This window comes from Peromyscus eremicus, unplaced genomic scaffold, assembly GCF_949786415.1.
Source record: "Peromyscus eremicus unplaced genomic scaffold, PerEre_H2_v1 PerEre#2#unplaced_218, whole genome shotgun sequence".
NCBI lineage: Eukaryota > Metazoa > Chordata > Mammalia > Rodentia > Cricetidae > Peromyscus > Peromyscus eremicus.
The window spans coordinates 229,566-373,744 of NW_026734454.1; the positions used below are offsets into that span (position 1 = coordinate 229,566).

General features: G+C 41.7%; 3 protein-coding genes across 3 annotated transcripts; all 3 read left to right on the forward strand.

Moving 5' to 3' along the window:
• The first annotated feature begins 1,484 nt into the window (after positions 1-1,484).
• On the forward strand, positions 1,485-16,509 carry LOC131901680 (leukocyte immunoglobulin-like receptor subfamily B member 3). The gene is given in 12 exon segments (XM_059252784.1): positions 1,485-1,518; positions 1,682-1,717; positions 1,897-2,181; positions 2,320-2,625; positions 3,589-3,873; positions 3,999-4,304; positions 4,535-4,631; positions 4,633-4,829; positions 5,074-5,376; positions 5,674-5,724; positions 8,677-8,798; positions 16,219-16,509. Coding segments are annotated over 12 exon segments (2,313 nt in total).
• A 7,510-nt stretch (positions 16,510-24,019) lies between these two features.
• LOC131901682 (leukocyte immunoglobulin-like receptor subfamily B member 3) lies at positions 24,020-31,150 on the forward strand. Its single transcript, XM_059252786.1, has 9 exons — positions 24,020-24,053; positions 24,217-24,252; positions 24,433-24,720; positions 24,857-25,162; positions 26,119-26,403; positions 26,530-26,835; positions 27,061-27,357; positions 27,602-27,904; positions 31,014-31,150. Exons 1-9 carry the CDS (start codon positions 24,020-24,022, stop codon positions 31,148-31,150), a joined length of 1,992 nt encoding a protein of 663 aa, XP_059108769.1.
• A 10,863-nt stretch (positions 31,151-42,013) lies between these two features.
• Positions 42,014-49,322, forward strand: LOC131901683 (leukocyte immunoglobulin-like receptor subfamily B member 3). The gene is made up of 11 exons (XM_059252787.1): positions 42,014-42,118; positions 42,282-42,317; positions 42,498-42,782; positions 42,918-43,223; positions 44,200-44,484; positions 44,601-44,945; positions 45,103-45,399; positions 45,643-45,945; positions 47,149-47,301; positions 48,756-48,967; positions 49,044-49,322. Exons 1-11 carry the CDS (start codon positions 42,085-42,087, stop codon positions 49,221-49,223), a joined length of 2,436 nt encoding a protein of 811 aa, XP_059108770.1. The 5' UTR covers positions 42,014-42,084; the 3' UTR covers positions 49,224-49,322.
• Positions 49,323-144,179: the final 94,857 nt, after the last annotated feature.

Genomic DNA, 144,179 nt, shown 5'->3' on the forward strand with positions numbered 1-144,179 from the left:
TAAAATTAAATTAAATTATAAAATTTAACAAAAAGAAAAATATAGAAGATTGAAAAAAAATTAAAGATAAGATATTTGCAATTGCAGGATAATGTGTGTGTGGCTCAGGAGTGTAGTATGTCTCAAGGGTAGTAGAATACTGGAGGCTTTGCCATCAATCCCTTGCACTAAAGAGAAGAGGAAATAAAATATTTTTACTGAGCTCTCTTTCTCTTCAACTAGGTGGCTGAACAGACACCAACATACAAGTCTTTGGTAAGGTCTTAACGGGCAAGACCATTACCCTCAAGGTCTGGCCCAGTGAGTTACTCCATCAAGAATGGCAAGGTTGAGATTCAAGACAATGGAGGCATCCCACCTGACCAGCAGCAGGTAGTATTGCTGCCAGCAGATAGAGGGTGGCTGCACCTTGGCCAACAACAAGGTCCAGAAAGAGTCTCACACTTCAACTGATGCTGTGCCTGTGTGGTGGCATCAAAAAGCCATTCCTTTGCCAGTTTCTCCACAAACACAACTGTAACAAGGCCATGCACTACTGCTCACAAATGCTGTACATGCCTGCATCCCTGTGTGGTCAACTGCTTCAAAATGTGTGGCCACACCAACAGCCTGCACCTAAAGAATGTCAAATAATGCTGGGACCTTGTTTGGTCCAGGACCCATGGGGAATCATTGGATATTTTTTGCCTGGAGTAGAAGGGCTAAGGAAAGTGATGATGTCGAGATTGGACTAGTAACATGGATCGGTGTATGAGTGCTGCTGCCAACTTTAGTCCTGACTCTGATCTACATTGTGCAAGGAGAAATCTGCCTTCTACACTTGTCCTCTGTCCTCCACGAGTGTCTGCAGCACATTTCAATATACGCACATAAAGAAGAAAATAAGTGTAATTTATTATTATTGAGTGTAATTAAATGAATGTGATTTAAAGTTGTAATAGAAGTACATACATCAAAAAGGAACAAACAACCAGAAATAGTGATGTACTTTTGTAAGCCAGCACTTGAGGCTATGAAGAAGACAATTATAAAGTTTATTCCAGGCAGATGTACACAGTGAGACCTTCACAGAAATCTTCAAACATTTTGAATATGAAGAAGAATTTTACATAAAAAGTGTGAAAAGGAATAAAGCAAACCCACACATAAATTTGTATTTAATATGGGTAATGTTCATACATGTCTGCTACCACCTGGTCCCAACAAGGATGAGGATAGATGAGACAGACACTGATGGGATTATGGAAATGTCATCCATCAAAGAATTGACTGCAGAGTCTACTACCTGACCTAGCCACAGCCTTGGGGAAGTCAGAGCCTGGTGCCTGAGGAGGGCACTTCCTCTTCCTTTGAGGCTACTACAATACAACCAAATCATGGGGAGTGCCCAGCCTCCAGATGCCACACCCTGTGTTTCTTGTCTCTCCAGACAGTCTCTGTAGCTCTGCCCATAAGCACAGTTGCAGCCTCCAGGAGGAGATGCCATGACCTTCACCTTCACAGCCCTGATCTATATGGGTGAGATGTGGAAAGGTGGACCAGACACTGTGGGCTAAGAATAACGATGCCCCACAGCCCAGCATTGGTTCACTGGGTAACCGCAGGATCTCAGGAGGTTTTGAAGAGGGGAGGAACTGCTTAAGCTTCAGGGGCAAATTTCTCACATGGAACTCTCTTCCAGGATTGACTCTGGGCCTCAGGACCCCAGTGCTGGCAGGTGAGTGAGTGTCTGCAGCTGTCCTGACCATCACTTCTCATCATTCCTGCAGCCATGCCTGGGCAGTGAGGATGGAGAACAACACATGTGTGTTGACCCTGGGGATGGCGGGAGGGTTGGGGTTGGGTCTGCAATCTGATGATTATTGTCCTAGGTCCTAGATGCTTTTTTCCTTGCAGGAGCCCTCCCTAAGCCTGTCCTCACAGTACAGCCAGGCTCTGTGGTCTCTGAGAATATGACAGTGACCTTCTTGTGTGAGGGGACCACAGGAGCAAAAGAGTACAGTCTCTACAAAGATGGACACAAATATTTAAGACACACAGAGATTGCACAGACTCCTAAGGACAAGGCTGAATTCTCAATCTCAAAAATAGACCACAAACATGCAGGACGATATTGCTGTCACTACAGGACCCGTGATGGATTGTCAGAGTTCAGTGACTCCCTGGAGCTGGTGGTGACAGGTGAGAGGACTCAAAGGGTCTCTAGCCTCAGGCTTGACTGGCATGAAGTGGGTCTGATAACAGAATGGCTCCCACCTCACAACCCTGGAGAACAATGAGGCCTTGAGGACATTTAACTGATTCCTCCTTCTCTCCTAGGAGCCTACAGTAAACCCAGTCTGTCAGCCAAGCCTAGTCCTGTGGTGACTGAAGGAGGGACTGTCACCATGAACTGTATCTCAAGGCAGCCATATCACAGTTTTGTTCTAATGAAGGAAGGACCACAGAAGCTCTCCTGGATGCTGGACTCACAGTATAACCGCCATACTAGACAGTTCCAGGCCCTGTTCTCTGTGGGCCCTGTGACCTCCAGACAAAGGTGGACATTCAGATGCTACAGCTTTAAGAAGAACAGACCACAGTTGTGGTCAGAACCTAGTGACCCCCTGGAGCTCCTGGTCTCAGGTGAGGAACCCTAGCTTTTCCCTAGAATAATGTTGAAATTATGCATATGTTCAGGGAGGCCTTTGTGTGTGGTGTGTGTGAGGAACCATGGCTCCTGAGTCATTGACACAGTACATAGCAGACATAATATACAGAATCCAAGGCAGAAAGTGACAGCAGCGTCCAGGAGGTCCAGGACAGAGATGAATCCTTATGGGGTCTTCTGTTTCTCTGGATCAATTCATGTACCATCCACAACAGCTCTGGGGACCCACCAGAAGAGAGGGAGGAAGGGCTGCAGGAACTGTAGTCTTCAGGACATCAGGAGAACACGGCCCACGTAATCAAGAGTGCAGGGATCAATAGGGCTCACAGAGACTGAAACAGTGAGCGCAGAGCCTGCATGGGTCTGCCCTAGGCCCTCTGCACACAAGCTGTGGTTGTTTACATTGGATGTTTTGGTTTGGTTTGGTTTGGTTTGGTCTTTTAGAGTTCCACTATGTAGTGTTATCTGGTCTGGAACTCACTCGGTAGACCAGGATGGTCTTGAACTCACAGAGATCTACCTGCATCTCTTTCCTGAGTTCTGGGGTTAAAGGCATGCACCACCACTGCCTGGCTAGTTTGGGGTTTCTGTTAGATTCATAACAATGGGAGTGGGGATGTCTCTGACTTTTTTGCCTGCACTTGGGATCTTTTCCCTTCTACTGGGTTACCTTGTCCAGCCTTAATACGAGTGTGTGTGACTAGTCTTATTGCACGTTGTTATTCTGTGTTAAGTTGATAGCACCAGAAAACCTGTTCTTTCTGAAAGGAAACAGAGGAGCAGTGGATCTGGGGGAGAGGGCAGGTGGGGAGGCTGCTATCAGGATGTATTGTATCAGAGAAGAACAAATTAAAAAGAAAAAAGTGCCATCTGCCTGTGTGACTTTATCTGTGCCACATTCAGACAGACCCAACCTCTTCTCTCCTACTTCCTTGCAGTGACCCTCCACAAACTCACCATCAGGGCTGAGCCAGGCTCTGTGGTCACTTATGGAAGTGCTGTGACCATCTGGTGTGAGGGGACCATGGATGCAGAAATATGTGTTCTGCATAAAGAGGAAAGCCAGAAAACCTGGGACACACAGACCCTAGAGAAGCCTGGGAATAAGGCCATGTTCTCCATCCCTTCTGTGACACAGCAACATGGGGGACAATATCACTGTTACTGTTACAGCTCAGCTGGATGGTCAGAGTGCAGTGACACCCTGGAGATTGTGGTGGCAGGTGAGGGGACAGTCAGCATCTCCATACTAGGCTCTGCTCTTATGTTTTTCCCCTCCCAAAGCCTAGCCCTGGAGCACATTGTGGCTGTGTGATCCCATGCGATAGTCTGTTTCTCTCTCTCCTAGGAATCTACTACAAGAAACCCCACCTGACAGCCCTGCCTAGCCCTGTGATATCCTCAGGAGGGAATATAACTCTCAAGGGTATCTCATGGGTGGGATATGACAAGCTCATTCTCATCAAGGAAGATCAGAAGTTCCTCAGCTCTATGAACTCACAGTATATACACAATATTAGGCAGTACCAAGCCTATTTCTTCATAGCTTCTATGACCCAAGATCAGATAGGGACATTCCAATGTTATGGCTACTACAATGATACCCCACAGTTATGGTCAGTACCTAGTAACCACTTGAAAATACACATCTCAGGTAAGTCATCCCCATCATTGATCAATCATTTCTTGACACCCTCAGCCCTTTGCCATGGACCTGTCCCACTGGGTAGTTGTTGGTAGATAGTGGTAGAGGAAAAGCCTAGTGGCTGAGCCAGAGGCCTACTCCTGGGGAGAAGCAGTGACGTGTGCAGGGCAGGATGAGAGGGGATAAGTGTTTGATTAAAAGCCAGCTCCTCAGTCACTAACCTGTCACCTTCCTTCTAGGCCTGTCCAAGAAGCCCTCCTTGCTGACTCACCAAGGCTGTATCCTGAACCTTGGAAAGAGCCTCACCCTTCAGTGTTGCTCTGACATCAACTATGACATTTCTTCTGTACAAGGTAGGAGAAGACAACCTGACTGAGCATTGGAACCAACAAACCAAGACTGGCTTCTCTTTGTCCAACTTCACACTAGATTCTGTGAGCAGCTCTACTGGAGGCCAATACAGATGCTATGGTGCATACAACCTCTCCTCTGAGTGGTCAGCCTCCAGTGATGCCCTGGACATCCTGATCACAGGTGAGGAACCAAGAAGTTTCAATCAGGTACTTAGCCTCTGCATAGGCTGTCATGGGGAAGTCTAGTAGCTGATGCCTGGGATAAATGACAGAGCTCTTATTAGGGAAAAGATGCAGATGTATGGGAGCAGGAAATGGGCTCAGGCAGAGAAAAGAGACAGAGTCCCAGGTGCTCAGGGAATGCCCAGGTGAGGTGTCAGCTCAGAACAATGAAGGCAGCCTCTCATCATCCCTCTTCTCTTTAGGACAGCTTCCCTTCAGTGCTTCCCTCTCAGTGAAACCTAACTCCACAGTATACTCTGGAGACAACGTGACCCTGCTGTGTCAGTCAACAGACCAGGTGGACACTTTCATTCTGTCCAAGGAGGGAGCAGACCACCAACCCCAGCGACTAAAATTAACGTTTCAAGTTTGAGAGTTCCAGGCAGAATTCTCCATGAGTGCTGTGACCTCTGAGCTCTCGGGCACCTACAGGTGCTATGGTTCTTGGGACTCATCTCTCTACCTGTTGACACAAGCCAGTGACCCTGTGGAGCTCACGGTCTCAGGTGAGGTGACCCTCAACTCTCAGGGTGACTTACAGTCCAAACCCTACGACAACCCTTGACTTGGGTGGGATTAAGGGGACGATAGGAAGGTTAGTCAGAAGGCACTTTCCCTGCCAGAGAAGTAGATGCCAGCAGTGGTCCTTCTACTAATGTCCACTTCATCCTCTATTGTAATCTTGGTTTGGCGTAGACAGCATGAGAGTTGTGGGGATGTTACAGAGCAGATGTAAAAGAGTGAGCAGAGGCAGGTCTCTCGGTTAGCATCTAACTTTTATCCTACACTTGTTCTTTTCCTAGAATCCATTAGACCTTCCAGCCTACCACCCTCAAGGCCTATGCCAACACCTGGTGAGTATCAAGCCCTTTGGTGCAGGGTGTATGCTCCATCTCCAGGGATCCTACTGGCTCATAGGCCATAAAAGTCCTCATGTCTCTGTCGCTTCAACTTCTGAGTGTGGGAGGCAAACAGATCCCCACAGAGACCCCAGAATCTCAGGGTTTAGTTTGTGCTATAGAAGGTGCCATCCAGAGAGAGAAAGATGTTTAGGCTCAGTCTGGAGGATGGACCAGGAGGGTAGGTAGAGAACAGGAAACCCGGACACTCACCTCCCCACCCCTCCACTAAGATCCTGAGAACACAACTCTCAGCCACGTGCAGTCAGGCCCCAGAAGGCTATATAAAGACCCTACTAGAGTGAGTGGCCCTGATGGACAATAGATACTTGTGGACTTGACACAGCTCTTTCTGGAGATGATAAATTGGGCAACTTCTTCCATTTCTGGACTGCTGCTTCTCTGCATAAAAAAGGTAGAAGTGTGGCCCACTTTAAGTTGCTTCAGTGCTGGCCTTGGCGGTGACTTCTCCTGACAGAAGAATCCTCCAGAACCTTATTCTGCAGTGCATCTCTCCCACAGTGGCTATGGTATGTTAGGTACCATATGGTTATGTTAGGGTTAGGTACACAGCCATGGCAGGGAATCCAGGCTACCTTCTTTCTAGATTGTGAGCATATTTCCAGTATTCTCCATGATTTCTGTGACCTCCTGTCTCAGTAGCACCTACAGGCATTACGGGATATGTCAACTCATCTCTGTACCTGTTGTCATGTGCCGTTATCCTTGTGGAGTTCATGATCCCAGTTGAGGTGGTCCAGGTATTTCTGAGATAAAGAGTTATATCAGCGTTCTTCATTTAAAACAATTGTTGACGGGCTGGAGAGATGGCTCAGAGGTTAAGAGCACTGACTGTTCTTCCAGAGGTCCTGAGTTCAATTCCCAGCAACCACATGGTGGCTCATAACCACCTTTAATGAGATCTGGTGCCCTCTTCTGGCCTGCAGTCATACATGCTGTATACATAATAAATAAATAAATGTTTAAAAAAAAACAAAACAAAACAAAACAAAAAAAACAATTGTTGACTAGGATTGGGTTACAAATGCTGCAGAGATTCAGTCAGATGGATACTCACCTTCATGATGGTGGAGGCCAACATGGATATTCCTAGGAATACTCACTACAGTCCCTGTTAATGGAATTCAAAAGGTATCACATAGTCTGAAAGAGCATCTTTTAGAGGCCACAGTCAGATATAGGCTACTAAGCAGAAACTGGTCCCCAGGGACAACCTCTGCTCATCACCCTTCAGTTGTCAGTATTCACAGACCCTTACTGTCAGGGCATGTATGACCCACAGTGTCTCCAGTGGAGGATGTAGCTTTGTTGTAATAAGTACAGGTCCTGCTATATTTCCCTTTTGTTCAAAACAGATCCACAGCCATAGCTCAACCTTATCAGATAGAATTTGTCATGAGAACCTGAAAATAACAATGATCACATTAAGCAAAATAAAATCCCGAAGTCTCAATCAAAACCTGCTCCTTTGTGGAGTCTGCAACATTTCACTTCAGGGTGAAATAGAGAAACTGAGACTAATGGATTCGCCTTCTTTTGAGAGGTGACAGCTAAGAAAGTCTTCTGCCTGCCCTTGGTGTGCTCATCTGAACAAGAAGTTTGGGGATAGAGCTGCCAGGGGCTGTACACAACTTCCCCTGACTCTCCTAAAGTGATGAAAGAGCTGCACCACACTCTCCTCACACTACAGCCGTCCTGTTTGTCTCAGTAACTACTATTTGTAAAGATGACAAAAGTAATGTTTAGATATGTCAGTCTTGGCATCTATACTTAGTGTGGGCTAGCCATGCATTTAGGAGAAATACTAAGTGAAAGCCCAGTGGCTTCCCATCTACTATCTTTACTGGTTCACACACACACACACACACACACACACACACACACACACACACACACACATCTTCTTTTGAGAGCCAGGATTGCAAAACACTGCATGGCACTGCCCCACACCTTGGTCCTGCATTTTGGAAGTGATATGTGAAACAAAAGAGATGGATAACAATCTACATCAGAAGGATGTGCTCCTACCTGAACTGGACATAGAGAATTTTCTTGGTCTGATGTGGTGAGAAACATCTGGGAAAGTTTGTTAACAAGACACAGGATCTCAACCTTAGCAGAAACCATATCTCATCTCTGGGGCAATAAGGTAGTTCCTCCTCAACCACCCCTTCATGGTCTCTGGGTACTCAGAAGAGATCAGGGGAATGCTCAGGTCACAGGAGAGATGGGAGAGTCTAAGTGTGACAATGGAAAAAACACTCGGCAAAAACACCCATTTAGGAAATCATCCCAGACTGAGGATGTGAGTCCACATAACCTCTGCTGAGTTCACCACAGACACCACACTCAGAATGGTCTGTGGCTGCTCAGTGCAGTGACTTGGGATCAGGGCCAGAAATGTTTTAATAATTTATTCTACTCTGAATTTGACGTTTTCACTGGTGTTTGCACAGTGGTGCTAAACAACAGTAACTAGTAAGAATAAGGGAGGGAACCCAGCTTTGCCAGGGGAAAGAGCTGTTCCAGAACTTCATGAGTTTATAGGATGAGAATGATGGGTATTTTACAGTAAATGAGCAGAATGCAGATGAAACACTCAGGTCTCCTAAGCATAAGCACATCTTACTCCTCTTCTTCTGTTCTCAGCATCAGTTGAGACTATCAGCCCATCCTAGGACATTCCCAATCTCAAGAGAGTTGCATAAAGAGAATTCAAAGTCATAGCACTGAAAACAGAGGGTCAAGTTCTGTCCAATGAAGACATGATCCCTAGCTGGACATTTAGTTATCTTTGGAACATTTAGTTATCTTGGGGAATTTTAGTTATCTTGAGAAAGTTTTGACTGTCCCTAACCTCTGTAACTTCTTTGTCCACAACCACAGCCTCAGAGAACCAGGATCACACACTGGAGAATCTCATCAGGATGGGGATGGCTGTCATGATCCTCATAGTCATTGGGATTCTCATTTTTGAGGGTTGGTAGAGCCATAGACAGGCCCAACATGTAGCTGGGATATAATCAGAAGACAAAGAAGTACATCTCACAAGGTTCCAGAGCATGGAAAATAAATCTGATGATCCAAGTTTTCTGTACAAAAGTCCATTTCTTATGTTGAGGAACTGTTGTGAGAAAATGTCCAGGGAGCAAACGTGATTTGGATGCAGAGAAAGGTGTGAGGGTTGTGATGAGATGCTTCCTAGGCAAAATCACATCCCTCCAACTACTATGGGCATTTGCTGACTGACCCAATTGTTTTCTGAATCTGTAAAGTGAGGGAATATCTGTCTCATCTGCTGGGCATGGGTCCTCAATTCTGTACATTTCCCCTTCCCTCTCATATGTCATTTTCCATTCTTATACATTGCCACATTCTCCATGGAAGGAGGCTCTGTCTGTTGGAAACAAGGTGCCTCAATACCAAAATGATAAGTAAAATCAGAGCCCAGAATTCAAAGTTACTCTGCCTATGATGCCCCAAAACTCTCTATGACCCTCCAACCTTTCAGTCTTCAACAGTTAACCCTCATACAGTTTCTCTTGAATATAAAGCCAGTGTTACCACACTGTTGGAATAAAGACTGTCTGTCAAGGTAGTGTAGGCACAACTTTGAAAGCATATTCTTAACCCTGATATGTAGCATTTGCTGACAACTCTATATAACCCCATGAAAGACACCTTCACAACAGCAATGTAACATCACGGGTGTGATGGTGGGAGAGTTGCATGAAATTTATGTGTTTGTCATTTCATTCCCCACTGCCTATTTTTTTCGTATATGTAAGAGAAATTGGCATGCTGGTCAACCATCCCAGAATCAGCTTGCTAGGATGAGTTATCATACAATGACTCATAATTTCTTCATAGACACCATGTGATATACAAACAACAATAGAGGTATCTCCCTCTCTCTCTCTCTCTCTCTCTCTCTCTCTCTCTCTCTCTCTCTCTCTCTCTCTCATATATTGAAATGCTCTTTTACTTTACTTCTGTTTCTGTACTAACTAAATCCTCAAGTGCAATGCTGGAAATGTGTGAAGAAAGGAGATTCTGGAAACTTCTTCAAGATTTAATACAAAATTTCTGCTTTGTTACCATTCACTATGATGCTACCTTTAGAGGTTTGGCACATGAAATAATTCTGATGCTGGAAGTTCTCTGTTCTAATTTCTTCAAAGTGTCTATGATGAATGGCTCTGGGACATTGACAAATGCTAACTCTTTCTCCAGAGCTGTCTCCATTATGTATGTTTCTAATTCTAACCTTGTTATTATGATCAGTAACATCTGGTTTTCAACGCTGTATAGAATTTACAAGATTGGATAAATTTTACTTTTTCATGAGGGGTTCTTTTCATTTTCTAATACATTTTCAATACTAGCCGCAGGATATGACCAAAGAATCTCATTTAGTAAATGTTTATCATGGTGTTAACATCATGGAATACTTAGTAAAGTCTCATGAATATGATGTCACAGATCATGTGCTCTTCAGGACTGTCTTTAAAAGCTGGATGGGGATGACATGCTGCATTCCCTGTAGTAGACCCCTAAGAGGAAAGGAGCCAGTGTGTTAAATGAGCACTCAACTTGTACATTCACAGCCAGTGTTGGGCTGTAATAGTGGACACTCATAACTGAAGATGTCTTTTCTGAAAGGAAATCCTGAGAGTGGAAACCATGGGTGTTATTTCACCTGTCCCCACTAGATTCAAGGAATTTCTGAAAACAGAACACCTAACAATGGTTTAGCTCCATACATGGTGCCATTCAATAATTGGAATGGAAAAGGAGCATTGCTCCTATGTTCCAGTGGGGTCTATCTGCACCATAGATCTGAGCTACCAATGTTACAGAGATGATATTCCTGGAATTCTGTTGTCCTCTCACAAAAGATTGTCACTTCAGTCCCCCCCCAGGGAACCACAGAGCTTGTCTCAGTTCTGAGAATGAGTTTAGGGGGGTTTACTGCTTGCCCTCTGCCAAAGGACCTGGGTAACATTTCTAGGATCAGCCCACACTGGCTATGCACCATCTGTACTGCCCAGGAGTGGCTCCTGGTCAACAGTTAGAAAAAAGCAACCTGGGACAACTAGAAATGCACTCACTCATCAATACCATGGTCCTGGAGTGTAGACTCAGCCCTAAAATAGGGTGCCCTATAAGATGTTTTTTTCCTGAAGTCCAGTCAGGTTTCCTTCTTGTCTAGAGCCTCCTGGATTCTGCAGGCTTTTCTGATAGACCAGTGATAAACTATGGGCTGATTTATCTCACAGACCACAAAATCCTTTACCTCCTGCACATCTTATCTAGACAGTGCAGGCTTGTGAATGTAGAAGTCATGGTGTCTCTCCACGGGGCCACAATATTTGACTGGATGAACAGAATACAAGAAAGTGAGAGAGGCTGCTGAAACTTGTCCTGTGGCTGTCCTTACAGCAGCCCCACAGGGAGGTGCATTTCACTCCCTAGACATCTGGTTCTCATTTCCTTAGTTCTCTGATGAGTGCCGCCTCCAGACTCCCTATTCATTTCCTCCAGAAATGCAATTTCCCTCATGGTTGCCCAAGATTCTGAGAATAAATGATGGTTGGTTGATAAGCCATAAAGAAGACCTTTACAGCACAACAATAAACACGGTGGGAAGAAGAGCAGAAATATCACAAGTACCTGCATTACAAGTATTACAAGAAGTATTACAAGACATGGAAGAGAGTTGTGAAATTTTATCTTCTGAGAATGGCACAGCTATTACAAACATGAACCTAGAACTGCTGTGGTCACTTGCTCTAACCCTGAATAAGACTGTCAACAACCAGTCATAGATTGGAACGTCTTTTGGAACCCTACCCCTGATGAACTATTGGCTACTGATAGATTTTGGGAAGTGTATAGTTTTTATCTTCAGTTGTGTACCCACCCGTTGGTGAACGCACTACTTTCATTGATGGTTCTAAACATTTGGTTACACAAATGGATCTGAGAGTCACAAAACAAAACAAAAAGACAAGAATGCAGAAATTGATTTATAGAGAATAATAGAATTTGACAGAACTAGAAGAGAGAAAAGGGAGGGGGAGTTACTTAGAATGCATTATATACAAGCCTGAAATGATAAAAGAACAAATTTAATTAATAAAACCATTAATGAGATATTGCAGAGAGAGGTCAGTACTTAAGAGCACTGGCATCTCTTGTAGAGGACCTCAGTTTCTTTCCACACATTGAATGAAAATAAATCTTACATTTAAGGAGACTGAAAACTTTTACTGGTCCTCACAGATGGAGTTAATAATATCACTCTGTGTTGGACACCTGATAAAGCAACTCATGCATGAGAGAGACTAATTCTCCCTCTTCTAATGGTCATTGGTTGACTGTAGTTCTCTGTCTACATGTGGAACACAATGAAGATACACCTTTTCACATTAATATGTTCACTGAGAGGGCATTGTTCAGGTCTTGTTTATTTCAGTGAAAAGTAAATTAGACATTTCTTTGGCCCTTTCCAGGAGAAACTGTTTTCAAGACTTCCTGATATTCTAGCTCTTACAATTTTCCTGTGCCTTCTTCTGTAATATTCCCTGGGCCTTAGACGCAGGACCTCTGATGTTGAAGTATCTTTTGGAGCCTATCCATAATTCATGGATTTTTGCTCTTGGGTCCCATTGTGGTTTTCTGTGATGGCCTCCATTTGCTGTAAGGACAGGCTTTCTTGATGAGGGTTTGATACTCTGAAACAATATACACACAAACAACATAAACAGACTGACTCAGCAGTGTCTATATTTGTGTAAACACGTGAACATATACATAATGACAATGAGAAGCAAATCAAAAGAGGTTATCAATCTGAGAGTGGGAGGCACATGAGACCTTGAAGGGAGGGGCTAGAGGAGTTAATAATATCACTCTGTGTTGGACACCTGATAAAGCAACTCATGCATGAGAGAGACTAATTCTCCCTCTTCTAATGGTCATTGGTTGACTGTAGTTCTCTGTCTACATGTGGAACACAATGTGTTCCTAGGAGGGGGTAGAGGGCAGAAATAGAGAGGGGGAACGACATAATCTTATGTCAATTAAAAATGTATTTTAAGAAGGATTATAAAGACCATCCCCTCATCCACAATGGGCATTTCTTATCTCAGTTGACCCTATGGTAATTGCATCAGAGTTTGATGACGTCTATGAAGTCAAAGAAATTGGCTTTCTCTTTGAAGGGAATCATATGAAGACAGGAAGGAGAGAATAACAGAAGCTGTTGGTAGGATAACTGACCTGATGAGTGGTGCTATGCATTTCTTTCATTTGGGTATAGCCATGGGAAGAGATTCATGATAGATATCGTTGCATGTGCACATCATGGAAGAGGAAGAAGAAAGAATATAAAAGCCAAAATATTGGGATAATGGTGGCCAAATGTTATCTTCTTGGCATAACACAGCCATTGTAAATGTGAACTATGCAGCCTGCCCTGGTACTATAAAAGACTGATCCTGTCAGTGATCAATTGTGGGTCAGGTAAGGATTCATGTGTTTCTGCTCACATGTTATTGACTAGTGATGAATTCTGGGTGGAGACTCATTGTCTTCAGCTGTGTACTCACCAGTGAGCCCATCAAATTTCTTTAGTACAACACCCATTAGCTTAAAATCAGTGAGAAATAACAAGACAAAAAGACACAGATGGAGGAGTGGGATTTATAGGAATGATATGTGAACTGCTATAGACAGGAAAGAAATAGGGTGGGATGAGAATAATCAGAATACATTATATACACATATGACATTGTGAAAGAATACATGCATTTAATAAAAAAGAGAAATAACTAGGACAAATGTAGAACTTGCTACAGAAAGAGAAGTGTTGTGAATGGATCTAATATCTTTGCTTCACTCAAGTGGCTGAAAAGAAATTTCATCTTTTCCCAGCTTCGCATGCCTTTGAGGTCAAAGTGATGATATTTAAAAGGTAAAGCTGTGAGGAGGTAGATCTGTGCCTGGAATGATGTTCTCTGAAGGGAAAGTCTTGGCTTCCATATGAATATCAATGATACTTGATGCCCAACTCAATCCAATCCCAGACATCAATGTGGCCATGAGACTGTCATGTGTGTTAAAATTAAAACTCTCACACACTCCTAGACTATAAGTTAAATGCTCTCAGAAGTCAGTCTCCTGACAATACGTTAGCCTGGACTCTTTTTCTTAGTTAGGAACTGTGGTTTCTATGAATTCTCATTGTGATTAACTGCAAGTGTGCTTTCTTGTCGCATACCTTTTCACATTTCCCAAATCCAGGTCTATGTTCATTGTGGGTTTTATAATTTGCTGAGAAGTGTGCGAGCAATAATTGAGGAAAAATTTAAAGGGCAGATTCCAATTTAGAGCAGATGAACCTTCACACCCTCCAAGTCATGGTCCTGTAGCTAGAGATACAGCCTTGACACCCAAGGAAACTGGGATACAAACACCCATCAATCTCAGCCTCAACACTTTGCAGGTAGCCAATAAAGTGAGGCAAGATAGGTTGTGGATATATACTTCTGTTTTTCTGAAGGAATAAAGCAATAAATGACTCTAAGCAACATTCTGTTATAGTCATAGATCAATGTCTTGCTATGCCATCATCAGAAAAGCTTCCTTCTGAAGGAGATGGAGCTAATACATGACCCAGAACTGGACAATGTGCACAGAGAGGCCTTGGAATCCTTAATAGAATATAGCAATCAAATCCCTCCCCTTTGGGTTCAAGGAACTCTAAGAGGAGAATGAAAGATTGGAAGAGCCAGAGGAGATGGAACAGGCTAAGAAAACACTGCCACTTAGACACAACAACCTAATGCAAATATGGACTCTCAGAAACTGTGTCAGCATGCACAGGGCCTACACAAGTTTAAACCAGATTGCGTCCCAGTTCTGGGAGGGGATGTGGACACAGGACCACATCCTTCACCCAGAAGATATTTGGAATTGATAACCACTTGCATAAGATAAGTTGTTTTTTTCCAATGGAGTCTCACGGTATATTAACCACACATAAGGGAGACCGCATGCGAAGCAGTAGATTGGAAACACAAAGTACATTCAGTGGTATTTGGTATTTTCTGAAGTTTATGTCATAATGTTTCTCTGGAGATTTTTTTATGTTTCATGTCCGTTGCTTACATATTATGATTTCCTGTTTTCTCTTTTTTTTATATTTCTATGTGTGAAAATATGTGTGTCTCTGTGTTACTATGTATTTCTTATACTTATTCTTTGACACATATTTCTGTTTGTTTTAACCTATTATTGTTTGCTGTATTTATTTTTCTCACCTTATTTTACTATACTTACTTTGTAAAGGACTTTGTTTCCTAATGAGAGACACAAAAACAAAATATGGTGTGGGATGGTTGGTGTGGGGTGGAGGAACTGGGAGAAGTTGGAGGAGAGAAAATCATAATTAGAATATACTGTATGAGAAAAGTCTACTTTCAATTTAAAAATGTAAAAGTGAACAAAAAAGGTAAAAGCATATATGATAATTTAAATAAACTATTATCTGTACTATCAAAAACAAAAATCACAAGTCTCAGCTCTTTTTTGGTGCACACTTTTATTTATTTATTTATTTATTTATTTATTTATTTATTTATATCTAATTAAGGAATTTTTAAATTCATTTTACATACCAATCACAGAACCCCTTCTCTTCCCTCCTCCTGCCCCTCAAACTTTCCCCCACCCAAACCACCCCCCATTCCCTCTTCTAACAATTTAAGGCCTCCCATGGGGAGTCAGTAGAGCCTGGTACATTCAGTAGAGGCAGGTCCAAGCTCCTTGACCTGTATCAAGGCTGTGCAAGGTGTTCCACCACAGGTAGTGTGCTCCAAAAAGCCAGTTCATGTACCAGGGATGGATCCTGGTCCCTACTGCCAGAGGGCTCCTTAAGCAGATCAAGCTACACAACTATCTCGCTTATGCAGAGGTCCTAGTCCAGTCCCATGGATAATCCACAGCTGTTGATCTAAAGTTCATGAGTTCCCACTACTTTGGTTTAGTTGTTTCTTTAGGTTTCCCCATCATGATCTTGATGCCCATTATGCATAAAATCCCTCTTCCCTCTCTTCTGCTGGACTCCTGGAGCTCAGCCTGGTGCTTAGCTATGGGTCTCTGCATCTGCTTCCATCAATTACCGGATGAAGATTCTATGATGATAGTTAGGATATTCACCAATCTGCTTACTGGGGTAAGCCAGTTCAGGCACCCTCTCCATTATTGCTAGTAGTCTAAGCTGGGGTCATCCTTGTGCATTTTTAGGAGCTTCCCTAGCACCTGGTTTCTCCCTATCCCCATGATAAGCCTCAGCTCTTGATGTGGATCTCCTTAGCAGAACACAACCTGCATAGGTTTTTAACAAGCTCTGCCTTTTAACAGGGAATTCACATGGCTGTAAGGATCCTGCCTATGTTTCCTGCAAATCTGTCCATGACACAGGTATCTGATGACAACCCCTGTGCACTCATTGACACCACATTTCATGGGAGCATCCAGAGCATTAGGCAATCACAGGTGAAGCACATTGCCAATTTAACCAGGTTCTCATCTGGCTGTAGCAACGACAGCACAGCCTTCATGGAGAATGAAGAAGGGGTCTGGGAAAAATGGAAGAAGATGCAGATTCAACCCAATGCTAGATCTGAGGACAGACCATGGCTGAGATCTTAATCAAGAAGCCACATCAATTTCAACCCAGAGCTCTGTTAACCTGTGCTCAGTATCATATTACTCAAGCAAAAGATGGATCTGGAGTTGGAAGGCTTGTATAGCTTAGAGTTAGTTTATTACAGACAACTGATTAACTTGATAAAATCATTCCATTAAAACTGAAGGGTAACTGGAGTGTTGGCAGATATTTCAAGTTAGTTTCATCACTAGAAAAAATAAAGTTCACCATTTTCATTCCTCAGCTGTCAATCTCTGAGACTGATACTATTGACATCATACTCCACTGGAATGTAGTTTTTTCCTTGGTGTGTTCAACAAGGGGCATCTCAAAATCCAAAGACACATTATCCTCTCTAATTCTCAAGTCTAAAAACTTCATCCAACATTGTTCATTGGTTGTCCTTGTCTCTTTTACATAATACTACCATGTAAGATATTACCATCTCTGGAGCTTATCTTTAATTATAAGAAACAAGTAATAGAAAACTCCTATAAAAGGCTTCCTTCATGAAATTTTACCTTCACATGACATAAAGATAATCTTAATGTTTCATGGTGAGACCCTGGAGTCAGGACAGCTCACCTGTTTCAGGAAAGAGGGTCAGCCCTCACTGAAACCTCATGGACATATGCATGTCTATGTAGAGATTTTTCATTAGCCCCAACAAACAGAACCACCTAGGCTCCCATCTCCCATATTACAATGAAATCCCCAAAAGAGTGAGCATAAAATCATTGCTGGAGATGAACAGCTCCATGCCTACAAATCAGCTCTTGTGATGCCTGGTCTCTGGCCCTTGAAATCCATATATCGTAGGGAATTAATTACTATCACAAGGGCCTAACTTTCTTGTAGGGGAAAGCACTGTGTGCTTGCTAGATTTACATGATGTAATAATGTATTAAGGGCGCATTACATCTTTTATTTTCTTAGGTGCTGGCAAAGTTATTTGTCTTGGTTTCCAAAGGGAACTCAGGGCCCACTCTGGGAGGAGGGCATGCTCTGTGATGGACAGCTAGAACTTAGGGCAATCAATGTTGCTGATATGACTTAGAACCAAATTAATGTGACATACTGTTGTTACTTCTACTTAAAATATTTAGTGTTCCCCAAAACAGTGAAATTTCTGCCAAAATATTCATTATTTGACTCTCTCCTGTTAAATAAGAGACCTTCAGAGAGAACTTGCAATGAGGTATAAAAATTCCAAAGTCAAGATTAGAAATTTTTTCAGGAGAATACAAAGGCCAGCTATGGTGGCTCATCTTGGCTAATAATTTGACTGGGTCTGGAATCAACTAAGAAAAAAGCAGATGAGCACATCTATAGGGGATATTTTTCAGAATTTTAAACGTAGTTATTTAATATTACATATACTGGTGTTTTTCCTTCGATGTACATCTATCCCGGTGTCTGTGGAGGGAAGACAAGGGCATCAGATGCACTGGGACTCTTGTTGAGCGTGGTGAGATAAATAAAATGGTTGCTGGAAACTGAAACAGTATCCTCTGGAAGAGCAGCCAATGCTTTTAACCACTGAGGCAGTTCTCCAGCCCTTGACCTGGTTTTTGAACTGTGGGAATATACTATAGGTATAAGTAGCAACTTCCCATGGCAGCCAGACAAAAAGGTGGTTATGAGGAAAACTAAGATAGTGAATATGGATGGAGAATGTCCTAGGACATGGCCTCTGATTCAGTGAAAATCAAGGCCCCCAAAGAATAATTCAGCCCGAGTCATACACTGTCGTACCTGTGTGGAATCCATAAACCTCTGGTGTCTGGAGATTCTGGAAGTTACAACCATACATACCTTAGAGAAGGAAATTCAAGGTTTAAGGCAAGAAAGCTGAACATCAGGACAAAAACTACATTAATAATCCTTTTTATGACAGATCATATAAAGATCTATACCAGTGTTTCCATCATACAAGTACTGTCTTGTTAGAGAGCAGTGGTACCTGTAGCTCATGATGACAGAGGAAAGGGCACTCAGTGGTCCATCACCAACCCTGCCCTAAAGAAAGGGTCCTCTTCTCAGGAGTCCCCATCACAGTCCAGTACCAGCTGATGTTGCCTCCTTCTCTAACTCTACAGTGCACGGAACCTGTCAGCATTGTCCAGCAAATTGGTGACTGTGAAGGGACTGGAACCCTCCAGTGCTGATCACAGTACAGTCTTGAAAGATTTATTCTGTGCCATGGAGGAGAACACATCATAAGTGTTCTTGTACCCTGAATGCACATCAAGTCCATAGACACACAGAGTGTTGATCCTGGGCCAACAAATGCCGACCCACAGGAGCTCCTGCAGGTGTTCCACTTACTGCAAGAATAAAACCACAGGTGAGGTCAATGCCCAGCAACACCCCTCAGCTTCTAGTCACAAGTGAGGAAGTCCTAACCCTGAACCAATTATTTCAAGAACTGTAGGTCTTTTCAATAGCTGTGTACTGAGGAGAGCCACAGATGAAATGTGACAGACCGGATCTGAGTTCTCCTCTGCCAGAGTGTGAGATAAGGGGAGGTCTGCATCAGAGGATGGGAAAGGGAAGATGTAGGGTAACAATGAACTCACTGCTCATCCTCCCATGAAGGGTATCCAGGAATTCATCCCTACTGGCCAAGAGACCGTCTGTTCTAGGCTATTTGAGAGACTGACAATCCAATGTCTCTCTGATTACAAAGATAGAAAAACTGATATCCCCATGTTCTCTGAACAAAAGCTTAGACTGGGTTCTCTAAGTATGACTTCCATTGGGCTCTGTGAGCAGCTGGGGGTTGGGGGTGGGCGAAAACAGTACAATGCATACAGCTATAGTGTTCTCTCGGCCCCCAGTGAGCTGCTGAACAATCTACCATGGAAGATGAGTCCTGCAGGTATAGTCAGAAGTCTACACTTGACCCAGGTGCCACTGGAGGATTCCAGGAGGTGATAAGCACAGTAAGGGTTGGATTCCTGGAGGGAGAAAGTTGAAAAGGAGAGTGATGGGAGTGGGCGAGTGATATGAGACACAGAAACACAAGTCCTCAGAGGCTGGCAGTGGTGAAATTTTAGCTGAGAAAAATATAGAAAGGTCTTTGAACATCCTCCCCTCTCACACCTCTCTCTATACAACCTTCTCTGTTGGTGCAGCCAGGCCTGATGATGTCCTTAGGAAAGAACAGGACCCTGATCATTCCATCATGAAGCTGGGTGGGAATTTCTTCCCATCTAGTGATAGACTAAAAATCATGGACTACATATTAGCAGGAAATACATCCTGGCATGTAGATGGAATGATAGACATGATCAACATGAGCTTATTCCAGAAAACAAGGTTGGGTTAAAAATGTAAGACTTCAAACTCATGTGTGCATCCATGTTCATATGTGACAGGGTGTGGGTGTGTGTGCGTCATTCACAGGTAATAAATAATGATTAAATAATGGGAAATGCATTCCCTCAAATTGAAAAACAATTTGTTCAAAAGTCAATAATCAAGATCTGAACATAATCAGAAAAGAACATAAATCACTTACTGCCCCAAACAGAAAAACACAATAGATACATCGTGACTGTGTAGGGAGTCAAACAAACACACAGCCTGCCACTTAGACTCTGCCCAGTACTGAAGTGGATTCAAGACAGAGAGTCTCCTGCATTCCACCATGAGCTGTTTGTGGAAAGCAACAGGAACTGTCCTCAGCTGGGCAAACTCTGATGGACACCCAGGTTTACAGGACTCACAGTCTATCTGACCATTGGTCAGTAATTGTGGTCCATGTGGAGTGCTTATGGATGGAGGCCATGGGTCAAAGTTGGAGAAGACTCATGACCCTACATCCCAGGGAGTTCATATCCACCAGCAAACAAGATGCCTGTGCTGGAACTCTGCATCTGACCATCTGTGTCAGAGAGGACGGATGAGATGCCATGTGTGGCTATCAGTCATCTGAGGCAAGTTCACCACCTGGAGCTCATCTCACCATGTCAAGTGTCAGTTGTTGGTTTCACACAGGTCCATGGAGGACACAGGGTCACTCCAGGGAGAATTTTGGCGTGTGCAGAGGCAGGGGAGATGATTTCTGATGAACTGACTGACTTTTGCTTCAAAAAGGCTTTTTTTTATTGTTACTCAGTTTACAGCTTAGCAAGTCAATTTCCCCATGCCAAAATCTCTTGTCTGAATCTCCCCAAAGGAGACAAAAGTCAAAGCAATTCTCAGTCCCAGGACCTGTCTAATTTCTGAGAACTCACAACAACCTAGTTATGCATAGGTTTGAACCTTTCAGGAAAAAGTCAGATAAGATTTACATACTTCAAACAGAGGGTAATAGACACAAAGGTAAGGATCACAAAATGCAGATCAAAGCCAAGGCGTTAAACTCCACAATACAAGCCAGCTGTAATGCTCTTCAGTAACTTCCACTACATAACCAGGAGGGGGCAGCACCTATTTTCACTGACAATGATGCCTGTTGAGAGGTAGGTGTGAATAAGCTCACAGCAGTCAGTAAAACATTGACTGGTTCAAATGGCATGCCTCATCACTAATTCTCAGGTCAGGAAAAAACAGCTGCCCATAAAATCAATACTAAAGAGACACTATAGCCATGTGAAATGCTGGATTGATAACTCATAGGGGTGCAAAAGACACAGGGGCTGGGATAGGAATGTCCCCCTTAGAAATGGAGGAAAAAAGAAGAATTGAAGGGAAACATAAAAATGTATATAATAAAATACGTGTGACATATCCACAGTGTGGGAGCTTTACAGTAAATATACTGTCATTATTTCTTTGGAGATAATTACATGCATAAAATATATTTGATCATGTTCACCACATACTCTAGGGGACCTTTTCTATCCTTTGATGAGATAGGACCTGACATAGCCCAGGCTGACACCAAACTCATTGCATAGTAAGAGTTTCCTTAAACTCCTATTAATCTTAGCTCTACCTCCTGAATGATGTAGTCAAAGACTTGAACCACAACATCAGATTTATGCAGTACTGGGGTTTAAACCTAGACATCTAAGAATAGCCACATAAGCACTCTGCCAATTGAGGATTTTTCTGATTTTGTAAAAGACATACACAGCAGACTTACAAAAAGGTGATTATTCATACTGACATTGATACAAAGAGGAAATTACAGATGTCTTTTGGGCTCAGCATCAAAAGAAGGAAACATCTATGTCATTCTCCATATGATAAATAGGAGATGTGTGTGTCCTGGACCATCCTTTGAAGTAATGCTAAGTTACAGAATTTTCCCCATGTGACACAGTCCTAGCATAGGATCATTACTGAAGCGGAGGCTGAAAATTTTTAAGACCCATACATGGTGGATGATGACAGTAATCTCTTTTCTGGACACTGCAGAACAGTTAAACATCTGAGTTCACAGTGGTTGAGATGACATCTACAAGCCCCATGTAAGCTCATTGTAGAACAAATCCAGTACAGGGATGTGAGATGGGCACAAAGTCTCACCCAGAGATGAAGAGCTATTGGCATCTGAAACCTACTGGGAGTGAGAGAGTCAGTTTTCTTTAATGGTGTGGACCCTGGATATATGACCAAGACTATGGGAGCACAAATTGAGCTGCATGGGAGGAAGAGAACAGAAAGTTAGGTGTGTAAGAAAAGGCAATTGATTTTCAACAACTAATGGGTCACAGAAGGAATCAAAGAGGAAATCAGGTCAGTGAGGAAGGAACCAGCAAGAGAGGATGAGGGAGAAGAGGAGGTGAGAAGGTGGATTCCATCTAAACACAATACATACTGTTAGGACATTTTGAATCATTTAAGGTATTAAATCCATTGCTGGGTTTGATGTCTCACACCTTTAATCCAAACATTTAGAAAGCAGAGGCAGAAGGATTTCTGTGAGTTTCTTGCCCAACCTGGCCTACATAACCAGCTCAAGGAAAGCCAGGGATGAACTTGCCTCAGATGACTGACAGCGACACATGGCATCTCATCCGTCCTCTCTGACACAGATGGTCAGTTGCAGAGTTCCAGCACAGGCATCTGAGAGCCTGTCTCAAATAAACAACAAAATAATTAAACCAATAAAGCATATGAAAAAGATAGATGCAAAAAAATTAAAGTAAGGTCAGAAATTTACAATTACAGGATAAGGTGGGTGTGGCTCAGGGGTGGAGTATGGCACACGTGTAGTAGAATACTGACCTTCCTGTCATCAATCTCTAGTACCAAAAGTAAAAGGAAATATTTTTACTGAGCACCCACTCTTCAACTAGATGGCCAAACAGACAGCAACATACAGATTTTGCCAAGGTCCTGAAGGGCAAGACCATGACCCTAGAGGTCCAGCCCAAAGAATGTCTCCATCAAGAATGGCAAGGAAGTCATCGCACCTGACCAGTAGCAACAGGTATTTGCTGCCATCAGAAAGAGGGTGGCTGTACCCTGGCCAACAGCAAGGTCAAGAAAGAGTTCCACCCTTCACCTGGTGCCGTGCCCGTGTGGTGGCATCAAAAAGCCATCCCTTTGCCAGTCTCTCCATACACACAACTGTGACAAGGCCACGCACTGCTGCCCTCAAGTGCTGCACACACCCGTAGCCCTGTGTGGTCATCTGCCTCAAGAAGAAGAGGAGCCACACCAACAACCTGCACCACAAGTAAGTCAAATAATGCTGGGACCTTGTTTGGCCCAGGACTCCAGGGAGCCAATGACAATGTTTGAATTGAAGCAGAAGGACTAAGGAAAGTGATGATGCCAAGACGGGGCGATTGACAAGGATCAGTGTATGAGTGTTGTTGCCAACCTTCAGCCCTGACTCTGATCCACACTGTGCAAGGAGAAATCTGCCTTCTGTACTTGTCCTCTGACCTCCATGCATCTGCTGTGGCACCTGCGAATGTACACACATAAAGAAGAAAATAAGAATTTATTATGACTAAATAAGTGCAATTTAAAGAAATAAGTGTAAATAAACAAATATATGTAATTTAAAGTTGTAGTGTAAAGTACATACATCAAAAAGAACAAAAGAAAAAAAAACAGAAATGGAGGTGCACATTTGTATCCTGGGACTTGAGACTATGAGGAAGAGGATTATGAACTTCATTCCATGCAGATGTACACAGTGAGACCTTTCACAGAAATCTTCAAACATTTTGAATATGAAGTATTTCACATAAAAAATGTGAAAAGGAATAAAGGAAATCCATATGTAAATTTGTGTTTCTTATGTGTAATATTCAGACTTGTCTGCTAATTTGTCAGTTCCAATTGGAACTGAAAGAGATGAGGACAGATGAAACAGACAAAGAATTGATTGCAGAGTCTATTACCTGACCTAGACACAGCCTTGGGGAAGACAGAGCCTGGTGCCTGAGGAGGGCACTTCCTCTTCCTGTGGGGCTGCTGAAATACAACCATGTCATAGGGAGTGTCCTGCCTCCAAAGGCCACACCCTGTGTCTCCTGTCTCTCCAGACAGTCTCTGTAGCTCGGCCCATGAGCACAGTTGCAGCCTCCAGGAGGAGATGCCATGACCTTCACCGTCACAGCCCTGCTCTGTCTGGGTGAGATGTGCACAGGGGGAGGGGATACTGTGGTCTAGGGTTGATGCTGCCCCACAGCCCAGCAATGGCCCATCGGGAAAATCCAGGGTCTTAGGAGGTTCTGCAGAGGGGAGGAACTGCTCAAGCTTCAGGGACAAACCTCTCACAGGGAACTCTCTTCCAGGACTGACTCTGGGCCTGGGGACCCCAGTGCTGGCAGGTGAGTAAGTGTCTGCAGATGTCCTGACCTTCACATCTCATCATTCCTGCAGCCATGCCTGGGCAGTGAGGATGGAAAACAACACATGTGTGCTGCCCCTGGGGATGGCTGGGGGGTTGGGGTTGGGTCTGCAATCTGAGGATGGCTGTCCTGGGTCCTAGCTGCTATTTTTCCTTGCAGGGGAGCCCCCTAAACCTATCCTCAGAGTACAGCCAGACTCTGTGGTTTACAAGCAGACTACAGTGACCTTCTTCTGTGAGGGGACCATAGTAGGCAGAGCATATAGACTCTACAAAGGAGAATATGAAAAAATAAGTCACACAGAGATTCCAGAGAATCCTAAGAAGAAGGCTGTCTTCACAATCTCAAAAGTAGACCAGCGGCATGCAGGGCAATATCGCTGTCAATATGAGATCCATAGTGGATGGTGGTCAGAGTTCAGTGACTCCCTGGAGCTGGTGGTGACAGGTGAGAGGACACACAGGGTCCCCAGCCTCAGGCTTGACTGTCAAGAAGTGGGTCTATTAACAGAGCCACCACCACCACATAGTCCTGGAGGATAATGAAACCTGATATATTTAACTGACTCCTATTTTTTTCATAGGAGTCTACAGTAAGCCCAGCCTGTCAGCCCAGCCCAGTCCTGTGGTGACTGAAGGAGGGAATGTCATCCTCCAGTGTGCCTCAAGGCAGTCATATCACTGGTTCATTCTGACTAAGGAAGGACCACCTAAGCACTCCTGGGCACTGGAATCACAGCATAACTACTCTACTAAAGAGATCCAGGCCCTGTTTTCTGTGGGCCCTGTGACATCAAGGCAAAGATGGACATTCAGATGCTACAGCTTTAACAGGGACAGCCCACAGGTGTGGTCAGAACCTAGTGACCCCCTGGAGCTCCTGTTCTCAGGTGAGGAACCCCAGCCTTTCCCTAGAATGATGTTGAAATGATACAGATGCTCAGGGAGTCCTTGGTGTGTGGTGTGTGTGAGGGGCCAGGGCTCCTGAGCCCATGACACAGAGCATGGTAGAGAGAGGGACACAAGACACAGAATCCAAGGCAGAGAGTGACAGCAAATCCCAGGAGGTCCAGGACAGAGATGAATCCTTATGGGGTCTTCTGTTACTCTGGATCAGCTCATGTACCATCCACAACAGCTCGGGGAACCCCAGAGAAGAGAGGAAGGAAGGGGTGCAGAAGCCAGAGCACTCGGGACATCAGGAGGACATGGCCCACACAATCAACTAGGCAGGATTCATAGCAGATCACAGAGACAGAAGCAGCAACCAAGGAATCTACATGAGTCTCCCCTAGGCCATCTGCGCATATGCTGTGGTGGTTTACCTTGGATTTTTGTTTTGTTTTGTTTTTAGAGTTTTACTGTGTAGTCCTGTATGTCCTGGAACTCACTCTGTAGACCAGGCTGGCCTTGAACTCACAGAGATCTGCTTGAATCTCTTTTCTTAGTGACAGAATTTAAATACATGCACCACCACCACCTGGCATGCATGGAGTTTCTGTTAGACTATAATAATAGGAGTAGGGATATTTCTGACTCTTTTGTTTGAACATGGGATCTTTCTCCTCTTACTGTGTTCCCTTGTCCAGCCTTAATATGATGGTGTAACTAGTCTTATTGCATGCTGTTATGCCATATTCAGTTAATATCACTGGAAAAAGTGTTCTTTCTGAAAGAAAACAGAGGAACAGTGGATCTGGAGGAGAAGGGAAGTGGGGAAGCTGCTGTTGGGATATATTGTATGAGAGAAGAAAAATAAAAAAATAATTAAGTGCCATCTACAAGTGTGACTTTCTCTGTGGCACTTTCACACAGACCCACCTTCTTCTATTCAATCTCCTTGCAGGGACCCTCCACAAACCCACCATCAAGGCTGAGCCAGGCTCTGTGGTCATCTCAGGAAATCCCATGACCATCTGGTGTCAGGGGACCTTGGATGCAGAAATATGTGTTCTGCATAAAGAGGGAAGCCAAAAATTCTGGGGAATACAGACCCCAGAGAAGCCTGGGAACAAGGCCAAGTTCTACATCCCTTCTGTGACACAGCAACATGGGGGACAATGTCACTGTTACTGTTACAGCTCAGCTGGCTGGTCAGAGCGCAGTGACACCCTTGAACTGGTGGTTACAGGTGAGGGGACAGTCAGGGTCTCAGTCTTAGGCTCTGCTCTCAGGAGTATTCCCCTCCTAAAGCCTAGTCCTGGAGAATACTGTGGCTGTGTGAGTCCATGTAACAGTCTGCCTCCTTCTCTCCTAGGAATCTACTACAATAAACCCAGCCTGACAGCCCTGCCCAGCCCTGTGGTGACCTCAGGAGGAAACATGACTCTCCAGTGTGTCTCACAGGATGGATATGACAAGTTCATTCTCACCAAGGAAGATCAGAAGTTCCTCAGCTCTCAGAACTCACAGTATATACAAAGTGTTAAGCAGTACCAAGCCTTCTTCTTCGTAGATCATGTAACATCAGACCACAGAGGAACATTCAGATGTTATGGTTACTACAATCATACTCCTCAGTTGTGGTCAGTACCTAGTGAGCCCCTGGAAATACACATCTCAGGTGAGCCAGCCCCATCATTGACCAATCATTTTTTGTCACCCTGGGCTTTTTGCTATGGACCTGTCCCACTGTGTAATTGCAGGTAAAGAGTGACAAAGAAAGAACCTGGTGGCTGAGACAGAGCCCCACCCCTAAAGGGAACCAGTGACATGTGCAGGGCAGGATGGGAGGGGATAACTGTTTAGTAAAGACCAACTCCTCAATCCCTAGCCACCTTCCCTCTAGGTCTGTCTAAGAAGCTGTCCTTGCTCACTCATCAAGGCCATATCCTGGACCCTGGGAACAGCCTCACCCTGCAGTGTTGCTCTGAGAACAACTATGACAGATTTGTTCTATACAAGTTGGGTGGAGCTGACTTCACCCAGTATGATGGCCAGTGGCCCCAGGCTGGTCTCTCCTTGGCCAGCTTCACACTGGGCCCTGTGAGCAGCTCTACTGGAGGCCAATACAGATGCTATGGTGCATACAACCTCTCCTCTGAGTGGTCAGCCGCCAGTGACCCCCTGGACATCCTGATCACAGGTGAGGAACTAAATAGATTCCCTCAGGTACCTAACCTGTGCATGGGCTCTCGTGGGGGAGTTAAGGAGCTGATGACTTGAATTAAGGACAAGGATCTTATTCAGACACATATGTGGAGGCAGGAGAACAGGAGAGAGGCTCAGGCAGAGAAAACAGACAGAATCCCAGGTGCTCAGGGCAGACCCAGGTGAGGTGTCAGCTCAGAACAATGAAGACAGCCTCTCATCCTCCCTCTTCTCTTTAGGACAGCTTCCCTTCAGTGCTTCCCTCTCAGTGAAGCCTAACTCCACAGTACACCCTGGAGACAACGTGACCCTGCTGTGTCAGTCACCATACCAGGTGGACACTTTCATTGTGTCCAAGGACGGAGCAGCCCACCAACCCCAGCGACTAAAATCAAAGTCTGAAGCTCGGGAGTTCCAGGCAGAATTCTCCATGAGTGCTGTGACCTCTGACCTCTCAGGCACCTACAGGTGCTATGGATCTCACAACTCATCTCCCTATCTGCTGACACAAGCCAGTGCCCCTGTGGAGCTCACTGTCTCAGGTGAGGTGATCCTGAACTCTCAGGGTGACTTAAAGTCCAAACACTAGGAGAGCCCTTGACTTGGATGGGATTAAAGGGACAACAGGAAGGTTAGTCAGAAGGCCCTTTTCCTGACAAAGAAGTGGATGCCAGCAGCAGATTCTAGTAATGTCCACTCCACCCTCTATTGCAATCTAGCTTTGGGGTAGACAGCATGAGAATTATGTGGAGGTTTCAGGGAAGATGTAGAAGAGAGAGCAGAGGCAGGTTCCTGGGTTAGCATCGAAACCTCACCCTCCTCATGTAATTTTTCCTAAATCCAAGCTGAGCCTCCAGCACTTCAGCCTCAAGGCCTATGCCAACAGCTGGTGAGATCAGGCACCTCAGTGCAAGGAGTATGCTCTATTCCCAGGCTGCCTGGCAGTTTTTAGCCCAGAAAAACCCTCATTTCTCTGTTACTTCAGCTTGGGAGTGTGGGAAGCCAGCAGAGATCCCAGAAGCCCAGGGTTTAGTTTGTGCTACAGAAGGTGGCTTCCAGAGAGAGATGTTTAGGCTCAGCATGGAGGATTGGACAGCTGGGTAAGGTGGAGAACAGGAAACCCAGACACTCACCTCCCCCATCCAGCCACTAAGGTGGTGAGAACACACTCCTCAGCTGCATGGAGTCAGGCACCAGAGGCTATGTAAAAACTCTGTTGTCATGTGGTGTTCGGGTGGACAACAGCTAGTTATCGGCTTGATACAGCTGCTTCTAGAGATGCTGATTTGGACAAATGCTTCTGTTTCTGGACTGCTGATAATCTTAGTATAAAAGGGAGAAGTGTGGTCCACACCTTTAAATTTCTTTCAATGTTGTCCTTGGTTGTGACTTCTTCTAACAGAAGAATCATCCAGAACTTGATTCTGTGGTGGATCTGTCCCACAGTGATAGAGACATGTGCAAGGGTGAGGCACAGGGCCATGACAGGGAATTCAGGTTTCTTCTGTCCATATCATGGGGCATAGATCTAGTATTCTCTGTGAGTTCTGTGACCTCCACTCTTAGTGGCATCAGTAGGTGCTCTGAAGACCTCGACTCATCTCTTTATCTGTTGTCATGTGTCATTGCCATTGTGGACAGCTCTTGGTCGCAAGTAAGGTTATCCAGAGCATTCTGAGCTGAAGGGGTTATGCATCATTCTCCATTTACAACAATTATTAGTTGGATTGGGTTGTGAGTGCTGTAGGGGACCAGTCAGATAGATACTCACTTTCACGATAATGGAGGCCAACATGGATATTTCTAAGTGTGCTCACCACAGTCCCTGCTAATGGAACCCAGAAGGTTTCAAGTAGTCTGAAAGAGCATCTTGGGGAGGCCACAGACAAAAATAGGCTTCTAAGGAGAAACTAGTCCCCAGTGACAACCTCTGTCATCACCCTCCACTTATCATTATTCACAGACTCTTTCCCTCATGTGAATCCATGGCTTTCAGTGTCTCCATGGGAAGATGTAGCCTTCTTGTAATAAATACAAATCTTGCTATACTCTCTTTCTATTCAAAACACATCCACATCTATAGCTCAAACTTACCAGACAAAATTAATCATGAGAACTTGAACATAACAATGATCACATTGAGCAAAATAAAAGCCAGCAGTCTCAATCAAAACATATTGTTTGTGAAGTCTGTAACATTTCACTTCAGGGTGAAATAGAGGAACTGAGACTGTATGGGTTCAGCTTTCTTTTGAGAGGTGACAGCTAAGAATATCCTGTGCCTGCCCTTGATGTGCTCATCTGAAAAAGAGAAGGTTTAGGGATTGGACTTCTAGGGATGATCCACCACTGACCCTTGAGTCTCCTAAAATGATTGGAGACATGCGTCACTCTCTCCTTACATGAAAGTTATCCTGTTTGTATTAATAACTATTATTTATAGAGATGACTAAAGTAATGGTTAGATCCGTCCGTCTTGGGATCTATACTTAGTGTGAGCTAGCCATGATATTGGGGGAACTATTAGGTGAAACCTCAGTGGCTTACCATCTACTGCCTTTCCTGGTACACATGGGGACACACACACACACACACACACACACACACAAACACACACACACACACACACACACACACACACACACACGGGGGGGGGAGTCACTTCACACCTTCTTTTGAGAGCAGGACGGCAGAACATTCTGCATGACACTGCCCCTGCCCCACATCGTGATCATGCATTGCCCACATGATATATGCAAGAAAAGAGATGGAGGACATTCTACATTAGAAGGACGTGCTCCTATCTGAACTGGACATAGAGAAATTTCTTGGTCAAATATGGGGAGGAATATATGGGAAATTTAGCAACAAGACACAGGTTCTTAACCTTAGCAGAAATCATACCTCATCTCTAAGACTGTAAAATTGTTTCTCCTCAACCACCATTATGTGTCCCTGGGTACTCAGAAGAGATATGGTGAATGCTGAGATCCAAGGAGAGATGGGAGTGTCTAAGTGTGACAATGGAATAAATACTCAGCAAAAACACCCATTTAGGAAATCATCCCAGATTAAGGATGTGAGTCCACACAACCTCTACAGAGTAAACCAGAGACACAGACACCACACTCAGAATGGTCCTCTGACTGCTCAGTGCAGTGACTCAGGATCAATGCCTGTAATGTCTTGACAATTTATTCTACCCTGAATTTGCTGTTTGAAGCGGTGTTTTAACAGTGGTGCTGAAGTAACTAATAAGAATAAGAGAGGGAATCCAGCTATGCCAGGGAAAAGATTCATTCCAGAACTTTGTGTTCATTCCAGAACTCCATAGGATGAGAATGATGAGTATTTACAGTAAATAAGAAAGTAGAACTCAGAAGAAACAACCAGCATGCACACATCCTACTTCTCTTCTTTTGTTCTCAGGATTAGCTGAGATTATCAGTCATTCTAGAACATGCTCAAACACAAGAAAGTTGGAAGAAAAAAAAAGAGAACTCAAAGTCAGCACTGAAAACAGAGGGGCCAAGTTCTATCCAGTGAAGGCAGGGGCCCGGGTGGACATTTAGTTATCTTAGTTACATTTAGTTATCTTGAGTGTATTTTGACCATTACTAACCTCTGTAACTTCTTTGTCCACAACCACAGCCTCAGAGAACCAGGATTACACAGTGGAGAATCTCATCTGGATGGTATTTTCTGTCATGATCCTCATAGTCCTCGGGATTCTGGTCTTTGAGGCTTGGGACAGCCAGAGACAGACCCACCATGTAGCTGGGTTGTAATCAGAAGAGAAAGAAGTACATCTCTCAACATACTAAAGTATGAGAAATAAATCTTATGATCCAAGATTTCTATTAAAAAATCCAGTTCTTTTTTGAAATTTTTTTTATTCATTTTACATACCAAATACAGATCCCCTCTCATCTCTCTTCCCCCTCCCCACCTTCTCCCCATGGCCAAAACCTTATCCCTGCCTCCAAAAGGCTAAGTTCTCCAGTGGGGAGACAGCTAAGCCTGGTACATTCAGTTGAGGCAGGAGGAAACCACTCCTGGATGCATCAAGGGTGAGCAAATTGTCCAACCATAGGTAATGAGATCTAGAAAGCCTGCTCATGCACTGGGGATAGATCCTGATTCCATTGCCAGGGGCCCCTCAAACAGACCCAGCCTCACATCTCTCTCTCATATGCAGAAAGTCTAGTCTCATCCCATGCAGGTTCTACAGCTGTTGGTCTAATGTTTGTGAGTTCCTATGAGCTTGATTTAGTTGTCTCTGTAGATTTTTCCATCATGATCTCGACACCCCTTATTCGTATAATCCCTCTTCCCTCTCTTCAACTGGACTCCCAGAGCTTAGCCTGGTTCTTGGTTGTGGATCTCTGCATCTGCTTCCATCAGTTACTGGAGGAAGGCTCTATGATGACAGTTAGGGTATTCACCAATCTGCTTACCAGTGTAGGCCAGTTCAGGCAGCCTCACCACTATTGCTAGTAGTCTAAGCTGGGGTCATCCTTGTAGATTCCTGGGAATTTCCCTAGTACCAGGTTTCTCCTTTACTTCATAATGTCTCCCTATATCAAAATATCTCTTTCATTGCTCTCCCACTCTGTCTCTCCCTAGCTCAACCATCTCATTCCCTCATGTTCTCACCCCCATCCCCACCCTTCTATTGCCCCCACCATCACCAGTTTGCTCATGGAGATCGCTTCTGTTTCCCCTTCCCAGGGTGATCCATATATCCATCTTAGGGTTCCCCTTGTTTCCTAGCTTCTCTGGAGCTGTCGTTTTCTATTTAAAAAAAAAATTCTTACATTGAGGAACTGTTGTGAGAGAAGGTCCAAGGAACAGCTGTGTTTTGGATATAGAGGAAAGTATGCATATTGTGATGAGTCCTTCCAAGTAAATAAATTTACATCTCCCCCGCTACTGTGGGCATTTGCTGACTGAGCCCACTATTTTCTGAATCTATAAAGTGAGAGAATATACTGTCCCATCTGCAAGGCATGGGTCCTCATTTCTGTACATTTTTTTTCTTTCCCTCCCTCTCATGTGTCGTTTTACATTTTTATACATTGCTTCATTCTCCATAGCAGGAGGCTCTTTGTTGGACTGGAAATAAGGAAGGTACCAGTATAACAAAAATGATGAGTAAAGTCAGAGCCCAGAATTCAAAGTTACTCTGCCTATGATGCCCCAAAACTTTCCCTATGACCATTCAACCTTTCAGTCTTCAACAAACATTCTTCATGGAGGTTCTCTTGAAATATAAACCCGATGTTAGCACTCTGGTGAAATAAGGACTATCTATATGTCAAGGTACTCTGGGAATGAGTTTGAAAATGTTTTTAACACAAAGTCCTGATTTGTGGCATTTCCTGACCACTCTACATAACCCCATCAAAGACACCTTCACAACAGCAACATAACATCACAGCTTTGTGGGTAAGGAGATTTGCATGAAATTGATTTGTTTTTTATTTCATTCTCCACTGCCTATTTTTCATACATGCAAAAGAAATTGGCATGCAGATAAATTATCCCAGAATCAACTTGCTAGGATGACTTATCATACAATGACTCATAATTTCTACATAAACAATTAAATTATCTCAAACAATGAGAGTTGTATTTATTTCTCCATCTCTCTATTTTTGTTTACATTGAAATGCTCTTTTACTTATTTTTGTGTTTGTACTAGCTAAGACTTCAAGTACAAAGCTTAAAATGTGTGAAGAGAGGTGACTCTGTTACCTTCTTCAGGATTTAATGCAAAATTTCTGCTTTCTTGCCATTCAGTATGATGCTCTCTTTGGTGTTTTAGTACATGAAGTTATTCTGACTCTGGAGGTTCTCTGTTCCTAATTTCCTGTGAGTGTCCACAATGAATGGTTGTGGGACACTGACAAATGCTAATTCATTGTCAAAAACTGTCTCCCTTTTGTATATTTTTACTTTTAACCTTGTCACCATCATCAATACCAAATGGTTTTGAATGTTAAATACAATTTACATTACTGGGTATATTCTACTTTTCCATGAGGTGTTCTTTTCATTTTATAATACATTCTCATGGCTAACAGCAGGATACAGTCTGAATAATTCACATTTAATAATGTTTTTCACAGTGTTAACATTACAGAACACTTAGCAAAGTCTCATGAATATGATGTCATACTTTACTTGCTCTTCAGGACTGCCTTGCCATGGTGCATGAATGATATTTTTTATAGATTTTGCAGCTGTGTTCATGGGAAGTTTTAGCCTATAATTTATTTCATCTAATTTCTTTTTCTTGATTTACAGTTAGATGATGTTGGTTTTACAGCATGACTGAGGTTACTCGTTCCATTCTATAGATCTGAAAGTCCAGTAATTTAGGTAGCTTGTACTCAATTTCTCCCTCTACCTGAGAAGATCTTTTTGCTTTGTTTTTCTTCTTTTGTTTGGGGTTTTTTGTTTTGTTTTATGTTTTGACAATGTCTCTCCACAGAGTCTTGACAGTCTTGGTTGGTCTTAAATTCACAGATATCCACCTTCCCTGCCTCCAAAGTGCTGGATGTAAAGGGGTGTGTAACCACAACTAGCAGCTGAGCAGACCCTGGGAGACTACACTTGTCCACACCATCAGTATACCACCTCACTCTAACCTTATGGAAAATATTATCTGGCCCTGTCATACAGTCATATGATTCTTGTAGGCACATGGAGGGAGAAGATATGTCCCCCTCCTGAAACATGATGACTAAAGTGAATCTAGCAATTGACGCTCTGATAGTTAGTATATTAAAGGTCAATGAAATGGGTATAAGAAGCCAAATGATACCACACAGCCCAGATGCTCTAGGTACTTTCTACGCAGTGCACATTACTAGTTCAGAGGAAATCATGAAACATGGTCAAGGGACCAGATTGATGATGGAAATGTGAGCAGAATCTGTTGTCTCTGCCTCAGAGAATAAATAGTTTTCCTAACTTCAACCATTACCAATACTCCCTAACACTTCAGACACTTCTGCATGAAGCTGTGGGAAGAGGAATGAGCAACACCAATGTGAACCAGAAGAGAAAGGGCCAGATGGATCCAGCAGGATTACCCATTATCTGTGAAATTACAGACCGTCCTCCTATACCTAAGTCAGCAAATTACATGCTGGCATCAGGGAATGGAAATGACCATGTCAGGAGTTCCAAACCTTGCTTCTATGTGTTATCCTCTGAGAGGGCTAGCATCTTTTAGCATCATTAATCATGGAAGTGCCCCACAGACATGAATACAGTCTAATCTGATCAAATCATGACTTCAGGTGAGGTGCCCTATTGTCCCAATAACTTTGGTCTACGTCAAGATGACGAAAACTAACCAATGCACTCTCCCACCCCAAGTCATATTCTCAGAAAAAGAAAACCATATTTGAACCCTCCCATGACACCAGACCAAATGATTCTCACACTAACACTGAAAGAGAGGTCATTGCCATCATTGTACCCCAAGGAAGTGCAGAGGGAAATTATTACCTGCTTCTGTCATTACCAGTAAATGACAATCTTTTTAAAATTTGTTATTAATTTTAAATACCAACCGCAGATCCCCCTCTCATCCCTCCTCCCACAGTCCCAGCCTTTACCTTGAACCACATCCCAACCCCTCCTCCAAAAGAGTAAAGTCTTCCATGGGGAGTCAGCAAAGCCTGGTACATTCAGTTGAGACAGTTTCAAGCCCCTCCCCCTGCATCACGGCTGAGCAAGTCACCCCACCATAGGTAATGGGCTTTGAAAACCAGCTCACGCATCAGATATAAATCTTGATCCCACTGCCAGTGGCTCCTCAAACAGACTAAGCTACACAATAGTCTCCCATATGCAGAGGGCCTATTCTGGTCCCTGAAGGTACCACAGCTGGTCTAAAGTTTGTGACTTTCTGCTAGCCTGGTTCAGCAGTTGTCTCTGTAGATATCCCCATCAGGATCTTGCTAATATAATCCCTCTATCCTAACCTAAAATGGACTCCTGAATGGAGATTGACCAGGTACTTGTGGATCTCTGCATCTACATGCATCAATTACTGGATAAAGGCTCTAGGTTCTCTGGAACTGTGTGTTGTAGTCTGGTTATCCTTTGTTTTACATCTAGTATTCAATTTTGAGTGAGTACATACTTGTCTTTTTTACTTCACTCAGGATGATATTTTCTAGTTCCATCAATTTGCCTGCATATTTCCTGATGTCATTGTTTTTTGCAACTGAGTAGTATTCCATTCTGTAAATGTACCACATTTTTTTTTTATCCATTCTTCAGTTGAGGGCATTTCAGTTGTTTCCAGGTTCTGGCTATTACAAATATTGCTGCCATGAACATCATTGAGCATGTGTCCTTGTGGTATGATTGAACATCCCTTGGGTACATGCCCAAGAGTGGTATCATTGGTTCTTGAGGTAGATTGATTTCCAATTTTCTGAGAAACCACCATACTATTTTCTAAAGTGGATGTACAAGTTTGCAATCCCACCAACAGTGGAGGAGTGTTCTCCTTGCTCCATATCCTCTCCAATATAATCTGTCATCAGTGTTTTTTATCTTAGCAGTACTGACAGGTGTAAGATGGTATCTCAGTGTCATTTTGATTTGCACTTCCCTGATAAATAAGGATGTTGAGCAGTTCCGTAAATGTCTTTCAGTCATTTGAGATTCTTCTGTTGAAAATTCTCTGTTTAGCTCTGTAGCTCATTTTTTAATTGGTTTGCTCAGTATATTCATGTTTAGTTTTTTGAGTTCTTTATATATTTTGGATATCAGCCCTCTGTCAGATGTGGGGTTGGTGAAGATCTTTTCCCATTCTGTAGGCTGTCATTTTATCTTATTGACCATGTCCTTTGTCTTACAAAAGCTTTTCTGTTTCAGGAGATTGCATTTATTAATTGTTTTCAGTGTCTGTGCTACTGTTGTGATATTTAGGAAGTGGTCTCTTGTGGAAATGCGTTCAAGACTATTTCCTACTTTATCTTCTGTCAAGTATCAACTAGATTTATGCTGAGAACTTTGATCCACTTGAACTTGAGTTTTGTGCATGGAGATAGATATAGATCTATTTGCAACCTTCTACATGTTGACATCCGGTTATACCAGCACCATTTGTTGAAGACGCTTTCTTTTATCTGTTGTACAGTTTTGGCTTCTTTGTCAAAAATCAGGTGTTCATAAGTGTGTAGATTAATGTCAGGATCTTCAATTCATTTCCATTCATCCACATGTCTATTTTTATGCCAATACCAAGCTGTTTTTATTACTATAGCTTTGTAGTAGAGGTTGAAGTCTGGGAAGGTGATTCCTCCAGAGGTTGCTTTATTATAGAAACTTGTTTTAGCTATCCTAGGTTTTTTGATTTTCCATATGAAATTGAGTATTGTTCTCCAGGTCTGTGAAGAATTGTGTTGGGATTTTGATGGGGATTGCATTGAATCTGTAGATTGCTTTTGGTAAGATTGTCATCTTCACTATGTTAATTCTACCTACCGATGAGCATGGGAGATTTTTCCATTTTCTGATATCTTCTTCAGTTTCTTTCTACAGAGACTTAAAGCTCTTGTCATACAGGTCCTTCACTTGTTTAGTTAGAGTTACCCAAAGTATTTTATATTATTTGTGGCTATTGTAAAGTGTGATGTTTCTCTGATTTCTTTCTCACCCCATTTGTCATTTGTATATAGAAGGGCTACTGATCTTTTTGTGTTAATATTGCATCCTGCCACATTACTCAAGGAGCTTATCAGCCTTAGGAGTTCCATGATAGAGTTTTTGGGGTCACTTATATATACTATCAGATTGTCTACAAACCGGGAGAGTTTCATTTCTTCCTTTCCAATTTGTATCCCCTTGATCTCCTTTTGTTGTCTTACTGCTCTAGCTAGAATTTCAAGTACTATATTGAATTGATATGGGGCGGGGGGGGGTGGACAGCTTTGTCTTGTTCCTGATTTTAGTGGAATCACTTTGAGTTTCTCTTCATTTAATTTGATATTGGCTATCAGCTTGTTGTAAATTGTCTTTATTATGTTTAAGTATGTTCCTTGTAATGACGATCTCTCTAAGACCTTTATCGTAAAGGGGTGTTGGATTTTGTCAAAGGCTTTTTCAGCCTCTAATGAGATGATCATGTGGTTTTTCCTTTCAGTTTGTTTATATGGTGGATTACATTGACAGATTTTTATATGTTGCATATACAGCCTTCTCTGTATGTGCAGCCAGGCATGATGGTGTCCTTAGGAGAGAATAGAACCCTGCTCATTCCATTATGAAGCTGGGTGGAAAATTTCTTGCTTTCTAGTGATAAACAAAAAATCCTGAACTAAATTTAAGCAGGAAACATATCCTGGCATACGGATGTAGTGATAGACATGATCAACATGTGCATAATCCAGAATTCAAGTTTGGGTTAAAAGGTAATGTTTCAGACTCATGTGTGTGAGTACATGTGCATGTGTGGCAGGATGTGGATGTATGTGCTTCATTAACAGGAAATAAATAATGAGAAATGTGTTCCCTTGAACTGAAAAATAATTTTATCAAAAGTAAATAATCAAAATCTGAACATATTTGGAAAAAGATAGAAAATCACTCACTGCCAAAAAGAGCAAAACACTAGATACAGTGTGACAGTATATAGAGTCAAACAAACACAGAGCCTGCACTCAAGATCCAACCTCTTAGATTCTGCCCAATATTGAGGTGGAATCAAGACAGAAACTTCCCTACATTCCAACACTCACGTTTATGAAAAGGAACAGGAACTATCCTCAGCTGGGCACACTCTGATGGACACACAGGTTTACAGGACTCACCCAGCAGAGTCTATCTGCCTATGGGATCAGTGGTTGTGGTGCATGTGGAGTGCTGTGGATGGAGGCCTTGGATCAAAGTTGGAGAAGAATCATGACCCTACATCCTGGGGAATTCATATTTACCAGCAAGCAAGATGCCTCTGCTGGAACTCTACATCTAACACTTCTGTGTCAGAGAGGACGGATGAGATGCCATGTGTGGCTGTCAGTCATCTAAGGTAAGTTCATCACAAGAGCTCATCTCACCAAGACAAGTGTGGATGTTCACTTTCTCACAGGTCCATGGAAGAAACAGGGTCACACCAGGATGAATTTTAGATTGTTCCAGGGCATGGGAACCAGCTTCTGGTGAACTGACTGATGTTTGCTTCTCATAAGGCTTTTTTATTGTTATACAATTTACACCTTAGCAAGTCAATTTCCCCATACCAAAACCTCTTATCTGAAGCTTCCCAGAGAAGACAAATGCCAAAGCAATTCTCAGGCCCAGGATGTCTCAGTTTTCTGATACCTACTACAACCAAGTCATGTGTAGGTTTGAACCTTTCAGGAAGAACTCAAATAAGATTTACATACTTCAAACAGTGGGTATCCAACACAGAATAACAATCACAAACAGCAGATCAAAGCCTGGTGCTAACACTCCAGAATACAGGCCAGCTGCAAGGCTCTGCAGGAACTCATGCTACACAACCAGCAGAGGGCAGCATGTCTTCTCACTGACAAAGATGCCTGAGGGAAGGCTTGTGTGAATGAGCCCACAACACTCAATGAAACCATGACTATTTAAATGGCATGCCCATTACTTCTTCTCAGGTCAGGAAATACAGCTGCCATTAAATCAATAGGAAAGTGACATTCTAGCCATGTGACATGCTGGACATGACAACTCACAGGGGTGCAAGAGATGCAGGTGCTAGGATAGGAATATCTCCTTAGAAATGGATGTAATGAAATACTTGGGACATATCCTTAGTGTGGGATCTTTATAGTAAATATATTTCATTATTTTTTAAGATAATTACACCCATGTAAGTGTTTGACCATGTTCACCATATACTCTAGGGGACTTTTCTTTCCCTTTTAGGTGATAGGGCCTGATATAGTCCAGGCTGACCCCAAATTCATTGCATAATCAGAGTTTCCTTAAACTCCCAGTATCCTTAGCTCTAACTCCTGAATGATGAAGTAAAAAGACATGAGCCACAATATCATATTTATACAGTACTGGGGATCTAAGAATGTCACACAAGTACTCTACCAACTGAGGTTTTTCTGATTTCGTAAAGGACATACGTAGGCAGACTTACAAGATGGTAATTACTCATATTGACATTGATACAAAGAGGAAATTAAGGATGTCCTTTGGGCTCAGCAACAAAAGGGGAAAACACTCAGTGACCCCAATTTCATTCTCCATGTGTGTGTCCTGGAACCATCCCTTGAAGTGATGCTAATTTAGAGAATTTTCCCCATGTGACACATTAATAGCATGGAATCATTACTGAAGAGAAGGTTGAAAAATAAACTCTTTTCTGGACACTGAAACAGGGTTGAAAATCTGAGCTCACCTTGGTTGTGATGATATCTACAAGTCTACAAGCCCAATGTAAGCTCAATGCAGAACAAATCTAGTATGAGGATGGGAGATGGACACAAAGCCTCACCCACAGATGAAGAGCTATTGGCATCTGATATCTACTGGGAGAAGAGGAGTCAGTTTTCTTTAATGGTGTGGACCCTGGTAATATGCCCAAGAATATGGGAACCACAAATTGAGCTGCATGGGAGGAAGAGAACAGAAAGTTAGGTGTGTAAGAAAAGGCAGTGGATTTTCAACAACTAGCGGGTCACAGAAGGAATCAAAGAGAAAATCAGGTCAGTGAGGAAGGAACCAGCAAGGGAGGATGAGGGAGAAGAGGAGGGGTGGGAGGGTGGATTCCATCAAAACACAATCCACATTGATATGATATTTTCAGACAATTAAAAAATTAAAACCCAAAAATGGATTATTAATGCAATATAGAAATGAAGGAAAGTACAATGTAATGTTTTCACAATAAACAATTTTAAAATATATCAAAAAATTAAACTTATGGCCAGGTTTGGTGGTCCACATCTTTAATCTAAACACTTGGGAAGCAGAGGCAGGAGGATTTCTGTGATTTCCCACTCATCCTGGTCTACATAACTAGCTCCATGACAGCCAGGATTCCACAGAGAGATCCTGTCTCATATCAACAACAAAAATAATTAAACCCATAAGCATAAGAAAAAGATAGCAGATGAAAAATTTTAAGATCAGAAAATGAAAATTGCAGGATAAAGTAGATGTGGCTCAGGGGTGGAGCATGGCTCAGGAGTAGGAGAACACTGGAGGTCCTGCCATCAATATCTAGCACCAAAAGTAAAAGGAAATAAAGTATTTTCACTGAGCTCTCTTTCTCTTCAAATAGGTGACCAAACAAACACCAACAGGCAGATCATTGGCAAAGCCCTGAAGGGGAAGATCACCACCATCAAGGTTGAGCCCAGTCACTCCATGGAGAACGGCAAGGCCAAGATCCAAGAAAAGGGAGGCATCCCACCTGACCAGCAGCTGCTGGTATTTGCTGCCAGTAGATAGAGCATGGCTGCACCCTAGCCAATGGCAAAGTCTAGAAAGAGTCCAACTCTGCACCTGGTGCTGCCCCTTTGTGGTGGCATCATAGAGCCATCCCTTTGACTGTTTCGACAGAAGTACTACTGTGACAAGGCCATGCACCGCTGCCCACAAGTGCTGCCCACACCTGCACCCTTGTGCGGTCAAATGCCTCAAGAAGAAGAGTGGCCACATCGACAGCCTGTGCCCCAAGAAAGTCAAATAAAACGAGTACTTGTTTGGCTTAGGACGCCTGAGATCTGGTAATTTTTTTAACTGAAGCAGAAGGACAAAGAAGTGATGATGCTAAGATTGGACCTAGTGACACAGACCAGTGTGTAAGTGCTGCTGCCAACCTTCAACCCTGACTCTGATCCGTACTGTGTAATGAGAAAACTGCCTTCTGTACTTGTCCTCTGACCTTCCTGTGTGTGCTGTGGCACATGTGAATGTACACACATAAAGAAAAAGTAAGTGTGATCTAAAGGAAATGAGTGTAAATAAAAAATAAGTGTAATTTAAAGTTGTAATGGAAAGTACACATATCAAAAAAGAACAAACAACCAGAAACAGAGGTGCACATTTATAACCCAGCACTTGAGACTGTGAGGAAGAGGATTACACATTTTATTCCATAAAGATGTACACAATGAGAATCTTCACACAAACCTTCAAACATGTTGAATATGTGTAAGTATTTCAAATAAAAAACTGAAAATGAATAAAGCAAACTCATTTGCAAATTTATATTTCTTTTTCTTTTTCCAAGATAGGATTTCTTGTGTAGTTTTGGTGCCTGTCCTAGATCTTGCTGGACCAAGCTGGGCTCAAACTCAGAGAGGTCCACCTGGCTCTGCCTCCCCAGTTCTGGGATTAAAGGCTTATGCAACCACCACCTGGCTAAATTTATATTTCTTATGTGTAATAGTCATACATGTCTGATACCATGTGGCCCTCACAAAGATTAGGACAAAATGAGACAGAAAATTATGGGGTTATGGAAATGTCATCCATCAAAGAATTGATTGCGGAGTTTACTATCTGACATAGCCACAGCCTTGGGGAAGTCAGAGCCTGGCGCCTGAGGAGGGCACTTCCCCTTCCTGTGGGGCTACTCTAGTATAACCATGTCACATTGAGTATCCATCCTCCAGAGGCCACACCCTAAGTCTCCTATCCCTCTAGGCTGTCTCTGGAGCTCTGCCCATAATCACAGTTGCAGCCTCCAGGAGGAGATGCCATGACCTTCACCTTCACAGCCCTGCTCTGTCTGGGTGAGATGTGCACAGGGGGAGGGGATACTGTGGACTAGGGTTGATGCTGCCCTACAGCCCAGCACTGGTCCATCAGGAAACCCCAGGGTCTCAGGAGGTTCTGCAGAGGGAAGGAACTGCTTAAGCTTCAGGGACAAACCTCTCACAGGGAACTCTCTTCCAGGACTGACTCTGGGCCTGGGGACCCCAGTGCTGGCAGGTGAGTGAGTGTCTGCAGATGTCCTGACCTTCACTTCTCATCATTCCTGCAGCCATGCCTGGGCAGTGAGGATGGAGAACAACACATGTGTGCTGCCCCTGGGCATGGCGGGAGGGTTGGGGTTGGAGGCTGCCGTCTGAAGATGGCTGTCCTGGGTACCAGCTGCTCTTTTTCTTGCAGAGGCCCTCCCTAAACCTATCCTCAAGGTACAGCCAGACTCTGTGGTCTACAAGCAGACTACAGTAACCTTCTTGTGTGAGGGGACCAGAGGAGCCAAGCAGTACATACTCTATAAAGAGGGATACGGATATCTACGGAGTACAGAGATTCCACAGAATCCTAAGAAAAAGGCTGAATTCTCAATCTCAAAAATAGACCCCAACCATGCAGGGCAATATCAATGTTGCTATCAGACTCAAGATGGATGGTCAGAGTTCAGTGACTCCCTGGAGCTGGTGGTGACAGGTGAGAGGACACACAAGGTCCCCAGCCTCAGCCTTGACTGTCAAGAAGTGGGTCTGTTCACAGGGTTAACCCCACCTAGAGCCAAGCAGGATAATGAGGTCTGATACATTTAACTAATTTCTTCTTCTCTCCTAGGAGCACACAGTAAACCCAGCCTGTCAGCCCAGCCCAGCCCTGTGGTAACTGAGGGAGGACATGTAACCCTCCAGTGTGTCTCAAAGCAACGATACTACAGGTTCATTCTGACTGGGAAAGGAACACGGAATATCTCCCAAATGCTGGATTCAAAGTATAACTACTCTATTCAGCACTACCAGGCCATGTACTCTGTGGGCCCTGTGACCTCCAGCCAAAGGTGGACATTCCAATGCTACAGCAATTACCCGAGTAGCCCACTGGTGTGGTCAGAACCTAGTGACCCTCTGGAGCTCCTCTTCTCAGGTGAGGAACCTCAGCCTTTGCCTAGAATGATGCTGAAATGATACAGATGCTCAGGGAGGCCTTGGTGAGTGGTGTGTGGTGTGTGACATGTGTGAGCAGTCAGGGCTCATTAGCCCATTGACACAGAGCATGGTAGAGAGAGTGGGACACAAAATACAGAATCCAAGACAGAGAGTGACAGCAAAGCACAGGAGGTCCAGGACAGAGATGAATTTTTATGGGGTCTTCTCTTACTCTGGATCAGCTCATGTACCGTCCACAAGAGCTTGGGGAAATCCACAGAAGAAAGGGAGGACGTATTGTAGGAACCACAATGGTTAAGGACACCAAGAGAACATGGCTCACAGAATCTACTAAGCAGGGATCATAACGGCTCACAGAGTTGAAGCAGCAGCCGTGGAACCTGCATGGGTCTGCCTTAGACTCTCTGCACACATGCTGTGGTGGTTTACCCTGGTTTCTATTTTGTTTTGTTTTTTTAGAGTTTCATTGTGTAGCTCTGTCTGTCCTGGAACTCACTCTGTAGACCGGGCTTGCCTTGAACACACAGAGATCTCCCTGCATCTGTCTCCTGAGTGCTGGCATTCAAGGCATGTGCCACCACAGCCTGGCTAGCTATGGTTTTTATTAGACACATAGCAATGGGATGGGGAAATCTCTGACTCTTTGCCTGCATGTGGGATACTTTTCTTCCTATTGGATTGACTTGTGCAGCCTTAATATGAGGGTGTGTACCTAGTTTTATTGCATGCTGTTATTGCATGTTTGGTTAATATCACTGGGAAGCCTCTTCTCTACTTAGAAGGAAACAGAAAAGCAGTTGATCTGGGCAAGAGGGGAGGTGAGAAGGCTGCTGTCAGGATGTATTGTATGACAGAAGAATAAATTTCAAGAAAATAAAAGTGCCATCCACAAGTGAGATTTTCTCTCTGCCACTGTCAGACACACCCACCTCCTCTCTCCTACTTCCTTGCAGGGACCCTCCACAAACCCACCATCAAGGCTGAGCCAGGCTCTGTGGTCACCTCAGGAAGTCCCATGACCATCTGGTGTCAGGGGACCCTGGATGAAGAAATATATGTTCTGCATAAAGAAGGAAGCGAAAAACACTTAGGCACACAGTCCCCAGAGAAGCCTGAGAACAAGGCCAAGTTCTCCATCCCTTCTGTGACACAGCAACATGGGGGACAATATCGCTGTTACTGTTACAGTTCAGCTGGCTGGTCAGAGCCCAGTGACACCCTGGAACTGGTGGTGACAGGTGAGGGGACAGTCAGGGTCTCAGCCCCAGGCTCCGCTCTCTCCCCTCCCACAGACTAGCACTGGAGAACACTGGCTGTGTGAGTTCATGTAACAGTCTGCCTCCTTCTCTTCTAGGAAGCTACATTAATAAACCCAGTCTGACATTCCTGCCCAGCCCTGTGGTGACTTTAGGAGAGAACATGACCCTACAGTGTGTCTCAAAGGAGGGATATGATAAAGTCATTCTCACCAAGGAAGATCAGAAGTTCCTCAGCTCTCTGAACTCACAGTTTATACACAGTATTATGCAGTGGCAAGCCTTGTTCTCTATAGATCATGTAACATCAGACCACAAAGGGACATTCAGATGTTATGGTTACTACAACCAAACTCCACATTTGTGGTCAGTACCCAGTGAACCCCTGGAAATACACATCTCAGGTGAGTCAGCACCATCATTGACCAATTCTGTCCCACTGGGTAGTTGCAGGTAGAGAGTGGGTGAGGAAGAGCCTGGTAGCTGAGACAGAACCCCACTCCTGAGGAGAAGAAGGGACTTGTGCAGGGCAGGATGAGAGGGGATAATTGTTTGCTAAAAACCAGCTCCTCAATCACTAGCCTGTCACCTTCCATCTAGGCCGGTCCAAGAAGCCCTCTTTGCTGACTCACCAAGGCCATATCCTGGAACCTGGAAAGACCCTCACCCTGAAGTGTTGTTCTGACACCAACTATGACAGATTTGCTCTGTACAAGTTAGGTGAAGCTGACTTCACCCAGCATCGTGTCCAGTGGACCCCTAGTGGCCTCTTCTTGGCCAACTTCACACTGGGCCCTGTGAGCAGCTCTACTGGAGGCCAATACAGATGCTATGGTGCACACAACCTCTCCTCTGAGTGGTCAGCCTCCAGTGACCCCCTGGACATCCTGATCACAGGTGAGGAACTAAATAGATTCCCTCAGGTACCTAACCTCTGCTTGGGCTCTCATGGGGTGGTTAAGATGGAGATGGCTGGGATGAGGGACAGGGATCTTATTTGGGAACAGATGTAGAGTCAGGAGAACAGGAAGGGGCTCAGGCAGAGAAAACAGACAGAGTCCCAGGTGCTCAGGGCAGACCCAGGTGAAGTGTCATCTCAGAACATTGAAGGCAGCCTCTCATCATCCCTCTTGTCTTTAGGACAGTTTCAGGTCATTCCTTCCCTCTCAGTGAAGCCTAACTCCACAGTACACCCTGGAGACAATGTGACCCTGCTGTGTCAGTCAGCACACAAAGTGGACACTTTCATTCTGTCCAAGGAGGGAACAGCCCAACAACCCCAGCGACTAAAATCAAAGTCTGAAGCTCGGGAGTTCCAGGCAGAATTCTCCATGAGTGCTGTGACCTCTGACCTCTCAGGCACCTACAGGTGCTATGGATCTCAGGATTCATCTCCCTTCCTGTTGTCATATGCCAGTGACCCTGTGGAGCTCACGGTCTCAGGTGAGGTGACACTGAACTCTCAGGGTGACTTACAATCCAAACTCTAGGAGAGCTCTTGACTTGCGTGGGATTAAGGGGACAATGGGAAGGTTAGTCAGAAGTCACTTTCCCTGCCAGAGAAGTAAATGCCAGAAGCAGGAGTTCTAGTAATGTCCACTCCAACCTCTATTGCAATCTAGGTTTGGAGTAAACAGCATGAACATCTTGGAAAGGTGTACATGGCAGATGTATGGCAGTGAGCAGAGACCCTCACCCCCTTCTTGTTCTGTTTCCAAGGACCCATTGGAGCCTGTAGCCTACCACCCTCAATGCCCTTGCCAACATCTGGTATGTATCAGGCACCTCAGTGCAGGGAATATGCTCCATCCCGAGACTCCCTCTCAGCTCGTAGGCCAACAAAGTCCTCATTTCTCTGTCCCTTTAGCTTGTGAGTGTGGGAGGAAAACAGAGATTCCCAACAGAGACCACAGAGACCCAGAATGTGAGGTTGGGATACAGAAGGTGGCACAACTTCACACTGGGCCCTGCAAGAGATAGATGTTCTAGCTCAGTCTGGAGGATGGGGCAGGTAGGTGATATGGAGAGCAGGGATCCCAGACATTTGCCTCCCCATCCTGCCTCTAAGGCCCTGAGAACAAACCTCTCTCACCTGCATGGAGTCAGGTCCCAGAGGCTAATAAGGACTCTGTTGGAAGCTGGGGCCCAGATGGGCAATACCTAGTTATGGGCTCCACACAGCTGCTTCTGGAGATGCTGACTGGGACCAGCCTTTCCCTTTCTGGATTGGTTGCTGTTTCTCTGAGTAAAAAGGGGAGAAGCCTGGTCCACATGTCTAAATTTCTTTCAGTGCTGGCCTTGGCTGTGACCTCTCCTCCCAGAGACGTCCCCAGAACCTGATTCTGCAGTGGGTCTGTCCCACAGTGGTGGTGATGTGTGGAAAGTGGGGCACAGGGCCAGGGCAGGGCATTCAGTCTCCTCCGCTCCAGTTCATGAGGCTCAGCTCTGGTGGAGAGAAATGAGATGGAAGTAAGAGGCCCTGGGTTAAAATCCCAGCTCTGCCACTTCCTGTCATGTGATCTGAGCCAGGTGAACTGTGGGGACAGAAAAAGAGACAATTCCTTGTTGATTGATTGTGAGGAGGGGAGATGATGAGTGCAAAGACCCAGCATGCGTCTGTCACACAGTAGGTACTTAGTTAAGCAGCAACATTCCCCACTCATGATGTCACTTGTGTCTCAGGACTGGAAGGGTACCTGAAGGCTCTGGTTGGAGTCTCTGTGGCCTTCCTCCTGTTCCTCTTCACCCTCATCTTCCTCCTTCTCCGACGAAGGCATCAGGGAAAATTCAGGAAGGATGGTGAGTACAGTGTGGGTGACATGGGTCTCAAGTGGTAGCTTTGCCTGTGAACAACCAAGCACAGGATCAGGACACCAGCCCCAAGGAAGCCTCAAACTGGGGCTGGGTAGTTTAGAAACACTTCTGATCTCAGATCAGAAAGAACATGATTTCAGAACCTGTGCAATTTCAGGTGTTCTGTGAGCTTCACCATGTCCTGGGACATTTGCTCACTCACCCATGGTGTATAGGTCCCTTCCTTCCTTCCCTGTACATGCCTGGGGGGAGGGGGAGGCTGAGATTCTTCTCTCTCTTGCAGCCCATAAAGATACAGAATTGCAAATTCCTACAGGAGCTGCAGAGCCACTAAGCAGAGACAGAGGCTCCCAGAAGAGGTAACTCATAACCAGAGACAGAGAACCCCATCTTCCTGACACACCTCACTGCCAACTGACATCTTCTTGTCTCTCCAGATCCAACCCAGCTGCTGCCACCCAGGAAGGAATCATTTGTGAGATAAAGAGGGTCCTGGGGACGGAGATGTCTGAGGACTCAGCATTACAGGGGTGGTAGAGAGGCTCTGGGGTCTTTGCTATTTGGGTCTGAACTTCACATTATAGATACAGGGATATCACAACACTCCCCGATTCTCTGTCCACATCTGGGGCAATGTAGGAAACCAGGGGTCAGAGTCATCCCTAGACTCTGGTCGGGAGACATTTTGTTTGTTCTTCTGACAGATGCTTCAGTGGAGGACACACAGGCTGAGGATGGTGCCAAGCTGGACAGTTGGGTGAGGTTTCTGTCCCTATCTGCAGTGCTAAGAACTTAGGGCCCAGTTTAGTCCAGGGGATGCCTTTTTTGTTCTCCCTCTCTTTGCCCTCAGAAGCAACCACAGCTAATCCCTTCCCTCTCTTCTGCAAGTACAACCTGCCTCACTCTCTCCTAGTTTTCCTGGGATCATGTGTCTCATTGATCCGGTCCCCTTTCTGGTTCCTTGGCATCTGTCTGATTGTCTTCTGGGGGGCAGCCTGGATGGGAAAGCCCACAGAAACATTTATGGAACTAGCAGCTATAGGCAAGAACCAAAGGGACTTGGGCAGAAACGTGGGGTTTTGTATTGTGTGTGTGGATGTTTTACAAGTATGTATGTCTCTGAACCACATGCCTGCATGGTGCTCCCAGGGGCTAGAGAAGAGTGTCAGATACCCTGGAATGAGAGTTACATATGAATGTAGGTTGTCATGTGGGTTCTGGGAACCAAACCTGGATCCTCTGAAGTAGTAGTCAGTACTCTTAACCACAGAGCCATCTCTCCAGCCTCCAGAAACGTGTTTTCAGGAAGACGGACTGTGTGGGTACAGCCAAGACAGTTAGAATGTCAGGATAAGAGTCCAGAACTGTAGGAAGAAAGCCCATCAGGGAAGCTGTCATCTAAATGGGTCACTCTGGCCATGCTGTGGAAAACTGGCCAGAGATACCCAAGGGAACAGGGAGACACTGTCTGTCCCTCACTACTCCCCTGCTACAGAGACCAGCTGAGGGAGACCCCCAGGGAGAGACATATGCCCAGGTGAAAGGCTCCAGGGTCAGGAGGGCAGGAGCTGTCCTTCCTTCTGTCATGTCAAGAGAAGTCCTGGACACCAAAGATGGACAAGCAGAAGATGACAGAGAGATGGACACTCAGGTGGGTCCTGTCCTCCACAGGACTTCAGCATCCCCCAAGCCAAGCATAACCTTTCTCTCACTCTCTCCCACTCCAGGCTGCTGAATATGAGGAGCCCCAGGATGTGACCTATGCCCAGCTGTGCATCAGGTCACTCAGAGAGGGAACAGCTGCACCTCCTCCCTCCCAGGCAGGAGAAGCCCCAGAAGAGTCCACTGTATATGCTGCTCTGGCAGTCACTCAACCGGGTTCTGTTCCCAGTAACAAGGAGCAATGACCCTCGGCCTGCTGGGAGACCTAAGAATGATCTTCAAGGGATTTTGTGAACTTTTGGGAACCTGATTGTATTTTAACTAACTTCATACATTTTGGAAATAAAGCAGATTTCTCAATAATCAAGTGAAATGAGAAACTACATAAAAGGGAAGGGTTTCACACTGAGTACTAATTTTAATGACATTACTCATCAAAGCCATGAAATGAGAAAATTTACAGGTTTGGTTGTATAGATCCATAATCCCAAAGCCAGGGAGGCTGAGGCAGGAGAATTGCCTTTGTTTTGTGGTTATCTTGACATACCTACTGAATGTCATGCCTGCCTGGGCTACAGAATGAGACATGTTTCAAACATTAACCATCAAAGGCCAGGGTGGAGGGATGCAATTGAAATCCTAGCTCTTTGAAGCCATGGACAGGAGGATCAAGAAGTGAAGGTCATCTTCACCTACATAGCATAGGAGTAAGAGGACAGCCTGGAACACATGTGATGCTGTTTTAAAATAAATAAGGCAGGCATCATGGTGTATGCCTTCAATCTCAGCACTTAGGAGGTAGTAACAGGCAGGTCTCCCTGAGTTCAAGGTCAGCTGGTCTAATAGTGAGTTCTATGTAGTCAGAGCTAATAGAGAAACCTTGTGTCAAAGAATAAATAAGTAAAACAAGGCCAGTGAGATGGTAGTAAAGGTACTTGCCACCAAGCCTGATATCCTAAGTTCAATGAGCAGGAGTAGGGGAAGGAGAAAACTGACTCTCACTAATTGTTCTATGACCTCCACCTAAGTACTTCTTGTCCTCCCCACACTCAAGAAATTTATAAAACAGTTTAAAGAACAAATTAATAATCACAGATGAAAGCAGGGTATGGTGGCTGGCCTCAAACTTGCTGTCCTTCTGACTCAGTTCCCAGTATGTACAACAATATATTCACTTTATTTTCTTATAGGTTTATTGTGTTTTATGTATGTATATGAATATGTGTCTGTGTGTTTTTATGCTATGTGTATATGGGTGCCCATTGGAGGCCAGTGTGGACATTGGAGCTGGAGTTATAGGTGTTTGTGAGCTACATGCTGTGGGTTCTGGGAACAAAACTCAGGTCCTCAGCAAGACCAATGCATGCTGTTAACAACAGAGCCTCCTTTCTAGCCTCCCCACATTCATCAAAAATGTAATAATAGCTCAGTCATTGGAGCCCCAGGGGCCGCTCAGCTGCTTCTTTCCCTGCCCCCTCACCGAGAAAATGATCATCTGTGACACCAGTGGCCACCGGAGTCATAAGGCCACCCTGCACCAACTGGGAACTGATAAGACCCCATCTCTGGATAGACCATGTCTCTAGGCCCTAGGTCACAGGGGCACATTCTGTGCCCCTCCCTCCAGCCATTGGAGCCCCAGGGACCAGGCAGCTGCCTCCTCCAATATGGTACCATCAGAACCTAGTGGTTCTACATCAGCAAGATCTGAACAACCCAAAGTAGAAGAAGCAGAAAAAAAAATCAACCTTAAAAATGACTTTAAGAAGATGATAGAGGCCTTTAAAGAGGAAATGAAAAATTCCATTAAAGAAATCAAAGAAAAGACAAACAAAAAATGGAAGAAATCAATAAAGACATTGAAAAAAAACAATTAAAAATTGGAAGAAATCAATAAATCCCTTAAGAAAACCAAGAAAAAGCAATTAAATGGGTGAAGGAAACAGTCCAAGATATGAAAACTGAAATAGAGGCAATACAGAAGACACAAACTGAGGGAATGCTAGAAATAAAAAACATGAGTGAATGAACAGGAACTACATATGAAAGCATGATCAACAGAATGCAAGAGATGAAAGAGGGAATCCACAAAGATACCTCCACAATAGACTACTGGCAATGGTCAAGAGACAGCCGGAACTGACCTACTCTGGTGATAGGATGGCCAAACACCCTAATTGTCATGCTAGAAAACCCATCCAATGACTGAGGGAACCAGATACAGAGATCCACAGCCAGGCCCCAGGTGGAGCTCCAGGAGTCCAATTGGTGAGAAAGAGGAGGGTTTGTATGAGAGAGAATAGTTGAGACCAAGGTTGGATAAAGCACAGGGACAAATAACCAAACAAATGGAAACACATGAACTATGAACCAATAGCTGAGGAGGCCCCAACTGGATCAGGCCCTCTGGATAAGTGAGACAGTTGATTAGCTTGATGTGTTTGGGAGGCATCCAGGCAGTGGGACTGGGTCCTGTACTCAGTGCATGGGTTGGCTGTTTGAAACCTGGGGCCTATGCAGGGACACTTGGCTCAGCCTAGGAGGAGGGGACTGGACCTGCCTGGACTGAATCTACCAGGTTGAACTCAATCCTCAGGGGAGTCTTTGCCCTGGAGGAGATGGGAATGGGGGGTGTGCTGAGGGGAAGGCAGGGTGGGGGGTGGGAGGGGGAGAACATGGGAATCCATGGCTGATATGTAAAATTAAATTAAATTATAAAATTAAAAAGGGAAGACATAACAACAGACAATGAGGTGTAGCTCGAATCCTAAAAGTTCTTATTAATAAAATCAAACCTGAAGTCAAGTATTGGGATGAATGCTGGAAGATCAGAGAAACACAACACGCCACAGCCACCTCACCTTGCCAATTCCTCAGCTGATCCTGTTTCCTCAGACTGGATGCCTCTCAGCTGAACTGTGCTGCTCAAAACCCTGAAGGCCTAACCAGCTCTAGTTCCTTGTCTTCACGCCTTAAATACCTTTCTGCTTCTGCCATCTCATCCTGGAATTAAAGGTGTGAATCACCATGCCTGGCTATTTCCAGTGTGGCCTTGAACTCATAGAGATCCACATGGATCTCTGCCTCCCAAGTGATAGGATTAAAGGCGTGTGCACCACCATTTTCTGGCCTCTATATCTAGTGGCTGTTCTGTTCTCTGACCCCAGATTAGTTTTTTAGGGTCATACAATATTTTTAGGGAACACAATACCACCAAAATGAGGAAATACTGAGAATCATCAGGTCATACTTCAAAAACCTGAACTCCACAAAATTGGAAAATCTGTAAAGAAATGGACAATTTTCTGGATAAGTACCACATACCAAAATTAAACCAAGACCAGATAAACTATTTAAATAAACTAATAACCCTTAAGGAAATAGAAAAAGTCATTGAAAGTCTCCCAACCAAAAAAAAAAAAAAAAGCCCAGGACCAGATGGTTTCAGTGCAGAATTCTACCAGATTTTCAAGAAAGAGCTAATTCCAATACTCTTCAAATTGTTCCACACATTAGAAACAGAGGGAACATTACAAAACTTTTTGTGAGGCTACAGTTACCCAGATACTCAAACCACACAAAGATTCAACAAAGAAAGAGAATTACAGACCAATCTCTGTCATGAATATTGATGCAAAAATACTCAATAAAATATTTGTAAACCAAATGCAAGAACACATTTTAAAAAATTATCGACCATGACAAAGTTGACTTAATCCCAGGGATGCAAGGATGGTTCAACATATGAAAATCTGTCAATGTAATACACAATATAAACAAACTGAAAGAAAAAACCACATGATCATTTCATTAGATGCTGAAAAAGCCTTTGACAAAATCCAACACCCCTTGCTGATATAGGCCATAGAGAGAACAGGAATACAAGGCACATACCTAAATACAATAAAGGCAATTTACAGCAAGCCAACAGCAGACATCAAATTAAATGGAGAGAAAATCAAAGTGATTCCATTAAAATCGGGAAAAGACAAGGCTGTCCATGTTTATTCAATATAGTATTTGAAGTTCGAGCTAGAGCAATAAGACAACAAAAGAAGATTAAAGGGATACAAATTGAAAAGGAAGAAGTCAAACTTTCTTTATTTGCAGATGATATGGTAGTATACATAAGTGACCCCAAAAATTCTACCAGGGAACTCCTAGAGCTGATAAACTCCTTCAGTAATGTGGCAAGATACAAGATTAACTAAAAAAAATCAGTAGCCCTCCTGTACACAAATGATAAAAGGGCAGAGAAAGAAATCAGAGAAACATCACCATTCACAATAGCCACAAATAATATAAAATACCTTGGGATAACACTAACTAAACAAGTGAAGGACCTTTTTTGATAAGAACTTTAAATCTCTAAAGAAAGAAATTGAAGAAATTATCAGAAAATGGAAGGATCTCCCATGGTCATGGATAGGTAGAATTAACATAGTAAAAATATCAATCTTACCAAAAGCAATCTACAGATTCAATGCAATCCCAATCAAAATACCAACACAATTCTTCACAGACTTGGAAAGAATAATACTTAATTTTATATGGAAAAACAAAAAAAATGAGAATAGCTAGAAGAATCCTGTATAGTAAAGCAACCCCTGGAGGCATCATGATCCCTGACCTCAAACTCTACTATAGAGCTACAATAGTAAAAATAGGTTGATACTGGCATAAAAACCAACATGTAGAACAATGGAGTCAAAATGAAGACCCTGACATTAATCAGCACCCCTATAAACACCTGATTTTTGACAAAGAAGCCAAAACTGTACAGTGAAAAAAAGAAAGCATCTTCAACAAATGGTGCCAGCATAACTGGATGTCAACATGTAGAAGATTGCAAATGTATCTATATCTGTCTCTATGTGCAAAACTCAAGTCCAAGTGGATCAAAGACCTCAACATAAATACAGGAATGTAGGAAGTAGTCTTGAACACATTGGCACAGGACATCACTTCCTAAATATAACACCAGCAGCACAGACACTGAGAGCAACAATTAATAAATGGGTTCACTTGAAACTGAGAAGCTACTGTAGGACAAAGGGCACTGTCAATAAAACAAAGTGACAGCCTACAGAATGGGAAAAGCTCTTCACCAACCCCACACCTGACAAAGGACTGATATCCAAAATATATAAAGAACTCAAGAAATTAGAGAAAGAAGAAATATAGCCCTACATAGTTTATCAGACCAGAAAATAATTATTAACAAAACTTGACAAAGAAAAACTAGATTTTACCCCTTTAAAAAATTAATGAACCTCCAACCAGGGAGCCTGCATGGGACTGGTGTACTCCCTCTGCATGCATATTAGAGTTGGGTAACTTCGACTTATGTGTAGATGTAACCGTCTTATTACATAAGAAACACAGAGCCAAATGCAGAGTTAAAAGCCCAAGAGGTCCGAGCAGTAGCTAAGAGCTGATACAAAAAAAAAAAACCCTTTCTTACCCTTCACTGCCGCTGTCGTCCTTCCCCTCAGAAAGAGACCTACTTCCTGTGTATCTGTCTTTTTATTGACTTTCTGTTCTGCCTTCTCATTGGTGTAAACATGACCTCCTTGTCACTGCCCGTATATACAGACCTCCAGGTCTTCTATGGTTGGTTTTGAGACTGAAGGAATGCTGGCTATATCCTTGAACACACAGAGATCTGCCTGTCATGTGATCGGGATTAAAGGTGTTCGTCACCACCACCTGGCTTCTGCTATGGCTTGCTATTAGCTCTGACCCCCAGGCAACTTTATTTATTAACATACAAATAAAATCACATTTCAGTACAAATGAAATATCACCATACTTATGGGTCTCATAACAGTGAGAGCAGGGGCTATCTCTGACTCTAATGCCTGCTTTGGGGACCCATTCTTCCTACTGAATTGCCTCATCCAGTCTTAATAGAAGAGGAGGTGCCTAGTCTCACTGCAACTTGATAAACCATGGCTGGCAGACATCCATGGGAGGGTCTTCCATTTTCTGAAGTGAACAGGAGAAGGAGGTTATCAATTTGAGAGTGGGAGCCACATGAAACCAGGGTGAGAGGGTGCCTTGAGGGGGGCTAGAAGGTGAGTATAGAAGGGGAAAGTGATGTGACTCTATTTCAATTAAAGACATATTTAAAAGGAACTAACCCTTCATCCATAGTGGACATTTCTAACCTCAGGTGAACCTATGGTAATTGCATCAGGGTTTGATGAACTCTATGAATTTGAAGAAATAGTTTGAATTGGCTTTCTATTTCAGAGGAGTCATATGAAGACTTGAAGGAGCAAGAGATAGCAGCTATAGTTTGCTGTGGGATAATGCTTTTGTACAGTGGTTTAATAAAAAGCTAATTGGCGAGTAGCCAGGCAGGAAGTATAGGTGGGATAAACAGACAAGGAGAATTATGGGAAGAGTAAGGCTGAATCAGGAGATGCCAGCCCACCATCCAGGAAGCAGCATGTAATGGCACACAGGTAAAGACCCAGAGTACATGGTGACATATAGATTAACATAAATGGGCTGAGTTTAAGTCTAAGAGCTAGTCAGTAGTAAGCCTGAGCTAATGGATGAGTGGTGTAAATTAATTTTAACCTGTGTTTGTTTACTTGGGAGATGCAAGTGAGAGAGATTTGTTCCAACCACCGACAGGCCGAGACACAGGAAAACTTCCAGCTATAGTTGATAGGGTAACTGACCTCATGAGGGATGACATGGATTTCTATCATTTGGGTACAAGCATGGGAAGAGATTAGTGGTGAATATAACTACATATGTACATCATGGAAGATGAAGAAGAAAGAATACAAGAGTCAAAAGATTGGGATAATGGAGGCCAAATGTTATCTTCTGAGCACAACACAGCCATTGCCAATGTGAACTATGCAGCCTGTCCTGGTCCTGTAAAAGATTGATCCTGTCAGTTGTCAATTATGTGTCATGATTTATTGACTAGTGATGAATTCTGGGTGGAGGAGACTCATTGTCTTCAGCTGTGTACTCGTCAATGAGCCCACCATACTACTATAGTACAATGCTAATGTTCATTAGTTTAAAATCAGTGAGAAATAACAAAACAAATGACATAGACTGAAGAGTGGGATTTGTAGGAATGATACGTGAGCTGCTATGGAGAGCAAAGAAATAGAGTGAGGTGAGAATAACACAAATACATTATATACACATATGATATTGTGAAAGAATACAGGCATTTAATAAAAAAAAACTTGGAAAAGGTAGGATTTTCTACAGAAAGAGAAGTATTGTAAGTGGATCTAATGTCTTTGGTTCAGTCTACTTGTTGAATAGAAATTTCATCTTTTCCCAGCTTCACATGCCTCTGAGGTTCATATGATGATGTTTAGAAAGCAAAGCTGTGAGGATGTGGATGTGTGGCTGGAATGTTTTCTGAAGGGAAAGTCTTGGCTTCTATATGAATATCAATAGTACCTGATGACCAATTCAATCCAATCCCAGACATCAATGTGGCCATTAGATTGTCACATGTGTTAAAATGAAACTCATGCACACTCTAAGACAATAGGTAAAATTCTTGCAGAACTCAGTGTCCTGCCTGTGCATTCAGCCTGGCCTCTTTTTCTTAGTTAGCAACATTAGTTTCTATAAATTCTCATTGTGGTTAACTGCCAGAATGCTTTTTTATTGTATACATTTTTCACATCTCCCAATCCAGATCTATATGTGGTGATAAATTGTATATGCTAATAACCTTGCCTGGGGATCAGAGGACAGAGCCAGCCACTAGATATGACTTAGAGGCCAGACAGTGGTAGCACACACCCTTAATCCTGTCACTTGAGAGGCAGAGATCTGTCTGGATCTTTGTAAGTTCAAGGCCACACTAGAAACAGAGCCAGACAGTGGTGGCACATACCTTTAATCCCAGGAAGTGATGTGGCTGGGTAGAGAAAGATATATAAGACATGAGAAAACAGGAACTAAAGCAGTTTAGATGAGATCCTTTTTGGTGAAGACTCAAAGGCTTTCAGTCTGAGGAAACAGAATTGGCTTGGGAGTTGGTAAGATGAGGTTGGCTGTGGCTTGCTTGCTCTGCTTCTCTGATCTTTCAGCTTTTACCCCAATTTCTGGCTTTGAGTATTTTATTAAAAGATTATCTAAGGTTAGAACAACATCGTGTTCATTGTGGGATTTATAATTCCCTGAGAACTAGCAAGTCAGAAAAGGAATCAAGAAGAAAATCAGGTCACTGAGGAGGGAACCAGCAAGGGAGGGTGATGGAGAAGAGAAGAGGGTGGAAGGTGGATTCCATCAGAGCACAATGCATACTGATATGACATTTTCAAAAATTAAGATATTAAGCTCAGGGCCAGGTTTGGTAGCCCACACCTTTATCCAAACACTTGGAAGCAGAGGCAGAAGGATTTCTGTGTGTTCCAGCCCAGCCTGGCCTATATAACCAGCTCCATGACAGCCAGGGCTCCACAGAGAGAGCTTGTCTCAAACCAACAACAAAAATGATTAAATACTTAAGCATAAGAAAAAGATATCAGATAAAAAATATTTAAAGTAAGATCAAAAATTTACAATTACAGGATAAGGTGGGTGTGGCTCAGGGGGGAATATGGCTCAATGGTGGTAGAATGCTGGAGGTCCTGTCATTAATCCTATCACTAAAAATAAGAAGAAATAAAACATTTTTACTGAGCCCTCTTTCTCTTCAACTAGGTGGCCATACATACATCAGCATACAGTTTTTGGAAGGTCCTGAAGGGCAAGACCATCACACCTGAGGTCCAGCCCAGTGAGTCACTCCATCAATAATGGCAAGGCTGAGATCCAAGACAAGGAAGGCATCCCACCTGACCAGCAGTGGCTGGTATTTGCTGCCAGCAGATAGAGGGTGGCTGTACCCTGGCCAACAACAAGGTCCAGAAAGAGTCCCACACTTCACCTGGTGTTGCACTGTGTGTTGGTATCAAAAAGCCATTCCTTTGCCAGTTTCTCCAGAAACACAACTGTGACAAGTCCATGCACTGCAGCCCACAAGTGCTGCCCACACCTGCAGCCCAGTGCCATCAACTGCCTCAAGAAGGGTGGTCATACCCACACCCTGCCCTCCAAGAAAGTCAATGCTAGGACCTTGTTTGGCCCAGGACCCCGAGGACCCAATGAGTAATTTTTGCCTAAAGCAGAGGACTAAAGAGAGTAATGATGCTAAGATTGGACTAGTGACATGGAGCAGCGTGCAAGTGCTGCTGCCAACCTTTCACTTGACTCTGACCCACATTGTGAAATTTGAAACTGTCTTCTGTCGCTGTCCTCTGACCTCCATGCGTGTGCTGTGACATGTGTGAGTGAACACACATGAAGAAGAAAATCAGTGTAATTTATTAATATTAAAAAAATTTAATTTCCGCCTGAGCCCCAGCCTCTTCCTGAGACTTAGAGGCCGGCCCCCCAGCTCCCATCTTGCCCCGGACTTCCCTTCTGAAGCACAGAGCTCCCATCCTGCCCCGGACTTCCAATTTGGACAAGAGAGCTCCCATCTGGACAAGAGAGAGAGACTTCCTGAATCTGTCAGCTCTGTCTGAACCAAGTGTGCGGATAAGGCCAAGAACGAACCACAAGGAGATGGGCAGACGTCAAGGCAGAAACACATACAACAAAATGAATAGTAATACACCATCACCAGGCCCTAGCCCTCCTCCAACACCTAGACCTGAACATCAGAAATTGGAAGAAGCAGAAGAAAATAGCCTTATGAATGACATCATGAAGAAGCTAGAGGCTCGTGTAGAGGAAAAGACAAAAAAAATGTGAAGAACGCTGTAAACAACTAGAGGAAAGGGCAAACAAATTAGAAGAAATCAAAAAAGTCCTGGAAGAGAACAATAAAATACTGAAAGAAAATCAAGAAAAATCAATGAAACAAATGAAGGAAACAGTCCAAGACCTGAAAAGGGAAATAGAAAAAATGAAGAAGACACAAACAGAGGGAATGCTGGAAATAGAAAATCTGAGAAAACGATTGGGAACTTCAGATGCAAGTATAATCAACAGAATGCAAGAGATGGAAGAGAGGATCTCTAGCGTTGAAGATACAATAGAAGAAATAGATTCATCAGTCAAAGAAAACACTAAAGTCAACAAAGTCATGAACCAAAATGTCCAAGAAATTTGGGACACCATGAAAAGACCAAACCTACAAATAATAGGGGTAGAAGAAGGAGAAGAATACCAACTCAAGGGCACAGAAAATATATTCAACAAGATCATAGAAGAAAACTTTCCCAACTTAAAGAAGGAAATGCCTATGAAGATACAGGAAGCCTATAGAACACCAAACAGACTAGACCCCCAAAAAAAGTCCCCTCGCCACATAATAATTAAACAATTAAACGTACAGAATAAAGAAAGAATATTAAGAGCAGCAAAGGAAAAAGGCCAAGTGACATATAAAGGCAAACCTATCAGAATAACACCCGATTTCTCAATGGAGACTTTGAAAGCCAGAAGGTCCTGGACAGATGTAATGCAGACATTAAGAGACCATGGATGTCAGCCTAGACTAATATACCCAGCAAAACTTTCAATCGTCATAGATGGAGTGAACAAGACATTCCATGACAAAGCCAGATTTAAACAATATTTATCCACAAACCCAGCCCTACAGAAAGCACTAGAAGGAAAATTCCAACCTAAGGAAGTCAGATACACCCTCGAAAACACAGGCAATAGATAAAGCCACAGCAGTAGACCCCAACGAAGAAAAGTACACACATATCACCACCAAAAAAATAACAGGAATGAACAATCACTGGACATTAATATCTCTCAATATCAATGGACTTAATTCACCTATAAAAAGACATAGGCTTACAGAATGGATACGAAAGCAGGACCCATCTTTCTGCTGCATACAAGAAACACATCTCAAATTCAAAGATAGACACTACCTAAAAATAAAAGGCTTGGAAAAGACTTTCCAATCAAACGGTCTTAAGAAACAAGCGGGTGTAGCCATCCTGATATCCAGCAAAATAGACTTCAAACTAAAATCAATCAAAAGAGATCAAGAAGGGCATTACATACTCATCACAGGAAAGATCCACCAAGATGAAGTCTCAATTCTGAACATTTATGCCCCAAACACAAGGGCACCCACATATGTAAAAGAAACATTATTAAAGCTTAAATCACATATAAAACCCCACACATTAATAGTGGGAGACCTCAACACCCCACTTTCACCACTGGACAGATCCCCCAAATCGAAACTTAACAGAGAAATAAAGGACTCAACTGATGTCATGACTCAAATGGACTTAATCGACATCTACAGAACATTCCATCCTAACAAAAAAGAATATACCTTCTTCTCAGCACCCCATGGAACCTTCTCTAAAATCGACCACATACTTGGTCACAAAGCAAATCTAAACAGATACAAAACAATTAGAATAACCTCCTGTGTTCTATCAGACCACCATGGTCTAAAGTTGGATTTCAACAACAACAAAAACTACAGAAAACCTACAATCTCATGGAAACTGAACAATACCCACATGAATCACCAATGGGTTAAGGAAGAAATAAAGAAAGAAATTAAAGACTTCCTAGAGATCAACGAAAATGAAGACACCACATATCCAAACCTATGGGACACTATGAAAGCAGTACTAAGAGGGAAATTCATAGCACTAAACGCCCACATAAATAAGCTGGAGAAATCTCACACTAGTGACTTAACAGCACACCTGAAAGTTCTAGAACAGGAAGAAGCAAAGTCTCCCAGGAAAAATAGATGCCAGGAAATTATCAAAGTGAGAGCTGAATTCAATAAAATAGAAACAAAGAGAACAATACAAAAAATTAATGAAACAAAGAGTTGGTTCTTTGAGAAAATCAACAAGATAGACAAGCCCTTATCCAAACTAACCAAAAGACAGAGAGACAGCATCCAAATCAACAAAATCAGAAATGAAAAGGGGGACATAACAACAGACATTGAGGAAATCCAGAGAATCATCAGGTCATACTTCAAAAACCTCTATTCCACAAAACTGGAAAACCTAAAAGAAATGGATAATTTTCTGGATAGGTACCACATACCTAAATTAAATCAAGACCAGATAAACTATTTAAATAGTCCAATAACCCCTAACGAAATAGAAACAGTCATTAAAAGTCTCCCAACCAAAAAAAAGCCCAGGACCAGATGGTTTCAGTGCAGAATTCTACCAGATCTTCAAAGAAGAGTTAATACCAATACTCTCTAAATTGTTCCATACAATAGAAACAGAAGGAACATTACCAAACTCCTTCTATGAGGCTACAATTACCCTGATTCCCAAACCAAACAAGGATACAACAAAGAAAGAGAACTACAGACCGATCTCCCTCATGAACATTGATGCAAAAATACTCAATAAAATACTGGCAAACAGACTCCAAGACCACATCAAAACAATTATCCACCATGATCAAGTAGGATTCATCCAGGGATGCAAGGATGGTTCAACATACGAAAGTCTGTCAATGTGATACACCATATAAACAAACTCAAAGAAAAAAACCACATGATCATCGCACTAGATGCTGAAAAGGCATTTGACAAAATCCAACACCCCTTCATGATAAAGGTCTTGGAGCGATCAGGAATACAGGGAACATACCTAAACATAATAAAGGCAATTTACAGCAAGCCAACAGCCAACATCAAATTAAATGGAGAGAAACTCAAAGCAATTCCACTAAAATCAGGAACGAGGCAAGGCTGTCCGCTCTCCCCATACTTATTCAATATAGTACTTGAAGTTCTAGCCAGAGCAATAAGACAACATAAGGAGATTAAGGGGATACAAATTGGAAAGGAAGAAGTCAAGCTTTCCCTATTTGCAGATGACATGATAGTATACTTGAGCAACCCCAAAGATTCCACCAAGGAACTGATACAACTTATAAACACCTTCAGCAACATAGCAGGATACAAGATCAACTCCAAAAAATCAGTAGCCCTCCTATATACAATGGACAAAAAAGCGGAGAAGGAAATCAGAGATACATCACCCTTTACTATAGCCACAAATGACATAAAATACCTTGGGGTAACACTAACCAAGCAAGGGAAGGACCTATATGACAAGAACTTTAAGTCCCTGAAAAAAGAAATTGAAGAAGATGTCAGAAAATGGAAAGATCTCCCATGCTCATGGATAGGCAGAACTAACATAGTAAAAATGGCAATCTTACCAAAAGCAATCTACAGATTCAATGGAATCCCCATCAAAATACCAACACAATTCTTCACAGACCTGGAAAGAATAATACTCAACTTCATATGGAAAAACAAAAAACCCAGGATAGCCAAAAGAATCCTGTAAAATAAAACAACCTCTGGAGGCATCACGATCCCTGACTTCAAGCTGTACTATAGAGCTACAGTAATAAAAACAGCTTGGTACTGGCATAAAAACCGACATGTGGACCAATGGAATCGAATTGAAGACCCTGACATTAATCCGCACACCTATGAACAAATAATTTTTAACAAAGAAGCCAAAAGTGCACAATGGAAAAAAGAAAGCATCTTCAACAAATGGTGCTGGCAAAACTGGATATCAACATGTAGAAGGCTGCAAATAGATCCATATCTATCACCGTGCACAAAACTTAAGTCCAAGTGGATCAAGGACCTCAACATAAAGCCAGCTACTCTGAACCTGCTAGAAGAGAAAGTAGGAAGTAGTCTTGAACGCATTGGCATAGGAGACCACTTTCTAAATAGAACACCAGTAGCACAGACACTGAGAGAAACAATCAATCAATGGGACCTCTTGAAACTGAGACGCTTTTGTAGGGCAAAGGATACGGTCAACAAAGCAAAGTGACAGCCTACAGAATGGGAAAAGATCTTCACCAATCCCACATCTGACAGAGGACTGATATCCAGAATATATAAGGAACTCAAGAAATTAGACATCAAAATGCCCAACAGTCCAATTAAGAAATGGGCTATAGAACTAAACAGAGAATTCTCAACAGAGGAACCTCAAATGGCTGAAAGACATTTAAGGAATTACTCAACATCCCTAATCATCAGGGAAATGCAAATCAAAACAACTCTGAGATACCACCTTACGCCTGTCAGAATGGCTAAGATCAAAAACACTGAAGACACCTTATCCTTATGCTGGAGAGGATGTGGAGCTAGGGGAACTCTCCTCCACTGCTGGTGGGAATGCAAGCTTGTACAACCACTTTGGAAATCAATATGGCGATTTCTTAGAAAATTGGGAATCCATCTCCCCAAGATCCAGCTATACCACTCTTGGGCATATACCCAAGGAATGTTCAACCACACCACAAGAGCACTTGTTCAGCTATGTTCATATCAGCATTGTTTGTAATAGCCAGAACATGGAAACAACCTACATGCCCTTCAACTGAAGAATGGATAAACAAAGTGTGGTACATATACACAATGGAATACTACTCAGCAGAGAAAAACAATGACATCATGAGGTTTGCAGACAAATGGATGGACCTAGAAAAAATCATCCTGAGTGAGGTATCCCAGACGCAGAAAGACAAACATGGTATGTACTCACTCATAACAGGATACTAGATGTGGAACAAGGATGACTGGACTGCTACTCACATCACCAGGCAGGCTACCTGGAAAACAAGACCCCAAGAAAGACACAGGGATCGCCCAATGACAGAGAAATGGAATGAGATCTACATGAACAGCCTGGACATGAGTGGGGGTAGTGAAGGGCGAGGGTCGAGGGAAAGAGAGCTTGGGTGAGTGGGAGATCCCAGCTGGATCAACAACAGAGAGGGAGAACAAGGAATAGGAGACCATGGTAAATGAAGACCACATGAGAATAGGAAGAAGCAAAGTGCTAGAGAGGCCCACAGAAATCCACAAAGATACCCCCACAACAAACTGCTGGCAATGGTCGAGATACAGCCCGAACTGACCTACTCCGGTGATGGGATGGCCAAACACCCTAATTGTCGTGCTAGAAACCCCATCCAACTACTGAGGGATCTGGATGCAGAGATCCATGGCTAGGCCCTGGGTGGATCTCTGGGAGTCCAATTAGCGAGAAAGAGGAGGGTTTATATGACAAGAATTGCTGAGACCAACGTTGGATAAAACACAGGGACAAATAGCCAAACGAATGTAAACACATGAAATATGAACCAATGGCTGAGGGGTCATCAACTGGATCAGGCCCTCTGAGTGGGTGAGACAGTTGATTGGCCTGATCTGTTTGGGAGGCATCCAGGCAGTGGCACCGGGTCCTGTGCTCATTGCATGAGTCAGCTGTTTGAAACCTGGGGCCTATGCAGGGTCCCTTGGCTCGGCCTGGGAGGAGGGAACTGGACCTACCTGGACTGAGTCCACCAGGTTGATCTCAGTCTGTGGAGAAGGCTTTGCCCTGGAGGAGATTGGAATGGGGGACGGGCTGGGGGGAAGGTTAGGGGGGCGGGAGGGGGGAGAACAAGGGAATCTGTGCCTGTATGTAGAACTTAATTGTATTGCAAAATAAAAATTTAAAAAAATAAATAAATAAAAAATAAACCCTTGTTACCTCCTTAAAAAAAAAAAAAGAACACAATGCCCACATTCCAAAGAGTTGGGGTGGGGCGGGTGGTTTTTGGTCTTGCAGTGGGTTTTGTGTTTGGCATAGGTGTCATTGTTTAGGAAGGTTGGTTGTAAGTTGTTGTTGTTAATGGTCAGGAAAAGGGATAAACAATGGAGATTAGATTTAAGGTTATTGTTTTAAAAAAAGAAAAAAAGAAAAGAAGATATAGATAAGAGGTTGATTATTGAATCTACTCTGAAAAAATATAGAAATGATAGAATAAAGGGTAGATTATTTTATCTACTCTGAAAAAGAGAGGATATAGATATGATATAGATAAAAAGATAGGTTATTGAATCCACTTTTAAAAGACAACTACTAGTTTTAAATATTTCACATTGGATTTATATGTTGTATACAAATTATATATATTGAGTTTGATATTGTTAGAAAATGCTGTACATATATTTCTAATCTTGTTCAGGGTATTGTACCTATACAGTTCATTTAACAATGTAATACAATTTGCTAATCCTTGAAAGTTATTATTATCAACTATTAGGATGTAGAGACATGAGAATTAGTAGTTAGTCATTACAACTGATCTTGTATTCACATTAGGTGTTTTCAAGATTAAGCAGAGATATATTTTAGATAGACAGGTCATCTTCAAACCCTTCAGAGATCTACAGAATATGACATTTAAAATGTTTTAATAACTTAGAATTTTTTCTTTTTTTTATGACTATGAGACATGTTGGCTCCTGGCTGCACCAATCTACTTCAGAAAAGATATGAGCATATGGAGTTAACTTTCACTGTGGCAAAAGTTAGCCACTGGGCAACAAAGTGCCCTTGATGTTGCCCTCACATCGACTGCTGACAGTCTGCTATCCAAAATGGACAAACAGGACACAAAACAAATGACTACCAATCCTTCCCAAAATAAGTGTGGTTTTGGCTTTAGCAACAGGCATCAATCTGAGGCCAGGACAATATGGCACCATCATTGAAGTGGCTTTGTAATCTGGAAATGTATAGTGCTCTTTTCTTTGAAGGCAGCTGAACAGGCAATGGACTGATGGCTTCTGGTGTGCAGTGGAACAGTAGCTGAAACAGTTATTCTTGAAAGAGTAATTAGGCCAATGGAGTCTAACCTCTCAATTGTAGACTGGCATTTAATAAAAGAGATAAAGCCACTCACAAGTCAAGAAGAATGGGATGAGGAGAAAAATGGGATGCTGAGATGAAACCACCCACAAAACCCAAGAAGAATGGGATGTGGAGAAGAATGGAACACTGAGATGAAGCCATCCATAAGATGAGAAGAATAGGCAGTCAAATTCCAAAAACACCAGCTATTTCCAGAATTTAACATCCTGAATCATAACAGGACACTGGTGGAATTCAAGTTTATCTGATACATGGAATACTTGCACAAAATGTGAGGTCAAGCTGCTGGCCTTGTGTACATCCTACTTCACAAATGAGTCTGTCAGATACACTAAGCCTATAGGCTGAAGATGATGCCCCAATGTTGCAGAGAAACCTCAAGTGATTGTCCAGGCAGCTGGCTGTTTCTGTCAACTCACATTTTTTTGGAAGTTGCGTGTTTGTACTTCCTGTTTTACTAGGTAATATTATTTCCTTTTGGGTATCTGAGAGAGTTGAAGATTAGATAGTTCTAGCTATAATTTTTCTTGTAGAAATTTCAGAAAAGAAACTAACTAAGGAGGTATAAAATGTAAGAGTTTGAGTGACATCAAAGGATAGTTTTCTGTTGATAATACAAGTTAGGATAGAAATTGAGTTAGGTACATTTTGTACTTACCAAAATAGAATCGATAATGGAATATTTCCTTTAAATTTGTCAAATGCAAATTGACTAGACATTGTTGGTGTATTTATTGCTTGTATATATTATATATAGTTATTATACTTCACTCTAGATCATGGGGGTTGGTCCTACCATTCTCCATGAGTTCAGTGACCTCCCGTCTCAGGGACACCTACAGGTGCTGTGGATACCTCAACTCATTTCAATACCTATTGTCATGTGCCAGTGGAGTGGTGGAGCTTGTGGTCCAAGGTGATGTGATCTAGATCTTTCTGAGCTAAATGGTATATCAGAATTCTTCATTTATAATAATTATTGACTAGAATTGGGTTACAAATGCTGCCAAGTGTCAGCCAAGTGGATATTCACCCTCATGATGGTGGAGGCCAACATGGATATTTCTAGGAATGCTCACTACCATCCCTGCTTATGGAACCCCAGAAGGGATTCAGGTAGTCTAAAGGAGCATCCTGGGAAGGCCACAGACAGACATAAGATATTAATCAGAAACTTGTTCCCAGTGACAACCTCTGCTCCTCACTAGTATTTACAGACCCTTGATCTAAGTGAATACATGAATACATGCCCAGCCCCATGGGAAGAGGAAACCTTGCTGTAATAAGTACAAATCCTGATATACCCTCCTTCTATTCAAAACAGATCCACATCCATAGGGCAACCTTACCAGATAGAATTTGTCATGAAATCCTGAACATAACAATGAGCACATTTTTGCAAAATAAAATCCAGCAGTCTCAATTAAAACCTACTGCTTTGTGAAGTTTACAACATTTCACTTCAGGGTGAAATAGAGGAACTGAGACTGTATGAGTTAAGCTTTTTTTGTCAGTGATAGCTAAGAATGTCTTCTGCCTGTCCTTGGTGTATTCATCGGAACAAGAGAAGGTTTGGGGATAGGAGCTCCAGGGACAATCCACCACTGACTCTTGAGTCTCCTAGAATGATGGAAGAGCAGCACCTCTCTCTCCTCACACTATAATTGTCTTGTTTGTCTCAATAACTATTATTTGTAAGGATGACAAAAGTAAGGGTTAGATATGTCAGTCTTGGCATCTATACTTAGTGTGAGCTAGCCATGCCTTTGGGGAAAATATTAGATGAAAAATCAGTGGTGTACCATCTACTCTCTTTCCTGGTTCTCTCTCTCTCTCTCTCTTCTCTCTCTCTCTCTCTCTCTCTCTCTCTCTCTCTCTCTCTCTCTCTCTCTCTCTCTCTCTCTCTCATACACACACACACACACACACACACACACACACACACTATACTTTTTTTCAGAGCAAGTACCATAAAGAACTCTGCATGACTCTACCCCACACCTTTATGCTGCAATTCCCACATGATATGTGAAAGAAAAGAGATCAGGGACAATCTACATCAGAAGGATGAGCTCCTACCTGAACTGGGCATAGAGAAATTTCTTGGTCTGATATGGGGAAGAACATCAGGGAAAGTTTATCAACAAGACACAGGTTCTCAACCTTAGCAGAAACCTTTTCTCATTTCTGAGAGACTATAAGTTCTTTTCTCCTTGACCATCCCTAGGTGGTCTGTGGGTACTCAGCACATATCAGAGGATGGCTCAAATCACAGAAGAGACGGGAGGTGTAAGTGTGACAAGGGAACAAACATGCAACAAAAACGTATACTAGACCGAGGACCTGAGTCTGCACAACCTCTACTGAGCTCACCAGAGACACCACACTCAGAATGGTGCTGTGGATGTTCAGTGCAGTGACTCAGGGATCAATTTCTGCAACGGCTGGTCAATTTATTCTACTCTGAATTTACTATTCTCAGGGGGTGTTTTCACAGTGGTGCTGAAGAGTCTCATAAGAACTCTTAGTGGGAACAGGGGCTGTCACTGACTCTTTTACTGTCCTATGGGACCCTACTTCTCATACTGGGTCTCCTTGCCAAGCCTTAATACATGGGGAGGTTTTTAGTCTTACTGCTAATTTAGATACCATGTTTTGTTGATACTCATGGGAGACCAGCCCATTTCTAAACAGAACAGAGAAGTGGATTCATGGGTGGGAACAGAGTGTGGTGGGGGCAGTGACTGGGAGGAGAGGAGGGAGGAGAAACTGGCTGGAGTATAAGATAGATAGATAGATAGATAGATAGATAGATAGATAGATAGATAGATAGATAGATAGATGTTTGAAATGAGTAAGACAGGGAACCCAGCTATGCCAGTGGTAAGATTCATCTCAGGCTTCATGAGCTTATGTGATGAGTATGATGGGTATTTACAGTGAATGAGAATCAGTAAACTAGAAACCAGAAGAAACACTCAGTTCTCTTAAACACACCCATATCCTAATTCTCTTCTTCTGTTCTCAGAATCAGTTGAGATTATCAGTCCATCCTAGAACATGCCCAAATCCAAGAGAGTTGATTAAAGAGAATTCAAAGACATAACACTGGAAACAGAGGCTCCAAGTTTTGTCCAGGGAAGGCAGGGGCCTTGGGTGAACATTTAGTTATCTTGGGGACATTTAGTTATCTTGAGGGAATTTTGACCATCAATAAACTTCTTTGTCCACAACCACAGCCTCAGAGAATCAGAATTACCAAGTGGAGAATCTCATCAGGATGGGATTTGCTGTCATGATCTACGTAGTCATTGGAATTCTGGTCTTGGTGGCTTGGAGCAGCCAGAAAGAGGCACCATGTAGCTTAGAGGTAATCAGAAGAGAAAGAAGTGCATCTCTAGGTTCCAGAGACTGGGAAATAAATCTGATGATCCCAACATTTCTGTAAGAAAATAGAGTTCTTATGTTAAAGCATGGTTGTGAGAGAATATCCAGGGAGTGTTTTGTATACAGAAGAAGGTGTGATACTGTGATGAGATCCTTCCTTGGCAAACAAATTTACATCCCTCCACCTACTGTGGGTGTTTGCTGACAGAGCCCACTCTTTTCTGGATCTATAAAGTGAGGGAATATGCTGTCCCATCTGCTGGGCATGGGTCTTTATTTCTCTGCATTTTTTCTTTCCTTCCATCTCATATGTCATGTTCCGTTTTTATACTTTGCCACATTCTCCATGGCAGAAGCTTCTGTCTGTTGGACTAGAAACAAAGAAGTTTCCTCAATAACAAAAACGATGAGTAAAGTCAGAGCCCAGAATTCAAAACTACTCTGCCTATGTTACCCCCAAACTCTTCCTATGACCCTCCAACCTTTCAGTCTCTAACACGTGTTCTTCATGGAGTTTCTGCTATCATACTGGTAGAATGTAGACTATACAGCAAGATAGTGTGGGCAAGACTTTGATAGTGTTTTCTTAACACAATATCCTTATTTGTAGCATATACTGATGACTGTAGATATCCCCATCAAAGATACGTTCATAACAGCAATGTAACATCACAGCTGTGAGGGTGGGGAGTGATGCATGAAATTAATGTGTTTTTCATTTCATTTTCTGCTATTTCTCATATATGCAATAGCAATTGGCTTGCAGATCAATTACCCAGAAGAAAGAAGAGTCTGTTGCCTTCTTTGGGATTTAATGCAAAATTTCTGCTTTCTCACTATTCAATATAATTCTAATTTTGTTCTTTTGGTACATGAACTTATTCTGACCCAGGAGGTTCTCTGTTCCTAGTCACAAGGGAGTGTTCATGATGAATGGATGTAGGAAATTGACAAATGCTAACTCTTTATCAAAAACTGTCTCCATTATATATATTTCTAATTTTAACATATGGTTTTGAATCTTGATTGGGATTTCATGACTGGGTAAATTCAACTTTTTCATGAGATGTTCTTTTCATTTTATAATACATTTTCATGGCTAACAACAGGATATGTTCTGAAGAATTCACATTTTATAAATGCTTTTCATGGTATTAACATCATAAAACCCCTAGCAAAGTCTTGTTGACTATGATATAATAGATTACTTGCTCTTCAGAACTGTCTTTACATGATGCATGAATATTTTTTAACATATTCAGCTGTGTTCATGGGTGATTTTAGCTGATAATTTGTTTCATCTAATTTTTGTGTCTTGATTTACAGTTAGATGATGCTGGCCTTACAGCATGGCTTAGGTTACAAGTTCCATTCTCTAGACCTGATTGTCCAGTTACTTGGATACCGTGTTCTGAATTTCTCCCTCTACATGAGAAGATCCTTTTGTTTTATATTGCTTTGTTTTCTTTGAGACATGTTCTCACTAGACAGCCCTTGCTATGTATATCCACCTTCCTCTGCATCTGAAGTACTGGATTTAAAGAGATGTGTCACCACAACTAGGAGCTGAGAAGAACTTAGGAGACTACACTTGTCCACACCATCAGTATACCACCTTACTCTGTCCTCATGGAAAATGTTACCTGGTCCTGGCATACATTCATATGACTCTGATAAGGCCAAGGAGGAAGTGGATATAACCTGGTCCTGATGCATGATGTCTAGAGTGAACTCTAGAAATCAATGCTCTGATAGTTACCACAGTGCACGTCAATGCAAGGGGTACAAAAATCTGGGATACCACATGATACCACCCAGCCCAGATGCTGTAAGGTCCTTTCCACTCTGTACACAACATTAGTTCACAGGAAGTCATGCAACATAGTGGAGGGAACAGGCTGCTGATGGAGCATGAGCAGAAATTATTGTCCCTGCTTCAGGGAAGAAATGGTTTATTGAACTTCAACCATTACCAACACTAATACTTCAGACACTTGTTCATGAAGCTCTGGGAGGAGGAACCAGAAGAGAAAGGGCTGGATGGATCCAGGAGAAGTACCCAGTATCTGTGAAATTATAGACCCTCCTCCTATACCTAAGTCAGCAAACGACATGCTGGGATCAGAGAATTGAAGTGACCATGTAGGGAGTCCCAAACTTTGCTCTATGTATTGTCCTCTGGAAGGGGTAGCAGCTGGTTCTGATGTCCCTTTTCATCATAATTCAAGAAAGTGCCTTACAGACATGACTACAGTCTAATGTAATCAAACCACTTCCTTAGTTAAGGTTCCCTATTTCCTAAGTGACTTTGGTCTATGTTGAGACGACAAAACTATGGAAAGCACTCTTGCACCCCAATTCATATTCTTAGAAATAAGAATCCATATTTGAACCCTCCCATATCACTGGACTTGTTGATTCTTGCACTAACTCTGAAAGATGTTATTACCCTCATTGTACCCCAAGGAAGGGCAGAGGGAGATTACTACCAGCTTCTATTTGAAATTTGGCAAATGATATTCTTGCATCTTATATAGCAGGCAGAATAATTTGATCCCCCAGGCATTGGTGCTGAGGTCATTGAGACAGGATCTGCAGTGTAATACCAGGAACTGTGGTCCAGATAGAAAAGGAACAGAGGGGAAAATGCAAAGAGGAGGTTTGGAAGCAGAGAAGGAAGTAGGAGGGGCTTCCTGTGACAGAAATGAGGAAGTTAGAGGAATAAGGAAATTGCCACTTAGAAATCATAAGTCCAGGCAAGGAGAGAAGTTAGCGTCCCCAATGAGTCACCTGGGGCTTTGTCGCTGTCTGTGACACTCCAGTCAACCTCAGGAGTGAACAGCCTTATTCAGGTTCTCCATCCTTCCATTCTTAATCTGATTTTAACTTCAAACAGTCCCAGTCTGAACTATTTCTGTCACTGTCCCTCGGACATCAGCACAGCCCAAGTGCAGTGAAGACTCAAGGCACCTGTCTATGCTCTCGATACATCCACATTCTGCAGCACTTTAGGCTCCTGTCCCCACTCTATCTATTCCTCTATACACTTCTGTCCCTCTTCTATCATGCTATCTTCCTGCATGCTGCACCCTTCCTAAGGGCTCTTCTTTTGGCAATATCATAAAATCCCTTCCCTATGTGTTGTTTCGCATATGTGGATTCTACTCCAGACTTTTTCATTGTGTCTTTTGTGGGACTATAAAGTGGGAAGGGGGATAATAGAACATACTTGAAATGAAAACATAAAGGGGAATTACTGAATTTAAATGGCAAGGGATTATGTGGATAAGGAACACAAGGGTGTTGTACAGGAAGATTAACAAAAAGAAAGGATGGTGGGATTTAAAAGTCCACATGGGGACCTACTGTTTTCTAACTCCCTTAAAATATGAACAAAATAATTTGAAGGGACATACCAACTATACCTAGATAATTATGTTAACAAAAGTGTAAGATACTAAACAAAAAATTTAGTACGTGTGGCTTACCTCCATAGGAAATGCTGCTTAGGTAAGCCATAAAGACCACATAGAACAATTTAGGCTCTTCTATTGTCAGATTTCCCATGAGAACTAGAAAAGATAACCCTACTGAGGACTATATCACACACCTTGGTTGCAAGGAATAGAAGAAGAAAGCTGAAGTTGAATTGGAAAAGAAATGTCTTCCTTGTTGGCTAATTTTCAAAGTGCTGAATAGTACAGGTTTCTAGTAATGAGGGGCATCATTTATCGTACTCAGAAGTGATGTCATAAACTACACCACACAACTAGGTGAGATGTTTCTAATATATGGTGGTGGCACCACTGTTATGGGTATAGCCAGTAGTTTTCTCTGACTGGATTTGATGTCTGACCCACAGAAGGGATCTAACATCTGGTGTTATAAACTTGGTTCATAAAAAAAGAAAGAAAACTAAAACCAACACTAGCTTTTGTAGATCATAGACCCTATAAAGAAAATTGCTGTATTTACCTAAATAAGTATAACATCAGACTGCTTATAAATATGTATGATTAAATTCTTAGACAAAAACTACTTAATCAGAGATGCTTTTATTTGTGGCCAACAGGAGTAAATATAGAGATTCCTGGCTGCCAATGATGCTGAGAATAAAGGACAAATTAAGAGTCATTAAATGTGTCTTTTATAACACTGCCTGTAAGGATCAGGAACACTGTTGAAAAGGGGCCAAAAACAATATATGAGCCAGAAAACAGAAAGAGATCAGAAAATTCCCATCTGCTAGAAACTTACAACCAGTGAAATTACACACTTACAGCAATGATTTCTTGAATCAGATCCGTATAAGACAGTGTCTCAGTAGTCAGACAAGAGTGTAAGAATGGGGAGGCACATGAGACCTTATATGCTGGCTACTGATTTACTCTGAAATGGTAAATCATTTGTGGACCCATCAGGTTCCAGTGGACAGTTTCAATCCCCAAGACTACACGTAGGGCCCTGTTGAAACCCAGAAGGGAAAAATACAGAAGTTCAAGAAAGAGATTAGTAGAGATATGGGTGATGGATGGATTAGGAGAGAGACACAAATATGAGAGAGTAGTGGAGAGAGTATTCATAATCTACATGTATGAATTGTCAAGAACAAATTTAATTAATAATGTGTATCAGAGGTCAGACAAGAAACACCATATTGATTTTTGTGTCTTTATATGTTTAAATAGTTTAATCAATTAAATAGTTCAATATTAATTACTTTGTTACTTTTGAAATAGTCTTGTTATTGTTCATGTTAAATAATAGCATTTATAGAACTAAATATCAAATAGAAAATTTTATATTAAAAATATAGCACTACCATAACCTGTAGCTAGACAGGCCCTGAGGAGACCCTATCATTATTACTCTGCTAAAAATCCACAGTAGGAAACAAGTTTCTTACCACTATATTCGTAGATTAGAGCATCTCTCAGCCCTCATTAGAGAGGCTTCTTTTTACAACAGATAATACTTAACACAGACTCCCAACCTGTCAAGGTGTAGAGAATAGACTGCAGAATGCTCAGTCCTTAATGGAGCATCTGTATCACACACCTTTTCCCAAGGCTCAGTGTCAATTGCAGAAGAGCAGCAGAAAGTTTCTAAGAGGCAGATGGTGGATGACTGCAAGGAAGCACTGTTTTCTGAATATGTCAGGGCAGCTGCACATATGAACTCAGAACTTAAGACAGAATGAAGGAACCCCTTGCAAGAACAAGTCAGACCAAATACAGGCATGGAGAATAGAGTTGAGTATGAAACCTCACCTGTAGCTGAGGGATTGTTGGGACTTCATAGCTTTTTAGAGATAAACACTGAGTTGTCCTTAAGGCCATGACTGCAGCCAAATGAACCACACTCCAGTGAAGGCCACACATACCAAAATGCACGGGCAGCACAAACTGAACTTGATCAGTGTTTTTTTTTTTTTAAAAAAAGAGGACCCAATTTGGGTAGACTTGGAATGGTGTAAGGAAGAAGGATTAGGGAGCTAGTGAATATGATAAAAACACATTTTATAATTTCTGATAAGAAAAATAACTACTAAAACTGAGTGGAAAACTAAAGAAAATGTCAGGAAAAAACATCCTTTATGTCAGAAAGTTATGTGACAATAGAGGTGAGAAGATATTACTAAAGTTAGGTCTCTGTGTTACCCACATCCTATGATACAATCATCTTACCACAGATAGGAAACTTTATCATCTCACCAATGAGCTGCAATACAAACCAGATTTATTCTCACAAGTTTGTACTGCTGGTCAGAAAATACTAGAATATTCTACCACAATGGAAATGACCGGTTTCCTGTTGTTTAGCATAGCAGCCATCAGCAACATGTGCTTTCTAAGCAGGCAAAATATCACATTCATGCAACCTAGAGATCACCATGTTTAATAGCTCAGATGGACAGTTTACTTCATCACTGTATGGATTTACTGACTAATTTGGGGAATTACCTAGTATGTACCTGAGGATACCTGTTAGGATTCTCAGAATCCCGTGAGTAGCTGCAGCAAGAACATGATAACAATAAGTTGCCCAAAATTGTATGTGTGAGTGTCCAGCACAGTTTGACATGTCTACACACTTATAATGGGTTGTAGGAGAGTTAGGTATCTGCTAAGGGGCTCTGGTGTTTTAAAGACTATCATACAAGTATTCAAGTATTCATTCTACACTTGTCACTTCGGTTTTTTATATAGAAACACATTAAAAACAAATAGAAACTGAATTGTTCTGGGGTATCTAAGGGAACAGCAGATAGAATGATTTATATTACAAGGGGGTGTTATTGAATAGGATTACATGAAATAGGCTGAGTTGTGCAAAATGTCTCTCTTCCTGTTGGGGAATATAAGCATACACTAGATGTTCAGTTCACAAGCCTGAAGGTCTCAGCAGTTACAATCTGTTAAGGAAGGACTGGGTGATTTCTGTAAAGTTACTGTTCATTAGTCCATGTGGGAATGCTGAAGGAGGTAGGTTATAAAGGGTAATAAAAATGTGAGGAAGAGAAGGAGGAAGAGGAGGAGATGGGATATCAAAGTGATGGGTCAACAGTGAAAGACGAAAGAGTAAGAAGAAACAGAAATGGAAAGAATGCATGTACTCACCAGCAAGGACTGAATAAAATCAGCACTGCTTTTCCATCTGATATCTATACACCTGAGCCGCTGCACAGAGGTGCTTAAATTTGGGGGGAAGGCTCTCCCCACCAGTTAATTCTTTCTTAAAATATACTTGCAAAATTGACCAAATGAATCTTTTATTTGATTCCATCTCAGAATAATTTACATATCACGTTTAATGATCATAGCAACACAGAGGTAAATACCAATGGGGAGCAAGGTTAGTGAAATTTCATGAGAAAGCCTACACTGACCCCCTCATAAATATATTGACCATTCACAAGTTCAGTGACTAGAAAAACAGAGGCATGAGTTGAGCCCAAGACGCAGGTTCAAACTTTTCTTTTCAAGTGGCATACATCCTTACCAGGTTCTACTCTTGGTCTGCTGAATATGAGCTCTGGCTAGGAATGATGGGACAGTCAAAAATAGCCATGACCTCATTTTCCCAGAGTACACCATGTGCTGCTGGGAGCAAGAAATTGTGGGAATCAGATAGGACAGCCTTGCTGAGGATACTGAACTTATGAATTGTTGAAGATTCCGTTATGGGACTCAAGTGTCAGGCTGAAAACTCTCAGTCATTTTAACAGGAAAAATGAAGTAGGATTGACTATGTTCATAGAGGTTCAGCATAGGAAGACCAAGTGCTCAGAGAAGTTGACAGGGAGGGATGTTCCTGGTAGCTGTAGGGACTTTTTTTTTTCTCGGTAAGATGTCTTGCAAGAGCTGACCAAAACTGGCAAATGGGTAGGATGTTGTTAGAACATTTGAGTCAAGGATGTGGTCACCAATGTCTCAGTTCACACTTCATAAAACTCACAACTTGCTGGCTGCACACCTTTTATTCAATCTAGAATGCAAGGCATAGGGGCCACGTGAAAATTTCACATGAGACTCACAATTCTACTTACCTCTAACCAAAATCCAAACGACACTCTAATATCTCTATTTAATGTACCAGAAACAACAGAAATTGGGGTGTGTCTTTTTTTGAATTCCATCATTCTATATAGCAGCCCTGTGTTCCCTGTAGCCAGCAACCTCCCCTTTCTCTGCCCAGCTCTGCATCAACGGCACTACATCAAACTCATGAAATCCGTCAAGAGATAGTGTGAGTGTTAAATAAATTCACTGCATGAAATAAATGAGGAGAGGGAATGAAACCTGTCTTGATGGCAGACATGTTCGATTGTGACCGTGAATTCATAGTATGAATATTTATAAAATCATCAAATTGCAAAGCTCAAACCCACACGCTTCTATTTAGCAATGTTTCACCTAAGATGAGGAAAAGGGGCTTGTTTTTTAATTTTGCCATCCTATGTGATGAATTATTTTATTTGCATGATATTTTAAGCATAAATTTTAGTTTATGAGTGAAATATTGAATCTAACCTCTAGAATAGAAGGGTTTAAATAATGAAAATATGATTATTCTGTCCTCCACTTTCCTTCCTCCACCATGGCCATGTTCCTCTCCCCTCTCCCTCTCTAATTGATGAACTCTTTATCTTTAATTTATATATATATATATATATAACCATATATACTACCATATATATAATTATCATGTGTATGATTATCCTATATATAGTGTATATACAGCCCACTGAGTCCCTTTAGTGTTGTTTGTACATGACTTCATGGCTCATCATTCAGTATTGGATGAGAAATTAGAGGCTATCACTGAAGATTGATTTGCACTATCTCAGCATTCCTTAGTTACCTGTTGTTCTTTGTCTAGGGGGTGCCTTGTAAGACTTCCTCCTTCCTAGTTAGCATGCCTGCTGCTGTTACCTTTGTTCAGATTTTGTTTAGACAGCCATATGGTTGAAGTACCATGGGTGTAGCTTTCTGGTTATTTCTAGGTGACACAAAAATTTCCAGGTCTTATGGTGCTTACAATCATTCTGTCTCCTCTTCTGTGATGTTCCCTGGTACTTATGTGCTAGAGTTGCATTGCAGATGTGTCAATTAGGGATGGACACCACCCTCAGCAGTTGTTCTCTGAAATTTGACAAGACGTGGATTCCTGGAATGGTCTCTGTCTCTTACAAAGAAAAGTTTATCTCATGAGAACTACATTGACATGTTAATTTGATTTAAAACTAAAAACAAACCAAGAAAACACAATATGACATGGGTGACAGAATTTAGTAGGTTCAGAATGAGTATCTTTTCCTGCTGTAAGTTGTAAGAGGATGATTAGCTTGTAGGTAAAGTATTGTCTGAAAAATTCCTTGACTAATCCTTCTGCACTAGGCAACCGATAGTGGGGTGCATGCCTGAGAGAGACTGATTCTCCTTCTACTTTTGGTCATGAGTTGCAGAAGTTCTCTGTCTAAGCCTAGGACCCCATGAAAATTCCCTCTTTCCACATTAATTCTGCATTTTTCTGGCCTTGATTATTTCTGTGAAAAATAAATGTGTCATTTCTGCAGCTATTTCTAGGAGAAACTGTCTCACTAAAGACATCCTGGTATTCTGGCTCTTGCAGTATTTCTACACTTTATTCTGCGATTTGCAGGCAAATGTGATCTTCTGGCCATTAATCCAGCCATTGCAAATGTGAACTCTACAGCCTGAATTGGGTTTGTAAAAACTGGCCATTTTTACCAGTGAATTATATGTCAGGTAAGGACCCATGGGTCTCTGATTGTGAGCTATTGACTAGTGATGTACTACGGGTTAAGGAGACATATTATCTTCAGTTGTACAACCGCCAGTGAGCCCACCAGCTCCCTATAGTTCCAAGCACATGTGCAGATAGAGAGTTTTGGTTAAAATGAGTAGAAAATCAGAAAATAAAAAACACAGATGAGGGACTAGTATTTTTAGGGATGAGAAGAGAGTTGCTATGGCTAGGAGGGAGACAGAAGAGGGAAGAGTGAGATTTATCAGAATGCAGTGTGGACATGTATGGAATTGTCAAAGAGCACATTCATTTAACAAAACAGAAAAATAAATTGGGAAATGGTAGAATTACTCCGGGAAAAGGTTTTGTGAATGGATCTTACTTGTTAGAGTAAAGTTATCAACAAAAAACTTGATATTTTCCCAGCCTCACATGACTCTGAAGTCCATGTAATGACATTTAGTAGGCAGAGATATGAGGAGATGGATCTGTGCCTGGAATTATGTTTCCTGTAGAAGAAGTCTCTGCTTCCACCTAAATAGTAATAATATCTGGTACTTTAACTCAAACCAACACCAGATATTAATATGGCCAGGATCCTGTCATACTGGTGTGTTTCTATTAAAACTTGTGCAGACTCCAGGCCAACCAATAAAATTCTTGGAGAAGACTGTCTCCTACCCCATACGTTGAGTGTACCCTCTTTTTCTTAGTTATCAACATTGCTTTCTGTAAATTCTCATTTTGGGTAACTGCAAGTTCACTTTTTCTTAACACGTATTTTTTACATATCTCCAAAATCTGAATCTTAGTTCATTGTGTTATTTATAATTCTCAGAGAGGCATGTGAACAGCTATTGAAAAAATTCTCACTGGCCTATGCACAGGCTAGAGCTGAAGAACCTTCACACACTCTAAGTTGTGGTCTTCTAGAAAAAGTAACAGGCTAACACCCATGGCAATTGGATTAAAAACCCTTACCAATGCTAGCCCTGACAATGATAGAGTAGCCTAGAACTTGAGACCATGTAATTACACTATTTTTCCAAAAGAACACAGCAATAAAATTACTCCCATATCAATGTCTTGCTCAGCCAACATCAGAGAAGATTCCTCCTGCTTGAAATACTTAGTCCTTAATGGAATGTCTACATTCTCTATCTCCTAAGGACAGAGAACCTGGGGAAGAGGAGATAGAAAGATTATAAGAGCCAGAGTAGATGGAAGATACCAAGGAAACAGTGACTTCCAGACACAACGGGCTAATGCAAATATGTACTCACAGAACTGTGGCAGCATGAGTAGGGATTTCACAGATCTAAGCCACATGATGTCCCAGTGCTGAAAGGGGATGTGGGCACAATACTCCATTCCTTACCTAGAAGCTATCTTTGGTTGATAACCACTTGCAAAAGAAAACCAACCTTTCTTCCCACAGAGTCTCACAAGGTGTACAAACCACACTTAAGGCACCATGCTCAGCAGTAAATGACCAACACAAAATGAACTCACTGGTATTTTTGGGGGGTGGATTGCTCATAATGCTTGCCCAGGCATTATCTTACCATGTAAATCAATTGATTATATATTATGGTTGCCAGTTTTGTTTTTATGGGATTTCTGTGTGTGAGAATGTGTGTGTCTCTGCACCTGTATATGTTTGTTGTGCTTTTACACTGGCTCTTTTTTCTCTTTCTTTTCTAAGTACCTGCAGGTATTTGATTTGTATAGAGACATGGGTTGCTCTCATGGGACCTGCATGAGGCTGGTGTCTTTCTGGTTTTGTCTGCAGGCACCAGGAGAGCTGTTTTGTTGTCTTGTCTTACGTTGTTGGAATGTCCTACCTGTATGAATGTGTAAGTATGTGAAAACTGTGGCCACATGTAAGCATGTTTTCTGCTATTTTATGCCTAAGCTTGTGTGTGCACGGTGCGACTCGTGGGCTGGATGGCCAGCAGAAGGGATGGAGGTCCCTTTGGTTGAACTGGGACAGACTAACAGAACTCCCCCATTGCTTCCTTGCTCTCTCTCTCTGACCAGAGCATGAGCAGATGGCGGAAAACGCACTGCAACCAGTCCAGTGGGCAGCAGCTGTACAGCCCAGGGGCTACTGCAGGGACCCAAGGCACCTCTGAGTGGGCTAGGCGGGCTGTGAGCATCACAGGACCCAGATGCAGCAGGGGTTTGGGGCCAGGTACCTGCTCTCTCAGGGAGCTATGGGGCCGGTGACAGCTTTATAAGCACAATTCGGTGGAGTCCAGGTCGACCCTGAGGCTGCTTGGGGACTAGGCCTGGCTGGGCTCTGGAGGAAGCTGTGAGCGTTGTGGGGCCTTGACATGGCCAGCAGGTTCTGGCTGGGCTGCTGTGCATAGAGCTTGTGGGGCAGAGCTGGCAGGAGCCAGCATGGTCCTAGAGGAACTCAGAGTGTGACTGAACCTGATGGGGGCTCGTGGCGTCAGAAGCTGTTCCAAGCCCTTTGTTAGTTCATTGTCTTTGCTGCATCACAAGAAATGAACATCCCAGTTTCTGATGTTTGGTGCTTCTGGGCTCTTTGTTTTATTTTAGATGACTTTATTTAATTTTAGCTATTTTTTAGATGACTAACCTCCAATGAGAGAAAGAAAGACAGGATGTCAATTTCAGTGAGGAGGATCTCAGAGGATCTTGGGAGAGAAAACTGTAATCAGTATGTAATATATGGTGAAAAGTAATTTTCAATTAAAAAAAGAAAAAACAATGAAAGAAAAAAGGATAAAAATAAATATGGCAATTTAAATAAACTATTATTCCTGTTAACAAAATAGTAACAAACTACCTCAGCTCTTACTGTAGTTCTTCCCAGCAGTTCATAACCTGCATTGATTTTTGGCAAACTCAGACTTTTAACAAAGGATTCAAGGATCCTGTCCATGTTCCCTATGAATCTGTCTGTACCCAAGGGTTCTGATGACCAACTCTATCCACTCATTAATCCATCTCCCAGAAGCATCAAGGTTTTTAGGTGATCATTGTGAAGCATGTTCCCAAGATAAATAGATCACACCTTGAATATATCAAGTATAGCTTAGACTATAGTGGATGAAAAAGAAAGTTTCTAGGATAAATGGAAGAAGATGTTGATCCAATGTAACAGTGGATCTGAGTGCAGTCTATGATAGCGTTCCTGATCAGAAATACACATCCAGTCTAACACAAAGTGATGTTAACCTGTGCTCAGCCTAATGTTTATTCAACCAAAAGATAGATCTGCTTAAGTAACCACCTGGAATTGGAAGTCTTGTGTAGGTTAGCCTCAGTTTATTATGGGTAACTGATTGGTTTGTCTAAATAATTTCATGAAGACTGTGGGAAGGAAAATGGGAGTGTTGGGTTTGATATAAATTTAGTTTCATCATTGGAAAAATTAAATTTGCCTTTTTTTATTCCTCAGCTGAGAACCTCAGAGATGTATAGGGTTAACACCTCACTCTGTGAGGTATGAGAACTGTAGCTCTCATACTCCCACCCCAGTGTTTTCCACATGGGGTTTCTCAATGTCTATAATATCTTAGTTAGAGTTACTGTTGGTATGATGAAACACCATGACCAAATGCAAGTTTAGGAGGAGAAGGTTTATTTTGCTCATAATTTCATATTACTGTTCATCTTCAAAGGGATTCAGGACAGGAACTCAAATAGAGCAGGAGCGTGGAAGCAGGAGCTGATACAATAGCCTATCGTTTCCATTCCACTACACCATATTTCTTCTACCAGTTTAAGCTCCTATGTGTGGTACAGTTGGATCTATCCATCCCACATTTTGCATTGCATCATTTCCTCTTTGATCATACCACATTCTACCACTGATTCTATTTGGTGTCCAGGAAACTTACTCTCAACAATTGGTATGAAGTGTATTCCTGAGGCTTTTTTCCTATTCTGTGTATTCATAACTTACTCTCCTTCCCAAAACTGTGAGATATGGTTAATGCTCCAAATGATGTTTTCTCATATGTGCCTATCTTTATTGAGTCTGAAAACTTCCCAGGATTAGGAATAGTAGTTATTAATTCCAGATTGAATAAGAAATTGGAGAAACATTAGCCACCTGCTGATTCTAAGGGTGAAATAGTCAAGAAATAATAGAATTTCCAGGGGAAATTACAGCTGTTGTGTGTGTGACTGACGAAGTAAAACTGAAAAATCACCCAAAGAATCAAGAATACAACGAGAAAGAAAAGAGCTTGCAAGCTGCATGAATTTTGAAAATTCTTATGCTGTCTCATAGTCTACTTTTCCTTGCCTAGTGATAATCCATTTCCATTAATGCCTTGGCTCAAGGAAAAGAGTTAGACAGGTAGGCACATGCTGGTCCAGGAACAGGCTGCAAGGCTCCCAACATTTCTTTCCTCCAGCAAACCCAGTCTTTGTATAAGGCAAATTCAATCAAGGACACAGGTTGCCTCTCTCTCACACACACAAGGGGCACACTAGAAACTGACACACAATTTCCTACACTGATGGACACATTGTCTGGGTTCAGAGTACTAACAGAGTGCTAACAGAGTACTAACCACAGCTTACTACCAATGTTATTTCTCCCATCATCCCTCTGTAGCAGTAGTTTTCCGAAAGCAACAACAAGGTCAAATAATCCTTTGCCTAAATACGTCTCCACATTTAGAGATGAAATCACTGATATTGATTGTGCAAGAGTGAGATGCTGTCACAAACCCAAGAGTTTCGCTTTTCAGAACAGCTGATGGTCCTCATTGATGGGTAAGGACTCCAAAGTGTGGTCCTCCATCCAGGAAGACTGGATCCTGCCCATCTTCAATGCAGCCTCAACTCCTAACTCACTTGATTTCCGTTGTCAGAGACAATTTTCTTTCTGTGCAGCTCCCTGGTGTGAAGAAAGCTTCACCTGATTTCCCCATCATTTGCATTGCTATAAAAATGTATTTTCTATAGTCCAGGGAATGAACCAGTTGTGACGCGCTCTCAGTGGTTAGTAATGACTGCAGGGATCATTGAAAAGGATTAATTCTTGCACTGTTAAAATGTCAGGAAGAAAACTCTTGTCTGCACATGAATTGTAGTCATATGCTCAGTGTGATTCTGCTGCTCTGCAAGATCCCTGAAGCTTCACCTTGTATCTTCCCCAATCTTCATGTCTGGAAAGACGACTACTTATGATAAGGAACTGAGTACTTGTAAATGGAGAAGCCGAAGAAAAGAAGAGCATGCACAAGGAGTTTCTGAGAAAGTAGGGCCAATCCTCACTCATATTCACTGAGAAGTGACTTGTTGAGGAAGAGATAAGTTCTGTCTGTAGGTACTTCTGGATAAAAAGAAATGTGGGTTGCAGTGAAACCTTGCTAGTTCATGTGGTGTCATTAGAGGGTCTAGTGCCTGATCCAGCCACAAGCCAGACTAGTAAGAGCCTTTCATCAAGAGGAAAGATTTGTCTTGTCTCAAGTAGCAGCACCATAATACAGAACAAATATAACAGCATTTAGGTGGGTGGGACATGGAGGCAGTGTCCAGGCATGAACTACATTATTTCTTAGGCTCAAACTTATTTTGGAAAGTGAAAAGGTGGCCATTCAGCAACAGGACCTGGAGATACATTATCAGCACATTTCTTCTCTTTTGCTAAATGATTCTGAGCATGCTGCCACTCACCTACACCAGGGAACTTAGAGTCCCCTCAGATTTGGGTATTGGAATCTCAAGTCAGAATATGTTCTGATTTTGGGGAACATCTGGAGCAGCCTTGGCCTTTACCTGATACAGAATATGTCAGAGTAACTTTGAGCTGAGTTGCTGCCAATAAAGTTCTTGACAATAAAGGACATTTTATTTTCATTTTGCACATCAGCACAATTTAAATTTGTTGAAACAGGACATTTTGCTGCCATATGCTGATCATGTCTCATAATAAACACACAAACTCAGCTCTTGATATAGTTCTTCCCAGCAGTATAAAATCTTCATTGATTTGTGCCAAGTCCTGCTGTTTAACAGGGAATTCACAGGGATTCAAGGATCTTGTCCAAGTTCCCTGTAAATCTGTCCACAGGTCTCTGATGAAAGGCCCTGTCAACTAACTGATTTCACATTCTCTGTGAGCATCCAGGCTTTTAGGCTATCATGGGTGTATCATGTTGCCAAAGTGACCAGATCCTCATTTGCATTCATCAAGGAACCTCAGACTTTACACAAGATGAAGAAGAAATTGTCTAAAATAACATGAAAGAATATGCTGATCTGACCCAATAGTGAATCTTAGGACAGTCTGTGATAGAGATCTCAATCAGGAACCTGACAAGGCCAACACAGAACCCTGTGTTCTGCCTCTTACAGATTCAAGCAGAAGATGGACCTCCTTAAGCAATCTTGTAGACTTGGAAGTCTTGTGTAGCTTAGCATTACTTTGTAATGGTTAATTAGTTGGTTTGGTTATTAATTCCATGAACACTTTTGGGGGTGGAACTGTAGTGCTTGGGCAGATAGGAAGTTAGCTACATACTCGAAATTTTAAAGTGACCATTGTAATTCCTCATCTGAGATTCTCAGAGATTTACAGTGTTGAACCTTGCTGCAGTGGAACGGAGCTTATCTGGTGGTGTCTTCACCATGGGGCTTCTTAACTTCCATAGCCACCTTCTCTATTTTACTTTTCATGTTTAAATATTTGATTCAAGTTTTCTCATTGGTTGTACTTCTTTTTATATGCACTCTCTTGTAAGGTATCAAAGTTCTTGGAGCTTCTATTTACCTCTTCAAACTGGTGACAGAAAACTCTAATACAAAAGCTCCCTGCATGAGGTTTTACTTTGGCATAATAAACCAATGCAACAAATAAAATCTAAAGATTTACATGTGGGATCCAGAAGTCGGGACAGCTCACAAGTTTCAGGGAAAAGTCTGAGTCTTCACTCTCTCTTCAGAGAGACATACGTGAGTGTAGAGACTTTTATGTAACCTCTAGTAACAGAACAGACACTTCTCCCATTCCCTATATCAGGCAGAGATCCCAAAGGGCTTAGAATTAGCACTGGAATGGACAGCTCCATGCCAGCAACTTAATATGGTCAATGTTCATACACAATTCCAGGGAGAATGAATGTGTGTTTGCTAAATTTGCATCATTATAATAATGTATTAAGAGCATGTGCACACTTCATATTCAATTTAGTTTTCTTGGTTGCCAAGGAAAACTATTTGCCTTGATTTTCAAGTTGAAGTCTGGGTGCACTATTGATAGGAGAGGGTGCTCTGGGAAGGAGAGTGTGACTATGGAGAACCAATACTTATGGCTAAGACTTTGACCAATCATCCTGACAAGCTGCTGTAATTCATTCAAATATTTAGTGTTAAATACAACAGTGACTTTTTGCAAGAAATAGTTGTTATTTGAGTCTCTTCCATTCAACAAGAGGCCTTCTGAGATAATTTGCAAAGAGGCATCATTATCCCCATGTCAAAACGAGAAAACTGTCAACAGAACAGAGAAGCTAACTGTGACAATTCATCTTTGTAAATAATGTGAGTGTCTCTGGATCCAATCAAGTGACAAGCTATTGGACACAATTGTGAGAGAATTTCTTCACCAGGTTTTGAACTGTGAGAATGTACTATAAATGTGAGTGGCAACTTCAGATGACATACAGTTAAAAGGAACACTAGGGGGAAATCTGAGATATAAATAAAATTAGCAAATACCCTGGGACCCAGGCATATATTTCCTAACAGTCATCCGCTAAACACATAATTTGGCCTGAACCAGGCTCCATGGTATCTTGATTGGAATTTTTACCATCTGGTGTCAGGACAGTCTAGAGGCTAACAGTCATCCACTCTATAGAGAAGAAAACTCAAGTGTTTGTGCAAGACCAGCTGAACAACTTCTCAGGGATAAATTCAACTTTACCATTCTTTTTAAGAGAGATAACTATGTAGGTCTTTATTTTTTTTCACATCATAATGGTATTGTATGGTGGGAATGAGGTGATTCCTAGAGCTCATGGTGACAGATAAGAGGACAATTGGTGTTCCCATTACCAACACTGCCCTCAGACAAAAGGTCCTTTTCTCAGTGGTCCCATCACAGCCCTGTCCTGTGTGATGCTACCTGTTTATAGAACTATACTGAAAACCAGATCAGTTAGCCTTACCTAGCCCTGTAGTAACCCTGGAAAGGACCATGACTCTCCAGTGTGGGCTACAGTACAACCTTGGAATCTTTATTCTGGCTAAGGGTAGAAAACACTTTTTCATGAATTCCTTTAATTCATACCAAGTCCAACAATCAAATGTATATCCATCCTAAAATCCATTATGCTGAGCCATGTGAATACATGTAGATGTTACACTTACTACAAGGACAACCACAGATATGAACAATGTCCAGTGACCCTTTAAAGCCTTTGGTCCCAGTGATGAAGCCCCAACATTGACCCACATATATTAAGACCTAAATTTATTTCTATGAGACGTGTTCTAAAGGTCAACAGGTAGACAGTTTGGGAGAGACACTGAGGTTTCTGGTGCTAGAGAGTGAGAGGCACTGGAAAAGCACCAGTCCCATGATACAGAACATCAAGAAGGATGGACAGTGGGCAGTTTTGTGGCATGAACTGGAATTGTTGCTTTTACTCATGTTTACTGTGGAAGGAGAGAAAGAAGCTGGGCAATGTTATAATAGGATCTGCAGATGCATCATCAGTACTTTTCTTCCCTTTTCTGAGTGAGTCTGAGCACCCATACCTTACCTACAGTGGGCATATTTGAATCCACTCAGATCTGGAAAGGAGACACTCAGAGTAGTTTCTGATTGTGGGAGTGTCTGAAGCTTTCTAGGCATTCATATGCTTCAGAGTAACTCAGAGTGTCTTAGCACTGAGTTCTTGTCCTCGGGAAACTTTATTTTCACTTCTCACATCAGTACAATTTAAATTTGTTTAAAAAAAAACACAAAAACAATAATAAAATTTTAAAAAAAAATTCTTACTGCCACCATCTGGTCAGAAATAAGCATGGTTTTCATTTCTAATTCCACAGTCTCATCCCCAATCCTCTAACAAATAACTTGTAGGCCCTGTCCTCCCTGTCTACCTCCATTCCCTAGGGACTCTACAGGGTCTTTGAGAAAACTGACAAGATTGATAAATCCTTAGCCAAATCAACTAAAAGATGGAGAAGTTCAAAACTGATAAAAAGTACAGAGACACAAGACATCACAAGAGATGCCAAAGAAATCCACAGAATCATAAGAACATGATTTAAATATCTGTACTCCACTCAACTGGAAAGCCTAAAACAAATAGATACATTTATTTTTATGTATCACCTACTAAAGGTAAAACAAGATCAGATAGGAGGTTTAAACAGACTCGTAACCCCTAGTGATATAGAAACTATAAGTAAAAGACTCCCAAGCTAAAGAAGCCAAGGGCCAGATAGAAGCAACACAGAATTCTATCAGACATACAAAGGAGAGTTAACCCAAATTCATTTCAAATTATTGCACAAAATAGAAACAGAAGGAGCATTGCCTAATTCTCTTTCTGAGGCCATAATTACCCTGATACATAAACCAAATAAAGACGCAAGAGAGAGAATTACTGACTAAATTCCTTTAGAAACATACATGCAAAAATTCTCAATGAAATACTTGCAAACTGAATCCAAAACACATGAAAGGATCAACAAACATGATCAAGTAGGGTTCATCTCAGAGATGCAGGGATGGTTCAACATACATAAATAGATAAATGCAATCCATAGTGTAAACAGACTGAAAGTCAAGAACCTCATTATAATCTCATTAGATAGTGCAAATGCTTGTGAAAAAACATAACACCTCTTCATAATGTAAGTACTAGAGAGATTAGAATGACAAGGGGTATATTCAACATAATGTAGACAATTCTCAGAAAGCCACATTCAACATTAACTTAATTGGAGAGAAGCTCAAAGCAATTCAACTACAATCAGGAACAAGACATGGCTGTCCACTCTCTCCAACCTGTTCAATGTAGTGTCTGAAGTCTCAACTAGAGCAATAAGACAACTGATGAAGAGCAAGTGGCTACAAATATGTAAGAAGGAAGTTGAAGTATATTGATTTCTAATTATGTTTCTATACATAAATTACCCAAAAAATAAATTGCCACCAGAAACTATTATATCTGATAATCACTTTGAGCAAAGAAACCTGTTAAAAATAAAACAAACATGTAAAACTCAGTGACCTTTCTATATTCAAATGACAAGTGGATTGAGATAGAAATCAGAGGAACAAAACATTGAATAATAGCTTTAAAAATAGCTTTGGGTAACGTTAACAAACCAAGTGAAACATTCATATAATAAAACCTACTACAGCCAGGATTTAACTATAATTTTTAATTTTCTCAGGATCCCCATAAGACTGACAGTACCCCCAACCAGAAGGAAATAGTATGAGAAACTATGTGCAGATTCCCAAAACATTGTTTATAAATATTTATTTTTATTTAAAGGGGGTTGATTATAAATGCAATCTCTTTCTAAAGAAGAAATGGGGATATTATAGATATGATAGGATGAAAGGGTAGATTATTGAATCTACTTTTAAAAAGCAACAAATATTGTTTAAAATATTTACATTGCTCTAGATTTTAGTTTATTAATACAAGTTTAAAGTTAATTTTGTTATACTGCATGTATATTTCTACTCTTGTTTAAGGTATAATGTTTATACAACTAATTTAAAACTATAATTTATAATTGAGAAATACAGTCATCTATGATAATCTAACTTATAGTCATGTTAGTACTCTAGGTATGCATAGATATATTTCATTTAGGTAATCGTCAAACACTTCAAAGTCTCACAGAATATCACATTTAAATATTTTAAAAACTTAGACTTTCATGAACAGTGAGACATGTTTGCTCCTGGCAGCACCAATCAACTTCAGAGAAGATGATGGGAATCAAATAAACTCTAGATGGAGTTTATCTTCTTCTTGGCATATGGAGTTTGTCTTCTTCTTGGCAGAATTGGCCATTTGGACAAGAAACTGTTCTTGTCTGGACTGCTTGACAAAATGTTGTATAGACCGGACATGCAGGACCCATGGAAAAATGACCACTAAATTTTGCCAAAACAAGGAGAGAGGATGCTTCGGGTTCCTGTGTAGCAGAGGAGACTGCCAGACATTCTTCAGGTCACAGGGAGAAGTGACTGAGAAACTCTAGGCTCATAGGCTCAGGATAGATGCCACAACATTTCAGAGGAGCTTTTGGTGACTGTCCAGGCAGCCAGCTGTCTCTGTCATTTGAGATTTTTGGAAGTTGCTTACAAGGCTCTTCCTGATTACTTAGGTAATATTGTATCCTTCTTGGGTCTTTATCATAGTTGAAGACTAGATAGTTATAATTTTCCTCGGTTATGATAAAAGATAAGTTAGATACGAAATTTTAGACTCACAAATATAGAATAGATGATAGGATATTTTCTTCAATTTTGCCAAATACAAATAGAGAAGATATTGTAACTGTATTCTTGTTTGATAACTGTTTTGCTATATGTAATTTTACTATGTTAAAGTTAAAACCTTCCTTTTTGATTAGACAGAAAAGGGAAAGTGCTGTAGGGTATATTTCTGTATGCTGTGAATATACATTGCTATGATTGGTTAATAAAGAAGTTGCTCTGGCCTATGGCAAGTCAGGTTATAGCCAGGCAGGAAATCCAAGAGAGAGAGATAGGAAGAAGAAAGGAGAGCCAGAGGAGATGCCAGCCTGCCACCCAAAGAAGAACATATAATGGGACACAGGTAACACTATGGCTCCATGGCAACTTATAGATTAATACAAATGGGTTAAGTTATGAGAGCTATCTAACAAAAAGCTTGAGCCATAGTCCAAACTGTTTGTAAATAGTATAAGCCTCTGTATGATTACTTGGGTCAAAGTGGCTGTGTGGGACTGTGAGTGAGAGAGATTTGTCTGGACCATGGGTGTGGGAGGATGGGACCTGAGAAATCTTTCAGCTACACCTTTGGTATATGCTCTAATGTGTCTGGTATTGCTGGGTCATAGAGTAGACCTATTTCTATGGGTGTTGTGGGGGGAATATGTGTGTTCAGGTGTATATGTATATTTTAAATTTTTTTAGGCAACCTCTGACAGTTACTCAAAGTGGTTACCCTAGACTACACTTCCACCAATAGGTCATGTGTTCCCTTTTACCCACATACACATCAACAATTCTTGAATATATATATATATATATATATATATATATATATATATATATATATCCTTGATTATCATTCTGACTACATTAAAATGGAATCTTAGTGCAGGGATTTTTGTTGTTTGCTTGTTGAGGGTTTTTGAGACATGCTCTTTCTTTTTTTAGGATTTGTTTTAATTTAAGAAATTATTTTTATTCATTTTACATACCAACTACAGATCCCCCACTCATCCCTCCTTCTGCTCCCCTCTAGCCTTCCCCTCTGACTCTCCAATCCCCTCCTCCAAAAGGTTAAGGGCTCCCATGGGGAGTCAGAGAAGCCTGATACATTTAGTTGAGGCAGGAAAAGGCCTCCCCACTGTATCTAGATGGAGCAAGGCATCCCACCATTGGTAATGGGCTCTAAAAAGTCAGCTCATGCACAGGGGTAGATCATGATCCCACTGCTAGGGGCCCCTCAAACAGACCAAGCTACATAACTGTCTCCCATATGCAGCAGTCCTAGTCTGGTCCCAGATACGTGTTCTTTCTATGTAATACTGGCTGTCCTAGAACTCGCTATGTACACAAAGCTGGTCTCAAACTCTCAGAGATTCTCCTACTTCTGTCTCCTGAATGTTTAGATTAAAGAATTCACCACCATGCTCATTTTGAGTCATTTTCACCTGCATTTTGCTAATAGCTAAGGATATTGAACAATTTTCTAAGTTTTTTAGTTTCTTTTTTTTAGGTCCCTGCATATTCTAGTTATTAAGACCCTACCAGATGGATAGCTGGCCAAAAATTTCTCCCAATCTACAGACTGTCTCTGCACTCAATTAAGAAATTCCTGTGCTATACAAAAGCTTTATAGTTTCATCAAGTCTTGCTTATCAGCCCTTCAGCCCTTGGTCTTATTTCCTTTGCTGCAAGGACTCCTATTTACACAATCTTTACCTGCATGTTTACACTGATGTGTAATCCTATTTTTTCTTTTTTTTTCTTTTTTTCTTTTTTTTTTTTTTTTGGTTTTTCGAGACAGTGTTTCTCTGTGTAGCTTTGTGCCTTTCCTGGTAGCCCAGGCTGGCCTCGAACTCACATAGATCCGCCTGTCTCTGCCTCCCGAGTGCTGGGATTAAAGACGTGCACCACCACCGCCCGGCATAATCCTATTTTTTCATACATTCAAAGTATGATACTGTGGTCTTTGATCCATGTAGAGTTTTGTAAAGGATGAGATGTAGGAGTCTGGTATAAGTCTTCCACATGTTAGGATCCAGATTTCCCAGCAATATTTGTTGAAGTTGATGTCTTTTGTGTAGCTATCTTTAGTTTCACAGGCCTATAACACAGTTTTCAATTTTATGCCAGAGATCTGTGTCTATTTTTGTACCAGTACAATGCTGTTTTTATTTCTCTCTATGTAGTACAATATGAAATCATGTTTGTTGATACCTGCCTCAGTAATTTTAAATCACAATTGGTTTTTTGGTATCCTCAGTCTTTTGTGCTTCCACATAAATTTTAAGATTGTTTTTATCTATTTATATCTGTGAGGTGTGATATTCCATAGCACCAAGTCTCAAGGAACATCGGAGAAGAGATGCATAGAAAGATTGCAAGAGTCAGAAATCATAAATTAGGGCCTGCTAGATATCATGGGACTATTGAACTCATGAACTCAACTGCCTACAGATTCCTCCAGAGGACTTGAAGGAAATCTACCCAGATAGCATTCCAGAATGAATGTGAGAGGAGTAAACAGGCTCTACTCCTGCCTCAAGCTCTAGTGGCATTGACTAGCTTCTGGAAGAGAGTGATTCCCTTTTCATTAGAGATGAGGCTCCCTGTAAACCAACAAAACTCCCATGGATGACATCATACCATTCTTAAAGAACTAATTTTATGTTATTAATGAAAAAAATTATTCTTTTTGAATTATTTTTATAATGCAATAGTGAGATATGACAGAATCTGGAAGACACTGAAACCACAGTACTGGGTAAACAAAGTGTCACCTGGAGAGGGAAGTTCCCCCTCCATTGGGGATGCAGAACTGACAACTTCATAGCAAGGAAAGGACTCACTCTTTAAAGATGTGTGTGTTTACATATTTGCAAAGCACAGTCCCCCAAAAGCTATAAGATTGCAGAACCAGAGAGGAGATGACATGACACATATCCTCTCACCCAGACAGAAATACATCTTCACATGGCTCCACTTGTCCCTCTGCTATTGAAGGATCAGCTTAAATGTCACCCCCAAGTGTGACCTTCTCTGTGCTCAAATAAACCCATGACTTTCTCACCTACTTCCTTACAGGAACCCACCACAAACCCACTATCTAGGCTGGTGTGAGTTCGGTGATCACATCTAAAAGTCTGGTGACCATTTGATGTCATGTAATTTTGATGAAAATATACAATTAAAGATAATAGGTATAAGGGAAGGAAAATAAAGACTCAGAAAATGTCTTTAACAATATCATGGAAGATAAATTTCTTAACCTAAAAAAGAGATATCTATAAAGGTGCAAGAAACATCCAGAACACCAAATAGATTGAACCAGAAAACAATGTCTCATTGCCACATAACAATCAAAACACCAAACATACTGAACAAAGAATACTAAAAACTACAAGGGAAAAGACAAAATAACATGCAAGTGCAGAACTAGAATTATAATTATATCTGACTTCTCATAGTAGTCTCTAAAAGACAGAAGGGCCTGAACAGAGGGCCTACAGTCTCTAAGAGACCAAATATGCCAGTCCAGCTACTACTGTATGCAGTAAAATATTCAAACACCATAGATGGATAAGACATGATAAATTAAAATTTTAAACAATATCTATCTATGTATAAAGCCCTACAGAATTTCTTAGAAGGGAAATCCAACCCAAAGATGTTAACTATACCCATGAAAAAACAGTAAATAATCTCACAACAGCAAAACCCAAAGAAAAGGAGCCCTCTCTCCCCCTCTATCTCCTCTCTCTCTCTCTCTCTCTCTCTCTCTCTCTCTCTCTCTCTCTCTCTCACACACACACACACACACACACACACACACACACACACACACTAGCACTACCAGGACCACATCCAAAAGCATAACAGAAATCACCAATATTGTAGTCATTGACATCTTGCAATATCAATGGTTTCATTTCCCCCAATAAAAAGACATAAACTAATGAATGGATGTAAAAACAGGATACATCCTTCTCCTGCATCAAAGGAATAAACTTAAACATCAAAGATAGACATTTCCTTAGTGTAAAAGTTTGGAAAAATATATTCCAAGCAATTAAACTTAAGAAGAGAGCTGTTGTAGCCATTTTAATATCTAACAAAATAGAATCAAACAAAAACCAATCTAAAACATGAGGAAGAGCACTACATATCCATCAAAGTAAAAATCCACCAAGACAGCATTTCACTCTTCAACATTTATATACTAAACACAAAGGCAACCATTGTTGTAAAAGAAAAACTACTATAGTTTAAATCAAATATTGATGCTGACATTGATAGTGGGAAACATCAACTTTACTGTCACCAATAGACAGGTCATCTAGACAAAAACTAAATTGAGAAACACTGGATACAAGGAACATACCTAAATTAAATAAAGACAATTTATAGCAATCTTTTAGCCAGCATCAAATTAAATGGACAGAAACTCAAAGCAATTCTACTAAAATCAGCAACAAGATGAGCAACAAGACAAGGTTGCCCACTCTCTCATATCTATTTCAATATAGTATTAGAAATTTTATCTTAGCTAGGGCCATTAGAAAATTGAAGATCAAGGGGATTTAAATTAGAAAGGAAGAAGTCAAAATATATTTAATTGTAGATGATTTGATAGTATTTATAAGTAACCATAAAAATTCTACTAGGTTCCTATAGCTGAAAAAACACGTTTAGAAAGAGGCTGTATACAAAATTAACTCAAAACAAAAACAAACATTATCCCTCCTATATCCAAATGAAAAATCAGACTGATAAAGATATCAGGGAAATAATACTTTTCACAATAGCTTCATGCTGTGAAATAATTCTTCTGTACACTGTGAATATGTGTTACTCTCATTGGTTAATAAAAAGTTGGTAGGTCAGTAGCCAGGCAGGAAATATAGGCAGGAAGCCAGACACAGAGGACTCTTGGAAGGGGAAGGGTGGAGCCAGAGGAATCACCAGGAGCTATAGAGGGAGCATGACATGCTGGAGGACAGGGAATGTTATGAGCCACATGGCAGAATGTAGATTAATAAAAAAGGGTTAATTTAAGTTGTAAGGGCTAGTTAGTAATAAGCCTGAGCTATTGACTGAGGATTCATAAGTAATATAAGCCTCAGTGTGGTAATTTGGAAGTGGCTGCTGGAACAGAAAAACTTCACCTATGTATGGTCCCCAACATGAGGCTGAAATTTCCACATAAAATCTAACAAAAGCTTAAAAAATAATTCTAGACACACAAGAATGGAATCAAGCATGGTTTATTGGCAGCTTCATTTCCTCGGGTAGGCCCTGTTTTCTAGCAGCAAGCAGAGACATAGCTTCTTTAAGACATGGCTTTCTGGTTCATGCTGGCAGCATGGATGGCTCTTTTAGGAGGTCCTGCTATGGGACACTTGAATGATGACTGTGGGCAATGGGCTGTGCCTACTTGTGGCAGCACGGACTCAACAGCTTCCCAGAGTTGGGCCAGTAAGAGTGACTCTGACTGATACCTCTGCAATACAGATAGGCTCTCAGAAAGCCAAGCTGATGGGGCTGGAGAGATTAAGAGCACTGGCTGCACTTCCAGAGGTCCTGAGTTCAATTCCTAGCAACCACATGTTGGCTCACAACCATCTATAATGTGATGTGGTGTCCTCTTCTGGCTTGTAAGGATATGTGCAAGCAGAATATTGTATACATAATAAATAAATAAATAAATAAATAAATAAATAAATAAATAAATCTATATAAAAAAAGTAAAAGAAAGCCAAGCTAGGCAGAGCCAGATGCCAAAGTAGAGGCTTTGGTCCTAGCCGAACCACTTAGCAGTTTAATGTCTGGCTCATGTGGTCAGAAAAGGATAGCGATAAGCAGTAAAGCAGGTTCATATGGAAAAGGCCTCTAAATGGGTCACAGTGTGTTTCAAAATATGCATAGGTTTGAGAGCAAGAAGAGATAGGGCATATTGAAAATAGTTTTAAAATAATGGGCTATATTCCTTAAAAGGGAAAAAAGTAATATAAAAGAAAAAAGCCACATAAAGATGGAAATACACAGAGAGTCTCGATATTGCATGTCATTCTGTTGTCTTTGACATTTTTGGCTGCTAAGAAAAACTGGATTAGGCCCCAGACTTCCCTTCTGAAGCACAGGTGAGTGCCCTAGCTTGCCCCGGACCCCATCCCTGGGCACCAACCACTCTGGGGAAGACCTGCCCAACTTGGCCCCAGGTTCTGGCCACCGGGCAGGTTCCCTTCTAACCCCACCGGAAAAGATCCCCTTCTCCAAGACCCCTGGCAGACCCTGCAGTCTCCATGCCCTGACCCTACGCCCATCCGCCCGAGGCCCAAGCCTCTTCCTGAGACTTAGAGGCCGGCCCCCAGCTCCCCTCTTGCCCAAGACTTCCCTTCTGGAGCACAAAGACAGAGAGAGAGAAAGAGAGAGAGAGAGAGAGAGAGAGAGAGAGAGAGAGAGAGAGAAGCTCCCATCCTGCCCCGGACTTCTTATTTGGACAAGAGAGCTCCCATCTGGACAAGAGAGAGAGACTCCCTGAATCTGTCAGCTCTGTCTGAACCAAGTGTGCAGATAAGGCCAAGAACAAATCACAAGGAGATGGGCAGACATCAAGGCAGAAATGCATACAACAAAATGAATAGCAATACAGCATCACCAGGCCCTAGCCCTCCTCCAACACCTAGACCTGAACATCAGAAATTGGAAGAAGCAGAAGAAAATAGCCTTATGAATGACATCATGAAGAAGCTAGATGCTTGTGTAGAGGAAAAGACAAAAAAAATGTGAAGAACACTGTAAACAACTAGAGGAAAGGGCAAACAAATTAGAAGAAATCAATAAAATCCTGGAAGAGAACAATAAAGTACTGAAAGAAAATCAAGAAAAATCAATGAAACAAATGAAGGAAACAGTCCAAGACCTGAAAAGGGAAATAGAAAAAATGAAGAAGACACAAACAGAGGGAATGCTGGAAATAGAAAATCTGAGAAAACGATTAGGAACTTCAGATGCAAATATAATCAACAGAATGCAAGAGATGGAAGAGAGGATCTCTAGCGTTGAAGATACAGTAGAAGAAATAGATTCATCAGTCACAGAAAACACTAAAGCCAACAAAGTCATGAACCAAAATGTCCAAGAAATTTGGGACACCATGAAAAGACCAAACCTACGAATAATAGGGGTAGAAGAAGGAGAAGAATACCAACTCAAGGACACAGAAAATATATTCAACAAGATCATAGAAGAAAACTTTCCCAACTTAAAGAAGGAAATGCCTATGAAGATACAAGAAGCCTATAGAACACCAAACAGACTAGACCCCCAAAAAAAGTCCCCTCGCCACATAATAATTAAACAATTAAACATACAGAATAAAGAAAGAATATTAAGAGCAGCAAAGGAAAAGGGCCAAGTGACACATAAAGGCAAACCTATCAGAATAACACCCGATTTCTCAATGGAGACTTTGAAAGCCAGAAGGACCTGGACAGATGTAATGCAGACACTAAGAGACCATGGATGTCAGCCTAGACTAATATACCCAGCAAAGCGTTCAATCATCATAGATGGAGTGAACAAGACATTCCATGACAAAGCCAGATTTAAACAATATTTATCTACAAACCCAGCCCAACAGAAAGCACTAGAAGGAAAATTCCAACCTAAGGAAGTCAGATACACCCTCGAAAACACAGGCAATAGATAAAGCCACAGCAGTAAACCCCAACGAAGAGAAGTACACACACATCACCACCAAAAAATAACAGGAATGAACAATCACTGGACATTAATATCCCTCAACATCAATGGACTTAATTCACCTATAAAAAGACATAGGCTTACAGAATGGATACGAAAGCAGGACCCATCTTTCTGCTGAATACAAGAAACACATCTCAAATTCAAAGATAGACACTACCTAAAAATAAAAGGCTGGGAAAAGACTTTCCAATCAAATGGTCCTAAGAAACAAGCGGGTGTAGTCATCCTGATATCCAGCAAAATAGACTTCAAACTAAAATCAATCAAAAGAGATCAAGAAGGGCATTACATACTCATCACAGGAAAGATCCACCAAGATGAAGTCTCAATTCTGAACATATATGCCCCAAACACAAGGGCACCCACATATGTAAAAGAAACATTACTAAAGCTTAAATCACATATAAAACCCCACACATTAATAGTGGGAGACCTCAACACCCCACTTTCACCACTGGACAGATCTCCCAAATCGAAACTTAAAAAAGAAATAAAGGACTTAACTGATGTCATGACTCAAATGGACTTAATCGACATCTACAGAACATTCCATCCTAACAAAAAAGAATATACATTCTTCTCAGCACCCCATGGAACCTTCTCTAAAATCGACCACATACTTGGTCACAAAACAAATCTAAACAGATATAAAACAATTGGAATAACCTCCTGTGTTCTATCAGACCACCATGGTCTAAAGTTGGATTTCAACAACAACAAAAACTACAGAAAACCTACAATCTCATGGAAACTGAATAATACCCAACTGAATCACCAATGGGTTAAGGAAGAAATAAAGAAAGAAATTAAAGACTTCCTAGAGATCAACGAAAATGAAGACACCACATATCCAAACCTATGGGACACTATGAAAGCAGTACTAAGAGGGAAATTCATAGCACTAAATGCCCACATAAATAAGCTGGAGAAATCTCACACTAGTGACTTAACAGCACACCTGAAAGTTCTAGAACAGGAAGAAGCAAAGTCTCCCAGGAAAAATAGATGCCAGGAAATTATCAAAGTGAGAGCTGAAATCAATAAAATAGAAACAAAAAGAACAATACAAAAAATTAATGAAACAAAGAGTTGGTTCTTTGAGAAAATCAAGAAGATAGACAAGCCCTTATCCAAACTAACCAAAAGACAGAGAGAGAGCATCCAAATCAACAAAATCAGAAATGAAAAGGGGGACATAACAACATTGAGGAAATCCAGAGAATCATCAGGTCTTACTTCAAAAACCTCTACTCCACAAAACTGGAAAACCTAAAAGAAATGGATAATTTTCTGGATAGGTACCACATACCTAAATTAAATCAAGACCAGATAAACTATTTAAATAGTCCAATAACCCCTAACAAAATAGAAACAGTCATTAAAAGTCTCCCAACCAAAAAAAGCCCAGGACCAGATGGTTTCAGTGCAGAATTCTACCACATCTTCAAAGAAGAGTTAATACCAATAGTCTCTAAATTGTTCCACACAATAGAAACAGAAGGAACATTACCAAACTCCTTCTATGAGGTTACAATTACCCTGATTCCCAAACCAAACAAGGATACAACAAAGAAAGAGAACTACAGACCGATCTCCCTCATGAACATTGATGCAAAAATACTCAATAAAATACTGGCAAACAGACTCCAAGAACACATCAAAACAATTATCCACCACGATCAAGTAGGATTCATTCCAGGGATGCAAGGATGGTTCAACATACAAAAGTCTGTCAATGTGATACACCATATAAACAAACTCAAAGAAAAAAACCACATGATCATCTCACTAGATGCTGAAAAGGCATTTGACAAAATCCAAAACCCTTTCATGATAAAGGTCTTGGAGCGATCAGGAATACAGGGAACATACCTAAACATAATAAAGGCAATTTACAGCAAGCCAACAGACAACATCAAATTAAATGGACAGAAACTCAAAGCAATTCCACTAAAATCAGGAACGAGGCAAGGCTGTCCGCTCTCCCCATACTTATTCAATATAGTACTTGAATTTCTAGACAGAGCAATAAGACAACATAAGGAGATTAAGGGGATACAAATTGGAAAGGAAGAAGTCAAGCTTTCCCTATTTGCAGATGACATGATGGTATACTTGAGCAACACCAAAGATTCCACCAAGGAACTGATACAGCTTATAAAAACCTTCAGCAACATAGCAGGATACAAGATCAACTCAAAAAAATCAGTAGCCCTGCGGGGCGGTGGTGGCACACACCTTTAATCCCAGCACTCGGGAGGCAGAGCCAGGCGGATCTCTGTGAGTTCAAGGCCAGCCTGGGCTACCAAGTGAGTCCCAGGATAGGCGCAAAGCTATTTCGAAACCCTGTCTCGAAAAACTAAAAAAAAAAAAAAAATCAGCAGCCCTCCTATATACAATGGACAAAGAAGCGGAGAAGGAAATCAGAGATACATCACCCTTTACTATAGCAACAAATGACATAAAATACCTTGGGGTAACACTAACCAAGCAAGTGAAAGACCTATATGACAAGAAGTTTAAGTCCCTGAAAAAACAAATTGAAGAAGGTGTCAGAAAATGGAAAGCTCTCCCATGCTCATGGATAGGCAGAACTAACATAGTAAAAAATGGCAATCTTACCAAAAGAAATCTACAGATTCAATGCAATCCCCATCAAAATACCAACACAATTCTTCACAGACCTGGAAAGAATAATACTCAACTTCATATGGAAAAACAAAAAACCCAGGATAGCCAAAAGAATCCTGAACAATAACACAACCTCTGGACGCATCACGATTATTGACTTCAAGCTCTACTATAGAGCTACAGTAATAAAAACAGCTTGGTACTTGCATAAAAACTGACATGTGGACCAATGGAATCAAATTGAAGACCCTGACATTAATCCGCACACCTATGAACATATAATTTTTGACAAAGAAGCCAAAAGTGCACAATGGAAAAAAAGAAAGCATCTTCAACAAATGGTGCTGGCAAAACTGGATATCAACATGTAGAAGGCTGCAAATAGATCCATATCTATCACCATGCACAAAACTTAAGTCCAAGTGGATCAAGGACCTCAACATAAAGCCAGCTACTCTGAACCTGCTAGAAGAGAAAGTAGGAAGTAGTCTTGAACGCATTAGCATAGGAGACCACTTCCTAAATAGAACACCAGTAGCACAGACACTGAGAGAAACAATCAATCAATGGGACCTCTTGAAACTGAGAAGCTTTTGTAGGGCAAAGGATACGGTCAACAAAGCAAAGCGACAGCCAACAGAATGGGAAAAGATATTCACCAATCCCACATCTGACAGAGGACTGATATCCAGAATATATAAGGAACTCAAGAAATTAGACATCAAAATGCCCAACAGTCCAATTAAGAAATGGGCTATAGAACTAAACAGAGAATTCTCAACAGAGGAAACTCAGATGGCTGAAAGACATTTAAGGAATTGCTCAACATCCCTAATCATCAGGGAAATGCAAATCAAAACAACTCTGAGATACCACCTTACGCCTGTCAGAATGGCTAAGATAAAAAACACTGAAGACACCTTATGCTGGAGAGGATGTGGAGCTAGAGGAACTCTCCTCCACTGCTGGTGGGAATGCAAGCTTGTACAACCACTTTGGAAATCAATATGGCGATTTCTTAGAAAATTGGGAATCCATCTCCCCCAAGATCCAGCTATACCACTCTTGGGCATATACCCAAGGAATGCTCAACCACACCACAGGAGCACTTGTTCAGCTATGTTCATATCAGCATTGTTTGTAATAGCCAGAACATGGAAACAACCTAGATGCCCTTCAACTGAAGAATGGATAAACAAAATGTGGTACATATACACAATGAAATACTACTCAGCAGAGAAAAACAATGACATCATGAGGTTTGCAGACAAATGCATGGATCTAGAAAAAATCATCCTGAGTGAGGTATCCCAGACGCAGAAAGACAAACACGGTATGTACTCACTCATAACAGGATACTAGATGTGGAACAAGGATGACTGGACTGCTACTCACATCACCAGGGAGGCTACCTGGAAAACAGGACCCCAAGAAAGACACAGGGATCGCCCAATGACAGAGAAATGGAATGAGATCTACATGAACAGCCTCGACATGAGTGGGGGTAGTGAAGGGCGAGGGTCAAGGGAAAGAGAGCTTGGGTGAGTGGGAGATCCCAGCTGGATCAACAACAGAGAGGGAGAACAAGGAATAGGAGACCACGGTAAATGAAGACCACATGAGAATAGGAAGAAACAAAGTGCTAGAGCGGCCCACAGAAATCCACAAAGATACCCCCACAACAGACTGCTGGCAATGGTCGAGAAACAGTCCGAACTGACCTACTCTGGTGATGGGATGGCCAAACACCCTAATTGTAGTGCTAGAAACCTCATCCAACTACTGAGGGATCTGGATGCAGAGATCCATGACTAGGCCCCAGGTGGATCTCTGGGAGTCCAATTAGCGAGAATGAGGAGGGTTTATATGAGCAAGAATTGTTGAGACCAAGGTTGGATAAAGCACAGAGACAAATAGCCAAACGAACAGAAACACATGAAATATGAACCAATGGCTGAGGGGTCACCAACTGGATCAGGCCCTCTGAGTGGGTGAGACAGTTGATTGGCCTGATCTGTTTGAGAGGCATCCAGGCAGTGGGACCGGGTCCTGTGCTCATTGCATGAGTCGGCTGTTTGAAACCTGAGGCCTATGCAGGGTCGCTTGGCTTGGCCTGGGAGGAGGGGACTGGACCTACCTGGACTGAGTCTACCAGGTTGATCTCAGTCTGTGGGGAAGGCTTTGCCCTGGAGGAGATGGGAATGGGGGGGTGGGCTGGGGGGAAGGTGAGGGGGGCGGGAGGGGGGAGAACAAGGGAATCCGTGGCTGATATGTAGAACTGAATTGTAATGCAAAATAAAAATTTAAAAAAAAGAAAAACTGTATTATGAAAACTGCTAGATTCAACCAACTTATATATTTTAAAAATATTTTGACTTCATAATTTAAGTCAAAAGATATGGTATTTTACTTTGGGGGAGAGGTTATGATTTTGTTTCCATTGGAATTGAGAGGCTATGGATTTTTCTGGGTTAAGGAAGATCAAGTTTGATGGAGGAAGTCCCCCTGAATATTCTGGCTGTAGACATAAAAAGGTAAACCTAAAATAACTATAAGACACATGATGTATATTTTACCTGCTCAAACAAAAAACAAAAAGATCATCTTTAACTGACTTGTACACATCACATATTCCATACTTGTAAGCTACCTTTAAAAGTTTATGTATTTTTAGAGCAAGGAGACCAGACAACAATGAATATGGATGACCCAGTTGATCCAACATCTCAAAAATGCCTCTGTTACAGTTTCCTCAGAAGTCCACATTCAGAGCAGCTTCAAAGCTGCTGGCTAAGATGACCCAGTCTCACAAAACACTCCAAGACTTGATCATAATCCTGAATTTTCTCAGAGTCTCCCAAAGATTATCAGCATCCACAATCAGTAATATTTTGTCTAAAGAACTACGCCCCCATTCCCAAAAACAATGGCTTATGGATATTTATTATCATTTAAAGGAGCTGAGTTTCAAGTAGTTACAAATACTGGTCAGGAAAAAACTAAACAAAGGAAATTAGATTCAAGAATCTCTTTCTGGGACTGCAACTGTTCCCTGAGACAGAGACCACCAGCACCCAATTGGACAAAGAGGTGAGTCTTTGTCTAGGTGGGACCCATGGGCACAACCCTGTGCCCCTACACCACCACCCATTGTCGTCCCAATTTCAGGCCAGGCAGGCAGGCAGACCTCCTGCAGACAGGTCAGACTACCACCACGCCCCATCAGACACTGTAACCCAAAGGCCCATCCCTCCCAATCCACCCTAGTGCCAAGATTACAACTACTCCCTGAGACAGAGTTGGACTTAGAGCTTCTCCCTGAGACAAAGAGTCCATCAGCACCAACTAGACCAAGAGCTCCCACTGGACCAAGAGATCTATAGATCAGACCAAGAGAGCCTCCCCCAGACACAGACACCACCTGCACAAAGTGGAGAAAGAGATGGATAGACACCAGTGCAAAAATACAGTCAACAACAAAAAAAACCACCATGGCTCCATCAGAACCTATATCAGCAAGACCTGAACATACCAACACAGAAGAAATTGACCTTAAAAATGACCTTAAGAAGATGATAGAGATCTTTAAAGAGGAAATGAAAAATTCCCTTAAAGAATTAGAGGAAAAGTCAAACAAAAAATGGGAAGCAATTAATAAATCCCTTGAAAGCCAAGAGAACCCAATTAAACAAGTGAGGGAAACAGCTCAAGATTTGAAATCTGAAATTGAGATAATAGAGACGACACAAACTGAGGGAATGCTGGAAGTGGAAAATCTGAGTAAACGAGCAGGAACTACAGATGCAAACATAACCAAAACAATGCAAGAGATGCAAGAGTGGATCTCTGGTGTTGAAGATATGGTAGAGGAAATAGATTCATCAGTCAAAGAAAACACTAAAGCCAAAAAAGGCATGACCCAAAATATCAAGGAAACTTGGGACACCATGAAAAGACCAAACCTAAGAATAATAAGGATAGAAGAAGGAGAAGAATACCAACTCAAAGGCACAGAAAATATATTCAACAAAATCATAGAAGAAAAATTTCCCAACCTAAAGAAGGAAATGCCTATAAAGATACAAGAAGGTTGCAGAACACCAAATAGACTGGATCAAAAAAAAAACTCCCCTCGCCACATAATAATCAAACCACTAAACATACAGAATAAAGAAAAAATATTAAGAGCTGCAAAGGAAAAAGGCCAAGTAACATATAAAGGCAGACCCATAAGAATAACTCCTGACTTCTCAATGGATGCTCTAAAAGCCAGAAGGTCCTGGACAAACGTTATGCAGACACTAAGAGACTATGGATGCCAACGAAGACTATTATACCCAGCAAAACTCTCAATCAACATAGACAGAGTAAACAAAATATTCCATGATAAAACCAGATTTAAACACGATCCCTCCACATACCCAGCCTTACAGAAAGCACTTGAAGGAAAAATCCAACCTAAGGAAGTTAGATACACCCATGGAAACACAAGCAAGAGATAGTCCCATGCAAATAAATACCAAAGAAGAGAAACATACAACACTACCACCAAAAATTAACAGGAATTAAGAATAACTGGTCATTAATATCCATTAATATCAAAATTATCAATTTGCCTATGAAAAGACACAAGCTAAAAAAATGGATATGAAAACAGGATCCATCCTTCTCCTCTATACACACCTCAACTTCAAAGACAGACACTACCTCAGAATAAAAGGCTGGGAAAAGACTTTCCAATCAAACAGATTAAGAAGCAAGCTAGTGTAGCTATCCTAATATCTAATAAAATAGACTTCAAACTAAAATCAATTGAAAGAGATCAGGATGGATATTACATATTTACCACAGGGAAAATCTGACAAGATGAAGTATCAATTCTGAATATTTATGGCTCAAATACAAGGGCACCTACATTTGTAAAAGAAACATTACTAAAGCTTAAATCACACATCAAACCTCATACAGTAGTAGTGGGAGATTTCACCATCCCCCTCTTACCAATGGACAGGTCTGCCAGACAGAAACTTAACATAGAAATAAGGGGAAAAAACAGACATTATGACTACAAAGGACTTACTAGATACCTACAGAATATTCCACCCTAACCCAAAAGAATATACCTTCTTCTCAGCACCCCATGGAACCTTCTACAAAACAGACCACATGCTTGGTCACAAAGCAAATCTCAACAGATACAAAAAATGGAAATAACTTCCTGTATTTTATCAGACCACCATGGCTTAAAGTTGAATTTCAACAACAACAAAAATTACAGAAAGCTGATATGAACATAGCTGAATAAGTGCTCTTGTGGTGTGGTTGAGCATTCCTTGGGTATATGCCCAAGAGTGGTATAGCTGGATCTTGGGGGAGATGGATTCCCAATTTTCAGAGAAAGCGCCATATTGATTTCCAAAGTGGTTGTACAAGCTTGCATTCCCACCAGCAGTGGAGGAGAGTTCCCCTAGCTCCACATCCTCTCCAGCATAAGGTGTCTTCAGTGTTTTTGATCTTAGCCATTCTGACAGGTGTAAGGTGGTATCTCAGAGTTGCTTTGATTTGTATTTCCCTGATGATTAGGGATGTTGAGCAATTCCTTAAATGTCTTTCAGCCATTTGAGTTTCCTCTGTTGAGAATTCTCTGTTTAGTTCTATAGCCCATTTCTTAATTGGACTGTTGGGCATTTTGATATCTAATTTCTTGAGTTCCTTATATATTCTGGATATCAGTCCTCTGTCAGATGTGGGATTGGTGAATATCTTTTCCCATTCTGTAGGCTGTCGCTTTGCTTTGTTGACCGTATCCTTTGCCCTACAAAAGCTTCTCAGTTTCAAGAGGTCCCATTGATTGATTGTTTCTCTCAGTGTCTGTGCTACTGGTGTTCTATTTAGAAAGTGGTCTCCTATGCAAATTCGTTCAAGACTACTTCCAACTTTCTCTTCTAGCAGGTTCAGAGTAGCTGGCTTTATGTTGAGGTCCTTGATCCACTTGGACTTAAGTTTTGTGCATGGTGATAGATATGGATCTATTTGCAGCCTTCTACATGTTGATATCCAGTTTTGCCAGCACCATTTGTTGAAGATACTTTCTTTTTTCCATTGTGCACTTTTGGCTTCTTTGTCAAAAATTATTTGTTCATAGGTGTGCAGATTAATGTCAGGGTCTTCAATTCGATTCCATTGGTCCACATGTCGGTTTTTATGCCAGTACCAAGCTGTTTTTATTACTGTAGCTCTATAGTACAGCTTGAAGTCAGGGATCGTGATGCCTCCAGAGGTTGTTTTATTGTACAGGATTCTTTTGGCTATCCTGGGTTTTTTGTTTTTCCATATGAAGTTGAGTATTATTCTTTCCAGGTCTGAGAAGAATTGTGTTGGTATTTTGATGGGGATTGCATTGAATCTGTTGATTGCTTTTGGTAAGATTGCCATATACCCAAGGAATGCTCAACCACACCACAAGAGAACTTGTTCAGCTATGTTCATATCAGCATTGTTTGTAATAGCCAGAACATGGAAACAACCTAGATGCCCTTCAACTGAAGAATGGATAAACAAAATGTGGTACATATACACAATGGAATACTACTCAGCAGAGAAAAACAATGACATCATGAGGTTTGCAGACAAATGGATGGATCTAGAAAAAATCATCCTGAGTGAGGTATCCCAGACTCAGAAAGACAAACATGGTATGTACTCACTCATAACAGGATACTAGATGTGGAACAAGGATGACTGGACTGCTACTCACATCACCACGGAGGCTACCTGGAAAACAGGACCCCAAGAAAGACACAGGGATCGCCCAATGACAGAGAAATGGAATGAGATCTACATGAACAGCCTCGACAGGAGTGGGGGTAGTGAAGGGCGAGGGTCTAGGGAAAGAAAGCTTGGGTGAGTGGGAGATCCCAACTGGATCAACAACAGAGAGGGAGAACAAGGAATAGGAGACCATGGTAAATGAAGAACACATGAGAATAGGAAGAAACAAAGTGCTAGAGAGGCCCACAGAAATCCACAAAGATACCCTCACAACAGACTGCGGGCAATGGTCGAGAGACAGTCCGAACTGACCTACTCTGGTGATGGGATGGCCAAACACCCTAATTGTTGTGCTTAAAACCTCATCCGACTACTGAGGGATCTGGATGCAGAGATCCATGACTAGGCCCCAGGTGGATCTCTGGGAGTCCAATTAGCGAGAATGAGGAGAGTTTATATGAGCGAGAATTGTTGAGACCAAGGTCGGATCAAGCACAGAGACAAATAGCCGAACGAACGGAAACACATGAAATATGAACCAATGGCTGAGGGGTCACCAACTGGATCAGGCCCTCTGAGTGGGTGAGACAGTTGATTGGCCTGATCTGTTTGGGAGGCATCCAGGCAGTGGGACCGGGTCCTGTGCTCATTGCATGAGTCGGCTGTTTGTAACCTGGGGCCTATGCAGGGTCCCTTGGCTCGGCCTGGGAGGAGGGGACTGGACCTACCTGGACTGAGTCCACCAGGTTGATCTCAGTCTGTGGGGAAGGCTTTGCCCTGGAGGAGATTGGAATCAGGGGCGGGCTGGGGGGGAAGGTGAGGGGGGCGGGAGGGGGGAGAACAAGGGAATCTGTGCCTGATATGTAGAACTGAATTGTATTGCAAAATAAAAATTAAAAAAATATATAAAAGATGGAGAGTCTTTAACTCCATTGATGCTGGTGATAATAGACTACTTTCCATTCATTATTCTGCCAAGTTTTCTCAGGAAGGAAGTTGTTTGTTAAGCTGCCATGTTACATTTAAGCAGCTTTTCTATTTTCTGAGGTCTGTTCATTTAGATAGCATTTCAACTTGTTCTGCTCCTCCAGTGCTTCAGGGAAGGAACTATTGGTATTTTAAAGTGCTTGGAACTATTTGTCAATCAGAGAGTAGTGCTGCTACATGTTGACTTAAGTTCATTCATTTTCTTTAAATGAAAGATGTTGGTGACTTAAATACTTTGATCTTTTTATGACTCTTCCTTCATATTTTGCTGGTTTTTACTAATTACCCTGAAAGACCTATTGTTATGACCTCATCATGTTAATCAACTCTTGATTGTACACCTCCCAGAGATTTTAAATATTTCTTTCAATTTTTGTTCAAAGATAAATTAAAAACACTTTTGTCTTAAAAAAAAATTACAGAAAGCACCGGGCGGTGGTGCCGCACGCCTTTAATTCCAGCACTCAGGAGGCAGAGCCAGGAGGATCTCTGTGAGTTCGAGGCCAGCCTGGGCTACCAAGTGAGTTCCAGGAAAAGGTGCAAAGCTACACAGAGAAACCCTGTCTCGAAAAACCAAAAAAAAAAAAAAAATTACAGAAAGCCTACATCTCATGGAAACTGAATAATGCCCAACTGAAACACCAATGGGTCAAGGAAGACATAAAGAAAAAAAATAAAGATTTCCTAGAATTCAATGAAAACGAATGTACAACATAGCGAAACTTATGGGACACTATGAAAGCAGTGCTAAGAGGAAAATTCCTAGCTCTAAATGCCCACATAAAGAAGTTAGAGAAATCTCACACTAGTGACTTAACAGCATACATGAAAGCTGTAGAACAAGAAGAAGCAAACTCAACCAGGAGAAACAGATGCCAGCAAATAATCAAATTGAAAGCTGAAATCAATAAAATAGAAACAAAGAGAACAACACAAAGAATCAATGAAACAAAGAGTTGATTCTTGGACAAAATCAACAAGATAGACAAACCCTTATGCAAATTAACCAAAAAGCAGAGATAGAGCATCCAATGTAACAATATTAGAAATGAAAAGGGAAACATAACAACAGACAATGAGGAAATCCAGAGAATCATCAGCTCATACTTCAAAAACCTGTACTCTACTAAATTGGAAAATCTGAAAGAAATGGATGATTTTCTGGATAGGTACCACATACCAAAGTTAAATCAAGACCAGATAAACTATTTAAATACTCCAATAACCCCTAAGAAAATAAAAACAATCATTAAAAGTCTCCCAAACCAAAAAAGCCCAGGGCCAGATAGTTTCAGAGCACAATTCTACCAGATTTTCAATGAAGAGCTAATACCAATACTCTTCAAATTTTCCACACAATAGAAACAGAAGGAACATTGCCAAATTCCTTTTATGAGGCTAGAGTTACCATGATAATCAAATCACACAAAGATGCAACAAAGAAAGAGAACTACAGACCAATCTTCATCATGAACTTTGATGCAAAAATACTCAATAAAATTCTGGCTAACAAAATCCAGGAACACATCAAAAAAGTTATCCACCATAATCAAGTAGGCTTCATCCCAGGGATGCAAGGATGGTTCAACATACAAAAATCTGTCAATGTAATACACAATATAAACACACTGAAAGAAAAAAAAACACATGATCATTTCATTAGATTCTGAAAAAGCCTTTGACAAAAATCCAACACCCCTTCCTGATATAAGCCACAGAGAGAAGAGCAATACAAGGCACATACCTAAATACAATAAAAGCAATTGACAACAGGCCAACAGTAAACATCAAATTAAATGGAGAGAAAATCAAAGTGATTCCACTAAAATCAGGAACAAGACAAGGCTATCCACTCTCCCCATACTTATTCAACATAGTACTTGAAGTTCTAGCTAGAGCAATAAGACAACAAAAGGAGATCAAGGGGATACAAATTGGAAAGGAAGAAATCAAACTTTCACTATTTGCAAATGATATGATAGTATATATTAGTGACCCCAAAAATTCTACTAGGGAACTCCTACAGCTGATAAACTCGTTCAGTACAGTGGCAGGATACAAGATCAACTCAAAAAAATCAGTAGCCCTCCTATATACAAATTAAAATGGGCTGAGGAAGAAATCAGAGAAACATCACCCTTTACAGTAGTCACAAATAATATAAAATACCTTGGGGTAACTCTAACTAAGCAAGTGAAAGAACTGTATGATAAGAACTTTAAGTCTCTGTAGAAAGAAATCAAAGAAGATATCAGAAAATGGAAAGATCTCTCATGTTCATGGATAGGCAGGATTAACATAGTAAAAATGGCAAACTTACCAAAAGCAACCTACAGATTCAATGCAATCCCAATCAAAATCCCAACACAATTCTTCACAGACTTGGAAAGAACAATATTTAATTTTATACAGAAAAACAAAAAACCTAGAATAGCTAAAAAGAATCCTGTATAGTAAAGCAACCTCTGGAGGCATCATGATCTTTGACCTCAAACTCTACTATAGAGCTACAATAATAAAAACAGGTTGGTACTGGCATAAAAACTGACATGTGGACCAATGGAATTAAATTGAAGACCTTGACATTAATCCATGCACCTATGAACATATGATTTTCAACAAAGAAGCCAAAACTGTCCCATGGGAAAAAGAAAGCACCTTCAACAAATGGTGCTGGTATAACTGGATGTCAACATGTAGAAGGCTGCAAATAAATCCATATCTGTCACTATGCACAAAACTCAAGTCCAAGTGGATCAAAGACCTCAACATAAATCCAGTTACACCGAACTTTATAGAAGAGAAAGTAGGAAATAGTCTTGAACGCATTGGCGCAGGAGACCACTTCCTAAGTACAACACCAGTAGCACAGGCACTGAGAGAAACAATTAATAAATGGGACCACCTGAAACTGAGAAGCTTTTGTAGAGCAAAGAACATGGTCAATAAGACAAAATGACAGCCTACAGAATGGGAAAAGATCTTCACCAACCCCACACCTGACAGAGGACTGATATCCAAAATATATAAAGAACTCAAAAAACTAGACTTCAAAATACTGAACAGTCCAATTAAAAAATGGGATACAGAGCTTAAAAGAATTCTCAGCAGAAAATCTCAAATGGCTGAAAGACATTTAAAGAATTGCTCAACATCCTTAGTCATCAGGGAAATGAATATCAAAACAACTCTGAGATACCATCTTACACCTATCAGAATGGCTAAGATCAAAAACACTGAAGACAGTTTTTATTGGAGAGGATGTGGAGCAAGGGGAACACTCCTCCACTGTTGGTGGAAATGCAAACTTTTTTTTTTTTTTTTTTTTTGGTTTTTCGAGACAGGGTTTCTCTGTGTAGCTTTGCGCCTTTCCTGGAACTCACTTGGTAGTCCAGGCTGGCCTCGAACTCACAGAGATCCGCCTGGCTCTGCCTCCCGAGTGCTGGGATTAAAGGCGTGCGCCACCACCGCCCGGCCCGAAATGCAAACTTATACAGCCACTCTGGAAATCAGTATGGCAGTTTCTCAGAAAATTTTGAATAAGTCTTCCACAAGACCCAGCTATACCACTCTTAGGCATATACCCAAGGAATGCTCAATCTTACCACAAGGACACATGCTCAATTATGTTCATATAAGCATTATTCGTAATAGCAAGTACCTGGAAACAACCTAGATGCCCCTCAACTGAAGAATGGATAAAGAAAATGTGGCATATATACACAATGGAGTACTACTCAGCAGTAAAAAAACAATGATATCATGAAATTTGCAGTCCAATGATGGATCTAGAAAATATCATCCTGAGTGAGGTAATGCAGACTCAGAAGGACAAACATAGCATGTACTCACTCATAAGTGGATACTAAATGTGAGGGAAGGGATGGCCACACTGCAACCCACAGCTCTAGAGAGGCTAGCTAACAGGGAAAGACCCTAGGAGGGACACATGAATGACCCAGCGAAGGAGAAGTGGATGAGATCTACATGAACGGACTAGGTGTAGGGGCGTGACAGAGGGCAAGGAGTGGGGAAATGAGAAAATAGGGAAATGGGAGGGTCGAGCTGGAACAGGGACAGAGTGGGAGGGCAAAGATGGAGATACCATGATAGATGAGGACATCATGGGAAAAGGAAGAGGCAGGGTGCTGGGGAGGCTCTCAGTAACCCACAAGGATGACACCACCTTGGACTGTTAGCAGTGGTCCAAAGGGTGTCTCGACTGGTCTACTCTGGTGACCAATCTAGTGAATACCCTAACTATCATCATAGAGCCTTTGTCCAGAGACTGGTGGAGGCAGACACAGAGATCCATGGCCAGGCACCAGGCTGAGCTCTGGGAATCCAATCAATGAGAGAAAGGAGGGATTCTGCAGGCGTGGAACGTTGAGATCATGACAGGAAGAAATTCAGAGATGACCAGCCATACTGTTGGAGGCCCAGGAACTAGTGGCTGTGAAGCCCCCACAGGACTGGACTAGGCCCTCTGGATACAGAAGACAGTTATTTGGCTTGAACTATTTGGAGAGCACCCAGGCAGGGGGATTGGGATCCGTCCCTGGTGCATGGGCAGGCTTTTAGGAATCTGGTGCTTGTGATGTGGTGTGGCCCTGTGCAGCCTTGGTACAGTGGGTAGGGGCTTGGTCCTGCCTAGGCTCAGTATTCTGGGATCTGATGACTTCCCATGGGAGACCTTGATTTGGGGGATTTGGGGATGTGGGGTATCTTGGGAGGGAGGGCTTGGCGATGGGAGGAGGGAGGAGGTGGGATCTGTGGGTGGTATGTAGAGTGAGTAGAAAATTTCTTAATAAAGAAAAATGAAAAAAAGAAAAAAAAAGAATCTCTTTCTGAAAAGAAAAAATGGGAGATATAGAACTGATAAGGTAAAAGGGTACATTATTGAATCTACCTAAATACAAAAAACTACTGTTGGTCTTAAATATTTTACATTGGTATGGAATTTCTATATTGACACAAATTCAAAGATAATTTTGGGGTTTTTTGTTTGTTTGTTTGATTGATTGATTGATTGATTGATTGATTTTCCCAATCTGTTTTTTTCTTTAGAAAATTTTTTCATTATTTTATACATCAATCTAAGATTCCCCTCTTCCCTCCTACCTCACAAGAAGGCAAGTCCTCCCATGAGGAGGCACGTCCAGTAGAGGCAAGTGCAAGTCCCTCCCTGTGCCTCAAGGCTGTGCAAGGTGTCCCATCATAGGTAGTAGGCTCCAAAAGTCCCCTCATGTACCAGGGATGGGTTCTAATTCCACCACTAGGGGGCCTCCCAAGCAGATCAAACTACATAACTGTCTCACTATGCAGAGAGCCCAGCCCAGTCCCATGCAGGCTTCACAGCAGTTGATGCAACTTTTGTAAGTCCCCACTAATTTGGTTTAGTCAACTCTGCAGGTTTCCCCATCATGATCCTGATGCACTTGCTCATAGAATCCCTCTTCTCTCTCCCCAACTGTACTCCTGGAGCTCTGTCTGGTGTTTGGCTGTGAATCTCTGCACCTGCTTCCATCAGTCACTGGAGAAAAGCTCTGTGATGACAGTTAGGGTATTCACAGGTCAGATCACTGGAGTAAGCAAATTCAGTTCACACTCTCCACTATTTCTAGTAGTCCAAATTGGGGTCATCCCTGGGAATTCCTGGGAACTTCCCTAGTACCCAGTTTCTCTCCATCCCCATGATATCTCTTTCTATCATGGTATCTATTTCACTGCTTTCCCATTGCATCTGTGTTCCAGCTCAACCACCCCATTCCCTTATGTTCTCATCATGCATCCCCTACCTTCCATTGCCAGTTTACTCGTGGAGATTAAAGTTCATTTTGTTATACTGTGTGTATATTTCTACTTTCTTTTAAGGTAGTATGATTATGCAGCTCATTTACAAGTGTAATGTATAATTAAGAAACACAGGTTAATAATAGTCATCTATAGTAGTCAAGCTTATAGTCATGTTAGGTATGTTTTCAAGGTCATAACACAGATATATTTAGATAGATAGGTAGATTGTCTTTGAACACTTCAAAGAACTACAGAATGTGACATTTAATATGTTTCATAACCTAAGGCCTTTCTTGACAGTGAAACATGTCTGCTAATGGCAGCACCAATCTACTTCAGTGAAGAAAATGGGCATCAAAAAAACTCCATATAGAGTTTGCTTTCTTTATGGCAAAAGGTAGCTAGCTATTTGGACAAAGAAACAGCGCTGTGGATGATTGATTGATAAATAACATGCTGATTGGCCAGTATCCAGGCAGGAAGTATAGACAGGACAAGGAGAGAGGAGAATTCTGGGAAGTGGAAGGCAGAGGCAGAAGGAGATGCTGTCAGCCACTGCCACCATGAGAAGCAGATGTTAAGAAACTGGTAAGCCACGAGCCACATGGCAAGGTATAGATTTCTAGAAATGGGTTAATTTAAGATGTAGGATCTAGCTAGCAAGAAGCCTGAACCATTAGGCCAAACAGTTTAAATAATATAAGCGTCTGTGTGTTTATTTGAGTCTGAGTGGCTGCCAGCCCAGGCAGGCCTGGAGATAACTCCAGCTACAAAACAGCCTTTGCCTCAATTAATGACAGTTACTGTCCAAACTGGACCAGCAGGACACAAAAGAAGGTGGCTGTCAAACTTTGCCAAGACAAGGTAGGACAGTCCTTTAACATTCCCTGCTTCACTAGAAAGTCTGTCAGATATGCTAGGCCAGTTGGCCAAAGATGGATGCCCCAATGTTACAGAGAAACTTTGGGTGACTGTCCAGGTGGCCTGGCATCCCTGTTGCTAGATAACATTTCACCCTTTGGGGTCTTTGATAGAACTGAAGACTAGAGAGGGATAGTTACAGTTTTCCTTAGTTATGATAAAAGATAAAAATAGGTGTAAAGCTTTGGACTCACAAAGATAAGATAAATAATAAATTATGTTCTCTAATTTTGTCAACTACAAATGGACTGGATAATGTAACTGTAATTCTTAACTGTTCTGTTATATATGTAATTTTACTATGTTAAAAAAAACCTTGCTTTTTAATTAGTCAAAAAGGGGTAATGCTGTGGAATAATCCTTCTGTATACTGTAAATATGTGTTACTCTCATTGGTTAATAAAATGCTAACAGGCCAGCAGCCAGGCAGGAAGTATAGGCAGGAAGTCAGACACAGTGGACTCTGAGAGGAGAAAGGATAGAGTCAGAAGAGTCGCCAGCAGCTACAGAGAGAGCAGAACATGTTGGAGGGCAGATAAAGCAATGAGCCACATGGCAGAATGTAGATTAATAGAAATTGGTTAATTTAAGTTGTAAGAGCTAGTTAAATATAAGCCTGAGCTTTCATTCAAGCATTTATAAGTAATATAAACCTCAGTGTGATAATTTTGGAGCTGCTGCTGGGAAGGAAAACTCCACCTACAGCCTCAAATAATATAAAATATACTGTGGTAATTCTAACCAACTAAGTGAAAGACTTTTATGATAAAAACTGCAAATCATTGAAAAATTGAACAAGATATCAGAAGATGTATAGATAGCCCATGAATGTGTATTGATAGGATTAACATGGTACAAATGTTCATCCTAAAGAAAGCAATCAACAGATTCAGTACATTCCCCATTAAATTTCCCACACGATTATTTACAGTCCTTGACAGAACAATTCTCAACTCAATTAAAATAATTTCCAAGAATAGCTAAAACCTCTTCAGTATTATATTCCTCCGGTGCTGGTAGGAGTGCAAAATTTTACAGCCACTTTGGAAATCAATATGACAATTTCTCTAAAAATTTGGAATATATCAAATTTAAGACCCATTGATACCACTTTTGGACGTATACCCAAAGGATGCTCAATCATACCACAAGGATACTTGCTCACCTGTGTCTGAGGCAGCTTTGTTTGTAAGAGCCAGAAGCTGGAAACAACCTAGACACCCTCAAACTAAGAAGAGATAAAGAAAATATGGTAAATTTGTGCAATGGAATATTTTCAGCTCTTAAAATCAATGACATCATGAAATTTGAAGGCAAATCTATAGAAATAAAAAAAATCATCCCAAGTGAGGTAATGCAGACCCTGAAAGACAAACATGGTATGTACTCACCTGTAAGAAGATATTAACTGTAGAGTAAGGAATAACCATGCTACAATCCACCAACCCAGAGAAGCCATCTAACAGGGTTGGCCCAAGTGCAGACACATGATCTCCCTGGGAAGGGGAAATAGAAGAGATCTGGGTGGACTGAGGGCCTGTGAAGATGGGAACTTGAGGGTAAAGTTGAGGGGTTGGAGGGCGAGAGTACTGAAAAAGATGACTAGAAATGGGGGATTTTGAAGATCATGTAGAAACCTGACCCAAGGAAAACTACCACAAATTTCCAAGGATGATTCCCAGCTAAAAATCCTGGTAATGATGGATACATAGCCTTAACTGGGCATCTCTTATGATCAGATTGGTGACTATCCCAATTGTTTCTAGAGAGCCTTCATCCAGTAACTGATGGAAACAGATGCAGAGATCCATAACCAAACATTAGGCTTAACTCAGGGAATCTTGCTGAAGAATTGGAGGAAAGGTTGTAGGAGCCAGGGGTCAAGGATATCACAAGAAAACTCACAGAAACAACTGACCTGGCTCATGGTAACTCACAGAGTTTGAATCAACAACCTTGGAGCCTGCATGGGACTAACCTAAACACTCTACACATATGTGACAGTTATGTAGTGTGGTCTATTTATGGGACTCTTCACAACGAGAGCAGGGGACTCTCACTAATGTTTTGGCTGGTTTAGGGGAACCTGTTCCTCATACAGGACTGCCTTGCCCAGCTTACATACACAGGGAGGTGCGTAATCTTACTGCAACTTGATAGGCTATGTTTTGTTGATACCCACGGGAGGACTGCAACTTTCTGAACAGAAACATATGATTAGTGGATGAAGTCAGATGGAGGGAAGGTGGAAGGTAATGGAAGGGAAGGAGGGAAAGGAAACTCTGGTCAGGATATAAAATAAATAAATTATTTTTTAAAAGAATAGCTAAAATAATCCTGAATAATAAAAGAACTTCTAGAAGTCCCCCTATTCCCAATTTGAAGTTGTACTACAGAGCAACGGTAATAAAAACTGAATGGTATTGGCATAAAAACAGACAAATTCATCACCAATATTTGATTGAAGACCCAGACACAAGTTTACATACCTATGGACAACTGATATTTGATAAAGAATCCAGAAATACACATTGGAAAAAAAAGGCATCATCTTTAATGAATGGTGCCATTCAGACTGGATGGCTGCATGTAAAAGAATCTAGATAGATTCTTATCACTCTGCATGAAATTCAACTCCAAGTGGCTCAAAGACCTCAAGAGAATAACAATAACACAGGCATTCAGGTCAGCAATTTGTATATGGAACCTCATGAAACTGAGAAGTTTCTGCATGGCAAAAGAAAGCCTTGCCTTAGTTAGGGTTTTATTGTTGTGAAGACACACCATGACTTTGGAACTCTAATAAAGGAAAACCATAAGTGGGGCTGGACTACATTCCAGAGATTTAGTCCATTGTCATCATGGTGAGAAGCCTGTCAGTATATAGGCAGACATGCTTTTGGAGAAGGTGACAAGAGATCCACATCTGGAGCAACAAGTATCAGAGACAGACAGACAGACAGACAGACAGACAGACAGAGACTGGGCTTGGCCTGAGCATCTAAACTGTCAAAGCCAACCCTCAGTGACACCTTTCTTTCAGAAAAGCCAATCCTAATTCAACAAAGCCGCACATATTAATAGTGCCATTCCCTATGGGCCATTTTCATTCAAATCACCACAAGCCATTATGGAAATCAGTGTCCTGGTTCTTCAGAAAAAAGGGAATTGATCTACCTCAAGATCTAGGTATACCACTCTTGAGCATATACCCAAAGGATATTTCATCCTACCACAGAGATACTGGATCAACTCTGTTCATTGCTGCTCTCTTCATAGTCTCTAGAAACTGGCAACAATAAGATGCTCCTCAACAGAAGAATGGATAACAAAAATGTGGTATATTTACCCAATAGAGTACTACTCAGCTCTTTAAAAAAAGACATCATGAAATTTGAGGGCAAAGGGATGTAACTAGAAAATTTTTCCTGAGTGAAGTATCCCATACACAGAAATACTTATATTATATACTCACTTATAAGTGAATATCAACTGTTAAGATGATGATAACAAAGCTACAATCCTTAAGCCACAAAGTGTTAGTACAGTGTAAGGATAAAGAGGAAACAGAGATACCTCATTATTAAAAGAAAATAGAATATATATTTAGGTATAGATGAGGTGGCCAAGAGTGAGAGGGACATGGAAATGGAAGTGGGGGTAAGGAGTATTTGGAAGAAATATGGTAGAGACAGCTCAAATTAAAGGATATTTGAGAGGTAGCATGAAAATTTAATATAATAGAAAACTCTTAAAATACATACATATATGAAGGCAATCTAAATTAAATTGACCAATAATGGGGGAAACAGAGACTTAACTAGCCATTTCTTTTCATGAAACTAAGTTTCCTATACCAGGTTTGGGTTACATCTAACTGAGATTTTGACCTAAGAGTTTTTACTAGAGTCCCCAAATGACCCATGCTGTTACCAAGACCATAGGTTGCTCTCTACACAGTGACAGCAAAGCCCCATTGCTGAGAATAACACCAACACAACTCATTGAGCAAAGAAATGTTGAGCTGGTGCCACATAAAGCCTTCACTCCTATGTGACAGCATCTTTGTTACAGGAAGGTACTCTGTACATTATTAAAAGAAAAACAATAGCCAAGCCATCCACAAATCCTTTATCTACAATGGTGGACTGCATGCATGAAATATTAGGACAACGGTCTGACAAAGCCTGTTGGAGTAACCAGTCAATAGTTGATTTGCTTAAGTCCCCTTCAACAAGATACAAAACATATCTGTGTCCTCTAGGGAAACCAAGAACCTGAGACCAGATAGCTCAGTGCCCTAAGTCAAAATAAAATAATACCGGTCTAAAAGAAAATACATTGAGAAAAAATGACACCTAGTGATAATTATGCTGTACTCATAGATCAGTGCCTGGTTCAAAAATCTTCAGAAAAGCTTCCTCCTGTAGAGACCAGAACAAATATAGAGTGGAGTGTGAGAGACCATGGAACACTCAATCCTAAATGGGACAGCTCCATTAAATGCTTCTCCTCAGAACTCAGGGAACTCCATGGAAGAGGAAACACAAAGAGTGTAAAAGTCAGAGGGCATGGACAATAACAAGAAAATGAGGTGCTCTAAATCAACATGAGCAAACTTCATGTGAGCTCACAGAAACTGAATCTGCATGCACAGGACCTACATGGGTCTGCACCTTGTCCTCTGCACTTATATTATGGCTTCCAGTATAGTGTTTTAATGGGATTTCTGAGTGTGTGGACAAATGAATCTCTAATTCTTTTGCTTTCTGTTGCTGGTCTGTCATGTCTGACCTCGAGATCAATTTTTTTATTTTATTTTATTCTGTTATGTTTAAGAAATAAATGAACAAGCGTAAGTAGCGACTAGGGCAAAAGTTAATAACAAATCATCATTTATGCATGCTAAGAAAAGAGAAATCAGTTTCTCCACTAGAGCAAAACTGGGTATATCAACTACACCAGAGTACACCTCGTGTCAGTAGTAGTTGACAACCAGAAAAAACTGACCTCAGTGTTGGTTTCTCTCCTGTGTGTGTGTGTGTGTGTGTGTGTGTGTGTGTGTGTGTGTGTGTGTAAGAGAGAGAGAGAGAGAGAGAGAGAGAGAGAGAGAGAGAGAGAGAGAGAGAGAGAGAGAGAGAATGTATGTTTCCATTAATTTCGGTGCAGTTTTGCTATTGTTTGGGTGCTGTATTTCATTTTCTGGGTTTGGGGCATTTGTTGTATAGGGGTTTTTTATTTGAATTTTGTAAAAGAATATAAAGTTGGATGGGTAGGGAAGAGAAGAGAATCTGAATATACTTGTTGGGAGGAAGAATATGATCAAAATATATTTAAATATAAAAAATTGTTTTACACAAGAAAAAGTATGTGGAAAAAGAAAAAGACACTTTACTGCCACTTGCTGAGCATGTCTCATAATACACATATAAACCTGCCAGCCCAAGCAGGGTTAAAAGTGGTTCAGAGATTGTGGGAGTGTCCATCCAATGACTGGTCTAGCCTCAGACCCATTCCGTGAGAATGAGCCTATGCCTGACACTGGGTGGAGTGCCAGGACCCAGAGACTGGATGGCCAAGAATCCTAGGATAGAACCAAATATGAATGGAGGAAATTATGTAAAATAAATGAATGAATAAATAAATTTATTTTAAAAAAAGTCAACATAATGATGCTTAATGATATTATGTTATACTCATAGATTGGTGCCTACCCCAATTGTCATCAGTGAGGCTTAATCCTACAACTGATAGAAACAGAAGCAGAGAAACAAAGCCAAACATTAGGCCTAGCTCATGGAATCCTGCTTAAGAGAGGAAAGGAGAAATATATCAGCCAGAAGGGTCAAGGACATCACAAGAAAACCCACAAAGTCAACTAACTTGGTCACATAGGGTCACAGAGTCTGAACCAACAACAATAAAGCCTGCATGGGACTAATCTAAGCCTTCTACATATATATGATAGTTGTATACTTTGGTCTCCTAACTTGGTGCAGGGCTGTCCCAAACACTTTGACTGGCCTTTGGTAACCAATTCCTTGTAGTAGCTTGCCTTGCCCAGCCTTAATACAAATAGAGGTGATTAGTCCTATTGCAACTTTATATGCCATGTTTTATTGATCTCCATGAGAAGACTGTCATTTTCTGGTCAAAAATGGAGACCAAGTGGTTTGAGGTGGCAGAAGGGAGATGAGGGTAGGGAATGGGAGGAGTAGGGATAGGGGAAATTGTGCTTAGGATGCAAAATACATAAATAAACTTAATTTTAAAATGTTTAAAAGAACAAGTCAAACACTCATTTAAATTTGTAATTGTTCTTTTAAATATCCACACATGTGTACTACCACCTGGGCATCAGTGTGTTGAGGACAGATGAGACAGACATTTGTGGGGTTGTGAAAATGTCATTTATGAAAAAATTGCAGTCTATTTGCTGACCTAGCCACAAAATTAGGGAAGTTAGAGCCAGGTTCATGAGCAGGGTAGTTCCCCTTCCTGTGAGTTTCCTGAAGAACAGCCTCAAAATGCCATACACTGTTTCCTGTCCCTTCAGATAGGTACTGTATATGGAAAAGTACATTTGCTGCCCCTGGAAGGGGTTACATGACCTTAAACTTCAAAGCTCTGTTCTGTCTAAGTGAGTTGTGAAGAGGGGGAGGTGATTATAGTGGTCTAAATTACCCTGCCCCATGGCCCAGAACTGGCCCATCAGAAAACCCTAGGGTCTCAGGAATTTTTGCAGAGGTGAGGATATGCTCAAGATTTAGAGACAAACCTCTCACAGGGAACAGTCGTCCAGGAATTAGTCTGGGTCTCAGGACCCCAGTGCTGGCAAGTGAGGATCCACAGCTGTCCTGGTGTGCTCCTGTCATCATACCCAAGAGCCATACTGGGCAGTGTAGATGGAAAACAACATGTGTGGGCTGATTCTGGGGGAGGCCGGAAGGCTGTGGAATTCAGTACTGCAATCTGAAGACAGATATGCTGGGTCCAAGCTGCTCATTTTCTTTCAGGGACTATCCCTAAGCCCAACCTCAGAGCACAGCCAGACTCCATACTTTCCCAGCAGACTAAGGCAACCATCTTTGTAGGAGAGGATATCAGGGATCAAACACTACCATATCCACAGAAAGGAAACCATATCAATACTGCAAACAGTTTGCACTTCAGCTTAGGAAAAAGGAGGAATTCTTCATCTCAAATATTGACTAGAACTATGTAGGGTGATATCAATGTCACAATCAGACACAGGCTGGATAATCACAGTACTGTGAGCTCCTGGAACTTGTTGTGACTCGTGAGCAGACTGGTAGTGTCTCAGTCCCAGGCTCTGCTCTTTGAGTATTTCCTTCCCCTAGCCTAGGTCTGAAGACTACTGTGGTTGTGTGAGCCTATGGAACAGTATGCCATCCTTTCTGAGGACACTACTATTCCACTAAATCCAGCCTACCAGCCTGCTCAGCCCTGTGGTGTCCTCAGGAGGGAACATGACTCTCTAGTGAAAGAACCTCACCCTGCAGTGTTGCTCTGACATCAACTATGACACATTGCTCTGTAAAATGTGTGGAGAGCTGACCTCATGCATCACTGTGGCCAGCAGGATCAGACTGGCATCTCTGTGGTGAATTTCACTCTGGCCTCTTTGACAAACTCTAACGGAGGCCAATAGAGAGGCTATGGTGCATATACCCTCTTAACTGAATAGCTAACCTCCAATGACCCCCTTGATATCCTGATCACAGGTGAGGAACACAGCAGATTCAACCAGGTACCTACCCTTTGCACAGACCCTTAGAGTGGAGGTAAGCATTGGATGTCTAGAATGAGGGACAGGGATCCTAAGCAGGAACAGATGGAGAGACAAGGTTGCAAGAGAGGAGCTCAGTGAGAGAAAAGAGACAGAGTCCCAGGTGTTCTGGCCAGACCCTGTTGAGATGTCAGTTTAGAATAGTGAAGGGAGCCTTCACTCATCCTTCTTCTCTTTAGCACAGCTCTCTGTTAAACCTTCCCTCTCAATGCAGATAAGCTGCAGAGTACACTCCAGAGAGAATGTGATCTCGCTGTAGCAATGTACAAATGGTACACTTTCATTCTGTCCAGGGAGAACACAGCCCATCCATGACTACAACTAAGATCAAAGTTCCTAATGAGCAGTTCCAGGTAGAATTCTCCATGACTGCTATAAGCTCTGGCTGTGGGGAAATGTAAAGGTGCTACAGTTGTGGAGACAGATTGATATCCCTACTTGTAGACACATGTAGGTGCCCTTCTAAAGCTCATGGTCTCAGGTGAGGTGACCCAGATCTTTCAGAGTTAATGGGATCATTCAGCATCCTCCATTCACAATTTTTGGTTAGAAAGGTGTGAAATGCCTCAGAGGGTCAGTCAGATTGATATTCACCCTCAAGATTAGGGAGGCCAACAGGATTCATTCAAAGAATTCTCCCTACACTCTCTACTAATGGAATCCAGAAGGTTCCAGGTATGCTGCAGGAACTTCTTGGGGAAGCCCCAGGCAGATATAGGACACTGAGCAGAAATAGGTCCCCAGTGCCAGCTCTTCTTGTCACTTCTACTCCCGAGTATTCACAGGACATCTGCTAGACCTTCTCAGTGCAGCCATTGCCCACAGTGTCTCACCAATAGAGCTAGACATGCTATAATAATTACAAAGCCTGGTAGACCCTCCTTCTCCTCAGAACAGATATATCTGACCAAACCCAGTGTCTATGATATAATACTATATCTCAGCCTTATCAGATAGAGATCCCCATGGGTTCGTGGAGATAATAAATGACCAAAATATACAAAATAATATCTAATAGTATCAATCAAAACCTATATACCTCAGTGAAGTATGCAGCCTTACCCTTCATGGTGAAAAATAGAAACTAAGATTATATTTAACCTTCTCTTTGTAGGTGACAGCTAGGAATGTTTTTTTCTTGTCCTTTGGTGTATCCATCTGAACCAAACTGGCTATAACAAAATACCTCCATGGATTTCCCACACACACCCTTGAGTCTCCTGGATGGTAGGTAACCTGTACCACTATCTCTTCAAAACATAGCCTGACCTATTTGTCTTAATACATGATAACTATAAATACCAAAAAGTAAGAGGTAGATCATTCATTCTCCAGATCTACACTTAATGTGAGATCATCATGTTCATGAGTAAACTATACAGGTGAAAGCACAAGTGCTTACCACCCAGCTCTATTTCCTGGTGGACACACACACACACACACACACACACACACACACACACACACATACAAAGAGAGGTGGGGGAGTAGGAGACAGAGACAGTAACAGAGAGAAAGACATTGAGCTTAAAGCCACTAAAATAACTGTTCCTTTCACACTTGCTTTCCATGGACAAACTAGGAAACACTACTGCAGCCTCTGTATACTTAGATGGGCAGAGGAGTGTGCATATATGGACCCACTAAAGGGATATTTATTCATGAGCTCAGTTCCATAGTACGGAACATTGGAAACACACAGACAACTAACCACACTAATGGTCACATTGTCTGTGTTCTGATTAATACTATAGATTTATCAGGGTTCACTACAAGTATATTCCTTATACCATCATCCCTTCTAAACAGTGTTTCCTCTAGAACAGCAACAGGGTCAAATATTCCTTTGCCTAAAGACTTCCCTTTATTTGGAGATGAAACCACAGATCATATTCATTGAACAAAGAGAGACAGAGTCAGGGTTGGAGATTTAGCTCAGTAGTAGAGCGCTTGCCTAGCAAGCACAGGGCCCTGGGTTTGATCCTAAGCTCAGAGAGAGAGGGGGGGTCATAGCACAATGAGAGGATTTCACTTTTAAGAACAGCTGATGGTCCTCTTGATGAGTAAATACTTCTGTGTACTACACCCTGCACAACACTGAACTCCACTCTTCTTTAATGCACCCTGAACAATCACCACACATGATTTCCATTGTTAGAAAAACTTAACTTCCCCCTTTATGTAGCTCCCTGAAGTGCAGAAAACTGTATCTCATTCACCTATCAGGTGCAGCTTTGCAAGTATGTCTTCCTCAGGCAAGGGAAGGAACCTGTTGGGGACAGTAGTTCCTTTCTCTCCAGGAACTAAATGGATGTGACATGGGCTCAGTGGTAGTGATGACTGCATGACTATTGAAAGGAAGGAGCAATTCTTCACTGACAAGAGGTCAGAGAGAAAGGACTTGGTTTCACATGAACTGCAGTCAGATACTCAGAGTATTTCTGCTGCTCTGCAAGATCCCCAAAGCATAAACAACTGTTGCTAGAGTTTTTCTTGCCTGGCCCACGGTCAGGGCAAATCTCTCTCACCTGCCAGTCCCACAGCCTCAGACCCAATCAAGTAAACACAGAGACTTATATTGCTTACAAACTGTATGGCCATGGCAGGCTTCTTGCTAACTGTTCTTACAGCTTAAATTAATCCATTTCCTTTAATCTATACTTTGCCACATGGCTCGTGGCTTACCGGCATCTTCACAAGCTGTTTCTCATCGTGGCAGCTGGCAGTGTCTCTCTGACTCAGCCTTCCACTTCCCAGCTTTATTCTCCTCCTTGCCCCGCCTATACTTCCTGCCTAGCCAACGGCCAATCAGTGTTTTATTGATTAATTAGCAACACATTTGCCATACATCCCACAGCACTTCCCCCTTTTTTTTTCAAAAAGGAAGGTTTTAACCTTAACAAAGTAAAATTACATATAATTTGGGAATTTGGGCGTAGCTTCTCTTACTACTTCCTGCTGGAGGGGGCGCTGTATCTTATGGGGAAACAAAGAAAATTTTAGAATTATGGAATAGTCCATGAGGCTGTATCGTCTGAACCAGATGCCTTCAAACCATTCTGGATGTTGGATCATCTGGGCCATGGTGTCATTGGAGATCTTTCAGGGGGTCTTGGCTGGTCAAACCTGATGTATCTTAATCTGGAACAATTCCATAGCCTTTGGCTTTCTGTGGGAACAAAAGAGACTCTTTTCCAAAGCAACATATCCTTATATCCAAATTTTGAAATCAAGGTATCTTTAAAATATACATTTTGGCATAACTCAACAGCTTTTACAATCAAATGTTTTTCTGCAGTTAAAAATCCCAAAGACAACACAATCCAGATTCTCTGTGTAATATTCATCTTTACGTGGCCTATTTTTTATATTAATTTTACTGTCTCTTTAAAGACTTTATTTTTTAAAACTATGTATTTGTTTATATAACTGTATATATCACCTTTTTTGTCTCTTTCAAGCCTACGTATCTTTTTTACACACATTGTAAACTATTACACCTGAATCTGTCTTATTGTGAATCTATTGCCTTAAACTGCAGCAGCTGTGGCTGCTGGTTCTGCCCACCTCAGCTTCCCAACATGGCTACGTTTACCACCAGCTCTGGGAGCTATCGTGGGTCTATGCTTTTATCCAAGCAGCATGTAGTCCAGAAACCTCTTTTTTTGTTTTGTACTAGCAAAGGCTAAATCCACCATGCAGCTTAATGTGCCACTTGCAGAGGCCTCATTCCTGCCATACCGCAGGTCGAGCACACACGCTAGGAACCCGCCAGTAGCTCAAACCAGCAGCTGCCGCTCATTTGAGAGAGACAATTAGGAAGCTGTTTTTAGCTCCGTTTTACAATCTTTTTTCTCAGTTTTTAGGTGGAAACTCTTGCCACCATGTTGGACGCCATTTGTTGCTAGAGTTTTTCTTGCCTGGCCCACGGTCAGGGCAAATCTCTCTCACCTGCCAGTCCCACAGCCTCAGACCCAATCAAGTAAACACAGAGACTTATATTGCTTACAAACTGTATGGCCATGGCAGGTTTCTTGCTAACTGTTCTTACAGCTTAAATTAATCCATTTCCTTTAATCTATACTTTGCCACATGGCTCATGGCTTACCAGCATCTTCACAAGCTGTTTCTCATCGTGGCGGCTGGCAGTGTCTCTCTGACTCAGCCTTCCACTTCCCAGCTTTATTCTCCTCCTTGCCCCACCTATACTTCCTGCCTAGCCAACGGCCAATCAGTGTTTTATTGATTAATTAGCAACACATTTGCCATACATCCCACAGCAAACAACATCTTCAGTAAAGCATCTTCATTGCTGGAAGTATGGGTAGTTATGGTAAGGTCCCAAGTACTGTGTAAATAGACAAGCTGAAGGAATGAAGCTAGACAGGTGGAGATTCCGAGAGTAGGAGTATCCTTCATTCATACTCACTTGGATACAAGTGGCTGAGAAAGAAGGAGTTCTATTGACAGCTACTTCTGGATATAGAAAAATGAGAAAGATTATACATGGGTCATAGTGAGACCTCGCCACAATTTGTGGTGTCTAAAGAGGATCTGGTGCCTAGTCCAGGAACAAATCAAAGTAAATAAGATCCTGTCACCTGCAAGAGAGACTTGTCCAGGCTAAAAGAAGAGCTCAGTGTTACAGAATGTGATGACATCAGGCAAGATGAACAAGAGGCAGTTTCCATGCATAAACTGGAATGTTTCTTATGCACATGCTTATTGTGGATGGTGAGAACCATTTAGCAAACTGTCCTGGAGATGCACTATCAGCTCCATTCTTCCCTTTTGCTGCAAGACCCTGAGCTCGCACCCCTTCACATACACTGATGTCTTTGAGTCCTCTCAGATCAAAGAAGGTGATGCTTTGGTCAGAGTAGGTTCTGACTGTGAGAGTAAGCAGAGTTGCTTTGGTATTCACCTGCTTCAGAAAAACACAAGAGTGACTAAGCACTGAGTTCCTGTCCGCAGGAAACTTTATTTTGTACATCAGTACTATTTAGATTTGTTAGGAAAAGACACTTTATTGCTACCTGCTGAACATTTTTCATGTTCATCAAATAAACCCTCAGCCAAATTAATTAAAATATGGACAGAGAAGATCTAAACTGATAAAATTAGAAACAAAAAGGAAAGATATAACAATAGACATGAAGGAAATATACAGAATCAAAAGAGCATGCTTTAACATCTCTAATCCACCCAATTGGGAAACCTAATATAAATGGATACATTTATTCACATGTATACCATACCAAAGCTAAATCAAACCTAGACAAGATACTTAAACAGACTTATAAAAATTGGCATAATATGACCGGAGTCAAAAGCCCACCGATTGGGAACAGGTAAGGCTCCATCTCCAAACTGGGCAGACCAGGTCCCTAGCCCCTAGGCACAAAGGGCACATTCTGTGCTCCTCCCGCCAGCCATCAGAACCCCAGGGACCTAGCAGCTGCCTCTCCCTCAACCTGCTCACCAAGATAACCATCACCAGCAACAACAGTGACCACCAGAGTGATAAGCCCACCCTGCACCTATTGGGAACAGAATCCATCAGCACCATTTGGACCAAGAGTCTTGATTAGACTAAGAGCTCCCATTAGACCAAGAGTATCAATCAGACCAAGGGAGACACCACTTGCATGGAGCGGAGAAAGAGATGGGTAGATGCCAATAAAAAGATACACTCAACAACATAAAAACCAATATGGCACTATCAGAACCTAGTGGTGCTACATCAGCAAGACCTGAATATCCCAATGAGAAGCAGAAAAAAAATGGACATTAAAAATGACTTTAAGAAGATGATAGAGGTCTTTAAAGAGGAAATCAAAAATTCCCTTAAAGAAATCGAAGAAAATACAAACAAAAAATTGGAAGAAATCAATAAAGAAATTGAGGAAAAGACAAACAAAAAAATTGGAATACAAGAAATTCCTTAAAGAAAAAGCAATTAAACAGGTGAAGGAAACAGTCCAAGATTTGAAAACTGTAATACAGACAAGAAAGAAGACACAAAGTGAGGGAATGCTGGAAATAGTAAATCTGAGTAAATGAACAGGAACTACAGATGCAAGCGTAACCAACATAATGAAAGAGATGGAAGAGAAAATCTCTGGTGATGAAGATAATAGAGGAAATAGATTGTTCAGTCAAAGAAAACACTAAAGCCAAAAAACTCATAACTTAAAACATCTAGGAAATGTGGGACACCATGAAAAGACCAAAACTAAGAATAATAGGGACAGAAAAAGTAGAAGAATACCAGCTCAAAGGCACAGAAAATATATTCAACAAAATCATAGAAGAAAAATTTCCCAATGTAAAGAAGGAAATGTCTACAAAGACACAAGAAGATTATAGAACACCAAATAGATTGGATCCAAAAATTCTCCTCAGCACATAATATTCAAACCACTAAACATACGAAGAAATATTAAGACCAGCAAAGGAAAAAGGCCAAGTATAATATAAAGACAGACCCATCAGAATAACACCTGACTTCTCAATGGAGACTCTCAAAGCCAGAATATCCGGGACAGATGTTATGTAGACACTAAGAGACCATGGATGCTAACACAGAATATTATATCCAGCAAAATTCTCAATCACTATACATAGACCAAACAACATATTCGATGATAAAACCAGAATTAAACAATACCTATCCACAATCCACAAATTCAGCCCAATAGAAAGCACTAGAAGAAAAAATTCAACCTAAGGAGTATGATACATCCATGAAAATACAAGCAATAGACAATCCCACACTAACAAATACCAAAGAAGAGTAACACAGAACACTACCACGAAAAAGTAACCAGAATTATCAATCACTGGAAAATTAATATTCATTAATATCAATGGTCTCAATTTGCCTATAAAAAGAAACAGGATAACAAAATGGATATGAGGACTTGAGTGGGGCTAATGAAGGGCAAGGGTTGAGGGAAAGAGAGCTTAGGGGAGCTGGAGATCCCAGCAGGATCAAGAACAGAGAGGGAGAACAAGGAATAGGAGACCATGATAAATGAAGAACACATGAGATTAGGAAGAAGCAAAGTGCTAGAGAGGTCCACAGAAATCCACAAAGATACTTCCACAATAGACTACTGGCAATGGTTGAGAGACAGCCTGAACTGATCTACTCATGATAGGATGGCCAAACACCCTAATTGTCTTGCTAGAACCCCCATCCAATGACTGAGGAAATCCGATACAGAGATCCATGGCCAGGCCCCAGGTGGAGCTCCAGGAGTCCAATTGGCAAGAAAGCGGGGGGGGGGGGTGTTGTATGGGTAAGAATTATTGTCACCAAGGTTGGAAAAAGCACAGGGACAAACAGCAAAATGAATGAAAACACATGAACTATGAACCAATAGCTGAGGAGCCCCCAACTGGATCATGGCCCTCTGGATAAGTGAGACAGTTGATTAGCTTGATCTGTTTGGGAGGCATCCAGGCAGTGGGACTGGGACCTGTCCTCAGTGCATGTACTGGCTGTTTGGAACCTGGGGCTTATACAGAGACACTTGGCTCAGCCTGGGAGGAGGGGACTGGACCTGCCTGAACTGAATCTACCAAGTTGAACTCAATCCTCAGGGGAGTCTTTGCCCTGGAGGAGATGGGAATGGGGTATAGGCTGAGGGGACGGGGGGGGGGGGGCAGGAGGAGGAGAACAAAGGAATCCATGGCTGATATGTAAAATTAAATTATAAAATTTTTTAAATGTTCATTATAAAACATTTTTAAAAAATGAATGGATATGAAAACAGGATCTATCCTTCTGTTGCATACAAGAAACACACCTCAACTTCAAAGACAGACAATACCTCAGAGTAAATGGCTGGGGAAAGAATTTCCAATCAAATGAACTTAAGAAGCAAGCTGGTGTAGCTATCCTAATATCTAATAAAATAAATTCAAACTAAAATCAATCAAAAGAGATTGGGAAGGACATTACATATTTATCACAGGGAAAATCTGACAAGTTGAAATGTCCTTTCTGAATATTTATGCCTCAAATACAAGGGTACCTACATTTGGAAAAGAAACATTACTAAAGCTTAAATCGCACATCAAACCCCAAACACTAGTAGTGGGAGACTTCAACACCCCACTCTCAACAATGGACAGGTCTTCCAGACAAAAACTTAACAGAGAAATAAGGGAACTAACAGACGTTATGACTCAAATGGACTTAATAAATAGCTACAGAATATTCCACCCAACACAAAAGAATATATCTTCTTCTCATGGAACTTTCTCTAAAATCAACCACATGCTTGGTCACAAAGCAAATCTCAACTGATACAAAAAATTGGAATAACCTCATGTATCTTATCAGACCACCATGGCTTAAAGTTGAATTTCAACGACAACAAAAATTACAGAAAGCCTACAATCTCATGGAAACTGAATAATGCCCAACTGAAAAACCAATGGGTCAAGGAAGAAATAAAGAAAGAAATTAAAGATTTCCTAGAATTCAATGAAAATAAATGTACAACATACCCAAACTTATGGGACCCTATGAAAGCAGTGCTGAGATCAAAATTCACAGCAGTAAATGGCCACATAAAAAAGATAGAAAAATCTCATACCAGTGAATTAACAGTACACCTGAAAGCTCTAGACCAAAAAGAAGCAAACTCACTCAATTTAAAAATGGGCTACAGAGCTTAACAGAGAATTCTCAGCAGAAGAATCTCAAATGACCAAAAGACATTGCTCAATATTCTTTGTCATCAGGGATATGCAAATCAAAATGACTCTGAAATATCATCTTACACCTGTCAGAATGCTAAGATCAAAAACACTGAAGACAGCTTCTTTTGGAGAAGATGTGGATCAAGGGGAACACTCCTCCACTGTTGGTGGGATTGCAAACTTGTACAGCTATTTTGGAAATCAGTATGGTGATTTCTCAGAAAATTGGGAATGAATGTTTCTCAAGACACAGCTATCCCACTCTTGGGCATATACCCAAAGAATGCTCAATCATCCTACAGAGACACATGCACAATTATGTTCATAACAGCATTACTCATAATAGCCAGAACCTGGAAACAATCTTGATGCCACTCAATTGAAGAATGGATAAAGAAAATTTGGTACATATATACAATGGAGTACTACTCAGCAGAGAAAAAAATGACATCATGAAATTTGCAGGCAAGTGGGTGGAACTAGAAAATATCATCCTGAGTGAGGTAACCCAGACCTAGAAGGACAAACATGGTATGTACTCACTCACTCATAAGTGAATACTAAATGTAAAGCAAAGGATAATCAGACTGCAATCCACAGCTCCAGGTAGGCTAGCTAGCAGGATGCACTAGGAAGGATGCATGGATTACCCAGCATCAGAGAAACAGATGAGAGCTACATGAGCAAACTGGGGACAAGGGAGGGTAATGGAGGGCAAGGGATGAGGGATGGGAACATAAGGGAATGGGAGATTTGAGCTGGAACAGGGACAGAGTGGGAGAGCAAGGAAAGAGATTCCATGATAAATGAAGACATCATGGGAATAGAGAGAAACAGTGTGCTAGGGAAGTTCCCAGGAATCCACAAGGATGACTCCACCTTAGACTACTGGCAATAGTCGAGAGGGTGCCTGAACTGGCCTACTCTGGTGATCAATGACTGAATACCCTAACTGTCATCATAGAGCCCACTTCCAGTGACTAATGGAAGCAGATGCAGAGATCCACAGCTGAGCTCCAGGCCGAGCTCCAGGAGTCCAATCAATGAGAGAGAGGAGGGATTCTATGAACAAGGGACATCGAGGTCATGATAGAAAAATGTACAGAGATGAACAGCCAAACTAGTGGAAACCCATGAACTGTGGACCAATAGCTGAGGAGCCCACATGGTACTATACTAGGCCCTCTGGATATTTAAGACAGTTGTTTAGCCTGAACTGTTTAGGGTGCCCACAGGCAATGGGATCAGTATCCATCCCTGGTGCATGTGCTGGCTTTTTGGAGCTTATTGCCTATAGTGGGACACTTTGCACAGCCTTGGTGCAGGGAGTAGGGACTTGCACCTGTCTCAACTGAATATATCAGGCTCTGCTGACTCCCCATGGGATACCTTGGCTTGGAGGAGGTGGGTACAGGGTGTGGGTTGGTGGGGGGAAGACTAGGGGTGGGAGGAGGGAGGAGAGGGGGATATGTGGTTGGTACTTAAAAATGAATAGAAAATTTCTTAATAATAAATAAAAGAAAATGTGTGACTCTATTTGTTTTTATATATTTCTTATACTTATTCTTTGGTACTTATTTGTCTTTTATCCTATTATGGTTTGCCTGTATATTTTTTCTCACCTTATTTTATTATATTTTCTTTTTAAATGACTTGTTTTCTCACGAGAGAGACAGAAACAAGATATAGATTTGGGTGCTTGGTGTGGTATGAGGAACAGGGAGGAGTTGGACTGGAAGAAATCACAATTAGAATATACTGTATAAGAAAAGTCTATTTTCAATTTAAAAATGTAAAAACAAAAATGGTAAAATGCATATATGATCATTTAAATAAACTATTACTTATACTACCAAAACAAAAATCACAAGCCTCAGCTCTTGAAATGGTTATCCTCAGCAGAGCACAATATGCATAGGTTTTTAATAAGCTCTGCTTTTTTTTTTGACAGGCAGTGGTGGTGCACGCCTTTAATCCCAGCACTTGGGAGGCACTGCCAGGCAGATCTCTGTGAGGTTGAGGTCATTTTTAGACATCAGGGAAATGCATATCATAATAACTCTGAGATACCATCTTATTCCTGTCAGAATGGCTAAGATCAAAAACACTAAAGAGAGCTTCTTTGGAGAAAACGTGGAGCAAGGGGAACACTCCTCCACTGTTGGTGGGAGTGAAAACTTATACAGCCACTTTGGAAATCAGTATGGCAGTTTCTCAGAAAACTGGGAATCAATCTTCCTCAAGACCCAGCTATACCACTCTTGGGCATATACCCAAAGAATGCTCAATTATACCACAGGACACATGCTCAACTGTGTTCATAGCAGCATTATTTGTAATAGCAAGAAACAGGAAACAGCATAGTAGCCACTCAACTGAAAAATGGGTTAAGAACTTGTGGTATATATACACAATGGAGTACTGCTCAACAGAGAAAAACAATGACATCATGAAATTTGCAGGCAGATGGATGGAACTAGAAAATATCACCATGAGTGAGGTAACCCAGATTTAGAAGGGATACTTGGAGGGGGCAGGAGGAGGGAAGAGGGGGATCTTTGATTGGTGTTTAAAATGAATGGAAATATTTTTCTTAATAAAAAAAATTTTTCAAAAAAAGATAAAAAAAAGAGGTAATTGAATGAGGGTGCCATGTTCCAGCACTTGTAGGTGGCAGAACTTGGCAGCTTTGGCCATGTGGTTCTGAATTTAGAGTTAAGGACAGAAGAATGGAGTTAAGAAATTTGTCTCTGAGACTAAAAAAGCCACTAAGAACAGTTATGTGTCAGGGCTTCACTGAATGGAGGTCTAGTAGACAGGCCATTGTGTGATGCTGTGAAGTTGAAGCCTGGATTGCCCTGAAGAACCCAAGATGGTAGATATGCCAGAGTCATGGGATACCTGCTGAGGGTAGCAGATAATAGGGAGAGAAATCAGCCCAAGAAAAAATGTGTATTGCAGTCAACAAAGCTGAAAGAAGTTGGAGATCTGAAGAATGTATTGACCTCAGACATGGAGATGGCAGAGTTTGTAATTTGCCCACATGGTTTTTTTCCTGCATTTCCTTGCTATCCTCCCTTCTCTGCACTTTAGAGTGCTAATATATAGCCTGTGTATCCAATTTGTCTGTGGTATCTGACTGGAATAGCTGGACTCATCACTTGTGATAAGGGTGTATAGGAGGTCACTTGGGGTGATCACCCAGAAAGAAGGCTGTGTGTATCATGTCATCTCTACTTGCTCTCATGGGAGGCACTCATGGGGCTTAGGAGGAAAGTCTTCCAGAATGACTAGTTAGCAGCAAGAGGACAGTATGCCAGGATAGGAAAGTACTGCCTTCCCTTTCTTGGACAGAGCAAATCCATTGAAGCTGGTGTCAGAGAAACACTGATGGTTATAGAATCTCCTGGAGCAAGGATGGGATCATGCTGAATCAGTATGTGACAGCCAATGTGAGGGGTGCTCTCTTATGGTTTCTATTGCTGTGAAGAGAACCATGACCACAACTCTCCTAAGAAAATATTTAATTGAGGGGGCTCACTTACAATTTTAGAGCTTCAGTCTAGTATTAGCATGGTGGGGAGCATGGTGCTATGAAGGCAGATGAGGTACTCGATGACTACCTGAGAGTCCTACATCTCGTAGCTAACAGGAAGTGACTTAGACACTGAGTGGGATCCTGAGCATAGGAAACTTCTAAAACTGCCCCCACAGTGACACACTTTCTCCAACAAGGGCCTACTCACTCCAACAAAGCCACACATCCTAATAGTGTCACTCCTAATGAAATTATGGTTATCAATCATGTTCACACTACCACATTCCATAATAGAAAATGCATTTAGTCCAACTTCTAAAGTTCCCATAGTCTATCACAATCTCAACAATGTTTAGAAATCCAAGTTCAAAGTCTCTTCTGAGATTCATGCAATCTCTTAACTGTAATCACCTATAAAAATGAAAATCAAGAAGCACATAACATACATCCAATATATAATGGCACAGGATGCTCTATCATAGGTAGTGGGCTCTAAAAAGCCTGCTCATGCACCAGGGATGGGTTCTGATCCTACCACCAGGGGGCCTTCCAAGCAGATCGAGCTACACAACTGTCTCATCATGAAGAGGACCTAGTCCAGTAGGCTACACAGCCATTGACCCAACTTTTATGAGTTCCCACTAGTTTGGTTTGGTCATCTCTGCAGGTTTCCTCATCATGATCCTGATGCACTTGCTCATAAAATTGCTCTTCTCTCTCCTTGACTGGAGTCTGGAGTTCTGTTTGGTGTTTGGTTGTGGAACACTACATCTGCTTCCATCAGTCATTGGAGAAAAGCTCTGTGATGACAGGGTATTCATTGGTTTGATCACTGGGATAAGCCAGTTCAGTTCAGGCACCCTCTCCAATATTGCTAGTAGTCCAAGCTGGGGTCATCATTGGGGATTCCTGGCAACTTCCCTAGCACTGGGTGTCTCTATTCCCATGATACCTCTCTCTATCATGGTATCTCTTACATTGCTTTCCCACTACATCCCTGTTCAAGCTCAATCATTCCCTTAAGTTGTCATTCCCTATCCCCTACCCTCCACTGCCCACCCTCATCCCCAGTTTTCTCTGAGGTCACCAGAGAACTGGACAGGGCTGACAGGGCTGAAGAAGAATCCTACAAAGAAGAAAGCATTGTGTTATGTATACTCATATAGCCCACCTTGTCCCCATGTCTCTTGCTCAATGAGAGAGAAACACCCATGAGAATAGACACCTTTAATGAAATTAGGAACTTGATCTGGGAACCTAATACGTCCTCTTACCTGTCAGCACCAACTCCATAGTATCACTGTTCTCAGGCCAAGAAGGAGTCTTCTAAGAGAAACAGGGATATTGCCTCACATTGGGATCATTTAATAAACAGGATGAGGAACTCATCCTTCTATCAAAGCATCATTTGCATTGCTCTATGCCAGAATATAGGCTTTTATTTTGTAAAGAGAATTCCAGAAAACTGAGGATCACTCACATGAGATAGTCACGTGTCTCACTTGGGAAACCACAGATCCTGGCTCAGCCCTGAGGTCAGGCATTGGGAGGGTCCCCACATGAAAATCAACTGCTCTATCATAGGACATCAGGCTTCAGATTCTGGAACTCTGACCCCAGGATGCTTTTCAGTTTCACAGCATCAACTAACATCTGCCATTCTCCATTCCTGCTCTCAAGAGATGATCCTTTGTCCTTAGTGAGTAGGGGAGATCAGGCAGCACAGACACGCCAACATGGAAGCACTGGGTTCCTGAGGCTGAGACTCATTCCTAGAAGACAGTTAGCTCCCTGTGAGAGATTTCTTCCTGATGACAGAGTAGGCCCTCTCTTCCACAACACCATCAGAGCTCCTGAGGTATCCTGATAGAACAGTGCCTGGCTGTGGAAAGTAAAACCCCACCTCCACAGTGGTATGTGTTCTCACCATCTTCACATCATAACAGGCCAGAAAAAAGCTGAGAGAATGGTAGTCATGGCACTTCCTCCTGTGGCTACAACATGGCAGGTGGTTGGGGACAGAGCCTACACAAATGGGAAGACACACAGGATGTGGCCTTTAGATGGTGATATCTCATTTGTATCACAATGCTGTCATTTCATCAGCTTCACAGGAAGAGGAATTGCCCTCTTCAGTCAACTGGCTTTAGTTTCCAAAATACTTCAGCTCAAGCAGGATCGAGATTGTTTCTTTTTAGAAAAATAAATCCCATGAAGCCCATGCTGTTCTCCAACTCATGATCCTGATCCTTCAGCCTCCTGTGTGCTGGGATTATAGGTCAGTGTAGATGTAACCAACCTTTAGGCTATCATAGGCGCCTAAAAAGCCCTATATAAGCCTGTTCAGTTGGCAGCTGTCCTTCTCCACCCTGGCAGAGGCAGCCACACTTCTAGATTCCTCCTTCCCAAATAAATCTCTGGAAAGAGTTTTGGGTGAAGACCTTCTTTCACCAGTGTGGAGCCAAATTTCTGCTGAGAAGCTCCCTTAGGAGAGAGGAGCAGAAGTGAAAACTTTTCACCAAAGCAGACTGGGACATTTCTGCAGGGGTTTTCCCCTAAGCAGAGTGAAACAGAAGAAGTAACAACTTGGGTTGGAGCTGAGAAGAAATGTGTACCTCTGCTGGGAAACTTTATTAGGGAAGCAGAGCAGAACTCAGCTATATCAGCACTCTCTCAGAGAGAAGCAGGATTTACACATCCTGCAGGGAGACCATCCCCCACCAGAACCCAGCTTCAAGGATAGCCTCATTTCCCAACAAGTCAGGATACCTTTCTCCTCATCGCTGTCAGTATCCAGGATACCTTCCTTCACAGCTGTAGGTATAGCTTGACTTCCCCATAAGTCAGGACACCTTTCTCTCCAGAGCTGAACACTTGCAGCTATAGACTGACTTCCCAACAAGTCAGGATACCTTTCCCTCTGGAGCTGTAACACTTGCAGCTATAGCCTGACTTGCAACACTCAGAATATCTTTCTCTCTGGAAGTGTAACACTTGCAGCAGCAGATTATTTGATGGCAACTTTCTACCTAGTCATGGTCAGAATCTCTACAATGAACAGGCACACACTGCTACTCCTCTCAAAATTCACTGAGTATGGAGGCCCAAGTGAGCTCTGGAGGGCCATGTGGATGGGTGCCCACAGCATGAGATACTTCTTCCTAAAGGACTGTGTCTGCAGAGGACACGTGCTTCCTAAACAATCAGACTTCCCAGGGATCTCAGCAGTCTGACCTCCAGCTTGGGGAGATTTCAGGGACAACCCAAATGTAAGGGTGGGGCTTCATCCTCAGAGTCTCTTAAAAAGAAAAACACTTGCTGTTCAGGTAGAGTCTGTAAACTATATGTAGGCTTGAAAGAGACAAAAAAGGTGATATATACAGTTATATAAACAAATACATAGTTTTAAAAAATAAAGTCTTTAAAGAGACAGTAAAATTAACATAAAAAATAAGCCACGTAAAGATGAATATTACACAGAGAATCTGGATTGTGTTGTCTTTGGGATTTTTAACTGCAGAAAAACATTTGATCATAAAAGATGTTGAGTTAAACCAATACATATATTTTAAAGATACCTTGACTTCAAAATTTGGATGTAAGGATGTGTTGCTTTGGAAAAGAGTCTCTGCTTTTGTTCCCACAGAAAGCCAGAGGCTATGGATTTGTTCCAGATTAAGATACATCAGGTTTGACCAGCCAAGACCCCCTGAAAGGTCTCCGATGACACCGTGGCCCAGATGATCCAACATCCAGAATGGTTTGAAGGCAACTGGCTCAGACAATACAGCCTCATGGACTATTCCATAATCCTAAAAATTTTCTTTGTGTCTCCATAAGATACCGCGCCCCCCTCCAGCAGGAAGTAGTAAGAGAAGCTATGCCCAAATTCCCAAATGATATGTAATTTTACTTTGTTAAGGTTAAAACCTTCCTTTTTGAAAGACAAAAAGAAAGAAAGAAAGAAAGAAAGAAAGAAAGAAAGAAAGAAAGAAAGAAAGAAAAGGGGAAGTGCTGTGGGATGGTCTGTATGTTAAGTGTGTTGCTGATTGGTCAATAAATAAATTACTGATTGGTCAGTGGCAGGAAGTATAGGTGGGACAAGGAGGAGAAAAAAGCTGGGAAGTGGAAGGCTGAGAGAGACACTGCCAGCCACCACGATGACAAGCAGCGTGTGAAGATGCCGGTAAGCCACGAGACATGTGGCAAGGTATAGATTTATAGAAATGGATTAATTTAAGCTGTAAGAACAGTTAGCAAGAAGCCTGCCACGGGCCGTACAGTTCGTAAGCAATATAAGTCTCTGTGTTTACTTGGTCGGGTCTGAGCAGCTGTGGGACTGGCGGATGAGAGAGATTTGTCCTGACTGTGGGCCAGGCAGGAAAACTCTAGCTACAAGAGTCCCTGTTTCTTATCCCTAATGGACCCAGTTACATTTCTTCATAATCAGCCACAGAATTGTCTTAGGTCCAAAACATGATAGGAACTCCACTTAGCTGACAAAGCCCCACAAACTGCCCAAGCCACTTAGCTGTGACCGACACTGAAGGTCTTTTAAATAGCTGTGGACTGAAGAGAGCCACAGATGGAGTGTTACTGATTGAAACTGAGTTCTTCTTTGTGAGAGTGTGAGATAAGGGGAGACCTGCATCAGAGGATGGGAGGGGGATGCTATAGGGTAAAAATGAACCCATTGCCCATCCTCCAAAGAAGGGTACCCAGGCATTCATCAATAGTGCCCAGAAATGATCTGTTCTAGGCTATTTGAGAGACTTATTGTCCAATGTCGCTTTGATGCCCAAAGATGGAGAAACTGATATCCCAGCATACTCTGGACAAAAGCTTAGACTGGGTTCTCGCGGTGTGACTTCCCCTTGGGTTCAGTGAGCAGCTAGGGAAGGGGGCACAGTTCTCTCTCTACCCCCAATGGAGCTGCTGAACATTCTATCCTAGAAGATGAGTCCAGCAGGTATTGTCAGAAGTCTACACTTGACACACAAGGAGCCACTGCAGGATTCCAGATGGTCATAAACCTAATAAATGTTCAAAATTCCTGGAGGGAGAAAGTTGTGGAGCAGAGTGATGGGAGTGGCCAAGTGATAAGAGACACAGAAACACAAGTCCTCAGAGGCTGGCATGGTGAGATTTCAGCCGAGAGAATGTAGAAAGTTGTTTGAACACCCTTCTCTCTCATGCAGCTCTGTATACAGCCTTCTCTGTCGGTGCAGCCAGGCCTGATGGTGTCCTTAGGAAAAGACAGGAGCGTGCTCTTTCCATCATGAATCTGGGTGGAAATTTTCTTCCTGTCTAAGGATGGACTAAAAATGCTGAAATAATTATTAGCAGAAAACACACCAATACATGTGAATGGAATGAATGGAATGATAGACATGATCCAAATGAGCTAACTCCAGAATTCAAGGTTGGGTTTAAAATGTAAAATTTCCACTCGTGTGTGTGTGTGTGTGTGTGTGTGTGTGTGTGTGTGTGTGCATGTGTGGCAGGGTGTGGATGTATATGCTTCATTCACATGATGTAAATAATGGGAAGTGTGTTTCCTCAAGCTGAAAAAGAAAAATAAATTAATTAAAAGTCAATAATCAAGACCTGAACCTACTTGGAAAAGTATAGAAAATCAATCACTGCCACAAACAAGACACAAGACATGGTATGGTTGCATTCGGAGTCACACAAACACAGCCTACATTCAAGTTCCAGCCATTTAGTTTCTGCACAGTACCAAGGTGGACTCAAGACAGAGACTCTCCCCCATTCCACCATGAGCTGTTTGTGAAAAGCAACAGGAACCGTCCTTGCTGGGCAAACTCTGATGGACACACAGGTTTACAGAACTCACCCAGCAGAGTCTGTCTGGCCATTGGTCAGTAACTGTGGTCCATGTGGGGTGCTATGGATGGAGGCCATGGGTCAAAGTTGGGGAAGAATCATGGCCCTACATCCTGGGGAGTTCATATCCACCAGCAAACAAGATGCCTCTGCTGGAACTCTGCATCTGACCATCTGTGTCAGAGAGGACGGATGAGATGCCATGTGTGGCTGTCAGTCATCTGAGGCAAGTTCACCACCTGGAGCTCATCTCAGCATGTCAAGTGTGGATGTTCAGTTTCTCACAGGTCCATGGAGGACACAGGGTTACACCAGGATGAATTTTGGATTTTGCCAGAGTAGGGGAACCAGCTTCTGGTGAACTGCCTGACTTTTGCTTACACCAGCCTTTTTTTATTTTTATACAATTTACACCATAGCAAGTCAATTTCCCCACACCAAAACCTCTTATCTGAAGCTTCCCAAAGAAGACAAATGCCAAAGCAATTCTCAGGCCCAGGATGTCTCAGTTTTCTGATACCTACTACAACCAAGTCATGTGTAGGTTTGAACCTTTCAGGAAGAACTCAGATAAGATTTACATACTTCAAACAGAGGGTATCCAACACAAAAGATAACAATCACAAATGTCAGAGCAAAGCCCAATGCTAACACTTCAGAATACAGGCCAGCTGCAAGGCTCTGCAGGAACTCCTGCTACTCAACCAGGAGAGGGCAGCATATCTTCTCACTGACAGAGATGCCTGTGGGGAGGTTTGTGTGAATGAGCTCACAACACTCAGTGAAACCATGACTGGTTCAAATGGCATGCCCCATCACTTGTTCTCAGGTCAGGAAAGACAGCTGCCCATGAAATCAATAGGAAAGTGACACTGTATCTGTGAGACACACCGGACATGACAACTCACAGGGCGCAAAAGATGCAGGTGCTAGGATAGGAATATCGCTTAGAAATGGATGTAATGAAATATTTGGGACATATCCCTTGTGTGGGATCTTTATAGTAAATATATTTTCATTATTTTTTTAAGATAATTACACCCGTAAAATGCATTTGATCATGTTCACCATATACTCTAGGGGAATTTTTTCCCTTTTATGTGATAGGGCCTGATATAACCCAAGTTGACCCCAAACTCATTGTATAATAAGAGTTTCCTTAAACTACCAGTACTCTTAGCTCTAACTCCTGAATGATGAAGTCAAAAGACATGAGCCACAATATCATATTTATTTACTGGGGATCTAAGAATGTCACACAAGTACTCTACCAACTGAGCCTTTTTCTGATTTAGTAAAGGACATACATAGGCAGACTTTCAAGATGGTAATTATTCATATTGACATTGATACGAAGAGGAAATTAAGGATGTCCTTTGGGCTCAGCAAAAAAAAAGGGAAAATACTCAGTGACCTCTATCTCATTCTCCATGTGAGAAACAGGACATATGTGTGTCCTGGACCCATCCTTTGAAGTGATGCTAACTTTGATAATTTTCCGCATGTGACACATTCCTAGCATGGGATCATTACTGAAGAGGAGTTTGAAATATAAACTCTTTATCTGGGCACTGCAACAGGGTCGAAAATCTGAGCTCACCTTGGTTGTGATGATATCTACAAGTCTACAAGCCCAATGTAAGCTCAATGCAGAACAAATACAGTATGGGGATGGGAGATGGACACCAAATGCCACTCACAGATAAATAGCTATTGGCATTTGATATCTACTGGGAGAAGGAGAGTCAGTGTTCTTTAATGGTGTGGACCCTGGTAATATGCCAAGAATATGGGAAGCACAAATTGAGCTGCATGGGAGGAAGAAAATGGACAGTTAGGTGTGTAACAAAGGGCAGTGGATATTTAACAACTAGCAGGTCACAGAAGGAATCAAAAAGAAAATCAGGTCTGTGAGGAAGGAACCAGCAAGAGAGGGTGAGGGAGAAGGGAAGACGTGGGAGGATGCATCGAATCAAAACACAATACACATTGATATGATATTTTCAAACAATTAAAAAATTAAAACCTAAAATGGATTATTAATGCAATATAGAAACAAAGTGTATTGTAATGTAATGTTTTCACAATAAATTATTTTAAAATAAGTCAAAATTTAAACTTTATGGCCAGGTTTGGTGGTCCACACCTTTAATCTAAACACTTGGGAAGCAGAGGCAGGAGGATTTCTGTGATTTCCCACTCATCCTGGTCTACATAACTAGCTCTAGGACAGCCAGGATTCCACAGAGAGATCCTGTCTTGTATCAGCAACAAAAATAATTAAACCCATAAGTTTAAAAAAAGATAGCAGATAAAAATTTTTAAGATCAGAAATTGAAAATTTCAGGATAAATTAGATGTGGCTCAGGGGTGGAGTATGGCTCAGGAGTAGGAGAACACTGGAGGTCATGCCATCAATGCCTAGCTCCAAAAGTAAAAGGAAATAAAATATTTTTACTGAGTTCTCTTTCTCTTCATCTAGGTTGCCAACAAATACCAACATGCAGATCATTGGCAAAGCCCTGAAGGGGAAGACCATCACCATTGACGTTGAGCCCAGTCACTCCATGGAGAATGGCAAGGCCAAGATCCATGACAAGGGAGGCATCCCACCTGACCAGCAGATAGAGCATGGCTGCACCCTAGCCAATGGCAAAGTCCAGAAAGAGTCCAACTCTGCACCTATGGCATCATAGAGCCATCCCTTTCCCTGTTTCTGCAGAAGTACTACTGTGACAAGGCCATGCACTGCTGCCCAAGTGCTGCCCACACCTGCACCCTTGTGCAGTCAAATGCCTCTAGAAGAACGGTGGCCACATCCACAGCCTGTGCCCCAAGAAAGTCAAATAAAATGGGTACTTGTTTGGCTTAGGACGCCTGAGATCTGGTGATTTTTTTTTTTTTTTACTGAAGCAGAAGGACAAAGAAGTGATGATGCTAAGATTGGACCTAATGACACAGACCAGTGTGTAAGTGCTGCTGCCAACCTTCAACCCTGACTCTGATCCGTACTGTGTAATGAGAAAACTGCCTTCTGTACTTGTCCTCTGACCTTCCTGTGTGTGCTGTGGCACATGTGAATGTACACACATAAAGAAAAAGTAAGTGTGATCTAAAGAAATAAGTGTAAATAATGAATAAGTGTAATTTAAAGTTGTAATGGAAAGTACACACATCAAAAAGAACAAACAACCAGAAATAGAGGTGCACATTTATAACCCAGCACTTGAGACTATGAGGAAGAGGATTATACATTTTATTCCATAAAGATGTACACAGCGAGACCCTTCACACAAACCTTCAAACATTTTAAATATGTGTAAATATTTCAAATAAATAGTGAAAAGGAATAAAGCAAACTCATACACAAATTTATATATACATATATATGTATATATACATATATATGTGTATATATATATATATATATATAGGTTCTTTAGAGACAGGATTTCTCTGTGTAGTTTTGGTATCTGTCCTGTATCTCACTCTATAGACCCGGGTGGCCTCGATTTTACAGAGATCTACCTGTCTCTGCCTCCTGAGTGCTGGAATTAAAGGCAT

What these genes read in the sequence shown, in the direction of transcription:
- LOC131901682 (XM_059252786.1), top strand. Translation starts at nt 24,020, where the DNA reads ATGACCTTCACCGTCACAGCCCTGCTCTGTCTGG. An exon ending in CCTGGAGCTGGTGGTGACAG is followed by an intron (nt 24,721 to 24,856) that starts GTGAGAGGACAC and finishes TTTTTTTCATAG; the next exon opens with GAGTCTACAGTAAGCCCAGC. An exon ending in CCTGGAGCTCCTGTTCTCAG is followed by an intron (nt 25,163 to 26,118) that starts GTGAGGAACCCC and finishes ATCTCCTTGCAG; the next exon opens with GGACCCTCCACAAACCCACC.
- LOC131901683 (XM_059252787.1), top strand. Translation starts at nt 42,085, where the DNA reads ATGACCTTCACCTTCACAGCCCTGCTCTGTCTGG. An exon ending in CACAGCCCTGCTCTGTCTGG is followed by an intron (nt 42,119 to 42,281) that starts GTGAGATGTGCA and finishes ACTCTCTTCCAG; the next exon opens with GACTGACTCTGGGCCTGGGG. An exon ending in CCTGGAGCTGGTGGTGACAG is followed by an intron (nt 42,783 to 42,917) that starts GTGAGAGGACAC and finishes CTTCTCTCCTAG; the next exon opens with GAGCACACAGTAAACCCAGC.